Source organism: Vigna unguiculata, chromosome 2 (assembly GCF_037176805.1).
Source record: "Vigna unguiculata cultivar grain cowpea cultivar isolate G323 ecotype 2 chromosome 2, ASM3717680v1, whole genome shotgun sequence".
Lineage (NCBI taxonomy): Eukaryota > Viridiplantae > Streptophyta > Magnoliopsida > Fabales > Fabaceae > Vigna > Vigna unguiculata.
The window spans coordinates 8,587,856-8,724,578 of record NC_140793.1 but is presented as its reverse complement, the minus strand read 5'-3'; the positions used below and the strand labels follow the sequence as shown (position 1 = coordinate 8,724,578).

The following is a 136,723-nucleotide window of genomic DNA, read 5'->3' as shown; positions in this document are numbered from 1 at the left end:
TGACTTTTTTTATTTTTTGATTTTTTTGAATTTTTTTTAAAAATAAAAAATTTTGCCACGTGTCAAGTTTTCGTTGTGCCACGTGGCAGTGACAGAGTGATGTGGCAGTGATAATGCCAGGTGTCAGTATTATGCCAGATGTCATTTCCTTAGTCTCAATTTGGTCCTTGTATTCTAATTTTTGTCTCAATTTAGTCCCTATTTTTGTAAAAATAATCCAATTTTGTCCCTCTCGAAATTAAAAAAAAATAATTTTTATATAAATGTTATACAAATATTTTTATTAAATTTGATATTTTTATTATATATTTTAAAAAAAAATTAATCCAATTTCCTTAGTCTCAATTTGGCAGTGATGTGGCAGTGATAATGCTAGATGTCAGTATTATGTCAGGTGTCATTTCCTTATTCTCAATTTGGTCCCTGTATTCTAATTTTTGTCTCAATTTAGTCTCTATTTTTGTAAAAATAATCCAATTTCATCCCTCTTCAAATTAAAACAAAAATTAATTTTTATATAAATGTTATACAAATATTTTTATTAAATTTGATATTTTTATTCAAATTGATATTTTTATTATATATTTTTAACATAGCTAAGTTTATTTAAAATTGTGTTTCACATTCAACTTTACTTAAAATTGTTTTCAAATTTTAAATTTATATGTTTTTTATTGTTACATGAACTAGTTAATTTATGATTTTTTTTTCTATTAACAACTTTAAAACAATTTTAAATAAAGTTCAATGTAAAATATTAATTAAATGAACTTAATTTGGTTAAAAATATTTACTTGAAATATTAATTTTGATAGAAATTTTTATGTACATTTATATAGAAATTAAATTTGATTTCAATTTGGAGAGGGACAAAATTGCTACTTTTTACAAAAATTTGACTAAATTGAGACAAAAATTAAAATAAAGGGACCAAATTGAGAAATTGGAAATTACGTAAGTGACACATGTCATTGTCACTGCCACGTGACATGATGACAGCTTGACACGTGACAATTTTTTTTATTTTTTAAAAAAAAATTCAAAAAAAAAATAAAAAAATAAAAAAATAAAAAATAAAAAAAGCCAACAAATTTAGGAACTGACACGTGGCACTTAGGGATGGCAAAAAAATCTGTGTCCGCGGGTATCCGCGGATAAAATTCGTGACGGATAGTTAGTACCCGCGGGTAATAGATATCTGCGGTAGCAGGTAACGGGTAATTTAATACACGTTTCTTAACAGGTCGGGGTCGGGTATCATACTACCCGTACTCGCGGGTATCCGCTACCCGTTAAGAAAATGAAATTATATATTTATCCTTTTTAGGTTATGATATATGAGGTTGATGCTGAAGTTCATTTCTTTTTTTGGCTCATTATTGTCGTCCAAGTGCTCTGGGATTTTCGAACAAGTAAACCCATGGTTCTTCTTTCATTTTCTCTCTTACACACTTAACATTCATCCCCAAAAAATTGTTCTTTCTCCCTCTACAACTCCGTTTTTACTCAGCAACCCTTTTGGTTATTATCATTTTTGTTAACCCATTTTCCTTTCATTCTCTACTCCCAATTTTCTTGTGTTGAATCTTTCAAAGGTTGTCCTCCAATCATTCAAATTTCGGGTGAAGCTTCAAAAAGGGTATGTTTTCTATCTCTTATTTTAGTTCTAGGTTAATACATGAACTTGAACTGCTCATGACTCTGATTATTTCTTATTGAATAAACTCAACTATCCAATTATTTTTTCCTTTCTGATTAAGGTCGTTTGTGGATCTAGGGAATTGAGGGATACATTTTTTACAATTGGAAGTTAGGATAAGGGCTAAAAATTGATATTGATTAACCACCGAAAACAAGGCCATTAAAACTTGAAAAATTGTCTTCAAATGAAATTTTAAGACATAATTTTCTTTCTTTCTAAAGATATTAAAAACCACACCAAAGAATATGATACTTAAATCAATATCAATATATAATATATAATGACATAGAAATGGCATGATTAAAATATTGAATAAGAAATATATATATATATATATATATATATATATATATATATATATATATATATATATATATATATGCATGATTAAGAAAACTTATGAATTCACCTGAACCTAGTTTTTTTACTATTTTAATTCAAGTTAATTCATCTTTTATGCATGAATGATTTTTTCAATTACAAGTAAATGTCAAATCACATTTTTCATCACACTTAAGGCATGTAAAGTGAAAATTCATACTTTATTACTCATTCATATTTTATTTTACATGCTCTTTGTATTTTTATACAAGTTATTATTAAATTTTGTCATAATCATGTCACATGAATGATTATATTAAACATGATTTAGTCTTCTTTTTTTTATATTCAAAATTTAATTTTTGTTGTGTTTTAATATTTATAGAATGCCTAATCAAGATACATTTTCCCCTATGAATGATGGCCAACAAGGAACATTTGTAGAACCAAATGCAAATGTAGGAGATTCAAATCAAAATGATGTTCCTATAGATTCTATTCCAGGAGAAACCGAAAGTTCAACTCCAACTATTAATTCAAGAAGATTACTGTCAGATGTTTGAAATCACTTTAAGAGACAAAAGGTAGATGGAAAATGGAAAGCAATATGCAATTATTGCGCCAAAAGTCTTTTGGGTGATGCAAAGCAAGGTACATCACATTTGAGAAGCCATTTCAAGAGTTGCAAGCTTCGAACAACACGGGACATCAGACAATCCTTTTTAAAAACTCATAAAGAAAGTGGTGAAACCATAGTTGTTGGCAACTATTTTTTTAATCAACAAATAGTTAGAGATGCACTCCGTAAGATGATAATTCTACATGAGTATCCAATGTCAATGGTTGATCATATAGGCTTTAAAGAATTTTGTGATGTTGTTCAACCTCTATTCAAGGTGATTTCTCGAAACACCTTAAAAAAAGATATTATGAAGGATTACAATGTAGAAAAAGAGAAGATGAAATTAATGTTGTCAAGGATTCAAAGTCGAGTTGCAATTACCACTGATATGTGGACTGCTACTAATCAAAATAGAGGCTACATAACTATAACAACTCATTTTATTGATGATTTATGGAGGCTACAAAGTCGACTTGTGAGGTAATAACATTTTACTCTATTTTGATTTTATTTTCATATTAACTTTGTTCTTCTTGACTATATTAATTAAATTTGTCTTTCAAATATAGGTTTATGTATGTGCCTGCTCCTCATACTAGTCAAGTTCTTGTTGAATTGTTGGTTGAATGCTTAATGGATTGGAATCTAGATAGAAAAGTTTCTACTTTGACAGTTGATAATTGCATTACGAATGATGCTATGATTGATCACATTTTAGATAAGATCTCAAGTAGGTCTCTTATTTTGGGTGGCCAACTGTTTCACATGCGATGTTGTGCACATATATTGAATTTGATTGTGAAGGATGGTTTGTCCATAATTGCTAATCTCATCGAAAAGGTCAGAGACAGTGCTAATTTTTGGACAGCTACACCTAAAAGAGAAGAGAAATTTATAGAGACATATGCTCAATTGAATATTCAATTCAAAAGAAAATTAGTTGTTGATTGTAGAACTAAGTGAAATTCTACATTTTTAATGCTTCAAGTAGCTATACAATACAAGGAAGTATTTGATCGTTTATCACAACGAGAGAGTCAATATAAAGCTTTGTCCAATGCACATGATTGGCAAATGGCAAATGAAATTTGTCAAAAGTTGGAAATATTTTATGATGTGACACTCTTGTTTTCTGGTACTTCTTATCCAACTGCCAACCATTTTTTTTCAAAGGTATGTCAAATTAAGTTGGCTTTGATGGAATGGCTTGACTCTTCTAATTCTATTATTCATCAAATGGCTGCATCTATGGTTTTAAAGTTTGATAAGTATTGGGGTGTGATCAGTGGAGTGATGGCTATAGGTATTGTGTTAGACCCGAGGTATAAAATTGATTTGTTGGATTATTTTTTCCCTCAGATATATGGTGATCAATCTGATTGTGAAATTGAAAAGGCGAAGATTCTTTTTAAGGACTTGGTAAGAGAGTATGAAATAAACATGAAAGGTAAGAAGTTAGTTTCTTCATGTCAAAATCCAAACATAAATATATGCCAAAGATTTGATGGAAGAAAAGATGCTTGGAGGAGAGATTTTGCAAAACATCATATTGCAAAGAAAAGTGAACCATCAAATTATAAGTTGGAACTTGACTATTACTTGGAGGAACCAACACTACCTGATTCAGATGAAGAATTTGATATTTCAGTTTGGTGGAAGGCTAATGGGTTAAAATATCCAATTTTGCAAATGATTGCAAGAGATTTTTTAGTCATTCCTATCTCAATAGTTGCTTCTGAGTCTTCTTTTAGTATTGGTGGTCGATTTCTTACTCCACATCATAGTAGATTACAACCAGACACTTTGGAGGCATTGATGTGTGTTCAAGATTGGCTATGGACTGACATAGAAGGTAATTAAATTAGCACTTCAAATAACATATTTATATTCATTCAAATGATTGATTATGACAAATGAATTGATTTTTCTTTTCAGGTTCTTCAAAATTGAAAGTGGACAAGATGAAGCTTAATACAATACTAGAGGAGATAATTGATGATGATGTTAGTAGTTTTATTTTTAATATTTTATTCTAATTTTACTAATAGTGTCACTATGATTTTTATTGATGACTTTATTTGTGTTTTATTTGTTTCAAGAATCAAGTGGTCAACATGAAGATATTGGAGAGGAAACATAGATCTTAGACTGTTATTTTTAGAAGAATTATTTTTTAAATTTCTTATATTTGGGATGTATGATTTAGGTACTATTAATTTGAATTTATATTTTAACTTTTATTTAGTTGTTCATTAACTTCTATTTGGATGTATGCTTAAATTTTTTTTTCTGCAATTTAATTTGGACCTCATTTAAAAATTAATAACTTTTTTTAAATATCCACGGGTATCCAACGAGTACCCGCGGGTTGAAAAATATCTGCGGGTATCCAATGGGTAACGGGACGGGTAATGGGTACGATTTTTTCTTGCAGGTCGGGTAGCAGGTAGGCACTATCCGTGCTCGACCCAACCTGTTGCCATCCCTAATGGCAGTCCTCTAACGGCATCAACCGAGATTTAACAAAAAGGTTAAACTTGAGACGATTTAACAAAAAATGTGACCAATTTAAGATTTTTTAAAAATTTGAATACCAAATTCAGATTTTAACTCTAAAATAGGGAGAAAAACATGACTACGGCTTAAATTTTTCAGATTCCAGAATGAGCTCTTGCTGAATCAAATGAACGGACAATAATATTAGCCATCTAATTTCCGCATGAAAAAAGATTGTGGTTAACAAAGGGTATCGAACCAATACTGGATCACATAAAACTAAGGTAGCTTTAGTCGCTCGTAAGAACAAGTTATGTTACGCGAGACATAGTGGTGGTGGTGCTTAGTAATGATTAAATATATTGATTAAATTAAATAATTTAATTTTATATAATTAATATATATTTTTAAGTGATATATTATTATATTTTTTTAATAAAAAATATGATTAATGTAAAATTTGAGAATCAATAGTAATTGGATAAGACTTAGTCAAGTTAGTAAATAAATAAATATTTTTTTAATATTCAATAAAAATATGATTTGTACGTGCACAATTTGAGAATCTGGGTAAGATTTAGTCAATTAAGTTAGTAACAAAATAAATATTTTTTAACATGACTAAATAAAAATTTGATTAGTTACTTGAGAGAGAATTTGCTTATATGATAACAGAAAAAAATAAAAAAAATAATAATGCAGTGAATGGTTCCTATTAGATACGAAATATAAAATATTAAAAAAATATTATATACCCAACCTAGGATATATGAGGCACGTGTTTTCAAATCTTTACTTCTCCTAAAAAAGTCTTCTTTTAGGTTATTCCAAAAATTACATTCTGAGAATCATATTTCAAAAATTACATTCTGAAAATCATATTCAAAAAATTTCAAAAAAACTTATTCTTAAAATTTTTAAAAACAAATAATCCAAAAATCATTATTATGAAAATCAGGGATGCAAAAAAAATTGAGAGTACAAAAAAAAAATCCTTTTCGAAAACACTAAACTATTATGAATTAATGATTGTCCATTGATTTGATACGTTTACCATATGATTCATTACTCTTTATTTAAATATTTGTATTAGCTAAGATGATTTGTTTCCTTTATGGATTACATATTGTATATATAAATAGGACTCTTATTATAAATAATAATACATAGATGAGTTGCTCCCTATTTTTTCATTCTCTATTCTCTATTGTTTCTTCTCTTCTCTCTTATCTATTATTCCCTATGCTATCCACTTTATTTCATAACACGTTATCAGCACGATACTCCAACTAACTGAGGACTAGTGAAAGCTTTTTCTCTCTAACGATAGTGCTATGCGTGTCTCAATCCAGGCTCTTTTCTAATCCTTTCTCATTTTATAATTTTACCTTATATTCTTCCTCTTGTGATAAAAATTGTTTGACTTTATCAATTTTCATATTCATCTTATTATTTTTATTTTTATTATGGTGCGGTGATTATTATTATTATTTTGATGATGATTATTATTATTATTAATATTATTATTTTATGTGGGAGTTCTAAACACACGAAACGTTGCAAAATATTTGGATTTGTGACCCTTGATATTACAAGGAAGAATTTCTTATATTGAATTTTAAATGTTGAAATACATTTAGATACAATGGATATTGGGATTCCATTAAATAAAGAAATAAAGCATCTAAGCAACTAATTTGCTCATGCGACAAAAAATATTGTGAAAAGAGATTTCACAAATATTATGAATTTATTTCATGCCTATGTATGGCTGGCTGGATAAAGCAATAAAGATTTTGATGAAAAATCATGAGATCCGCCTAATCTGCTCCATTCCCAGAAATGAATGCAGCAATAAATAATATGAATTTATTTCCTTATTTCATGCCTTTGTATGGCTGAAGAAAGCAATGAGCTTTTAATAGAAAATCATGAAACTTGTCCAAATTGGTTCTACTCCATTCCCAGAAGTGAATGCAGCAACATTTGATTTATATTTTCATGATCGTGATCGTGATATTGATTATGGACATGGTTATAAAGAAAATTTCAAAGCCATATTTTGTCACCAGAAGTGGCACAATTATGTGAAAAAGGGAAAAGGAAAATGTGAAAATATTGACAAAAAGATGAAAGTATATATTATCATTACGGTGGTAAAGGCCATTTGAGTTGTACTCATTGTATACCAAAACATCTTACAAATAATGAGAAGAACATAGAAACACACTTTGCTTATGAAGATGGTGATTCTGATTATGGCCATATATGGATGTTACTCATCTTGATATTATTATTTTCTTTGCTAAAGCAAATGGAAGCATTGATCACCTCATTGATTATGAGAGTGTTAAAAAAATCATATTGATATTTACGTTTATATGAAGAACGAATGTTGACACTAGTACCAAAGGTTATGTGTCTTATTGATAGTGCAACAATTTATATAATTCTCAAGAGTAGTAAATTTTTCTCTTGTTTGATAATACGAGACATAAACGTTAGTATTATTTATAGTACTACAAATAAATTTGAAGGTTCTGGAAGAACTATTATACTTCTACTAAGAAGTTGAATATATATTTGTCTAAATGAATATTATATTGAGACAAACAATGAAAAAGATATGAAATATCTTTATATCTCTATGATTGAGTTGAAAAAAAAATATTGGAGAAATTATCAACATTCTCTTATAGTTTGTACTACAAGTTTATTAGTACAATTGAAATGCATGTCATGATAAACCAGAAGTTTACAAAAAAAAATAATTGCCTTGTTTGACATGATCAATTATTATGATGCGAAAAAGAAAGGGTTGAAAAACTCATGTGGACACGTTTGAAGCGTGGTAGACCTATTGGTTCCAAAGATAAAAACTCTTGAATGAGAAAGGGAGCTAAAATGCAAAATGACCTAATCGAAAAGGTTGAAATCCCAAAAGATTCATTTGACATAATTAATGGTTCGGCTTCAGAAGAACCTCAGGTATATGAAATTGTTGAAAATGATGAGATCTTAATAAATTATGTCATGAATCACATAATATGGAACCAAAATGAAGTTAACATTGACGAAACTTTTACTTATAACATAGAGATGAATGTTATGAATGACAATGAGGATCAATAAACAATGATCATTGAAGATTGTCGGCAAAGAAAAGATTGGCTAAAATAATAAGCAAAGAAGCATAATTATATTTGCTTACTAAACGAAAGGTTTTTGGACGTATAGTTCGCACACCTAAAGTTGTGAAACCCGTTGGGTACATATGGATTTTTGCGCAAAAATCAAATTAAGAATGATGAAATTGTTAGATACAAAGCACAATTGGTTGCTCAAGGTTGTTTACAAAACCTTGTATTGATTTGTGAAAAAACATATTCACTAGTATTGGATGCAACAACATTACAATATTCGATTATCCTAGTTGCACAACAAGGTTTGCATTTACATCTAATAGATGATGTTACAACCTATTCGTACGGTTCTTTTGAGAATCATATTTATATGAAAACCCCTGAAGGATTTTATTTACCTAACAAGACAACTTCTAAAGAGGGTTATTCAATAAAATTGAACATGCTCTTTTATTGATTAAAGCAATCAGGACATGTGTGGCATAATCATCTTATTGAGTACTTATTAAAAGAAGGATATAGAAATGATCCTATTTGTTCTTGTATTTATATGAAAAGATCCAAAAATGAATTTGCCATAATTATTGTTTATGTAGATGACATAAACATCGTTTCCTAAGGAGCTCACAAAAACAATTGATTACTCAAAGAAATAATTTGAGATGAATGATCTTTGAAGAGCAAAGTCTTATTTGAAATTAGAAATTAAGTATTTAAATAAAGGTGTTTTTATACGGCAAGAGGCTTATATAATTAAGGTGTTTAAAATGTTCTAAATGGACAAGTCGTGTCCATTATGCACTCTAATAGTTGTGAGGTCGTTAGATGTTGACAAAGACTCTTCTTACACCTCAAGAAAATGATGAAGATCTTCTTGGTCTAAAAGCATCATATCTTAGTGTCATAAAAACACTGATGTATCTTACTAATTATACTCGATCTAATATTGCATTTGCTATAAATTTTTTAAGCAAGATATAGTTCTTCAACTACAAGAAGAAAATGGTTTGGAGTAAAACATATACTTCATTACTTTAAGGGTACTACGAATATGAGCTTATTCCATCCAAATGATTCAGATTCAGACCAATGGGTTATGTATATGCATGTTATTTTACATATTCTCACAATGTCACAATGGTTGATCACAAACAAGATGTTTGTTCGCATGTGGTAGCACAATGGTTTCATGAAGGTATATGAAACAAATCATAGTAGCAACATCCTCTAATCATACAAAATTACGAGCAAAGTTGTGAATATGTTTGGTTAAGGTCTATAATTCAACATGTGCAAGAAACTTGTGACTATCCCGACAAAGATGGAATCAACAACCCTATATGAAGATAATAGTGTATTGTTCAATTGAAAGGATGATATAGATATCCAAAAATTCATTCATGTGAAAATATGGCAAGTCTATTTATGAAGTTTTTGCCGAGAAGAACTTTTGAGAAAATGATTCACAAGTTCGGACTCCGTCACCTTAATGATGTAAGTTTACATGAGGGGGAGAAATATAATGTGTGATGAACAATATTGTATTAAAGAATACTGAATGTTGTACTCTTTTTCCTTCACTAGGTTTTTCTTATCCCAAAGGGTTTTTCCTAGTAAGGTTTTAACGAGGCACATTCTTTTATCAATGGACACTTAAGGGAGTGTTATGAATTAATGAGTGTCCATTGATTTGATACGTTTACTCATATGATTGATACTCATATGATTCATTACTCTTTATGTAAATATTTGTATTAACTAAGTTGATTTGTTTCCTTTATGGATTACATGTTGTATATATAAATAGGACTCTTACTATCAATAATAATACATAAATGAGTTGCTCCCTATTTTCTCATTCTCTATTCTCTATTGTTTCTTCTCTTCTCTCTTATCTATTATTCCCTATGCTATCCACTTTATTTATATACCCAACCTAGGATATATGAGGCACGTGTTTTCAAATCTTTACTTCTCCTAAAAAAGTCTTCTTTATTTAGGTTATTCCAAAAATTACATTCTGAAAATCATATTCAAAAAATTTAAAAAAAACTTATTCTTAAAATTTTTAAAAACAAATAATCCAAAAATCATTATTATGAAAATCAGGGATGCACAAAAAATTGAGAGTACAAAAAAAATCCTTTTCGAAAACACTAAACCCAATAAACTTCGAAAGAAACAAAATAAAAAAAAAACAAGAACTAAGAGATATTGTAACATTCTAATTTTAGCAGCTTAAAAACTAATAAAGTAGGAATGTTTCACTATAGTAGTCAAAATAGAAGATCTAGTGTATAAAGTATATTAATATAGTTCTAGAAGAGATAAAACTATAAAAGTATAACATTTATACAAACCAACTAAAATCCAATTCTAATTTTAAGTACAGACTACTCACTTACAACAACTCCCATTGAAATTTCTATCAACCTAAAAGATGGCTCCTCATCATCCAGAGGTGTCCTAGCATTTGCAACCACATCTACTCCAATCAAATAGGTGATCATCGCAAAAGAAATACAAACAACACAAGACAAAAACACATAAGAAGGGTAACTAATGTAAACAAGGAATATTCATATGAAAACTTAACTTAAATTACCAAAATAACACATAGGCATACATAAAAAAAGAGATATAGTTGACACTAAACTCAATTATCCGGATACAGGTCTAACATCGGATCCCCTAGCAACCTGCACCTGCGGATGGTTCCCAAACTCTGCACAGTTTGGCCTCAAGGGGTTATCACCCAACTATCAACAAGGTAAATCTCCTTCGCACCTAGGACCTGATCAAGTCGAATGACTAGGACCTCTTGTTGCTCTTGACGACATAACTCATTGTAATCTATTTGAGTGTGAATGAGTATTAGAGTTTTAGGATATCAACCAATAATGAATCCTTATGTCAATACATACACTAAAACCTCCACACAAAATTTATCCTCAAAATTCTTATCATCACATCACATTCGATACTCACAAACAGTATATGTGCAATCCAATAATCATCTTATATACCCAAAATGACATTTTTATCTCAATTCATAGCAATAAGGACTATAGAATCCAGTTCAATTATACACAGAACATCTAAAGTAACCAAAACAACAAAAATAGGAAAGCAAAGCAATTGGCGCTATACATGAAATACATCTAAATGGTGAAAACCATTTCTCTAACAACATACTTCAAAACAAAGATCCCACCAATCAAAATGAATATTCACGTGTCTAGGATCAGTTGTCAAAATTTTAGCTTAATCCGATAGTAAACGAAGCGGGGATCTTCATTTTACCAATAAGGCACAGTGTTGAAAACTGGGTAGTGCTCAGCGTCAAAAAGTGGTGCCCAATGTTGATCGGCTCGTAAAAGCCAATGCTCATTGCTGCCATGGTGAGGCTTAACACTGTATCAAATATCAGCAATCTCAAGTTAAGGTTTTTGAGCAATCTAGACGTATTTCATTACTCCAATTGGTACTTATACTATAGGCAGCGGTCAAAAAGAGTTTTAAATTATAGTAGGTAGCACAAATTAGATCCATGATCCAACAACTCCATCTTTCTCAAATACCCCAAATTCAAACAATGCAATCAAATCCCAATTCAATCATTCACAATTCTAAGATATCACAATCATAAACTTCAATAATTTCCCACAACATAACAATCAAATTATCAAACTTAGTTACATCACAATCATGCAACAATATACTCACTCACTCTAAAAAAACTATTAGCTTCCCTTACCTGTTATCTTGCTTAGGCAGCTCTATAAACGTCAAATGCCTCTAACTCCACAAGATGCTCTATCTACACATAGAAACATCACAAGAACGACTAGGACATACCGTTATGATCACTGATCAACAAAGAATCATATTGATGATTAAAACGATGCATGAAAGTGAAAGAGGGCTCACATACGACAAAAAACATAACTAGACCAAAAAGTGAGTGAAAACTCATCTTACGCAAACAAAGAAACTAATCTATCCAACTTGAAGAGCTCGTCGAGAGGATCAATCCTATGGTCTTGGTTCTTCAATCAAGCGATCAAAGAGACAAAACTCATAGAGAGAAGTCAGAGAACTCTAAGGAAAAGTGGTTTCCAAAGAGATAGCGTGTTTAAAATAATGAAACTCTTTTATACCAATTCTATTTATACTAAAACCTTTTAATATTAAAACAACTGAGTCTCACTAGTTTTAAATTACTATCACTTCTAAAATGCCATTTTCTAGGGTTTCACAAATATCACTAAATCATGTACAAGATCAATGTGGTATAAATGTCAACCAATTCTAACGTTTAAGGATGGACATGAATTTTTCAATATCCAGTCTAAATAAATTTTAGATCTAACAAAAGGTATGTATATCAATTTAATTTATGCACTATTTGAGAGGAAATTTCCAAAGTACATGTCATGTACTCTACCAAAGAAATATGGGATACATTAGCTTTGACTCACGACAGTTCAAAAGAAGTAAGAAGAAGTAAATGAATTATATTGATACGTCAATATGAAAAGTTTTCTACGGAAGAAAATGAAACTATTCAATCAATGATAACACGTTTGCAAACATTGCTTAATAGTTTAAGGTCCGTTGGTACTATATATTGTAATTAAGATGTTAATGATAAAATCTAGCATACTCTGCCTCCAAAGTGGGGAGCACAAGATACAAATCTAAGAGCATCCAAAGATAGTGAAGAAATGTATCTGGAAGAACATGTAGGTATTCTTATTGTTCATGAGCAAATCTTTCAAGGGGTTGTGTTGGAAGTCCTACATGTACTAAGATATGCCTATTTATAGTATATAAGTGTATGCAAATCTTATCTTATAAGCTAATTTTGTAAAGTTGTGTTAAACTTAAATTTCACATGTTAATAGTTCTAATAACTCATTATATTTCGCGATTCAAATAAAGTGTTGACAAGTTTTAATATCTGTAAAGTAATTGCTTATGTGAGGTAGGTTATGCTAGTGTGTCAAATTGTGGTGTTACACATTGAGAGGTTGAAATGCATATTTGATAAAATGGGTTGTGAAAAGGATGTGCAATGGCATGAAATGTCATAGTTACTACTTTGCCATGAATGGATTCTCATATGAACACCTTGAATTGTTTGCAAGGATGGTAAACGATGAAGTGACTTTTGTAGGTGCTCTTTGTGTTTGTTTATAAAGGGTTGGTTAATGAAGCAAGTGAATATTTTAAGTGGATGTTGAATCAATATTGTAATAGTCTTATGATTCAATATTATGGTTACATGGTGGATTTATACAACATAATTAGTAATTTTGAAGATGGTTGGAATGTGGTGAAATTAATGCCTATGAGATGTGATGAAATGGGATGAGATGCTTGGAGACATTAAAACTTGTCAAGTATTGATTAAGTTAGACCCATAAATAAGACTACCTACGTGCTTATTTGTGAGATGCATGCAAAGTTGAAATAGATAAAGGAAGTAGAGTATTTCAACATTTGAGAGCATGACTTAGATAAAAAAAAATTCAACTAAAGGAAAAGTCATGTAAGTAGACCATGACTTCAGTTCAAAATTACATCATTGAAGTGGTAACTCCATACATAACTTCATTTGTTTAATTTGTATTGAAGTTATACCATGTGTACACAACTTCTCTTATATAAAAATATGGTTAAATATGTTTTTGGTCTTTAAACTTTTAATGAAAATTGGAATTGGTCCCTCTTGAAAACCTAGAACTAATTTAGTCCCTTATCTTTAGAAATGTGTGGATTTAATCCTTTAAACCATTTTTTTAAGTTTATTTGACGTTTCAAATGCATTTCTCAACTAACATTGAAGGGAACATGTGTTAAATAGTGTAAACAAACTAAAATACTATAATGAAATGTGTTTGATGCGTCAAATAAACTTAATAAAATTTGGTTAAAAGAATTAAATTCATGCATTTACAGAGTTGAGGGAGTAAACTGGTTCAAGGTTTCCAAGAGAAATTAATTCTAATTTTCATTAAAAATTGAAAGACCAAAAACATATTTAACCCTACAAAAATATTACAGAAGTCATTAATGAGGAATACTACTTAATCTAATTATCATATGATTATATAATTAAAGTTGTTCATGTGAGTACAAGATCTCCAATTGACAATTTTGAGTTAAGTTATGCAAAAAAAAAAAAAAAGCTTCTATTCTTAAGTTTTTTATGTAACTTATATTTCTTAAACTCAATTTGTTTTTAATAAAGTCGTGCACACAAAATACATTCTACTTGCTAATGTAAAATTGTAAATTTTTGTCAATTCTAATAATTTTAAAATGAAATTGGGTCATATTATAAAGTTTTAAATATTGTCTATATTATATAGATTTTATAATAATCCAATCATTTTAAGTGTAATGATGCATCTCATAGGACATACAAATGCTCTAAAAACCCTTTAAGAATAAAAGTTATATACCACATTAATATATCACCTGATTGTCAAGAAAAAAAAATGTTATAATGTCTATCAAAAGTCGTGTGTTAAAATTTGTTATTAAATGTTGGTATTAATGTCTTAATAATAATAAAATAGTATTGGTATTACTTTGAGATGATATATTAACATGAGTCAAAATTAAATATGTAATTAGAACTTTATAAAAATTAAAATCACATATTCACAAAAATTATGAGAATTTTTGTATCAATAACACTAAAAGTTATTAAATTGATAAAATAAATAGAATATAATAGAAACTATAATATAATCATTCATTAGGATATGTTAAAAACATAAAAGACAAAGGTCTCCTCTAATTAAACCTTAAACATGCAAGAAAACAGTCAACAGAGAAGAGGGTAACAAGATTCTCTATGGGAGGTTAGCTTTTTTAAGTTGAAGTATGTTTTTCCTTTTTAAACTAAATTATATACTTATTTTTCTATTTCGTTTTTATAGTGTATGATTTTTTTTTTCAATAAGTGACATGTAAGCTATGAGTTTAATACTAAACTATAATATAATCACAATGCACAGTTAGTTAAGAAAAATAATGTTTTATGTGATTTTTATAAAATGTAAAGATAAATAAAGTATAATTTAGTTTAATAACAAAAACACCACTTTTAAAAATATTTAAAAGTGAAAAAACATATATCCTAACCCGATTTTGTAATAATTGTTGAGATCGAAACTGAAGGAAGAAAGAGAAGCCAAAGGAAGCAAAGATCCCTGATCTCCCCCTCCATTTCTGACCCCAACATCACATCAAATCAAACCTGAGAAAAAACCCTAATCCTCACGCCTCTTTTCATACACAGAAATCGTGAGAGAGAGAACACAACACTTGCAATTTTCTCTTTTTCATGCACATTGATGAAAGAGGCTCAAGATCCTCCCTGACCCATTAACCGCAACAATCTCAAACCCCAGAATTCGGCCACACCCACTTCCCAAAATCCTTCCTTCTGAACTCACCCATATGCTCCAACACCACACACTTCCCATTTTCACCACTACCATTGATTACTATTAATGGGTGTTGAGAAAAAATGGTTCTTCACCCTCTTCACCGCAGCATTCCTCTCCCTCTCCATTCTCATGTTCTCTTCCTTCTCTTGCTTCACCTTTCCTATGCCCTTTCCCTCTATTGTCCACCATGGTCCTCACCACCCTCCTGCTTTTGCCTACTTCATATCTGGTGGCAACAAGGACGGTGACCGGATCTTCCGGTTGCTGCTGGCAGTCTATCACCCCAGAAACCGCTACCTGCTCCACCTTGGAATGGATGCCAGGGATGAGGAGAGGAAGAGGCTGGGCGCCGCGGCTATGTCGGTGCCGGCGATTCGTGCCTTCCGGAACGTGGATGTGGTGGGGAAGGCTGACTATGTGACCTACATGGGGTCATCCAATGTGGCTGTCACTCTGAGGGCTGCTTCTGTGATGATGAAACTTGATGGGGGGTGGGACTGGTTTGTGACTTTGAGTGCGCGGGATTATCCCCTTGTCACCCAGGATGGTAATGCCAATACGGTAATTTCTGTTTTGGATCATGGGTTTGTTTGCACTGTGGAGTTGCTTATTTTGGGGGGTGAACTTTTGTGATTGTTTTTGTCTGTTAGTGGCGTGATGATTTTGATCATTGGAAAGTTTGTGTTGATGGTTTGTTGGTCTTCATATGTTTCGTTTTGGTCTTAATTTCTGAACTCATAGGTGAAAAGAAGAGATTTCTTGGTGATTGGTTGTACTTAATAAAATAATGTGTTGTAATATAACCTTGTATGAGTTGAGAGGACCTCAAGAAAGGGGAAAGAAGTTTGGAGTTGAAAATGGAGAGGTTCAACGTAGAGGGAGCACAAATAGTGAGAGGAGTGTGGAGGTAGAGGTAGTAGTATCATATGTTCAAGGCCGATTGGGGATTTGGGGTTCAAGGGTGTTTGGAGTGGAGGATATGAAATGAGCCTCTTGCTAGAGATTTGTAAAACACTTCCTTCGGTGCACCAAACGAACTCAGCTGACCAATTTAACAAAGCTGAAGTTCTTGGTGTGGTTTGATTCCTTGTACTTGGGAATGTTTTAGGTTATTTTATACTTGTGATTGCTGTTTATCTTGTTTGGTAATTCTTTTCACACTCCACAATAGTTTAATGCTTTGGATTGGCATGATTGACTAAATGCTTTGATATTTTCTATTTATGGGTAGATGAAGATATTCGTTGTGAGCTGAATGTGTTATGTGTTCCATGAACACTTGAAATTAGACCAATAGGTCCGGTGAGCTCACAAGGGAGTAAATACTGGATACTATCAAACGGGATCGTACTAGTTGAGTTATTAATAAAACTACTATAGGCATACTCAACAGTATGCATTGCTAGATAACAATCGCATATTATTCTCTCAGCAAGACAAGACAACCAATTAGATCACCTAGACCACAGTTAACAACCTTAGTTTGAGTAGCAATAAGTTGTTACCAAACAAAATAGAATTTCATGCCACACAACTTACCTTGGATTTCCAGAAATAACTCAGAAACTTCATCCTTCTTACAAGATAGAATAAGCCAATATGTGGAGACACCCAATCTGTTTGAGGAGCAACTTTCAATATATGATGTTGATACACAAACATGAACTCTGAATGCAACACAAAACAGACTTGGACACGGACCCTGGAGGCAAAACAAAACAGACACTTTGTGCTACTTTGTGCCTGTTCTATAAGCTTTAGGAGCAACCCTGCGATAGCTAAAACTAGAAGAGCTGAAAACCCACTATGGTCATTATTGCACTAACTTGTTTCTGGTGATGGATTTGCCCGGACGGATAGATGGCAAAGAAAAGAAGGGAAAGCATGAAAAGCAAAATTGGTGAAAAGGTGAAAAAACACGAAGAACAAAATCAAATTCCCATTCCTACTTTCTTTGCATACATGGGAAGATTTGTGGGGAAACTTACATATAATTGATTAGAAATGAAAATGTAATCGAATATATATATGTATGTATATATATATATATATATATATATATATATATATATGTATGTGTGTGTGTGTACATATGTATAGATATATATGTATATACATATATATATATATATGTATGTATATATATATGTATATATGTGTGTGTATATATATGTATATGTGTGTATATATATGTATGTATGAGGAATTAATCCACTTTTTTTCTTGTGCCTCCAAAGAATCTGTTGCAAAAATATTGCTAATATTGTTCTTCATTGAGCTATGAGATTTGAGCCATCACCAACTCATCTTGGTGTTTCTCGCCATTTTTCTGACCGTTCAATCACTGCAAGCATTTTTAATGGGTTTTAGGACTTTATATTGACATTCCTCTCATTTAACTCTGAAGTTAGCATCTCTCTTTCCAGGTTTCGGCTTTTGTTTCTTAGTCGATGGGACCAATGGTTGTTGATACCTTCTGTTCTGATGAAAGACATCTGGTGGATATTTGCTTCTGCACTGCAACTACCCTTGATTTATAATCTTTTGCCGCATACACCAACAATCACATCTGATCCGTACTGAAATTCAGTAGCTGAACCTTTTTTGCAGACAATCTGACTTAAGTCAGTGTCTCACTGTCGTGTTTCCTGTAGAGAAGTGTGGACCTCTTTCTTCTCCCTCCAAGTAATTTTAGCCTTCACCAGTTTCTTTAAGTAATTTGTATGCCTTTTCTTCTCCACTTCGTGGATCATCCTTTGCAACCATCACAATCTTCAGCTATAATCCTTAACCATACATAACAGAATCCCAACCTCAGCCCACTCACTCTTATGCTTACCACTGTTGCCTTGCCTTCCCAAATTTTCTCTCCTCTGAATCTGTTGGGTCCTGCGGGATTTCTTTCCTCACTTTACCATCCACTTTGCTTGTTTGGGCTCATCATTCCTGTTAATCAGGAATCGAAGAGAATATTGGCACAGAAGTTTTTGATGAAATACTGATGTCCTTCAATTGATGTCAGTGAATTCTTGCATCCCTGACCCCACATCAAGTGCTGGGGAATCTCAGATTCTCTTTAGGTTTGACTTCAGGTTGTGATTACCTACTTGTTTGGCAAGTGCTGCACTCTATTCTTTACTGGCTATACTTTTTATCTGGCCTGGCATAACCCTGTTCATAAACAAACTTTGATATACAGCTGATGTAAGAACATGTATTGTTTTTGTTTGTATATTATTTTTCCAGATCAAGAACATTTACTGTCATTATTTAATTTCATCTTACAGGTGAAATGCTGTATATGACTTCAATATTCTGAACTTTATTCACTGAAAAATGCTGTGCTATTCTTCTTTTTAAGCACAACTCATTGATGATATTCTCAGTTATCAATATATCTTTCTTTCTGCAGAATTTCCAACTTTCTAATCCATACTCTTTTGTCTGTATCAGATCTGGCCCATGTTTTCTCTTCTGTTCAGAGGAACCTCAACTTCATTGATCACACGAGTGACCTTGGATGGAAAGAGTAATGAAAACTACTGATAATTTTAGTTTCTTCATTGTGATACTGTGGTAATTCTACATTTTAAGCACTGGGTCATATATTTTTGTATTTTTTGACCCATGCAGAAAAGACAGATTCCAGCCTATTGTAGTTGACCCAGGAATATATTTAGCTAGGAGAAGTCAAATTTTTCAAGCTACACAGAAGCGGGATACACCTGATGCATTCAACCTTTTCACAGGCAAATTTTCTTTCATACAATGTCTGCGCAACTCAATCTATGGGCTTTGACAAATGAATGTTGAATGCTTTTCTTTCCTAGCAGGTTCCCCATGGGTCATCTTGAGCCGATCCTTCTTGGAGTTTTGCATCTTTGGCTGGGATAATTTACCTCGAACACTCCTGATGTATTTTACAAACGTCAAGTTATCCCAAGAAGGTTATTTTCACTCAGTCATTTGCAATGCACCGGAATTCAAGAACACAACAGTAAATGCTGACTTACGATATATGATCTGGGACAATCCTCCAAAGATGGATCCACTCTTCCTTAATGTATCTGTTTATGACCAGATGGCAGAAAGTGGTGCTGCTTTTGCTAGACAGTTTGAAGCAGGTGATCCAGTTTTGGACATGATTGATAGAAAGATACTTAAGCGTGGGCGTAATCATGCTGTGCCAGGTGCGTGGTGCTCAGGCCGGAGGAGCTGGTGGCTGGATCCATGCTCACAATGGGGTGAGGATGTCAATATTCTGAAGCCAGGTCCCCAGGCTAAGAAGCTCGAGGGTTCTGTTTCGAACCTTCTTGATGACTGGAGCTCACACACGAATCAGTGTCTTACTGCAAGTGAAGAGACACAAGACTAGAAAGATCTTTGGAATGGCGTGCATTGTTGTTGTGCACCTCGATTCATTGACCAGTTGAAGCTGCTATTAATTTGAGGCACATTCTTTGGTCACCAATGCAATTCAATTTTTGGGGAGGGGGTTGATGAGGCTCTCGTGGCTCTTATTGGGAGTCTAGTACAGTCTTAGAGCGGGGAAGGGTATGCTAGAGATTTGGGGTCTTGATATTTCCAGTGGATCCTCTGATGTCTTCAACCCATTTGATCAATTAGGAGAGCTTGCAGCCCCTGCTTCCATATTATCTTATTATATGTACTGTATGTTTCTTTCACCCTCTTAGGGATTTTAGACTTTTAGAACAGAATGTTCATTCTTTACAAGATATGCTTGTCATTTTCCACGCTCTCACTCTTTTCCCTTGCACCACTTGATATTTTGGATACATTTGTTTTGGACCACTGATACTATAAAGGACATATCTTTTTGAAGGGAGAAACACAGAATCTGCAGACAGGTCACCTCAAAATATTGAAAGTCCAGTAAATTTGCATTGAACTGTTGCTATTATGTTGAATCTTCATTTCTAGCTCTTGCTCAAATTTCAAAATTTGTGACATTTAAGATCGTACAGAAAGCCTACCTGTTTCCTCCATTTTTGTCCATGTTCTTTAATTCCAGATGTAAGGGAATGTCTATTACTCTCACGTGTTTATTACTCACCCAAACCCAAATAAATAACTTGCAGTGTTTCGATACCATTTGATACCAGATGTTTAGACATGATTATATTTACGTGATAATCAATATTGAATATAGGGAAAATAGGGATTGATATTAATCTCTCTTGTATAAAAAATACATATAGGGGCTGTATTTATAATAAAGATCATATGGACTAAGTCCAAAATACATGTGAAGAATAATAACAATAGAAATAGAAAATAGGGATTGATATTAATCTCTCTTGTATAAAAAATACATATAGGGGCTGTATTTATAATAAAGATCATATGGACTAAGTCCAAAATACATGTGAAGAATAATAACAATAGAAATAGAAAATAAGATATTAAAGATATCTTAACACTCTCTCAAATTATTGCATATGTATCAAGCTTGTTACAAATATAACTAATTCTGGTCCCCGTAAAGATTTAGTGAAAATATTTGTTAACTGATTACTTGAGTTAACAAACTTGAGTTAACAAACTCAATCTTGATGTCTCCAGACATAATCTTTTCTCGAATGAAATGACAATCAATCTCAATGTGTTTAGTCCTCTTATGAAAGACAGGATTATAACTGATATGAAGAGTAGCTTGATTGTCAATGTCATTTGATTAATGTCTCTAAACTATAATTCTTTGAGCAACTGCTTAAGCCAAATAAGATCATAAGTGGTTGAAGCCATGACTCTATATTCTGCTTCTGCACTAGACCTTGCTACAACACTTTGTTTCTTGCAAGAGATTAAGTTACCTTCAATAGAGACACACAATATCTGGATGTAGATCTCCTATCACAAGGAGATCTTACCCAATCAGCATTTGAATAACAAACAACTTTTGTTTAGTTATTAGAACCATATATATATATATATATATATATATATATATATAGATATAGAGATATAGAGATACATCTATATATCTATATTACTCACCCAAACCCAAATAAATAACTTGCAGTCCAAATGTTTAGACGTGATTATGTTTACGTGATAATTAGTATTGAATATAGGAAAAATAGGGATTAAAATTAATTTCTTTTGTATAAAAAAAATACATATAGGGTCTGTAGTTATAATAAAGATCATATGAGTTAAGCCCAAAATACATATGAAGAATAATAACAATAAAAACATAAAATAAAATATTAAAAATATCTTAACAATCAGAAATTAAGGAGATCCTACACCCGTAAGACCTCAACTGATGTGGAACCATGCAATATATTGTTGTCAAAGGCTTTAATATGTGACTCTAAAAATTGATAGAATGATGAAACATGTCAATTGAAACATTGTGAGATCGATGCATGCCACTGTTTGTGATTGTGGATTGAATTTGTGTATGGTCAATCAAACAAAATTTGGAATGTGGTATATGGATAAGCCAATACTAGCTAGAGAAGTGTGTGTTTTTCCATTGTTAACCGAGTAATCTACGAAGTATATGTAGATGATCCAATTTAAGATGGAGCACTTAAACTCTTCAAGGCGCCACTAGATTGATACATAACACAATCTGTTTCAATTTCTTTTGATGAAATACGTACAAACTTATTTTATCTAGGCTCAAGGCTCCCCGTAAAGCAGGTTCATGTAATCAATGAAATTTCATTTCCATCTATGCAGAGCCCAATTCAGTCACTCTATGATCATTCTATAAATAAACTACATCGTCTCAAACCAGTTTGTAACTAATCATATATAACTACAAACAACAAAGTCGCATTGCCTCTTATGCAGATTTAACTTTTGAAGATATTAATTAAAGTACTCAATTTGTACTATATAACAGAAGCTCCATTTCATGAAGTTCATTTCTGCAGCAAGAGAAGAACAATCAATTCTTGCAAGTTTCCTTTCATAAAATATCAAATGCACCAGTATTTTTCTTCTTCAAAATAATTCACCTAAAACTCAGTCGATTTTGCAAGCAAGCTAAAAAAAAGAATGCGTGTCCCCTTGTGCCTTTGTTCACTATACCATGTAGTTAGTTCCTGAATCTATATCATTATGTAATAACATCACCTTCTGATAATTCTTTAACTAAAAGTATACATTCTCTAAAACCAGGTTTTTTTTTCCCTTCTAGGCAATTGACTTTGGCTTATTACGGAAGTAGGCAGGTTTTCAAAAAATTACAGAAGTAGGCAAAACGTTTTGGGGGTGCACATTTTCGTATGAAGAAATCGTGTAGTCCCCATACGTTGTTTGATTAGAATATGTCAACAAGCGAAATCGTGTGGGGGGTGAACGATCTTCAAAGGAAATCGTTGGGGGGCTGCACGTTTTTAGATGAAATCGTACGGGGGGGATACGTTTTTCATTAAGTAATCGATTACCGTATGTTGTAATCGATTACTGCATGCGTTGCTGTTTTCTGGGTGTAATATAATCGATTATAGACGAAGTGTAATCGATTACATGGTTAATGCATTTTGTTCGAGTGAATTGTAATTGATTACAAAGGTATTGTAATCGATTACAGTCCATATTTAAAAAAAAAGGTGATTAAATTAGAATTGGATACAGAGGCGAGCATAATAATTTGTTCTGATTATATACAGTTTTTTGGTCCATCAAAGAATAAAGTATTTCAACTTGTAGTTGATGAAGGCATAAGAAATATTAATGTTCATAGAAAATTGTCTTAGTTTTGACATTGTAGAAAGAAGAAAAAAACATTGAAAATTAAATTAATTGAAATAAAAAATGTACAAATTATTGGCGAAATGGACATTGTCCCCTATGATGACCCTCAGTGCGACAATAAGAGCATTTTTTTGGCTTATCCGTAACGGGTTGATCCATTTCGTTATGGATCCTAGTCGTTGTAGGTCATCCCGAAGCCTTGCGCCTAGTTTGGGGGTCTGGTGTGAAATTAGGACCTGTATATGTTGACCAATAGTCCTCATTTTGCAGGGGGTGAAATTGGACTTGATAAGCCTTATTTATGTTATCAAGGGTGTAAACTGGATCGATAAAATTTGAAAGTGGCATATGACCAAAAGAACAAACAGCTATGACGTGATGACAGGGTAATCGACTAGCTTGGAAGTGACCACAATCACACCACCAATCGTTTAATTTGACAGTGAATGAGATTGGTTTTGGCCGATAGTGATGGGGGCTCAATATCTCTTGCACCTCGAATTCTGAATTATCTCAATCGTAGCGTTGAACATGACATTATGCAGATTTTTGTTGATTTTGTTAGAGCAAGGCTGTGACATCTTCTGGATATTGATGGCCAGCTCTTAACATAGAGTCTGCCTTTACGCCGCGTTCAACAAACCAAGCATTTATGTTTTGAAATGTAATTTTCAATAGTGCACAGATAGGTAATGAGCGAGCCCCCTTAAGCACAGAGTTCATGCACTCCGCCAAGTTTGTTGTCATGTGCGTGTATCTGCGCCCCCCATCATAAGCCTGAGACCACTTATGTAAGGGGATTTTATCAATCCAAGCTACTGCTTATGGGAATTGGGACCTCATAGCTGAAAGTTTTGCTTGCACGGTAGGTTGTTTGACTTCATAAGCTATGAAAAAGAAATATAAAATGAAATGAAAAAATATTATGTATAGGAAATATTTTGTGCATCTGGAATTTAAAGTCAGGAAAACGTCGTACCCAAGTTAATGAATTGTTTCTTGAGATCGGCATTTTTGAAGCGGTTGTTGAAGTTGGAACCCAGATGAAGTATGCAGTAGACAGAGTGAAGATTGTCTGATTCCCAGTCAACTTCTTCCGATCGTAGGGCTGACAAAATTCCCTTGCCTCTATCAGTAATTAGGCAGAGATTTGGCTGAGGAGTTACATGCTCTCGTAGTAGTTGAAAAAACCAAATCAATGCCTCATTTGTCTCACCTTCTACTATTGCAAATGCCAAAGGAAATATGTTTCTATTTCCATCCTGAGCAATTGCAGTTAGCAAGGTGGCATGATATCTGCCTGTTAAAAAGGTTCAATCCACTTGAACAACAGGTTTACAATACTTAAAACCTTCAATGCATGGTCCAAATGCCCAGAAGCAACGTTCCATAATGTATGTGGAACTTCCATCCTCAGCATCAATATTAACTAGAGGACCGAAAAGTTGAAAAATTGTCCCAGGATTGGTTTGTTGGGCAGCTAGTAACCATCTGGGAACTTCATTATAAGATTGGTCCCAATCACCATACTCCATTGTAATTGCTTTCTCCTTCGCAATCCATGCTCTTCTATATGTGACTGTGTATCCGTAACGACTTTTGATGTCAGCGACCAAGCTTTTGATGCGAATGCTTGGATTTGTGCGGACCAAATGAAAAACAATGGAAGCAATTTGGGTCGAATCCAGATTGCAGTGATCTTGTGACATTAATGTAGAGAAACAAGTATGTGTACCATCAATGGACTTGATTTCCCAATGATGTCGGATTTTACTATAACTAGCCCTCAGACGCCATTGACATCCATTGTTGTAATGGATGCATCGTGCAACATAAAGATGCGGTTTTGATTCTACCACATTGAAGCTGTATCCATTAGTGATGTGATAATGTTTGATGGCAGACACCGTTGCCTCTTTAGAATCGAATTGCATGCGTTCTTGTAGTTCGACTTCCCCATAGGGATTGTAATCCATAGGAGGAATCGGAACAATTTTTTGATCGTTTGCATTGTCTTCATAAAAATCATCGGAAGTAAACTCTTCGACAATGTCTGGAATGACAGGTTCGTCATCGATTGGATTAGACGAAGAAGATCCTTCATAATTCCACGAACTCATTATGAACAGGTTGGTATGGAAGTATATACCCGGATATTTCAGATCGAAAAATAGATCAGGATATTTGAGATGTGAAGCTTGGTATGCAGAGAAGTTTTGATAGGAGAAGCAATGGTAGTGTGGTAGAATATATAAGCGTTTTAGTCAATAGAATCAAATAGAGTGGGTTGGAGTGCAAAAGGAGTGGGTTGGGGGTGCAAAAAGAAAAAAAAATCTTTTTTTAGAAAACGTGCACTCCCCACACGTTTTCATAGAGAAGTCGTGTACCCTCCACACGTTTTCTAATAAAAAACGTGCACCCCCCCACACGTTTTCTATTCAGAAAACGTGCCCCGCCTTACACTTTCATTTGAAAAACGTGCACCCCCATGACGTTTTCTTCTTACACCTTTTTTGATTCTCCGATTCGGCGTGATTCCTAGACTGCTGCACCTGCCATGATACTATTACAACTTCACACTTCTGCACTCACAATAAATCACGCTTCTGCACATTACTATTCAAAATAATGCATCCTTTTTTGTTGTGCATGATACTATTCACAATAATGGTTTGATTGGAAATGTTTCTGCCACCTGCAACTTTGAAAAATAGTATGAGATTCTCTGAAAAAGTTATTATTATTGAAGAGAAGGTTTGTGTGGTGAATAGAAGAAGCCATGTGGTGGTGTGCATGGAGGTGTAGGAAAATAGGCTCCTATTTTTGAGACAAGTGCTTTGCTACGTGAGAGAGAGAAATATGAAAAGTGAGGCATGTGAGTAAATAGTGTGGTGAGGTAGTTTAAATACCCATAGCAGGTGCAAGATTCACATCATAGAATACTTCATTGCCTTGCCATTGTAGTTGGATTTGCAGCCTATCAAAATTAATTTGTCCTCCGTCAATCTAACAGGTTCGGTCAATTTTATGATAATTTTTGTTTGTTTGTTTTGTTAGTGATTAACTTGAAATGATATTCTGTTAATATTTTCATATACTTTTACGTAGTTTATTATGGCTCAAAACAACAACCTGCCAGCAAACTTATCCGTGTTGCGTCATCAAGACGATCACATCACCAACCAGATTTGGGAAGGAAACGAGAGGGTCCTCCGGCCACGACGCCATTCTATCTGGATTTTAAAACATACAGATCTTATTGACCCTAGGGTCAGAATGTTAATTGATGCAGCTGGTTTTGGTCACGTTTTAAAAGTGAGTAATATGGAGATTAACCACCTCATGGTAACAGCATTATGTGAAAGGTGGAGGACTGAAACTCACACCTTCCACATGCCACTCGGAGAAACAACTGTTACCCTGGAAGATGTTTCACTACAACTGGGGGTGCCAATTGATGGTGAACCCGTCACTGGTGGAAGTTCTAGAAACCTGCTACAATTGTGTCAAGATTTATTGGGGGATATTCCACCCGAAAATATGATTACAGGGAACCGAATAAAGCTATCATGGCTAAATAGCAGATTCCGAGAATTACCGGATGACGCAACACTGGCTACCGTTGGACAGTATGCACGAGCACACATCCTCATATTGATTGGCAGCATGTTGATGTCGGATACATCAGCCAGTCTCGTGCATTTTATGTTCTTGTTAACAGATTTGGAGCATATTTCAAATTTTATTTGGGGTTCCGCAGTATTGGCATGCCTCTATCGTGCACTGGATCACAACACAAAATTCCATCAAGACAACATTGGTGGATGCATGTTATTGCTGCAGTGTTGGGCATGGGAGAGATTTACATGCATCTCTCCAGAAATACAACCAGTCACGGAGGACGAGATTGTGGCTGGGCTTGCGTTCCCCTTAAGTGTGAGGTGGTGTCGGCAAACACGTTATGTGTTCCTTGACCAAACTACTGTGGTGGGCTTCCGAAAAAAATTTGATCAAATTCAACCAAAGCAGGTTCATTATCACCAATGCTCTACTATTTTGTTTCTTGAAATTCCCTTCATTTTTTTTTAAATTATTAACATTAATTTTTGCAGTTTTTATGGACACCATATCGACAACCACATGTTAGTCGCATGATAATCATAAATGTTTCTCCAATTAGTCGGGCATTGGTTCCTCTTATATGTTTTGCGACGGTTGAATTTCACCAAGTTGACCAGGTAGTCAGACAGTTTGGTTGGCGACAAAACATCCCATCCGACTCAATGAACCTGATGAGGTTCACCGAATTGATCTCCGAGGAAGGGGGGAAATTAATTGGAGGCAATATCACCATCGCTTTATCATGCTATGGAATAATCGCCATAATTCCATTGTTCAGGGCGAACCTTTCACCAAAAGTGGCCATCTGCGTGATAACTCGCCCTACATGCAATGGTACATAAATCATACCATCTGGTATATCACGACTATTGCGCAATCATCCGATGATGAAGTGAGAATCATTTTTTCATTCACTGCATGTTAATTAAAGTTTCGATTATAACTGATTTTAAATAATATAATTTAATTTGTTATTTTGTTCTAGTATGACATGCCGGAGCAATATCAGAATCCGCCTTCACATCAGCAGTTTCGTCCGAATACACCCTTTTCCGGCCTCCTTCAGTCACAAAATCTAACTGCTGGTTTTGAGAATTGGGATCACAGAATGCATCCTCCATCGTCATCTCAACAGGTCCCGACTTCATATGGTTTTTTCCAGCGCCTTCAAACTTTGGATCAGGTCCAGCGCAATATTATGGTGGTTCATCCGGCCCACATATTTCCAGCTATGGGGGTGTTCCATCACAAATGTTTGGGACATCATCACTAACTCCACCATCTGCATACCGAGGCACCTCATCTTCACAACCATACTACAGACCTGAAATTTCATTTAATGTTTCAGAAGGAGGTTCTGAATCTGTGGAAGTGGAAGATACTGATGACGAAAGTGAGTCACCCCCTCCTCCCCCACAACCTGCGAGACGACCTCGACGACCGACACGAAGGCCACCATGCGGCACAGGCAGCCACGTTGAATAATGTTGTTGTGAAATAAAGTTATCACATTATGGGAGAATATTGTACTATGTATGGGTACTATTTGAATATGACAATTGCATATGTACGTAATGAATTCAACCTTTATCATTTTTTCTTTCTTGATTCACTCAATAATTGTGCAACTACTATGCTTATAGAAACCACATCCCCACACTACATCAAATGCAAACTTTCAAGTTTCCAACACATCAATTGCTTGGCATCTCCTTCCTCCTTTTCTTTCTTAATTGAAAACCGTAAGATGGAACAATTTTCCCCTGAAATTTTTGGCATCACAGAGTCGCAGGATTTCACCAATTCTTACATAGTTGCCTTATACACAAACGGTGAAATGAAACTCTGTGAGGATGGGGTGAAGTTCATATGTCTGACTCCGCAGATTGTTCGCATTCCATATAACTGCACATACAACATGCTGAACCAAAGAGTTTGTGCAACCATTCCAAGCCAGGCACACACAACCATTAACAACCTATACTTCAGACGACCCACCATGACTTCTGAAGGAAATATTGTGTATGACGCATTTGAAATAAAGATAGATGAACATGTTTTTCAAATGTTGGAATGTAAGTCTTCTTTCCCTTTCAACACCATGATTGAATTGTATGTGACCTTCACAAGATCACCTGAAGAAATCCTTTCTCTTTTAACTACAAACACCCCATCATCATCATCCTCAAACTCTCTCCCAACTTCACCAACTATTCTTTATTATGGTGGACCTTTAAGGGGTGCTGGTATCATAGAGAGTCGATCTGGTTTTGGTCTTGAGTTTCGTTCCGATGCCACGAAAACCTTCTCCATCAGACATGATTGCACCTACAATGAATTATTACAAACCGTAACTCAATTAGTCGAGTGTGGTGATCGTAGAGTTGTCAAACAAATTGACTATCGTCGCCCTTCAACAATACGCAACAGACGACTATTTCATGACACCGCAGAAATCAAATGTGACTTTGATGTTTCACAAATGATCAGTCGTTGGAAACACGTACAAAGTCTAGACCAATCTGTCAAAAAACTGCGCATCTCTTCCTATATCGAGCATTTCATCCAAACTAGAGACATCAGACCACCAACACCTTCCGAAGAATACCAAGATATCAATTCTGGATGGTTTGTGGATCACCGGGGAAGAAGAAGATACAGATGGTTGCCGTAAATCGTTTTCTTTTTTTTCTTTGCTTTCCATTTGAAGTTATGTGCAACTTATTTATCATTTTATTTTTCTTTAATTAATGGAATATGTTAAACTTTTTTATTAATGGAGTACAAATGCTAAAAAAAAAATGTTATGCTGTAATCCATCACCACAAATAATTTTCAGCAACAATGCGTGCGGTAATCGATTACCATGAACAAAATTTGGACATATGATACGAGCGTAATCGATTACACAAGTCCAAATTTGTAAAATGTAATCGATTACCGAAGCCTGTAATCGATTACTGAAGTAACACGAGAACCTGGAACATAAATCCTACCTTCGTAATCGATTACAACACACCTTTAATCGATTAGCAGGAGAATTTGCAAAATTATTTCTAGATTGGTAATCGATTACATAAACTCTGTAATCGATTACAACTCTAACAGGAGCTACTGGAACTTAATTTTTTCCTTCGTAATCGATTACCGAAACCTTGTAATCGATTACACCACTATCAGGAGGCCTTGGAATGTTATTTTTAACGTCGTAATCGATTACACAAACCCTGTAATCGATTACGCGTCGTCTTCCACTATAAAAACAACATTTTCTCTCTCCGTCGCTGCATCCCAAAAACCCAACCCGCGGCCCCTTTCTCTCCTCCGTGATTTCATCATTGTGCCTTCATTTCTTAACCAAAACACCTCCCGTTTGTTGCAATCTTTCTCATTTTCAATTCTCTACAAAACCCACCGATTAAAATCTTCAGAAACACCCTAAAATGGCTGAATCATCAAGGAAATGCAAGACTCAAGTCGGTGCTCGCCAACGTCGTGGTGCCGCCATCAACGAACCTGAAGAAATAATTGCACCTTCACAACCACAGAGGCTGTTCTCTTCCGTAGCACAATATGAGAGGTATACTTCAAAATTTTCTGCCAAAGATATTCTTGAACCCAGATATCCTGATGATTTTATTGTTGAGCAAAACTTTGAGTGCTATGATATACTCCACAACTTGGGATTATTACCTTTTTTGACTAATCGTCAATGTTATTATCCGGAGTTAGTTAGAGTATTTTATTCCAACTTACAAATTACTGATGAAGGGGTTATTCTTAGTGAAGTTAAGCATGTGAAAATTAGGATGGATATATATATGTTTTATTGTATAACTCAATTGGGCACTCAAGGGGTCTGTTTTGAGGGAAACATGGTTGAAGAATGGAGAGATGATTATTCGAGCCACAATGCAAAAATGATGATTTGTCGTGACAATGTAAATATTGGAGGAAGAATACTGGCAGGGCAAATGAAAGTGGAAACACGTATCCTGCACTACATCTTATGTCGATGTCTGGTGCCCCGATCAACTAACCTTGCCCAAGCTACTGAAGAAGACATTATCTTAATGTGGGCAATGCTGACCGGAAGGCAGCATAACTAGGGTCATCTGATTAGATATCGCATGAAAAAGGCATTAAGAGACCATGCCCCTTTACCATATGCTAATCATATTACTGACATTTTGATTAAGTTTAATGTTCCTCTAGAAGATGAACCATTTGAGGAGATTAATTGGAGAACAGGTCCAATTGGTGCTGAAGTGATTCATTCCTTTGGTTTTGTAAAAAACCAAAATGGTGAATGGATTCATAAACGTGATATGCAGGATGCACCTATTCATGATGACCGCACACCATCTCCACCGCCTCAGCCTACCCAGGATGCATCTGCTGCTATGCTTAATGATATTATCCACGAAATCCGCGATCTCCGGGCTTTTGTTGGTTCAAGATTTGACAGTATAGATGCTCGGGTTGGTCAACTTGAGGAAGACATGGCTTATGTGCGGTGCCAATTTCCTCCATCTTAGATGCATTTTCATGTTTATTTCATTCAAAAACTTTGTATTTCTTTAATGCACTTTGACATTGATATTATTATGTTAGTACTTTAATTGATTGTAATCTTTTTTTTTCACTAATACCACTGTTTTTAGTTTCATATTCAACTATATTATACATCATTGCTTTCCTATCCAATGAAATGTTTGTTAACGTTTTTTTTTTCAAAAAATTACACATGTAATCGATTACAGTTCGTGCGTAATCGATTACACAATACCCAGAAAACTGCAACACATTCAGTAATCGATTACACCATATGGTAATCGATTACGGCTTCAAAGACGTTACCCCCCTGCACGATTACAGCATGCAGTAATCGATTACGGAACCAAAAACGTTCACTTCCCACACGATTTCGCCCTTTGACCCGGTTGACCACAAAAATGTATGGGGGCTACACGATTTCTTCATACAAAAATGTGCACCCCCAGAACCTTTTGCCTACTTCTATAATTTTTTAAAAACCTGCCTAATTCCGTAATAAACCAAAGTCATTTGCCTAGAATGGAAAAAAAAACCCTAAAACCATTCGGAAGCTAACCTTAACTATAGACAACAAAATTGCATTTGGCTCATATTCAAATACAACTTTAGAGATTAACAACAATATGCTCTCTATAGTAGCAAGCACAATGAACATGTAAAATTTTCACTGCCATATTGTGACAGAAGCCCGTTCAATTCAATTCATGTATAAGTTCCATTTCATGCAGCGCCAGTATACTTTTTTTTTTTCTCCAAATAAACTCACCAAACCAATGTTGTGTCAGCTAGAAAACACGTATAGTAAAAGAAAGAAAAGAAGAAAACAAAACAAAGAAAAATTCAAGACCGAATTATCTAGAGTGTCAGGAACAAACAGCACAAAATACACAGCTAATAAAAAGCATAGAAAAGGTAATGCCATGCAGAATTTCCCTCACCGTGGCGGTTGTCATCATCAAACTCGGGAGAATGAAACACACTTCATCTTCATCGTAATCTTGCAAATCCGTAACCCGATACATATCATGCTTGGCATGGTGATGTCGTTTCCCATTGTGACCCGAAAGAACGTGCGGAACGCCATGGACGACGAGGCAGTCACCGCGCAACATGTCGGGAAAAACCACCTCCACACCATTGAGCAACAAAGTGTGAGTCTTGGACATGGTGACATTGAGAGCAAACCCTTTCTCGTAGGTCCCGACCAAGGTTCCGTCCCTGATCTCTGCAAGTTGGGGCCAGATGGTGGGAGGTTTTGGTTTTGGACGGGGGTGTGGGGGTGTGAGGTGGAAGCGAGTGTCGAAGAAGTTGGTGGTGGGGAAGATGGTGAGTTTGGGGTGATGAAAGACGGGGGAGGGGTTGAGGTTGAGGTTGCTGATGGAGATGGTGGTGGTGGTGATGGTGAGGGAGTGGTTGGGGAGGAGTGTGGGGATGCTGGCGCCGAGGGCGAGGGAGGTGAGGCTGTGGAGGGAGAAGGCGTGGGGGAGGAGGTGGCAGCAGAGGAGGGAGAGAGAAAGGTGGTGAGGGAGGCTTTCGAAGGCGGTGTCGGTGGGGGCAAAGATGGTGAGGGAGTGGTGTGGTTGGAGGGTTTGATAGGCTAGTTCCAGGTGCAGGGCCATGCATTGGAAGCCCGAGGAGGAAAGGATCTCCACGGCGTCGAGGAGGGTGGTGGAGGCGGCGGAGGAGAAAGGGAGGAGAATGACGAGGAGGAGAGAGAGGGTGAGGAGGGAGATGGTGGTAGAAGCCATAGCTCCTTACGGAAGGAATTGTGAGCCAAGAAAGGAAAGGACGGCAGGGTTAGTTATATTTTTGGCGGGAAATGTCGTTAGTTATGTAAGATATTGGGATTTAGTTGGAACTGTTTTTTTTTTTTTTCATCAAACCTTGGACTAAGTAGGTGTAAGATTGGGCTCGTTTTCTTCATATGGCCCAACTTATATTTTGCAGCTTACCACAAGTTTTAAAAATTCCTAGTGTCCTTTTCGGCTGCTCCTTCCTCTGTCACTACAAATTTCTTCATGCACATAAATAAAAATGACTTTCAAAATCTAAAAATATTTTGGGGTGGGTAACATGAAAGTTAAAAATATTTCTGGATTATGTATTTGAGAAGTATTTCTTTTATAAAATTCAAAAGCTAAAAATGACTTTCAAATTATTTAATCCAAAAATTAAATGACTTTCGTACCGTACAATTTAAAAGTTATATTTTCTCAATCCTTTTTACTTTCTAAAAGTCAATTTTGACTTTCAGATTCAACATTCCGGAAGTCACTTTTAGCTTTAGATTACAAAATTTGAAAGTAAAAAAACTTTTAAATTACACAATCTAAGTTGCACAATCAAAATAAGTTTTTTATTGTTATTATTATTTTTATATAGGGGTGAGGTTTTATATAAGGGGTGAAGGAAGAAATTAGAATCCTTTTCTCTCTTATAACAAATAACCCTTCATTGGTGGTCCTTGGCTACGGTGATGGTTTTGACTCTTAGGTGATTGACAATATGTGAGAACATAGAAATAGTATTTTAAGAGTGATAGTGTTTTAAAATAAGGAGATCTTATTATTTTAATAATAAGACGTTTAACTATAAATAGAAATTTCATGAACAAATCTCATTACTTATAAACATTTCATCTCTCTAGAAATCTCTTTCCTTATTTGATCTTGAGATAATTCTTTTGAAGATTGGAGACCGCCTGTGTGATCCTTGTGGCGAGATATTCAAGTTCATTCAATCAATTTCTCCAATTAAGTAGGTTGATTTTCAATTTTTCCTTTGCATAGGTTTGATAATCTATGCATGCGTACGTCTCTCTTTGAGATTGAAATGTTGCTTTAGTCTTTTATTTAGTTTTCTGTTGATCAAAGATCATAAGAACATGATCTGATCATCCTTGTGGTATTTCTAATTGTGTATACAAAGTACCTTGTGGCTTAGGGAAGATTTCAGTGTTGTTATAGTCAATTGAGTTTTTCTTCAAGTAAGGGAAGCTTGTCTATGTGAGTGAGTTTGATAGATATTGATATTGACATGTTTGTGATTGATTTAGTTTAGTAATTTTCATTAATTGTACGAATGATTTTGGTATGTGAGCTATTTAATGAATATTGTATGATTGGATGATTAATTGTGAGGAAATTGGGAAAATGTAGTATTTCAGTCATTGGTAAAATTGGTAACAACTCCTATGATTTAAAGACTCTTTTAAACAAATACCTAAGAGAGGAGTACCACTATGAGTTATGAAACAGGTTATGATTTCCCAAAAATCTTAAATTGAGATTGTTGATATCTGATGCAACGTTGAGCCTCACCATGGCAACACTGAGCATTGGCTTTTAAGAGTTGATCAACGTTGAGCCTCACCATGGTAACGTTGAGCGTTGGCTTTTACAGGCTGATTGGCGTTGCGCTGGAGACCTTTATAGGTCTGGGATTATTTTAGTTCCCTGAAACTAAGCGTTGTATGCTGGCGTCGAGTGCTCATTTTTACGAGGCAAATGATGCTGAATGTTAGATGCCCTACTTTACCTGTTTTGCATTGTTTGACTATTTTTGGGTGTTTTGCAGTTGATCTTAAGCAGGTTTAAGGTTTTCATAGTGATGAATTGAATGAAGTATTGTGGTTTAAATTACGATGAATTGAATGGAATCTATTGTGGTGAACATGAATAATGAAGTTTGAAGGATTTCAAGGAAAATTCTTAGTGTTGATATTATTAATGTATGCCTTGATATAGGAGAGGTGTGGAAAGAGGTATCGTGAACTCTAATATCATTCACACTCAAAAAAAGTAGAATGAGTTATGTGGTGAAAGTAGCAAGAGATTCTAGCCTTGGATTTGTTTCTTAGTCCTTGGCGTTAAGGGGATTAACCTTGTGTGGTTGGTAATGACCCCTTGTATCTTTGCACTTTGCAAAATCTTGAAACCATCACAGGTGCATACATTTAGTGGACCCTATATCATCGACATGTATTCGGATAATTGAGTTTAGTGTCAACTGCTATGTTTCGATAGACATGTATTGTATTAACTTTAATACTAAAGTGATATGACTCATGTCTTCATATATATATATATATATATATATATATATATATATATATATATATATATATATATATATATATATATATATATATGGCTTCTTTTATATGCTAGCTTACTCTATGGTTTTCTTTGTTGTTTGGTGTTCTTTTGTTTTCTTTTGTAATGATTGTATGAGTAAAGGAGAACACAAGTGAGGATGCTCCTCTGATGGAAAATAGTGAGGCTACTAATTAGAGTTGGTTTATGTGAAAATGTTTAGGAATAATTTATTTTTGAAAAACTCTTAGATGTTTCTGATCTAGTTATATATATATATATATATATATATATATATATATATATATATATATATATATATATATATATATATATATATATATATATATATATATATATAACAATCTATTTTGTTTTATTAGAACATTAATGTTTTATTTAATAGTTTATACTGTTAAATGTGATGTTACACAAAGAGTGTTTGAGTGTAATTATATTTGTAATTTTTGAAAGTTCTCAAAAGAACAATTCATAATTTATAGTGGGAGAAGTTTTAGATTATAATATTAAGAAATAGTACTCAACATTTTGGATTGTATAATTTATAATAAATTTTTAAAAGAAATTGGAAGGTCATCTAAAACTTTTGAATTATGGGATCTAGAAAGTAATTTTACATACTTTTAACCGAATTATTCAAAAAGCATTCCCAAATCACCTACCCTGAAAGTATATTTATAACTTATAGATTTTACAATATGAAATTTGTTTTCACACTTTTAGATTACTTTTGAATTGTATTTTTTTTAAATGTATTAGATTTATGGACACAATTATAATGAATGACCAATTTTGAAGTGAAATATTGGACTAAGTTGATGTTGAATGATATGAATCGAGTTGATGATATTATGAAGTGTAGTTAAACAATAGAAGAATTAGTTAAAAGGGATTGTAGTTAAGCTTTAACAACAAATGAGATAAATATTTTGTTAGTTTTAGTGTAAAGGAGACTAGTGACATATAGCTATGTTATAATATAATGTGTAACTTTGTATTTTGATGAAGGATTTTAATAATTTCAAGAAATTGAAATACATAGTAATTGAATTACTTGCAATTGAATGCTCTTCATTCCTTAAATAATTAGTTTGGATGAAGTAATTGAAATATCTTAGATTTCAATTTTCTTGTTTAAATAAAGAACTTTAATTTTTATTTTACAACAAATTCAACTTTACATTTGAGTCTAACTTAACTTAGCTCGACCTTCAATTCGGTACAAGTCGTCTTGACTTTTGCTTTAAGTTCACTCGATTCGATTCGACCTCAGCTGGTTTGACCTAAGCTGATTCGAATCGATTCGACCTTAGTCAATTCGAACCAGTAGTTGACTCGACTCAACCTTCAACTAGGGTAGATTAGTTTAAACCTTATGTAACCTTATGTCTCAATCAACTTGACTTTACCTTCGGCCCGAGCTGACTTAGCGCGACCTTCAACAGGGCAGACTCAACTCAGCAATTTGATCTACACCTTCAATTTGGGCCAACTCGGTTTTCCTTCAGCCCGAGTCGACTCACCTCGTCCTTTGGCCCAGACTGACACGGTCGACCTACAACACGGGCCAACTTGACTCGACTTAAGGCCCGATACGACTCAGCTCGACCTAGGGCTTGAGCCTACTCAGCTCAACCTTTTGGTTTGGGTCGACTCTACCTGATCTGAGGCTTAGGCCAACTCGTCTCGACCTTGGTCCCATGACGACTTAGCAAAACCTTCGTCCAAGGTTGGCGCAACACGACCTTTGTCTCGGACCGGTGTGACAATACCTTCATCATGGGCCGACCTGACTCAACCTTTAGCCTGGGTTGGCTCGTCTTGTCCTTTGGCCTGAATGGCTCGTCTTGACCTTCTGTCTACCCAACTCGACTTTTTGGATCTATGAACTTTTTATGTCCGAACTAATGAGCAATTTCACAACTTGGGGAATTTCAAATTCCTCCTTTTTGAGTGAATTTTAAATTCTACTATTTTAGTTATTTGAAATACCTTCTTAAAATTTCTCAATTTGAATTTCCTCATCTAAACTTGACATCCAAACTCTAAACATTAAAATGAGTGGTATGACAACATAACAAACACACATAACTTAAATGTGAAAAGTATGAATACCATTTTTTTCAAGTGTTGTGTAAAGCTTCATTATCCTCCTATGTAAACCATGGCATTAGGCTTGGTAGCCTTATTACTCTTACCTTTATCCATATGCTTGAAGATTATGAACTAATGAGAAATCCAAGCTTGTTGACATGACTAAAAAGAAAACAAATAAGCGTTTTATGGATTTTGAAGAAGAGCAGAGATAATATCATAACTATAAAATAATGTACAATGTAAGGTATGCATATCAAATATCATAAAGAGGATTACAAACTAAAATGCAACAATTAATGATATTGCTTACATGGGACATGTATGTTCACTGAAATAGATTTGATAAGAAATAATTGTGACACATGTTTATTAAACACACTCAAACTCAGTGAAATTACAAAATTTATTCAAGACTGTTCTCTTGATGAACAATACATACAAATCTGACAAATATACATTACTTCTACTTGATATCGTTGGTGTGATGTCCACGTAGTTGATTTTCTATGTGACATTAGCATTGTTCGACTAGAATGATAAAATTAATTTATTTTAGCCTTTGAAAGACTTATAGGGTTCCATGCACAACGTTCCTCATACATCTCACACAACCAACTATATTACATATCTCCACCTCAAAATTGCTTTTTTTTTTTTTTTGCAAAGGTAGTGCCATACTCTACTCTAAGCAACTCAACCAAAACTTGTTATTGTAACATCTAGGACAAAGTAAGTGCATGATTGTCCCATTTACAAGAATATGAAAGAGTGAAGACACATAATCCAATATGATAGTCATTGCTCAATTCAAAATGTTAAACAAAATTATTAGATATATTTCAAAATTGCTCAATCTAGCAATCTTTTTTGGATCATGTAATTTATAAAAGCTTTTTAGATTGGTATATTTGGAACAACAAATAAATTTTGTTGACTTTCAAATTGGTTATTTTGTAATATATTTTTATTTTACATCATCTGAAAGTTTTACAAACTAGTGAATCCCCAAACTTAAAACGCAAATGAGAAAACAACTTAATTCAATGACACAAACTTGTCTCAAGAATTGATAGGTTCATAGGATGGAAATACAACCAAAGAAAGATTATGTTGAAAATAAAGGGAGATGATCAAACAAGTTGAAGACTTAACAACTTGTCTCAAGAATTGATAGGTTCATAGGAGGGAAATACAACCAAAGAAAGATTATGTTGAAAATAAAGGGAGATGATCAAACAAGTTGAAGACTTAACAATGTTTTGACAATAAGCCTCGATGATATTAAAGATCTTATATTGTATAAGACATTGAGAAGACCAACAACTACTTGTTTCCATAACGAAATGAACTAACCAATTCTGAATTAGTCCAAAAATGCTTTTTTGTCACAATGTGAACCATGGCATTAGGCTTGACAACCCTATTACTCTTACCTGCATTAGACTCTCTTTTTTTCATTCTTTTGTTGCCCATATGTCTACTAACCCATTCCACATCTCAGTCCTAATGCCTCTTGGTCTAAGACCCTTTATATCTTGAATATTGTCTGAATTTTCCATTTCTTTCGCCTTTTTCCATGCCTTAGATAAAGAGTTAGAATATCGATCAATGCATGTCAAATTCCAAACCTCTCTTGGCATACTACAATCATAGGTTGATGCAAAAATGATACTTGTCCAACATCAATAAAAATTAATTAAATTCATTTATAATACAAAGGTTGATACAAAAGTACTTCATTACATTAACACAATAATTACTAACCATAAATTCATTGAATAAAATTTCTTTCATATCACTAGAATATTTTTTCCAATTTAATGTTGGATTAGGCATCTTAATGAGTAACTCAGATATAATATCTTGAGTAATTGAATCTTGAACAAATCTTCTCCTACAATTTCAAATACTTTGTAGTTTATAAATTATGGTTTAGTACATAATATAAAGTTAAATAATTGATAATTAAATTACTCGAAACTCATAGTAAGAGAAAAGAACAAACTTTAGAGGTACTGAGGTTTGCAGAAGTTACGAGAAACTCATAGTTAAATTGAAGAAGTTGTGTCATAGTCGAGGTTGAAGATGGAGCTCTCATAAACCCTAAATAGATGTGTGAAGAACGTACAAATGGAGTAAGAGAAGAGAAATTGGGGCACATATGCAATATTGACAAAGAGAAAAAGAAAGGATTAGCGATGAAAAAATAAATAATTACCTCCAAAATTGAGAAGCGACAAGATGGGTACTCGTCAATATAAATTGTGAACACCCTCGTCTGCAATATTACATTGTTGATCTCAATAAAAATCTCTTGTCATCAAAGCAAAATCTTGCAAATAAAAAAGAAAACAATTATTTAAAAAAGAAAATTTCAATACTCATTAAATAAAAGTGCTTTAAAATTAATAATTCTCGGAAAAAATATAAGTATTAATATTTGTTATATTACTATATATTTTTTATTATTGCTTATTGTCATGAAAAAATTTATATATTTATAGGAGACAAATATATTTTTATTTATTTATTGATATTTTTATTTATGTTTTATATTTTATTATATATAATTAAAAAATAATTTTAAAATATCTAAATTGGAAATCATTTTAAAATATTTAAATTAAAAAAATATATTTAAATTAAAATTAAAAATAATTTTAGTATAATTTTAATTGAGAAGATCAATTACAAATATAAATATATATATATATATATATATATATATATATATATATATATATATATATATATATATATATGATAAATTTGTACTTATTTTACTACCAACAAGTTACAATTTTTTTCCTTTCGCTACAAGTTTACCTACAATATATGTTATGATAAATCTACAATTATTTGTAGTAGGATAATGATAGAATGCCTCACTTATTTGATCCAATTTTTACCTGCCTATGTGGCATGAATTATTTTATTATTTTTAAATCATACAGTAATTGGAGGCAGCATCCCAGGTATTTTTGCGTCATGTGCGTCAACGTCCCTTGTCCTTCTCCTTCCCCGCAACGTTCTTCTTCGACCAGGTTACACAAACACAGAGGTATTTCTTCCCCAAGAGTTTTTTCTTCTCTAAAAGGCTATTCTTCCATAAAGATTGCTGTTGTGGGTAGCAATCGAAGCGGATAGCGGACTTCTCGAGAGTGATTTGGGTTGTTGGACGCGGCGGATTCGCCAGAAACTGGTGGGTATCGTTCAGTGAATTGCTTGGGCGCACTCTTGGTGGTGTAGTTCTTGGTTCATTAAAGGCCATTCACACAAGGAACATTTGCCCTGTAGGTTATCGTCCAAAACCCCTGTTTGAAGGCGGTTAGTTCCGAAATGGTTATTGGTTGAATGTATGGCTTTGATTCCATTGTAGAAATATTTTTCTTCACTTGAAGTCATTGTTTAATTTGCGGATGTGGTTGAAGATTGTGTATGTGGTTTAATGTGGTTAAAATTTCTTTTTTTGCTTATTTCATTTTGCAGTCATGATTGTGGGGTCCTGGTATTGAAATTTATAGAGATGTGGGATGGTGTAAGCTAATTTGATGGCAAAGCCCTGCCTGACTACACTACTGTAAGTTTACCTATATAATATGTTTTATTGTTTATAGTGTTTCTTTGAAGATTACATTTGGTAACATTATCTTCATGTTCTTTTAAGGAGGAGCTGCAATTAATTAGGCAGAAATTCGTTTGTCATTTGGTTTTACATAAAGATAATGTCCACCGCGATGAAGTTATTCAACACTACGATCTGCTCATGAAGAAATAGTTGATGTAAATGTAGAAGTTTGTGGTTTTGCATACAACATAATTATGTGACTGTATTGTTTTGGAGACTAAGATTATGAATTTAGGCTTTGATGGAATGCAATAACAAGATTTTTGAGATAATTGTAGATAGGTATAGTTAGAATGAGGTAGACGTAGGAAATGAATGTACTCATTGTATATTTAGTTTGAAAACTTGGATGAAATAGAAACTGATACATTGGAAACTGTTATTTGACTTGCAATGTGTTATGCAGTCTTCGAACTAAAAGTGTCATTGAAAAAACCACTTATGTAGGCACAATAATATATAGTTGAATCATTTGTTGGAGTTAATATGTAGTTTGTACATTGACAGATTTATTCATGATTTGATGGTAATCTAACCATTTGAATGTGAATGCCATTGATGGCAAATGAAATTTGTTGTGAAAAGACAGTTATACAGGGTGAACAATATACTTAATTTTAGGAAGGAAAATGTTAATTTTTGATTGTATTAAATTTTAGTTCATTCATTGACAGAGGTTTACTGATGAATGGCTTATGTGGATGGCTTTTGTATTGTCTCCAAACCAGATTTTATGTAAAAATACACTTGAAAACCAGTTTCAGTACTGGTCGTACCAAAACTTGAGTTGAAAAAGACACTTATTGAATTAGAAAAGTATACTTCATTCTCGTACCACAAATGTTGGCTTTTTTTGTATCTTCAATTGCACTCACTTGTTTAAGTTGTTTGCTGATGATTCAAGTTGATGGAATTATTTGGATGGCTTTTGCATTGTCTCCAAACCAGATTTTATGTAAAAATACACTTGAAAACCAGTTCTAGTACTGCTTGTACCAAAACTTGACTTGAAAAAGACACTTATTGAATTAGAAAAGTACACTTCATTCTCATAGCAAAAAAGTTGTTTTTTTTCTATCTTCAATTCCAATAACTTCTTTAGGTTGTTTGTTGATGATTCATGGCGATGGAATTATTTGGATGGCTTTTGCATTGTCTCGAATCCAGATTTTATGTAAAAATACACTTGAAAACCATTTCTAGTACCGCTCTTACTAAAACTTGAGTTGAAAAAGACATTCATTGAATTAGAAAAGTACACTTCATTCTCGTACCAGAAATGTTGGTTTTTTTTTTGTATCTTCAATTGCACTCACTTATTTAAGTTGTTTGTTGATGATTCATGGTGATGGAATTATATGGATGACTTTTGTATTGTCTCCAAACCAAATTTTATGTAAAAATAGACTTGAAAACCAGTTCCAGTACTGGTCGTACCAAAACTTGAGTTGAAAAAGACACTTATTAAATTAGAAAAGTACACTTCATTCTTATACCAGAAATGTTGTTTTTTTTTTGTATCTTCAATTGCACTCACTTGTTTAAGTTGTTTGTTGATGATTCAAGTTGATGGAATTATTTGGATGGCTTTTGCATTGTCTCCAAACCAAATTTTATGTAAAAATACACTTGAAAAACAGTTCCAGTACTGCACGTACCAAAACTTGACTTGAAAAAGGCACTTATTGAATTAGAAAAGTACACTTCATTCTCGTACCAAAGAAGTTGTTTATTTTTTCTATCTTCAATTGTAATCACTTCTTTAAGTTATTTGCTGATGACTCATGGTAATGAAATTATTTGGATGGCTTTTGCATTGTCTCGGAACCAGATTTTATGTAAAAATACACTTGAAAACCAGTTCCAGTACTGCTCGTACCAAAACTTGATTTGAAAAAGGCATTTATTGAATTAGAAAAGTACACTTCATTCTCGTAGTAGAAAAGTTGGTTTTTTTTTCTATCTTCAATTCCAATCACTTCTTTAAGTTGTTTACTGATGATTCATGGTGATGAAATTATTTTGATGACTTTTGTATTGTGTCCAAACCAGACTGTTTGTAAAAATACACTTGAAAACCATTTCCAGTACTGCTCGTACCAAAAGTTGAGTTGAAAAAGACACTTATTGAATAAGAAAAGTACACTTCATTCTCGCACCAGAGAAGTTGGTTTTTTTTCTATCTTCAATTCCAATCACTTCTTTAAGTTGTTTGCTGATGATTCACGGTGATGAAAGTACTTGGATGGCTTTTGCATTGTGTCCAAACCAGACTTTATGTAAAAATACACTTGAAAACCATTTCCAGTATTGTTCGTACCAGAAGTTGAGTTGAAAAAGACACTTATTGAATAAGAAAATTACACTTCATTCTCGTACCAGAGAAGTTGGTTTTTTTCCTATCTTCAATTTCAATCACTTCTTTAAGTTGTATGCTGATGATTTATGGTGATGGAATTATGTGGATGGCTTTTGCATTGTCTCCAAACCATATTTTATGTAAAAATACACTTGAAAACTAGTTCCAGTACTGTTCGTACCAAAACTTGACTTGAAAAAGACACTTATTGAATTAGAAAAGTACACTTCATTCTAATACCACTAGGAAGACATATAATTAAAGTAGGACCTCATTCACCACAAAACACAAATATCAGATTTAAAAAAAAAACCTTAACATTCATAACATCACGTCTAATTGTTTGAACATCATAGTTACTCGTCACACAAACATTTGTTGACAAAGACAATAATGAATTCATCGGCATCAGCATGATCCACTTCAAAGAGCACACAATCTCCTTCTTTCAATTGATGTTCATTGCAAAATTCCTTCCAGCCCTTCCAAATCTTGGTGGAGCGGGGTGAATATAAAATTAGAAGTTTGCATACTACAACACTATTAGGACCACTAAGAACGACTTGATTGATATGTTTGCTCTTGGTCAAGGTAACAAATTTGGTGTTAAGGTCCTGATTGGCAAAAAACATAAAAAAAAAATAAAATTCAGTATCCCAATTAATGTGAGGTTAACATGTGCTTAATGAAAATAAAAAACTTGACATATACCAGATGAGACCCTCGACTTTGATATTTGGTCAACCTCACACAAAAGATTGTGTCATGAAACTCAGTGGCGGCGTGGTGCAAATACCTCTGCATGCTAAGTTCAGTACATGTCCCTGGAAACACGGTGATCTCAAAACAACTATTCCGAGTGTAGCAGAACTGGACATGACGATCACCGGAAATGTGATAATCTCTTCGAATGTCCATCCAACCATGAGTGAAAAATAGGGTTTCAATCGTGGAACAAACATACGATAATAGGGTTTCATTTGGGAAAAAACAACACAAAAATACGGGATTGCAATTGGGGAAGTAAAACATACCAAATTGGCCTTTGATTTGGAGGAGAAGAACACCAAAATTAGGCTTCCAATTGTCAAGGAAGCTGCTCCCAGCGATTAGCAACGATCGACAGCCACAAAGCCCACATCTATTTTTCTTTCGCAAAACCGCACTCTCGCTTTTCTCTAAATCGCAACGTTCACTTTTTTTTCTCAGTTTTCCTGTGTAGCGCGTGACCTTCAAACCGCAACATTCACTCTCGCTTTTCTCACGCATTACTTCTCTTTTCATATTTAAAAAATATAAAATAACTCATGCTACGTAGGCAAGTAAAAATTGGGTCAAATAAGTGAGGCATTCTATCATTCTCCATTTGTAGTGTTTGTCAGTGAAATTTCATGCTTTGTATTTTTTATTAATTCCACTCTCAAATTTACCTACTTCCTATGTACTATTATTACCATATGTCCTATTATTATAAATATTATGAATGGATATTATTACATTATAAATCTTACATCACATATATTATTATAATATGTATTATAACTAAAAGAATTTCATAACACTTAATAAAATATATGGATTTTGATACAATCATCAATGTAAACTAATAATTATAAAGCCTAAATCCAAAATTCAACATTAAAATGAATTACACTTCCTACGATTTCCCATACCCTTATTTATTAAATATATTTTTGCTTAAAATAACTTACACGTTAATTTCACACACAATAACACATACACAACATACATATTAATTACAAAATTTCAAAACATAATTTCCATAAAATAATTTATATAAACCTTTACGCATTCTCTTCGTCTAAAAAATAAAATAAAATACAAAAGAGAAGTTGTTAGCTTTTTAGATGACTTATGTGCAATGGAATTCATTAAATTGAAAGTTATTAACACTCGGAATAACTTGTTCATTTCATATTTGAACTAAAGTTGTATTGTAAGAGCACGACTTCTAATTTCAAAAAAAAATTGAAAATAATCAGCTCTTAACACGACTTCCATATTAACACAGTTGTACTAAACTCATCTTTGTTATGCAAAATTTTTATTCATTATATTGATAAGTGTCAAGGATAAGTAAATTTTCCATTTGAAATCGACACTTATCATGTATCAAATGGTTCTATTTGTGTACTAAACAAACCTCCTTAGCTTAAGATACAAAATGAGATATTGAGAATAAAGTTTTATGAATTATAATGATATTTTGTTGTTTTGCATTAAAAATAAAAGAAAATATCAAGTATGCAGCTGGGCCACAATATTGGAGCTAAGCCATGGAAGTAGAAAATACAGGACAACATATTTGAGATTTTTAGTTGAGTACAAGAAATGGAGCTGAGCCTCGTGAGGAAACCCTCTTTGCAAGGAAACCTAGAGCCAAAATCCATGAGGTTGAGCAAACAAAAAAATATCCTTCCAAGAAGAAAAGGTCATTTGCTAAGCACTAGGACAAGGGACTAAGCTGAGAAGGAAACCCACTTGTGAAGTAACCCTTGTGGCTAAGCACCAAAAGTTGGGCTGAGAACCGCCCAAAAATTCCTATAAATAAAGACCTTGGGTCTTCATTATAAGCATTGAGTGGAGGCTCCACAATGTAGTAGTAAGGTAAAATAGGGTCTGTGAGGCATGACAGAGGTGCCCTTAGTGTAGATCTTATGTGTAGATGTTGCTAGAATTGCATTGTAATATTCTATGAGTAGTTGAACTCCCTTGTGTCCAGGTTTGATGTAATTACTTATGATTCTATTCACTTATACTCTTTGGGTATTTATTTTTGTTTTCATTTAGTTTTGTGGTTTGATTTATGCTTCATGATGATTTGATCACTCATCTATCTAACTAGTTTGGATTTTGAGTTGAGAAACCAGTCTCAAACTGTCATCCAATCAAATCATCATACATGTACTAAATGTTTCATGGCATACTAGAGTGGATGCTTGAGGAGAGAGTCTTGCACATTAAAGCAAGGACTCATTCTACCAGGAGTTAAGAGATCACACTGGGGTTTGGAGTCCTTAGGTTCTAGTGTATCAAAGATGAACCTAGATCTACATAGAAAGAGTACTCCTAGGATATTGAATGATTTGCAAAGTAAGTAAACAAGAGGGTAGTGGTGTAGTAGAAGAAGATGAGATGAAATCAATTCATAACCCCTACTCCAGTCAATCTATCTAATTACTATTATTTTTATTTATTTGCACTCTTAATCAATCAAAAAAACCCAAAAATCAAACTACCAATATACTTGTTAAATCCCTATGGATACGATACTCGTTGATACTACTATGTATTAATACACTTGTTGAGAAATGGTTGAAGTGAAACAAGCGTCACATATCAAATTAAAAGTCGTGTTTTTAGGGCACGATTTCTTCTTCTCGATATTTTTGCTAAACTCTTACTTTGATGGAACGATTTCTAATTTCATATATTAAAATGAAACTCATTACCCAACAACACGATTTTCATATGAACACTATTGAATTGAACTTGTTTTTGCTATGTACGACTTATGATTTCGAAATAAACTAAATGTGAAGTTGTTTTATCTTGGGTATGACTTTAGTTCACCTTTCAAATGTTCAAAGAAATCGTATGCATAAGGAACAACTTGAAGTCATTCATCGCACAACTTACTCAAAAAGTTGTAATAATTTTAGAATCTACCGATTTAGGTATTTTTGTGTAACACTACACCCATTAAGTAAAAAAGCCCAATAATGATATATACAAAAGTTGAAATTTTGTCTCTACATTTTAAAACTCGTATTCATTAAAATTAATTATTTCATATAATTCAGCTTTCAAATTTGAATATTCGGTGAGGTATGTATAACTCTTGACATTGACATTTTTCACCTATATGTAATGTGGAAAGGATAATGGTTCCACTTCTATCTCCGTATTATAATAAAAACAATAAAAAAATCATCAAATTTTTAATTTATTAAATAGGATCATGTGAGACATCATTATAAATTTTAACATCTCAATTATAATCAAAATTTATCAATTATTTATCATCACATAAAAATTTATAAATAATAAAAGATAAAATAAACAAATACAAAATATAGAAGACCACATCAAATTCATAATAAAAATTATAACTCTCGAAACATAGACAAATTATATATATATATATTATAAAAAAATCTAAATAAATATATGAAGATAAATTATTAAATTACTTATAATGTTCTTTACGAACAATTTATATTATTCTCTGTAAATTAAAACTAAATTAAGTAATTTATTGCCAGAATTTTCAACATTCAACTATAACCCATTTCTTTATTTCCTTTTGCCTGACCATTGTAAATTTCGCCTTATTTTCAAAAGGGAAAAATAGTTTCCACCTACTTCTCAAATAATCATCCATTTCTTATTTTTCTTTTCTTCTGTTTTACGATTTCGTTTCCATTCCGTTTTTATTTTATTCCATTACTTTAACGGAATCCCTAATAAATACTTTTCCAATATAGACATGGAGAGCAAACAAAGACTAAGACTTCATATTCTTCCATGTAGACCAAAAGACCGAAGTCTTTAACTTGACTATATAAAAAAGAAGGATGAAATTATATTAATATAACTTATGCTAAATTATACTGAATTTTATATTATTTAATTTTTGTCTTAGTTAAAATTTAAATATATTCATAATTTTTTATTATTTTTAACTGTATTTATTATAAAAAAATTATATTAAGTTTTTAAAATATTAATTTTATTTTTACTTAACTATCCTATTATTTTTTGCAATTAGGCTAATGACATGATCATTATTTCTATGTCTTCGTCTTCAAACTCTTTTTCTTCCAAAAACGAGTTAGTTGACGAGTTAGAAAATATTAAAAATGAAAAAAATATGAGTTAAAATTATTAAACTAAAATAAGAAATATTTAATTTCGATACAATAATTGTAATATGTAAACATTTTATTTTGCATTAATAACTCATTAATAAGTCACATATACAATTTTCTCTATGAAAATAGTAATATCTTTTATGAAAATTGTTTTTAATTATTTTAATTCTCTTTCTCTTTCATTCAAAAAAATATGAAAAAGAACTTAAATAGTTCTACTTATGATAGTTGAAAAAAGTGCATCTATTTTTTTCTTCCCCTTATTCTCTTTTACTAAGCATGCGTATGATAAGTATCTCATTCAAAATATTGTAATTTTAAAATATAATTAAATGTAAATATGTATGTACACAAAATGAGAAAAATTTTCTTTATGCATTATTTAAATAATTTATAATTTAACTTATACTTAATTGTCTTTTGAAAATATGTTTTTATTATTATTATTTTTATTTAACTGTTCTTTTGGTCGAAAAAATAAAGTAAAATTTAGATAAAGATTGAAAATAATGATAATTAAATATTAGTCATACCAATAATAAATTATTTTATATGAAATAAGTCACAGTCGATGATAATTTTAAAAAGAAATATTTACAAGCAGTTAATTCTTTCTTTCGTTTTATCGTTAAGTTATGATTATTATTTTAATAATGTTATACATTGATGACCAGGAAAAAGAATAATTGTCTTCAAAACATGTTATATATACATAAATATATATATTACTTTTGACTTTGGAAATTTGGAAGCTAATGTAAATAATTGAATTTCGTAATCAACGGTGAAAACAAACAAAGAAATTATCCAATTCCACGACACGAGTTTTTAAATATAATAAAATTATTTACTCAAATTATTCAACTCTAGAGCTAGAGATTTGTACATAAGAAGCATCTTTGCAAAACTAATCGTTCTTCATTGACTTGGAAAATCCGAAGTTATAGTGTATACAACTCATAATTGATCAATCATTTAACTAACAAATGATTAAAATTTTAGGAATATTTATTCGTACTAAGTAAAATATTAACATGAGCTTTTCAAATGACAAAGAGAGTTTATTTTAAATGTACAACCTTCTATAAATTATCCGTATTATTATCAACCAACAAAAATTATTTATTTTTCTATTAATTAATTAAGAGTGACATTTTGTCAACATCTATTGTCTCATTACAAAGTCAAGTCATGCTTTTAAATTTTAATAATTTCGATCAAATGACAAGTCACCATCCTTTACTCATGGGTTTGTTTGGTACACGGATGAAAGATACAATACTAACCCCGATAAGAAAATCAAAAGAAAATTGGTTTAAATAATAAAAAATTATAGTTAACACATGTTTGGATAGAAAATAACTTTTAAAACATTTAAATATATTAAATTTGAATTGATTTTTTTTATTTTTTTTCAAATTACATAAGTAATTCAAATTAGTAAATTTTAATATTTGTTTATAAAGTGTTTCAATTACCATTAAATTCAAAAAACTATTTAGATATCAAATAATTGTTAAAAATAAAAAAAGTATTAGTATTGATAATTTTTTTGTTATAGATGAGTTAGTCGAAGGTCAAGACATGTCAGTTCAGGCCAAAACTCAAGACTGATTAGCCTAGACAAAAGGTTGAGATAGGCTATCTTGAGTCGAAGGTCGAGACACATCGATTTGAATCGAAGATTGAGATGGGTCGGCCCAAGCTAATGGTCGAGATGGACCCATTTGGGCCCAAAGTCGAGATGGCTTGCTCCATGTCGAAGGTCGATATGGCATGCCTCGAGTTAAAGGTCGAGATGACCTATCCAGGACCAATAATCGAGACAAACTACGTAAGGTCAAACATCGAGATAGGCTAGTTTGGGTGAAGATTGAGATTGGCTGGTCCTAGACAAAGGTTGAGACAGACCAGGTTGGACCAAAGGTTGAGATTGGCCACTTTGGTCCTAAGGTCGTAATAGTTCCATCCAGGTCGTAGGTCGAGACAAGTCTTTCAAACAAAAGGTAGAGACAAACTGGTCTGGGTTGAAGTTAATTTTTTTTTTCATGTTTGATACTATTTTTTTTCTCAAATTTCTTCAAGATTTATTTATTTTATATTTGCAAATATTTTTTTAATTTATAGTAAAAGAAATTATTTTCAAGTTATGAAATGCTAGATCGAAACAAACTTAAGTAAGGTAGTAGTGGGTCGGGCCCATGCAAGGTTGGGCTGAGTCAATTCAGGTAGAGTCAAGCCAAATAGATTTGAGCCTAGGATGGGTGGGGTTGGTCTGGACTTAGCTTGAGCCAAGTGGACTAATATCCTAGTCAAGCAAAGTTTGCTCAATTCCAACTTGAGACGAGTTGGTTCGAACCCAAGTCAAGTCGAGTCTACTTGAGCCCAAATTGAGTTGAGTCTGCTTGAACCCATGTCAAGTAAGATCATCCTGGGCTAGATTGAGTCAAGTCAACTCAAGCAAGCTAAGTTAAGTCCAATCAGTTTGAACCTAGGTCAAGCTGAGTTAGTTCAGGTTCAATTGAGTTAAATCAACATAAGCGCACTCGAGTTAAGTTAACTTGGGTTAAGGCTGGGTTAAGTCAACTCGGGTTTGAGTTAAACTAAGTCAGAGTGAGATTATGTTTAGTCGAGTTGGGCTAGGCCTATTTCAAGTCAAAAGTTCGACCATACAACTCGGGTCACGTCTAGGTCGAGTTGGGAATATGTGGAATTGAGAAAAATCGAATTAGGTTTTGGTCAAGTTGAGTTAGACCTATGTTGGACGATATATTGGGTCAAAGTGATTTTGAACTAAGTTGAGTTGATCCCACGTCAAGTCGAGTTCGATCTACTCGAATCTAGGTCAATCCAAATCAATTAGGATCCAAATCAATCCAAATTATGAAGACCAAAATATAAATTTAAGAATATGTAAATAATTTCAATTTATTTGTTTTTATGGAATTTATAATTTTTTAACTCCTGATAAACCAATTACATTAATAAAATTATAAAATTTCAATTTCTTTTAAAAGTCTTTACCCAAATAACATATTTTGTCATTAATATTTTGAATTCTCTAAAAACTAAATTATCTTCTCAAATTTTTTTATCCAAATATAATAATAATAATTATTATATATATATATATATATATATATATATATATATCTTTTTTTATTAAACATATTTATTGTGTGCATGGTTTTTTTTTATATAATTTTGTTATCTATAAATCAAAGGAAAAAGAATACAAAGTCATCTCACTTTGTATTTATTTATTTATTTTGATATATGAGATTTAAACAAGTGAATTTGAAAAGTATGTATAATTGTTCAATGATGATGTATATTTATGAAATCATGTATGGTTTTGGAAAACTTGCACAGTGAAAATACTTTTAATTTTTTTTTCTATTAACACTACTTTCTATCAACAACTTTAAAACAAGTTTAGATAAAGTTCAATGTAAAATATAAATATAATAAAATTAATCTTGTTAAAAGTATTTGTATACCATTCATACAAAAGTTAAATTTAGTTTCAATTTGAAAATTGACGAAATTGCTTCATTTTTTATAAAAAGTGGGACTAAATTGAAGTCGAATAAAAATATATAACTAAATTGAGAGTGAGGCAATAACACTTGACATGACTTTGACACGTGGCACTGACACGTGGTCACTACCACGTGATACGACATTAGTTTGACACATGACAATTTTTTTATTTAAATTAAAAAAAATTCAGAAAAATCATAAATTGACATGCAGCATCTCTTCAATGTTGGTAGTACATTACTAACAAAAATAACCTGATTGCATCAAATATCCCATATCCCAAAATGAGTAAAATAAAAAAAGAGAGACCAAATTGATATCTTTCAATAAATGGGGACCAAAGGCATAATTAACCTAAACATTTCTAAACAATTGGAGAACCAAATTGAACATTTTTAAAAAATTGAAAGACTAAATTGAACCAAAAAAATAATAAGAAGACTAAAATGAATCAAATCAACGAATTAGAGGACTAAATAACTAATTAACTCTAAAAATAAAGTAAATAAAAATCGGTAATTATTATTTATTTATCTATTTTAACTTTCATGAAGTTCTTTGAGTTAAAAAAGAAAATGGTTAAATATGTTTTTGATCCCTCAAGTTTTAATGAAATTTGGAATTAGTCCATTTTCGAAACTTTTGACCAATTTAATCATTCATATATAGAAATACATGAATTTAGTCTTTTTAATCAAATTTTGTTAAGTTTATCTAACGTTTTAAGCGAATTTCATAATAGTATTTGAATTGTTTACAACGTTTGACATTTCTCTTTAATGTTAAGTCAAATATTATTGTAAAACGTATTTGACACGTCAAATAAACTTAACAAAATTTGATTAAAAAAATTAAATCCACGCATTTCTAAAGATGAATGACTAGATTGGTCAAAAATTTTAAAAAGAAACTATGTTGAGATTTTACTAAAACTTGAGGAGAAAAACATATTTAACTCGACAAAAAATAATTAACCAGGAACTTTAACTTGGAGAAAGTAGTGGTGGGAGAGAATGAATTCTTCACTGGACAAGAATATGAATCTGTAACATCGAAGCACTTGCTATGAATTGTGAAAGTATCATGGAAGATAGAACATATATACACATCAATAGCCAAATGATGTTAGAAAATTGGAATGTTGAGCAATCGATAATCACAAATTTATTAGAACACAATTCCCTCATCATGAACATATTTTCACGTGCACACAACGAAACCAAACTTTATGATATGCTGTTGAAATGAAACAATGATAACAAATATATGAATAAATTACTTTGAACAGGAGTCACTCCGGAACTTCTTCCTGAGATACTTGTACCAAATTCCGACCAATAGAATAAGTCCGACCACGCCAACAGAAACTCCGATGACGATGCCAAAGGTCGATGTGGACGATGAAGATGAGTCCAAATCATCATCGGACGATGACGAAAACGACGTCGGTGGTGGAAATGTTGGAAAAGATGGTGTCCAAGGATTCGAAGGAGTGGACGGAGGTGGAAGGTATGACATTTTTGCAGTCACGTTTCTTTGATTGTTTTGATGAAACTTTTGGGAAGTTTCTTTGAATAGTTTGAAGATGACAAAAGGTGTCAGTGATTATTTTTTTATGAAACTTTTGGGAAGTTTCTTCGAATCGAAAACTCTCTCTCTCTCTCTTTTTTAGTATTATGAGTCAAGGAGAGGAAATAGTTTTATAGGCAGAATGCAAGTGTGACCAGCATTGCATGCAAATTTTTTATTCTTAATTGGTTTATTTTAATAGTACAACTTGAGGGTCGGTGTAACCGAAACGAAGTAAACTTTCCATGGAGTGATATTCGGAGGTATTGTCTTTTGTTTGTTTGTGTGAAGTCTTGGTTAATTTAGTATGGGTATTAACTTTTAAGTTTAATTCAACTTTACCATAATATTAGTAAAATTTGATATTAGTTATAGTTGACATGAGAATTTTAATGTATTTTTAGACGTTATATAGTATAATGTAACTTTATTTGTAACGTAGAATCTTCTAGCATTTTTTACATCGAGATTTTGTATTTATTAGATTTCTAAAACATCTTTTTACATCAAAGATTGTTGAACTTAGAAAGTATGAGACTAAATACGTGTAGATAGTTCAATAAGGACTAAGATAGACTTTTTTTTTTTTTTATTCAGGGGTTCTTTTAAATTCAAATTTGTAAAAATAAGTCCTTTGAATTTTGTTTTGCAAAATAGGGTCAAGTCGGTGGAGGACGATATTACAGGTGAAGTCGTCCTACACTATGTCGGTTTCCTTTTTTTTCTTCAAAAAACGAAACCGTGCTCTGAGAAGTCGGTTTTCATTCACTTTAAAAGTGAAGTCGTCTTTGAACATGATGACTTCACTTTTTGGGTTTTTTTTTTTTTACATTTAGCTTTATGTATATTTTTTAAATATATATTATTTAGTTTTTTTCAAAATATTTGTCTACAGTAAAAATATAAAAAATAGTTTTAAAAAATTCTAAAATACTTAATCGTTAAACCTTAATACAAAATTAAAAAGATAAAATGATACAAATTAAAAAATATTAAAAAATCTTTCGATAATTATATTTGAATATTTAATTTGTTTAGGTTTATTTTATTTGTGTTTTAGTTAGTCTACTAACTATCAAGTATCATTTAATAAAATACTAAATTTGTAAAATCAAATGAAGAAGTAGAGAACGTTTTGACGAAATCGGAAGAAACTGGCAGAAAAATCGCCATTGAATGAAAGGAGGATGTCATTTTGTTTCTCTATTGTAAACAAATATTTAAAAAAAAACTAAAAACTAAATAATATATATATATATATATATATATATATATATATATATATATATATATATATAAAGCTGAATGTAAAAAAAAAACCCAAAAAGTGAAGTCGTCAGGCCAAGGACGACTTCACTTTTAAAGTAAATGGAAACCAGCTTCTGAGAGCACGGTTTCGCTTTTTGAAAAAAAAAACGGGCACGGTGGAGGACGACTTCACCTTTAATGTCGTCCTCCACCATGACGACTTGACCCTATTCTGCAAAAAAAAATTGAAGGGACCCATTTTTACAAATTTCAATTTAAAAGAACCTCTAAATACAAAAAAAGCCACTAAGACATGATATGTCTAATAAACCTCATAAACTTACAAAATAAACTTATATACACCCACTTATATAATGTAATTTGACTTTTTTTTAATAGGCTTAATTAGACTTTTGGTCCCCTAATTTATATGCTGGGTTCATTTTAGTCTCCTAATTTTTTCGGAGTTCAATTTAGTCCTCTAGTTTGTTTAGGAGGTTCAATTTAGTCCTCGACATTAACAACATTAAATAAATTAACGGCAGAATGTTCTGATGTGATACTGCGGCAATTGATAATTACTTGGCAATGTAGGGAGATCAAATTATGTGGACAGTAAATAAAAAATTGAAGTTGTATTTGGGTTTTCAAACAGGGTAAAATTAGGGTTCGTTTACCTGAAGAAATTGGGGATAACGATTGAAGAAATTAGGATTTGAGGAAGAAGCGAAAAACAATAGATAATGATTCGAAGAGGAAGGATTCGCGGTCTCCTTGGCTGTGGCATAGGGTCCTTGCTTTGTTTGTAGTGGCACCAAATCGAAGGTAAATTTTTAGCTTTTTAATGGATTCGCTTTCACCTTTTACCTTTATACTATTGAAATTGTGGGCGTTACTATTGTTTTTATGTGTTATTCTGTCTCTGTGTGTTTGTAATGGTGTGTGGGTTGTGGTCCCGTTGGTTTATGGTCAGTGGGTTGTGGTCCCCTTTCAAAGGAGATTGTGTTTAACTTTTTTTGGGTATAGTTTGTAATATTTATTGTGTCTGTGGACATTGGTAGCGCATAAAGTAACTTGTTTTATGTTTATTTATAGGTTGGGATGTGTGATGATAGATTTGAGGTGGTGGTCCACCATGGGGGATACTTTGAAACGAATGAAACATTGAGTTATAGTAATGGGTTAATGACCTCATTGGCTTGTGACCTAGATAGGTGGAGTTTTTTTTGAGATAATGGGAATACTTAGGAAAATGGGTTATGTAAACATTAAAGAGTTATGGTATAAATTTAGTAAGTCAGTTGTATTGGAGAACTATTTGAAAGTTTTGTCTGATGATAAGGGTGCAATGCACATGGTCAATATTGCTAGAAGGAATAGGCAAGTTCATATGTTTGTTATTCACTCAATTTGTGAAGTTGAGGTTATGGAAAATTTTTTGGAATATTTCCCTGAAGAGGTGGTGGCAGAAACAGGAACTAAAAATGTTGAGGTCCAGGGTGAGGTGGATGGTCATATTGGTTGTGGCGATGGAGATCACATTAATTATGTGGAGGATAATAATGTGGTTCATGAGGCTGAAATGCAACAAGATAATATTGGTTGTCACATGGAATATGAATTGGAGGATGACGCTAATAGTCACTATAACATTAGGGTGCAACCACAAACTGAAGTGGATCCTGAAATTGAGGTTGATGTCAATGTTGAGGTTCAGCCAGAAACTAAAGTGGATCAAATTCTAGTTGAGGAAAATAATGAGGTTGAAGCAGAAGTTGCTGTCCAACCTGAAGTTGATGTGCACATAGGTATTGCACATGAGGTAGTAGGTGGTGTCCAAACTGAGTGTGATTTACAAGCACATACTGGAGCTGAGGCAGAAATAAGGATTGGGGAGGAAAGAAATGAAGGTGAAACTGATTCTGATCATATTGTGAGTGAGGAAGATCTAGATGATGTAAGTGTCCATTATGAGGACAATTTGTGGGAAGGAAATGGGGAAGAAGATGTTGAGGAGGAAGAATTAGAATTTGATGGCAGTGCCCATGTTGATATGCATGATAGGGGTTTATTTGGTGATGGATGGGAATTTGATAACATGGACAATGATGATCCAAATAGTGATGAGTCATTGGCCAGTGGCAACCAATGTAAGGCAAACTTTGGGACCTTTAAAATGCCCAAAAGCATGGCCCAAAACTAGTGGGAAGTTGGAACATATTTTCCAAATAAAGAGACATTTGTAGAGGCAATAAGGACATATGAAGTGCAATCTGGAAGAAGGCTAAAACTTCAAAAAAATGATAAACGTAGATGTAGAGTGATATGTTTGGGTGGGAAAGGAAAATGTACTTAGTTTGCCTATTGTGCTTATGTGGCTGCAACAAACATATGGTAGTTAAGGAGAATTAATGACAAGCACAAGTGCAGCAAAGAATTCAATGTAAAAATGTTAAATGCTAAGTAGGTTGGAAAACACATTAAGAGACAACCCAAGTCTGAGGATAGTTGATATTCGCAATAAAGTAACTAGGAAGTGGAATATTGCTGTGGCAAAGTCCATGGCTCGTAGAGCAAAAACACTGACTATTAAGCAAGTTGATGGGTCTTTTATAGAACAATTTAATCGAATTTATGACTATGCGCATGAGATTCTTCGTTCTAATCCTGGTTCTACAGCAAAGGTGAAAGTTGAAGGAAATGAAGGGAAAAGATATTTCAACAGGTTCTACTTGTGTTTAAAAGCATGCAAAGATAGTATGATTTCATGCCACCCTTTCTTAGTTTAGATGGTTGTTTTCTGAAACACAAGTATGGAGGTGAACTCCTTACTGTTGTTGGAAGTGATGCCAACGACCAAATGGTACCAATTGCATGTGTTGTTGTTGAAGTGGAAAATAAGGACACATGGACATGGTTTTTAGAGTTGTTAATTAATGATCTTGGGGGATTAGATATCTGTTCATCCTACACGTTCATGTTAGACCAGCAAAAGTTATGTATATTATTTTCGCACATTGTTGTTATTACCTTTTACTGCTGAGACCTTTGGTGGCCTGCCTAAGTTAATTTAATTGTCTTTTGCAAGGTTTGTTGCCTGCTATTCAATCTCTTTTGCCTGAGGCTGACCAAAGGTTTTGTATGAGGCATTTATATGCAAACTTTAGGAAGAAATTCCTGGGAAAGAATTTGAAAGCTTTAATGTGGGAAGTAGCTCATAGCACATATCCACAACAATGGGAGAAAGTCATGAGGAAGATTAAAGAAGTTAACAACGATGCTTTCAAACATCTGTTAGGAATACCCCCAAGGTAAACCTAATCAACTTTGCTGAAACTGATTGTGAAGCATTACTAATTTGTGTGTTCCACTTGAATAGGTATTGGTCAAAATTAAGGTTCATTCCCAGACCTTTGTGTGACACAATCGTGAATAACATGAGTGAGGCATTCAACAATATAATTGTACAAGCAAGGAGTAAGCCAATAGTGTCCTGATGGAGGAAATACATCTTTATATGATGCAAAGATGGGCTGAAAATAGATCAAAGGCAAAATCCTTCAAAAACTCTATGTCCAAGAATTAAGACAAGATTGGACAACGAAACAACAAATTCCATAAATTGGATTCCCAGGTACTTGTAATTTGTTGCCCACTCATTCTGATTTAGTCACCATTACCTCATTTGTGATTTATACTTGTATTGAATTGTGATAAACAGTTGGTCAGCAAATCAGATATTTGAGGTTAGGCACAAATCATTTACTAGGGAGAAATTTGTGGTCAACATAGATAGCAAATATGCACCTGCAGGAAGTGGAGTCTAACAGGGAAACCTTTTTGTCATACAGTGGCTGCAATTAAGTTTCTGAACTTAAGTGAAGAAAATTTTATCCCTCATTGGTTCAGAATCTCAACCTATGAAGAGACCTACAACTCCATCATATACCCTTGTAACGGTCAGCAAATGTGGATCAAATAGAATTTCCAGATGTATTGCCCCCTCCTAAACGAATTCTACCTAGAAGACCAAAAAAGAAAAGAAGACTTGAAGCTTGGGAGATGAACAAGAATGGGAAGCAGATTACAAAACATGGCTTGACTAAAAAATATGGCATATGTAAAGAAGTAGGCCATAATCGGAAAAGTTGTCCCAAACAACCTCAACTAGCACCACCAACTCAATCAACTCAGCCAACAAATGTGGGATCAGAACATCCACCACCACTTGTAACAACTCAGCCAAAAAATGTGGGATAAGAACAACCACCACCACCTGTAACAACTCAGCCAACAAATGTGGGATCAGAAGAACCACCACCACCACCTTAGACTCAACCAAGTCAGTCATCACAGCAGCCACCACCAACAACAAATCAGGCAACTCACTCATCACATCAACCACCACCAATACAAACTGAGGCTGCTCACTCATCACAACATCCACCACAACAGACAACACACCAAGCAGGATCACAAACAGTTGTAGGAAGTCACCCATGCCACCTTCCAATTCCTCGTCCAACCTCAACCAGGACGTGTGTGGAAGCCATGAAGCTTACTTATGCTTTTTTTTATGCTACACCATTTATTTTGGGGCTATGGTGTATTATGCAGCTTTTAGAAGTCAAGAATGCTTTGTCTACTTTTATTTTACAGCTTTTACATTGTAAGTTCAAAAATCCAAAACAATATTGGATGTATTTTGTGTTGTAACATCAAGTACAATGATGTGTTTATATAATATTGTGTTATGACTCAAAATTTCTCTTTATTGAATGTTTGTAATGGTTGTATTCGATACCAAACAAAGATTTCTTTAACATCAACTTTTCATTAATTTACTAACTGATACAACAATTCAACTTTCCAATAACATATTTGAAGTCAATAAAATCACATATACAAACTGATACCCCCAATACAAATTCAACACCACCCAATACACATTAAATCCACACTTTTCATCAATCGTGACAACACAATGATGTTCACTACAACTAATAAACACATTATCCCTAGTAAAACATTAACAAACATTCTAGACCCCTTAAGTTCTTTCTCCAAAATATATATCTTTATCCTTTGCCTTATAATAATGTTATCCTTTTCATCACCAGCATCTTCCGAACACCATTTAAAGTAATTACAACCAATGAAAGCTTCACTTCCGCTCTATTATTGACAACATTCAGAACAAAAAATAACCTTCATGTTAGTTGCAATCACTTATTAATGAACGAATCACAGAAAAAGGGTGATGGATCTAACCTTGTAATTAGGACAACCCCAAAATTGCTTCCCACCATTTTTAGTAGTTCGAGCTGTTCTTAACACAACAACCTCTCCACAGTTGCAAGTGAGTGCTCCACCGTGAGAGAAAACCGCACCACCGTGATTAGATAACCTAGAATTTTTCATACCCCATGAGTTATAGGAGCAAGATGAAGAACAATGGCCCCTAGACATCACTTAGAATGAATAAAGCAAGGCAAATGAAGAAGAACTCCAACAGAATGAAGAACAACAGTGAAATTAGGGTAAATGAACAATTCTATCTCCATAAATAACCTTCGTTGCCACCTCATTACACCACATTGATGACATGGTATTCAAAACTTGCCACGCTTCTGTTCCAAACTGACACAGGAGCACTATTCTGATGTCGTTTAACCAAAACTAATGGGAGGGACCATTTTAAATTGTTTTAACAAAGTGGAGGACTAAATTGAACCCCAAAAAAATTAGGAGACCAAAATGAACCAAGCATATAAATTAGGGGACCAAAAGTCTAATTAAACCTTTCTAATATATATAATATTTTCAATGTATTCAATAATAAAATGCAAAAGTCAAGGTAAAGCTTTAGAATTAGGTGGAAAAATCTATAGTCAACCTTCTAGGAGAAATGAGCTAGAAAAATCAGCAGCCAATATAATTATTTGGGAGAGTAGATGTGTGAAAAAAAAAGAGTTTGTTCTTTTATAAAACATGTTTCACATCCTAAAACACGGATCCTATTACTTGAATTTTAAGATAAATAGTCATTTAAGTATAATAAATATAGACATATTTCATTTTTAGTACAATATCACTCTCTTAGTACAATAATTTTTGAGTTTATTAATTTTGTGTGAACTTCGTTAATGGTTGGTTAAGGTAATGAGACATGTATTTGAACAAAGTAATTGTTAGATGTGTTTATTAAAAAAAATTAACATTAATATACAATTAACCTTAAAAAAATCATTGCGAATTTTACATTTACAAAACAAGAAAGAAATAAAAACTTTAAGTGTGTATTAACATTAATTTTATCTTTAACTAAACAATGCTTAAAGATCAAACATGTATTTAATCATGTTAAACCCGAAGTTCAAATAAATTTATGAAATTAAAATTTTTGTAGTATGTTTATAATATTTTATTATACTAAAAGTAAAATATATTAATACTTATTATACTAAATCAACTATTTATCCTAAATTTTAATAAGTTATTTAAACATGTATAAGTTAATTTTTTAAATTTTTATCTCACATAAAGAACTTATTGAACCAAATTGATTTACCCCTTGAATTAATTGATATAAAATACTGTGATTTAAAAGTCATAATATACAAAATCTCGAAATCCAAAAATGTAACTTAATAAAAAAAAAAAGCTTCATTATTAAAAAATGGAAAAGAAGATGCTTAAATTGTGGGATATTCAGGAAGTAATAGTTTTACCCCAAGTTTTAAGAATACGAAAGCAAACTTAAATCTCACTTAATTCAATTTTAATGAACGTAGAGAATACTCCAATAATGATTTCTATAATCTTAGAATATGATTAGGATCACATGGAGTAATTTGCTTTTAATATTGGCACAACGAGTCTTAAAATATAATGATTGAGCAAGGAAAATATTCAATATATATTTATAACTACTTTTTTAAATATCAGATAAGTGAAAATGATTAGCATAATATCATAAATTATAAGGTTCAAAATATTGATGTGAGAAGCGCTCATATTGAACTTAAGTCTTTAAGCATACAAGATTGATAAAGAGCATATTCATCAAAAACAAATTTAGAAACCAATAGAAATGGCTCACTACGTTGGTTTATGAAAATATAAAGAGCAATAAATCCTACCGGTAAACATACAGTTCCCAATATCTCAAAGGATTGAAAGTGGAAGTGTACCTGGGAACAATAGATAAATTCAGGTTTCTGATCTTACACATGTAGAATACCCTTAGTTTCCTCTTGATTTTCTCTTTTGATAGGGAGAAAGAGAAAAGAACAAAATGATAATCAACGTGTTCTCAGATGGGGACCATAACACCTTTTGTAACTTCTGACGGTTACTTTTCTTAAAGATAATATTTATAATTTTTCCATGTCATCAAATTAGAATATCATGGGTATCTACATAGTTAATATATTCATGATATAATTAAATAATACTCTTAGCCATAAATATAATTAACCAGATCAATTTATTAAATTGGCTAATAAAATATAATGACCCTAACACATCTAATTATATATATATATATATATATATATATATATATATATATATATATGCATGACCCAAATTGCTAACAATCTCCCACTGGTCACAAATATATATCCTTATAAATGTGTCAGACTTTATGAGCTCAAAATTGTCGTTATATATACCTTGAGTATATCCAAAACTTCCCGTCCATTGATTACATCTGTATATAGAACCAAAACAGTTTTAATTGCATTAATCGCAACTAAACCTGACAATGATTACTAATGCTGACAGAACCAAATGACATGGACTCATCATGAAAAGTGTAGCGTGAAAAATTACATGAAAATACCTGTACATGTCTATCTTTCAACTGGTCCTAACTTTATCTCAATGAGATCAATATAATAACCTTAACATACAGAGTGTAATTTTTGAGTAATAAACCATAAATTTATTAAACCAAAAGTGTCCAAAGGACAATGTATGCATACATAAAATTAAACATAGAACATAAATCATAAAAGTGACTAACTCCCACTAAATCAAAGATTCCTCAAAAAGTAAAATACCTGTATGAGCAACATGCTCATGAAAGACCTTGGGTGGAAGTTCCTTAGTAAGAGGATCTGCCATCATGGAGTTTGTCCCTAAGTGTTCTATGGAAATTTGTCCACTCTGTACACTTTCTTTAACAACCAGGAACTTGATGTTAATGTGCTTTGACTTCCTCGAGCTCCTATTGTTGTTCGAATATAATACAACTGACTTGTTGTCACAGTATAACTTAAGTGGTCTTTCAATTCCTTTCACAATATGCAGCCCTGTGACAAAGTTCCTTAGCCATATTCCTTGATTTGATGCCTTATAGCACGCTACAAATTCTGTAGCCATAGTGGATGAAGCCATAATACTTTGCTTGGAACTACGCCAAGAAAATGCACCACCAACTAACATAAAAATGTAACCTGAAGTGGATCACCCAATGATCTCCAATTGATATGACCTTTGTATGTGAGCATATATTTTTTTGTTCTTTGTAAATACCTCATTCCTGGATTGCTTAAATATCTCCCTAATACTCCAACTGTGTATGCAATATCCGGACGTGTACATACTTGGGCATACATCAAACTCCCTACAGCTGATGCATAGGGAATCTTCTGCATTTCCAGAATTTCCAAATTTCCTTTTAGGCATTGATTAAGACTAAACATGTCTCCCTTAACAACTGAAGTGTCATGTGATTTACAATCCTGCATGTTAAACCTTTTAAGCACCTTTTCGATATAACTCCTCTGTGATAATCCTAAAATACCTTGAGATTGGTCTCGATGTATCTGAATTCCTAATACAAATGAGGCGTCACCAAGATCTTTCATTTCAAAATTTCTAGACAGAAATTTCTTAGTGTCGTGCAACATGTCTATATTGTTGGTGGCAAGCAGTATGTCATCAACATACAAGACCAGGAAAATATACTTGCTCCCATTGAATTTATGATACACACAATCATCAACAACATTCATCTCAAAACCAAATGAGAGAATCACTTGATGAAATTTGTGGTACGATTGACGAGATGCGTGTTTTAGCTCATAAATGGATTTTGTTAATTTGCAAACCATAGCCTTTGGATCACCAGACACAAAGTTTTTTGGTTTTACCATACAAATAGTCTCTTCAATATTGCCATTGAGAAACGTCGTTTTGACATCCATTTGATGAAGCTCCAAATTATAATGTGCAACAAGAGCCATGATTGTCCTAAAAGAGTCTTTTGATGAAACTTGAGAGAAAGTCTCTTTAAAGTCAATCCATTCCCTTTGAGTAATAGCCCTTTGCCACAAGATGAGCCTTATACCTCTCCACATTACCTTTGGAATCTCTCTTGGTCTTGAATAACCATTTACAACCAATGGGTTTCACACCTTTTGGTAATGGGACTAGTTCCCAAACCTTATTGTCTTGCATGGATTTATACTTCTCATTCATTGCTTCAATCCATTTTTCTGAATTAGGATCTTGCATGGCTTGACGGACAGTGACTGGATCATCTTCCATCACACCATTATTAGGATCCTTATTTTCTTGAAGAAATACTATATAATCATATGAAATAACACTTTTCCTTTCTCTCATGGATCTTCACAAAGGTGCTGGCTCATGAAGCACAGGTTCTTGAGGATCTTGAGTTTGTTCTTAAGGTTCTGAACTTGCTTCATCAAAAACAACTGCATGAATCAGATCTGGAATTGTCACCGATTCTTCGTCAAAGACGAAGTCTCTAACCTTATTCTTCCCCCCAAACTCAATATCCTCAAAGAATGTGGCAGTTCCTGTCTCGAAAATTATCTTTAATTTGGGATCATAGAATTTATAGCCCCTGGATCTTTCAGAATAACCAATAAAGTAGTTGCTCACTGTTTGGGAATCCAATTTCTTTTTATTTGGCTTATAAGGCCTTGCTTTAGCTGGACATCCCCATACACGAAAGTGTTTTAGACTAGGTTTTCGCCTAATACATGACCGTCATGAGCCCTCATCTGGAGAAAACCAGAACCATCTGGAGAAAACTAGGGAAGGGTTCGAAACCCTTATACGAAGGCACTACCAATTGTCTCAAGCCCAAGAAGACGAAGAATCGTGGGTTCAAGAATTTGGGAATTTAAGGTTCTAAACCCTTGAGAACAATCACCAGATTTGGGGATTTTTCATAAAAACATGATTCAATTTCGCATAATTGGAAAATTTTCATAATTGTAGATTTTATTAAATTAGGGCCATACAATTAATTACCTTAATCATAAACAAACAATGCTCTGATACCAATTGTTGGTTTATGAAAATATAAAGAGCAATAAACCCTACAGATAAATATACAATTCCCAATATCTCAAAGGACTAAAAGCGGAAGCGTACCTGTGAACAGTAGATAAATTCAGGTTTCTGGTCTCCCATCTATAGAGCAACCTTAGTTTTCTCTTGATTTTCTCTTCTGGTAGGGAGAAAGAGAAAAAAACAGAATGATAATCAACGTGCTCTCAAATGGAGACCATAACCCCTTTTGTAACCTCTGACGGTTACTTTTCTTAAAGATAATATTCCTAATTTGTCCCCGTCATCAAATTAGAATATTATGGGTGGGTATCTACACAATTAATATATTCATGATATAATTATATACTCTTAACCATAAATATAATTAACCAGATCAATTTATTAAATTGGCTAATAAAATATAACGACCCTAACACATTTAATTATATATATATATATATATATAAAATTCCTAACACATTATACTTCTATTTTAGAATGGGATAAAGAATATAAACCATCTATAATAGTTAAATTTGATAAAATAAATATAAACACAAAAATTTTTTATATAAAACACTTATAATTATATGTTTACGAATATAATTTATAACATTTTTGTTAAGATTCAGTAAGTTGCTAATTGAATTAAAGATTATATATATATATATATATATATATATATATGATTCAAAAATTTTATTTATATTATATGAGATTTTTAACTCATACTTTTATTCTTAATAGTCTTTCTCCCGGTTGTGATTTGTATTTTACCACAAGATTTTTATCACAACAAAATATACTAGTCTCACCCATTTATCTTAATTCACTTCTCATGACCCTAACTATTGTTGGGATTTTACCATAACGGGATATAATGGTCTTAGTTTGAGTCAATTATAAAGACAAATCGGACTTTGATACACTGTTTTTTTAAGAGGATAAACTAGAAAGATACCACTGACAATGAAGTATATATGTTGCACCTCTAGGTTCCGTTGTTGTCAACAAGCAATGTTATTGGTGCTCCTGTGTATGACACAGAAAAATAAGCCTCCAACGAGGTTACACCTTCAGTTTCTGTCGTTGATGGTTAGCATTCTTTGGTGTGCCCTTTTTAACATTGCAAGACAAGCTTCCCATGACATCATTGTCAATGAGTCTTGTTGTTGCTTCACTTATGTTGTCCCAAGACAAGTGAGATGAATTCAATTAAAAACTTGTTTGAAGGACATATTACATATTGATTCTTTAAGGCAAACAATGCAATATGTCACTCAAATAACTTTTAACTTGTTTTGAATGATATATATTGTATTATATTGATTATCGTCATAACCGTTGTAAATGGTTATAAATAACTTATGTAAAATGTTCTTTTGAAGCAGTAAAGATACAGAAAATGACAAGAAAATGAGGTATAGTAATTTTTTTATGAATTAACCTTTTATATTTTCCTCAAACATGCACACAAAGATATAGGGAGCTTGACACAATTTATTGTTTACTAACACCAATTTATAGAGGCTAAAACCATTACCTTCTCCAAATTGATCATGTCTTTCTCAGCCACAAATAGCCTCTTTTCTAGTTCCAACACACTATTCTTGATAAAGATATTATATATCTTTTGCTTTTATTTATACTGATAGAGATATCATATATTTGATTCTCTTTTATTATTATCAAATATTCTTTTTTATTTTATTTTTTACTTTTCCCTCTATATGATGGGACATTGTACTATATATATTGAACAAAGGTTCTAATAAATCAGGGAGCAAGCAAACTCTCTTGAGTTGGCTTTTACCCAAACTTTTCTTGTGCGTTTTTTGTACGCATCCTTTCTTCTTTCTCTCATGGCTTATACACTTCTAACATGGTATCAGAGCCAAGTTAAAGTCTATCCTAGCGAACTTTCTTGGACATTCCACCCGATATCGGGCCGCTAACGGACCACCCACTAATTTCTTGTCCCACGCACGAGATGAATATACCTCGACGTGAGGGGGTGTGTTGGAAGTCTCACATCGACTAGAGATAAGGCCAATTCACAATATATAAGTGGGTGCAATCCTCACCTTACAAGTCAGTTTTGTGGGGTTGAGTTAGGCTTAAAGCCCATTTCTAACATGGTATCAGATTTAAATTGCCTTCTGCATTTTTTGTCCTTTGTTGTTGATTTCCTGCCATGGCCAATACTCATGGTAAAAATTTTCGCGGTGGTTTCTCCAGCAATCGTGGACGAGGCCGCTTTCCTCGGTCTAATGGCCGCAATCCTAGATATTGTGACCATTGTCACCAAACCAATCATACATCTGATTCTTGTTGGATTAAGCATGGTGTGCCTCAAGGCTCTAACCTACACACTAAAGTCCAACCTCCTCCTTCGAAGCCCTCTGCTCATGCTAGTATGGTTGGTATCGTCTCCTCTACTGCCGATCTTCGTGCCGGGAAGGATGATAAAGCTGAAGCTCAGTTTGGTTTCTCTAAAGAGCAGTATGCTCTTCTCACCTTAATCCAGCAGTCTCCCAATGATTCTTCTTCCACAACTACTGTTGTTCATCAATGTACTACCAAACCCATAGGTTTTGTTTTTCCCTTTTCTTCTTGGAGTTTAGATAGTGGTGCTACTGACCATATTTGTCCTTTTAAATATTTATTTCAAAATCTCAAACCTATTTCTCCTATTTCTATACAATTATCCAACCAAAACTCTGTCATTGCTAAATTCTCGGGTACCATTGTCTTGGACAATCTTATCCTTCATAACACTCTTTTTGTCCCTGAATTCTCTGTTCAACTCATCTTTATTCCAAAATTGCTTAATTCTACTAATTGTCTTATGGTTTTCTCCCAAGATACTTGTCTTATTGTGCAGACAGATACCTTCCAGACAATTGGAGCAGCTAGGAAACATCAAGGCATGTTTTATCTCTTAGATAGTTCTCAAGAAAAACGTAACTTGAGTGTATCTAACACAAATATTTCTTTACCACATTCTACTCTCATTAATAATGCTAGTCCTTGTAACTTGTGGCATATGAAACTTGATCATCCATCTGATAAAATCTTACAGCTTCTTGTTTTTTATCATCCTGATATTTTTTTCTCCCTCTACTATTGCTTGTGATGTTTGTGCTTTTGCGAAACAAAAACGTCTGAAATATTCTTCCAGCACAAGTAAATCTCTTAAATTTTTTGAACTTATCCATGTTGATATTTGGGGCCCGATTTCCGTCTCTTCCATTAATGGATACAAGTATTTTTTGACTATAGTTAATGATTATAGCAGATTTACTTGGATTTTTTTTCTTAAAAATAAAACATAAGTCAGATCTCTTCTTCAAGACTTTATTATTTTGACAAAAAATCAGTTTTCTTACAAGCTTAAGAAAATACGTTCCGATAATGGCAAAGAGTTTCTTCTTAATGATTTTTATAATAGCAAGGGTATTTTTCATGAAACTTCTTGTGTTGTAACTCCTCAACAAAACGGGATTTTTGAGAGGAAGCATCAACATCTTCTTAATGTGTGTCGTGCTCTTCTTTTTCAAGCAAAAATACCCAACATTTTTTGGTCCTATTCCCTTAAATTGGTTGTTCATCTAATTAATAGGTTACCCACTCCTTTTCTCAGTAATCAATCTCCTTATGAATTGGTCTATTCTACTAAACCCGATTTTTCTAATCTAAAAGTTTTTGGTTGTCTGGCTTACACTAGTTCTGCCAATATTGGAAAAACTAAATTGGATTTTCGAAGCTTAAAATGTGTTTTTCTTGGTTATAAATCTGGAACAAAGGGATATGTTTTGTATGATCTTCACTCTAAGTCTATTTTTGTGACTAGAAATGTTATCTTTCATGAAAATATTTTTCCTTACTCATTCTCTTTGCCTTCTGATAACTCTATTGCTTCAATTGATGATTCTCATAATTGTGATATTAGCATGTATGATTTTCCAGCTTTACCTGTTTCACATGCCACTGACCTTACTACGGACCCTGTTACTAGTATTGTTTCTGATAATGCTGAAGTTACTAATCTTGATCTTAGAACATCTCATAGAGTGAAAAACAGGCCTCGATACTTAGATCAATATTATTGTGGTGCTGCTTCCACTTCATGCTCTAATTTTTCCACACCTTATCCAATGCATTCTTTTGTTTCTTATGATAATTGTTCTTCTTTTTGTCATAATATTTCTGCCTAAGCCGAACCTTTCTCCTTTAAAGAAGTTGTTCAACATGACTGCTGGAAACAGGCTATGGATGCTGAGTTACATGCTCTTGACAGAAACCAGACTTGGACTTTAGTTCCTCCTCCTTCTGACATCAAGCCTATTGGTTATCGATGGGTTTACAAACTCAAACATAAACCAGATGGCACAGTCAATAGGTTTAAAGCACGATTGGTGGCTAAGGGTTTTACTCAAACCGAGGGGATTGATTATTTTGAAACTTTCTCTCCTGTTGTTAAACTTACTACTGTCTGCATCCTTTTAGCCTTGGCCTCTACTAGTGATTGGTTTATTCATCAATTGGATGTTGACAATGCTTTCCTCCATGGAAACTTACATGAAGAGATCTATATGAAGCCTCCACCTGGTCTTTCACTTCCCCAGCCAAATCTTGTTTGTAAGCTTAACAAGTCTCTTTATGGTTTGAAACAAGCCAGTCGTAATTCGAATCAAAAATTAACTTTAGAGCTACTTCTTCTTAGTTACACACAAAGCTCTGCTGATCACTCTCTCTTTGTGAAGAAATTTGCCTATGATATTACGGCTTTATTGGTTTATGTCGATGATGTGGTTCTCACTGGCAATAGCATTGCTGAAATTAATGTTGTAAAAGCTCATCTTCATTCAAGATTTCATATTAAAGATCTTGGCCCTATCAAGTATTTTTTGGGTCTTGAAGTTTCTCGTTCTCTTGATGGATTAGTTTTGAATCAAAGAGAATACTGTTTGGACCTCATTTCTGAGACATGGATGCTTGGATGTAAACCTACTCCAACACCATCTGATCCTTCTATCAAGCTTCATGCCGACGATGGAGCTCTTCTACCATATCCTTCTTCCTTTCGGCTTCTAATTGGACGATTACTTTACTTGACTAATATCAGGCCTGACATTAGTTTTGCTGTCCAACAACTTAGCCAGTTTGTTTCTTCTTCGCGTGAACCACATATGAAGCAAGCTTTACGGATCATTCAGTACTTGAAAAATGCTCTTGGATATGGCCTTTTGTATAAATCCAGCACCTCTTTTAAAATTCAGGCGTTTTCTGATTTTGATTGGGCAACATGTGCCACTACTCAACGCTCTGTTTCTGGATATTGTGTTTTCTTAGGCACCTCTTTGGTTACTTGGAAGTCCAAGAAACAAACCACTGTTTCACGGTCTTCTTCTGAGGCTGAGTATCGCGCCTTGGCATCCCTAGCATGTGAACTACAATGGATTCAATACCTTTTTCAAGATTTGCATTTTTCTGTTCCCACTCCCTTGCCTTTTATGACAACAATTCTGCTATTCACATTGCCAAGAATCCCACTTTTCATGAGAGAACCAAGCACATAGAACTTGATTGTCACATTATTCGACAAAAGCTTGTTGATGGTCTTATTCACCTTCTCCATGTTCCTTTTAGAAGTCAACTTGCTGATATGTTTACTAAGTCCTTACATCCTTCTACTTTCCGGGTTGCTACTTCCAAGTTGGGCCTTTACAATCTTCATGCCCACCTTGAGAAGGGGTGATAAAGATATTATATATCTCCTACTTTTATTTATATTGATAGAGATATCATATATTTGATTCTCTTTTATTATTATCAAATATTCTTTTTTATTTTATTTTTTACTTTTCCCTCTATATGATGGGACATTGTACTATATATATTGAACAAAGGTTCTAATAAATCAGGGAGCAAGCAAACTCTCTTGAGTTGGCTTTTACCCAAACTTTTCTTGTGCGTTTTTTGTACGCATCCTTTCTTCTTTCTCTCATGGCTTATACACTTCTAACAATTCTGTCTCCAAGCACACCATCATCAACCAATGATATTTCATCCACTAGAAAAAAAAATCACCATTTCTTTATGCTTTTACTAGAGTACTCTCCTGCCAGACAAATATACTCTACCATTTTTTTTCTACGAGCCCTTGAGATCCAACTTAATTTGCTCTAGAGCATTAAGTTCTTTTATGCTGATATTCAAACTACAAACTTTACCTTCTTTATATTTTCCACTCCACAAATAAAGATTGAAAGAATTGCCTCTCGTTACCCTTAGTATAGTTGTTGCAAGATCTTTGTAGGATTTTTGTTGCTAGATTTTGGATTTTTGTTGCTAGATTTTAAACTAGTGAACTGCATTTTATTTCATGTCAATGAAGGTTAGGTGTACTTTTGTTGATCCTTTGATGTTTCAAACTTCAAAAAAAATTTGTTGCCTTTATTATCTGAACTTAGGGTTTATTCACTTCACATGTGGGCAACTCCACTTCTTCTCCTACCTCATCTAATCTGATATCATATGCACATCTTTCACCTTTTCTTCAATATAAATTGAATTTTCTCTCCTTTTGGATAATTTCTTGCTTTTCTTGAGATCTTGTAGTAGTTCTTTTATTTATTTCATGTCTTGTGAGCTATCTCTCACATTAGCTAAATTTGTCTTCATCTTTACAATTACTTTTCCTTGCTCCTTGACACATCTTTCCAAAGAAATCATTGTATTTTCCATATTTCCTCCTTCTTCAAATCTTATAGGTCAGACCAAATTGTTAAACACCTTGAAACAAAGATGAGAAAATAAGAAAAGTTAAACTCACAAACTAACTTATTCACTTATTAGTTGTAAAAACCAAATTTATAAAGGAAATATGATGCCTACACACCTCCCAAAGAAAAACTATTATAAACTTCCTGAAAAGTTTATCTCTTAAAATAACTAACACCAGTACAGAAAGGGTATTTGACAACGGTTATTTTTGTTATTTTGTCTCGGTTTCAGAATCGAAGCATATAAGGATGAGGTAAAAAAGGGTAAGTTTTTGGCCTCAGGTGTTACCCGAGGCAGAAACTCACATTTATGCCTCGGTTGTAATGAGAACCGAGGCCATATGCCCCCCTTTCTGCCTCGGTTAGAACCAAGGCCGTATGTCCCGTTAAATTTTTAAATAAAATTTTTGTTTTTGGTTGTTCCCACATTTTTTTACCTGTATATTTTTTCAGAACACCAGACCAGAATATAACAGAAACAAAACTATACATTTTATGAAACATAGCATCATCTACAATCCAAATACATTTAAAACCAAGAACACAAGAACATAACCATAAAACACAAGAAACAATCAAAAATAGGAGAAAAAAAATAGAAACCAAGAAAATCCCAACAAAACCCTAATAAAACGCAAAACAACAACTCAAATTGCAAAATCAATTATACAAAACACGAAAAAAAAGGGAATTACGTAATTTTTCGAATTTCAATTAACCACCACACGCACGGGGAATGTGGCGGAGCGCGTTAATGGCTTGCTAGAATGGGAGAAACGGTGGTGTGAGAGACTAACAAACAATAAAGAAGCTTTGTTTTAGGAAAACAAAGAGTTGTTGACGGCATAAAATGGTGGCGTGACGGAGACTGGCGTAGTGGCTGTGTGGGGCGAACTAGTGGTTGCATGGGATGAACCAACAGCTATTGTGGAACCCAAATGACCGCAACAACGTGGAAGGAGGCTCGACGGTGGCTGACAGTGTTAAAACAAATCTTTCTAATATAACCCAACCAAGAAAGGGATTTGAACTAGTTATTGAATCTTTCTCTTATTTTAATTGAATCTTGAAGGTTTCTTTAATCTTTATAACCCAATTAACCAGTTTTACAATTCTGTGTTAATGGACTATGTAAAGCAATTGAGAAAGGCATAAAAGAAGAGAGAAACAAAGAACACAACAATTTATATTGGTTTGATTCAATATGAATCTACATCCAGTCTTCTCCTAGGTAACCCACTTAGGAGGATTCCACTAAATCAATAGAATTACAAGAATTACAAGAGCATCTATATAATTCAAGACCCTAAAGATTAAGGAGCTTAATCTACAAATCAAGAACTCCCCCTAGGAATAATGCATCCACACAATTGCACCTAGACATTCACTTCACACAGTGAATCAACTATAAACAGAAGTACAATAAGAAAGAATCAAGAAACGAATACACCTAGTAGTTGTGCAGATTTGTCACTTGACTCCTAGATCCAAGCTTGACCCATCAAGGTTGAATCCACCATCAATCTTCGTAAATCTTTTCTTGAATGATCTCTCAAGGCAGAAATGCTAGCAAAAATTGCAAAAAGGCTACCGCATCATTATATGGAGGCTCGACGGTGGCTAACAACGCAAATGGAGGCTGCACGACGATGGTTGTCGATGGAGGAGGCACAATCACAGGAGCGAAAACGTGAATGCTGCGTTGTGGAAGACGAAGAATAGTGCATTCGCGTTTTGAATCCCTAATTTGGTATATGGCATTGTTCAATTTTTAACCGAGATAAATTTGTGATTTTTGGCCTCGGTTCAATTTTAACCAAGGTAAAATAATGATTTTCTGCCTCGGTTCAATTTTAACTGAGGTCAAATGTCCTTTATTGCAGCGTATCTATTGCAACCGAGGCAGAAAGGTATATTCTGCTTCAGGTATTGAGGGAACCAAGGCAGAAAAGCTAGCAGAAATTGCAAAAAGGCTGCCACATCATTATATGCTTTGGTTTCCTAATAACTAAGGCCCATAACGCGAGTTAAATAGTCAAAATTGCACTAATGTAATTGTATAGTCATTTGTTGACAAAAAGTTTTGATAGGGCTTAGGGTTTAAGCCTTCTCCCACTTGTAATACCTTGTGTTTTAAAATGGGGGAGAAAAGTTATTTATTTCTCTCTTGGATTAACTACTATTTTCTCTTAAGTTGTTGATTGAGAACAAGACATATCACAAGTCTTAACAAATGTTGATCATCATAAAAAAGGGGGAGATTGTTGACAAAAGAAGAAGATGAACATCTTGCTTCAATAAAGAGTTTTGATGATGATGTCTTTATGGATGAGTGTAGAAGACTTAATGATGATTCATGGAGAAATGTTGAATACTTAAGAGTTTAGTTGTTAAAAGTTTTTTAATATGTGTATCTTATTTAAAATAGTTAAATTAGTAGGTCAAGAGTCAAAAGACAGAACCCAAGCAGTAGAACACTAAGAGAGTTTTATTTATTTGCAAAACTCACTAGAATAATTTATTATCTCATGTAATAATTGATTATCTTAGTAAAACATAATTTTCGAGAAAAGCCTTTGTGATAATCAATTATCATAAGTGATAATCAATTATCTCTGACAATTGTGACTTGACTCTCCAATTTCTTTTGTTAGCACAAAAGTAAGATAAGTTTGAGTACTTGAGAACTCTTTGTGGAAAGGCTTTGAAAACATAGTGTGAGTAGAGCGATAACTTTCACCAAATGGGTTCTTGTGTGATTGAGTGTTGTTGTTAGGAGAAGTTGTTCATCCTATGTATGATTAAGAGAAGGTGTTCATTCCTTGTGGATTCAAGGAAGGTGTTTCTTCATTTTTTGTGTGATTCAAGAGAAGTGTCTTCATCATTTGGGACGCAAAGGAGGTGTTCATCCCTTGTGATTTCAAAGGAGATATCTTTCACCTCTTATAGCTTCAAGAGAGGTGTTTTCTATCCTAAATTGCTATTACTCATATTTGTAATATCAGCTTATTTTTATTGTTTAGTTATTCCCCCCTTAGAGAAATTAACAACTGAACGTATGATCTTTTAATCTGAACCAGTATAAAATACCTTGTGCAATTTTCTCTTTCCTACTCTTTATTTTATTATGATTACTAAAATAGAAGAAAGGACTTTTAATTGAAATGTTAAATTTTTGAGAAAAATTTTTAAGTATTAGATTTTATTAATTAAACCAACTCACCCCCTCATGGTTTTTCTCCACACGCGAACATTTTGTTGTGCGATTAGAACTCTTTTCATTTCTAAATTTCCTTATATAATGTCTATTCCACTCTTTCTTCCTTGCCTAACAGTATAAATAAAGAAAAACAAAAGAAAATGTAAGATATAAGGAGCTTGAAATAATGCATTGAATCTTACACTACTATAAATAAAGGGGACAATACCCCGGGAACGCGGTCGTTGTTCCTAACGATGTTATTGGACGGATTTGGGTCATGTCAAAACATTGGCGTTGTTTGTGGGAACCGACAACTCCCCTAGCCCTCGACTGGGGGGATGACGGATTTGGGTCGGGTCAAAACATTGGCGTTGTTTGTAGGAACCAACAACTTCCCTTGCCCTCGACTGGGGCATGTTCCGGTACACCCAATAAGTCCCATATTGCTTAAGAGTCGAAGTCAAGCTTAGTTTCTAACGATGTTGCCTGATGGACTTGGGTCGGGTCAGAACATTGGCAGCTCCATGCTCCAAAACGGAAAATACCTCGAAAATGTGGTGGTTATTCCTAACGATGTTGTCGGACAATCAAACAGACTTGGGTCAGGTCGAAACACAAAACTTGCAATTGATACACAATTACAAAAATTCTAATTTACCACCATAATCAATGATCTAAAGAAATAATTATAATTAATATATATATATATATATATATATATATATATATATATATATATATATATATATACTTTAGTAAATTATTTCATAAACTATATAAAATGTACACATAATCATAAATCGTTTAAAATTGATCTATAAAAGCTATTATAAACCTATACTCCAAAAAGTGCACTAGTCAACTAATCTAGGCTATTATAAAATTTATTAAAATTGATAGTCATGTATTCATGATGTAGACTATGACCTCAGTGTATAATGATTGTGAGTCATTAAAAAACTGAGAAATAAACACACAAATTAAAATAAATATATAACTAATTTAAGAAGAGCATATCTAAAGTTATATTTTACATACTAAATCACATCTCTTTTAATTTCAACCAACCATTACAATAGTTATTATCAATTGCATATTGCATTAGATACACTCCGATCCTCACTTTGTCTATTGCATGCAGTGTTGAGAAACATTTAATTTGCTCTTAAACTACTTTTAAAAGTTACGAATTCATTAATGTACTTAAGGATAGGGTTTCTTTTGTACAAAACAAAGCAAAAACATTATCTTGATCCAGAGAAGTAGATGCTTGAAATCATGTTTTTTTTTTCTCTCTTTGGAGCACAAGGAAAATATACAAAATGAAAAAGAAAGTAATTCACAATATGATGGTAGGAAGTTTACAACAACCAAAGATAAATTTAATTTACAATATATAAATGGGTATAAATTTTACATTATAAACCAGTTTTTGTGAAACTGGGTTAAATTTAAAATCCATTTTTAAATATAGGATTTTGATGAAGAATTAGTCTACATGATAGAACAATGGTCTGGGTTTTCATCGTCAAAGAGTCTCATAAGCTTCATCTCGGGGGACTTAGGGTCACCATTTGCATCAGGGACATTTCTGACGAAACCAGAGGGTGCTTTGACGTCATATGCCCCTTTGACATAAGGAAATGCCACTAAATTGTAGGGAACAAATGGCCAATTGTCTGCACTCTTTCCTGTGCTCCTCACTTCTTCTAGAACCTCTTCTGCATCCACATAACCTGTCACAGTTACCCTCTGTAGCTTTTGGTTCACATCAAACGATTCCACTCCTGAAACAATTTATTTTTTATGAATAATAATAAATAGCAAAATGATATATTTTCATGCATACCATCAGACAGAACTTCTTTTACAAGGAGACTTTAGATTTTTTTTTTTGTTGAATTTTTGGCAATGTTTCTTGGTTGAATCTTCAAAATAAATTAATATTATTATAATAAAAGTTTTTAATATGTTTTATAATATTAAAATAAGTGTCTATCAATTTTTTATTTTTCTGTTTTTCTTCTTCTGTGGTTGTCTCTGTTGTTTTAAGTTTATAAATTAGAGTGTTATGTTGGCCTTAGATTGGTTATGCAACTTTCAATATTATAGATTTTACTAAAGATGACTTTAGTTATTTGATCCTTCTTTAATTGTTACATCTTTTATTGATTTTGGGTTCAATTTGGCTATATTTCCATAAACTAAAACTCAGATAATTATCGATATGGGAAGTTGCATAGAAAAAGATCAACATATTGTTTGACTTTTAAATACATACAAAAATGATAAAAGTTATGTCAAGCAACTACCTGCCACTCTAATAATTATTATATAACTAAGTTTGAATGCTTCTCATGACAAAGCAGGTTTTGACCTTAGTATTAACTACTAACCTATACTTAATGTTCTTGCATGTGCTTGTATTAGTAGTGAATGTTATAACTCTTGGTAAGTTATATTAATGTATTTGACTTGAAATCTATAGAGAATAATTAAGCTTCATCATATAGGAACAACTAAAGTTCCAATAGACAAAATTTATAGTTTAATGGGTTGGAAGAAGTGAAATTTGTTTTTTCCAAACTATTGATCTCAAAATATTGATTGCTTAATGGTTTTATTACCATTTTCTCAAAATAAGTTGATTATTACCATATTTTCACTTTTGGGTATATACAACATCTTTGTTGGTACTTTTGGTACTGGTGTACCTTTTATTATTTCTTTTAGAGAAAAAAAAACAATGAATCTATATGTTCTGTTAGCCTACTCATGAATACAGTGAGACAGTGCCTGATAATTGTTTGATGAAGAAGAAAAAAAAACACTGTATAGCATATTCAAAATATCTCTTGTATAAGATATTTTGTAACAAAGTTGCTTATATCAAATATTGTCTCAAAAGATACTTGATTAAGTTAAAGTTATAAGTTGTTGAATTCATAGAGTGATGAACAAACAAAGTTTCTGAAATACACCAGCGCTGGATTCAACGACGGTTTATATCAGACTTTTAATGACAATGGATTCAACACTTTCTAAAATTGTCGTTAAAGTTAAAAGCCTTTTCTAGCGTAGTTAGCAAAAGAAACATATATGGCAGTGAAAGTGGTAACAGAGAAGAGAATAATAAAGAGAAAAATGAAGAGAGGTTTATTATGTTAACCTTCCAACTCCTCCACTGCATGTTTAACCTTTCTAACACAACCTTCACAGTCCATTTTCACCCTGATATTAACTGTCTATATAAGCAAAACCAGTTTCTTCATTAGAGAGAAGAAAAGAGAAAAAAAAAAAAAAAAAAACAGCAAGATATGTGTATGTAAAGTGAAACAAGTTAAAACCTTCTTTGGAATACGTTTCTCCTTTGGTTTGACACAAGCAGAGAAAAATTCTCGAAGATTATGTAGAAACCCCATTTGTGTAAGCCAAGAAATATGTGTGTTCCTTGGAAAGAGAGAAACTTTTAATTGTTTATGTTCTTGAAGATGTGCTTGATTATGATTTACTCAACCTTGAGACATATTTATGCATACAGAAGTTTCTTTGATGTTCAAAATTTGTTAGTAATTTATTGTTACTTGCGCATCAATGTATTGATATGAACTAGGCTCTCACATCAGCAGCTTAATTACTGGGAAACATCTTATTATATATATTATTGCAAAAGGATTGACTTGACTTAATACTTTTGGTACTTGTACTTGGTCCTTATAGATATTTTTCGCCATAGATATTAGTTTTTTCTACAAATAAAAATATTCAACTAACATCTTTGCATGCATGTTTTTAAATTTAGTTAAATAAAATTTGTAAATAAAATAGATTACTGGAAATTTTTAATATTTGTTCAACATCAGCTCAAATGATTCGAATAGTAGAACTCAAAATCTTCAATACTTTCCGTGAGGCAATAAAATTCCACTTTTATCATCGCTATATACATATTTATTGAACTCTTATATGTCTTTGATTCATTTGGCCTTCATAAAATTTTTAGGAATGTTGGAGTGTAATATGTAAAAATTAAGAAACTTTATCTCTTTTTCGTGTAATATGAAAACTTTAACTTCAAATATTTGATAGTTATGTACACATTTTTATTAATTGAAAAGTATTTAAATTTAAATAATTGGAAACATGAATAAATTTATTTCGAATCACCATTAATTTTTTTTATTAGCTGGAGAGTTGAATTAATCTTATTTCTTCAGACTGTTAACATGAGATATCGAACTTAGGATCTTTCCGTTCCTTCTCTTTTATTTAATAACTAAATCACCTTATTAAATGTACCATCACCATGGTTGAAAATAAGAAAAGAAATGTCAAAAACAAAACTCATTTCGAAATGTATTTTAGTTATTCTAAAAAGTTTTTTTCCGAAATACATTTCAATAAGTTTCGAAAAACTTATTAAGGGTTTTGAAAAGATTTTTTTAGAAATATTATTCCTTTTTTTTTTCCAAAATGTATTTCATTCGTTATGGAGATTTGATTCAAGAAATTCTATTATGAAAATCAAATTTCGAAATATATATTTCGAAAGCCACCTTTTTAGAGGGTAAGATGGTCATTTTAAATTTACTAGGTTGCACAAGGAAATGGTGGGGCTGCATGAAGTAAAATTCATGTTTCTGACATTACACACTTATCAAGACCCGGTGCAAACCTCTCTAGTCAAATATCGACAAAATTATGATTTTTGTCAATCTTCAAGAAAAAAAATGTTAACAATTAGTTTAAGAACACTCTTCTCCTCTTAAAGATTATAGGAGTGTCAAAATGAGATGAGTAAAATTATAATTTTTAACTTGTCAATCCATTTTGTCTCATGTAACGTCCCATTTAATTGATATGCATAATTAAAAGAAACGCCACACATAAATAGCATAACAATGCAGTTTTGGGGTGCTTAACACCACCCCTACGAAACTAGATACACCAAGATGCCAACAGTAATAGAATAACGGTTTGACTAAAAGTATATAAATCCAAGAACAACGAATACATGGGTCATAGTCCTAATGAAAAGCCCAACAGAAACTAAAGTCCAATCCACGCGGACTATGCAGCAGAATTACCATCTCCCTGTTGCCCACGGGTGTTCCTCGTCTCTGCTCACACCAACAAGTTGATGATCATCGCAACAGAGAATACCACACAACAGAACACACAACAACAAAAGTAGGGTAAGTTAGACCATAAAATCATTTCATCAATGGGTTCAGATACACTTTCACAGTCCAGCATACATACATCACACAAGCATGTTACGACCTTCCAAACAAGACACTACGACTTGACTCGACTCATCCGGATATATATATATATATAACTTGGTCGGATTCAGCGGACGCTTGCACTTGTGGTGGATACCTCTGCTCACCCCCGAGCTATGTGTTACAAGTGTTTCATTGAATCAATTTCCCTCACCACAAGGTTAGCCCTTAATGAATTTCAGGCCTCCTGCTACTCTCACCACAGGAGTCAGTCCGCTCTAAGTGAGACTAACTAGCCCCTTAGAGTGTCAGGATGCAGTCCTTATCTTGAATCCTTACCTAGTTATACAGATGGGGCACCACCATGGGCACCCACTAATAGGGGCCATGGAATTACATCCCGACCACTCAAGCGCAACCCCGGAGGTCTCACCTAGAGACCCCAAGGAATTACACGCTGACACGGACCAACATTCATAAATCAACAATACGATTTCATACCAACCCCTGGGATTAATTCCTCATACGTATCACATTTTGAATCCATACCACTAGTCATCACCACCCCATGAGTCTAGGGCCTCATCTCATATCATTACCATGTTACTTTAGTTCCAATCCACTCATTCATTTCACATGCCAAGTTCCCACAATACCCATCATTCACCATTTATGAATCATGTCACGCATACATAGCAATCCATTAGGCATATATCCATACATAGGTACATGTATCTCATCATAACAATCATACCCAAACAATTCCCATCATCCAAGAGTAAACACACAACCAAACACAGCACTGTCTCGCCCAACCCCTCGCTCAGGCTGAAGGGTCTCGCTCAGGCGAGACGTGCTCGCTCAAGCGAGTCCCTCTTCGCCTAGGTGAGGGCTCGAAAAAGGGACAAGAGCACACACGGGATCTCGCTTAAGCGAGACCCCTCTCGCCTGGGTGAGGTACTCGCTCGCTCAAAAGTCGAGCTGGTCGCTTGGGCGACCTTTCGCGCAAAAATGGTTCTAGGCGAATCCCTGTCATCTCACCTAGGCGAGACTGGCTCGCTTGGGCGAGAGTAACAGGTCTCGCCACTGTTCTCCTGCAACAATCGTACCCACCAAACCAAAACAACACACCAAACGCATTTCAAGCACTCAGAACCTCAAATCAGTCAAAGACCTCAGTACAACAGTAAAACAACAATAAAAAATGAAGTACACGAGTGGGTTCTAGCTTCCCTACCTGGAAACAGGGTCAACAGAAGCCTTGACGACACGACAACGAGCACTGTAGCCCTAGAACGCACTAAAGAGTTGAAAACAGAAGGTACACGGGACAAAGGGGGCGGATTAATACAAAACCCTAACTGTGAAATACAAAGGAAAAGCAATGGAACTCATACGATCTAGAAATGGGCACTTACGTGGAGTAGGAACTGGTTCGGTGCTAGTTCGAGAAGGCTTGGGGAGAAACTCTAGCAGAGCGTCCTGTGAGAGCAAGGGGGATGACGGCTGGTTTCTGAAGGTGAATGGAAGTGTGAAATTAGGGCAACACGAAGGGCTTTTATCCTATGGGCCAGCCTTTAGGCCAACTGCTGTAGGGCAGCCCTTAAAAGGAAGCAGAATAAAAAGGGGCCTTACATCCCAACCTACCTAGCACGTCAATTTGTTTGGCCAAATCTTTAAATCATACAAAATGATCTAAGAGTTAACACATGTGTTCGATCATTTCAAAACTTAACAAAAAAGAACCTAATGTATTTTCCATATTATCTTATTACCTCCACCTAAGTCTACACAAAAAACTACCTCTAATTTTGGAATCTATTGAAAAGAGGGAAAATAAACATCATGAAGAAAAAAATTCCAAGGAAGATATACAAGAGAAAACTAAGAGAGTTGGAAGACACAAAAAAGTAAGAGAATTTACAAACTTGCTAGTTGATAGTTAGAAACACATGTGATAATTGTAACTACATTCACATGTCATTTCAAAATGTGTATGATGGTTGTAACTACTTCACGATTTAAGTGTCTTAAGGACATTGAATTTAGTTAAATGACACATGAAGAGTTCTAACTTTCATATCATTTTCAAACACATATGAAGGATGTAATTACTTCACATGTCACTTCTTTATTTCAAGGAGTCCATTTGTTTTTCCTTAAATCAAGGAACCACTCATGTGCTATCCTAAAATCAAGGAAAAACCCAACGGATAATCAAGATTGAAAAACTAAGTGTTAAACATAGAATTATTAAAGACATAAGTGTAATCATTAGCTTAATTATACTTATGTTCACACTAGATGTCATCAATAGTTGTGTTCGCATTGATCGGAACAAACTTGTAATCATCTTTCTTTCTTCTTGAATGAAATTGTTCCCTTTAAATAAAGTAAAACTCTCTTGTAAACACATTTTCAGAAAATTGAATAAAATTATCTTTCGTAAGACATTCTTAAAAGTCTTGAGCGTATTTTACTCATTGGTTCTTATCTTAAAAAACTTTTTCAAGTTGTGAAACCTCTTTATATTTATCCTTTGAAAATCTATCAAAGGTGGCATATCCTCCATACTATTTGCTCAATCCTTTTTTTTTATTTCCTTTTAGACTTGCTCTTGTTTCTTCTTTGGATTTGGGTAAGTCGTGAACTTGAAACCAACTATGGAAGTCCATGCTTGTCATCTTATTTGATTCTTCAAAGATTTTTAAGTTCTTCAACACCTCTTTTGAATCGATCAAGATTCTCTTAGATTTCCAAGAATCACATCAAAATATAAACCCCTAAATATAATCCAACTCAATCAAGAAAGTTGTTGAATGAAAGACAATCTTTTATTTTTTGTAACTACTTTACTCTTGTGACATCACCACTTTTATAATAAAATCTTTTATGGTTGAGGAAATCTATCATAATCTTCTTATTGAAGTGTAAGTAAAATTCTTTCAAGATTAGATGATTTTGTATTTTTTTTTTACAAATGTGTCTTATGATACCAAGTTCTATGTGTAGTTTATTGAATTAAAAAATATCTTGATCTATTAGCTAACATTTAGTCGTTCTTTTGATTCGACTAATTTGATGGAATTTTGTCCAATGCTTCTATAAGATTGAGTCTAGTAGGATGGAACTTCGTCTAACCCTTATAAGATTGTGTCTAATCCTGTTAGCTTGTGTCTAGAACTTTAATTACATCTTGCCTCCATAACATTTCTAATACTTCATCTAATCTTTGCATCTTATGTCCAGAGCATTTGTGTGCCTTCCTATGATCTTTGTATCTTGCGTCCAAAGTTTTAATATGAGATGGACTAGCATCTAATATTTGTATGAGATGGACTCTTCTTCATACCTCATCTAAGACTTACATCTAATTAGTGTTATTGATATTGGATAAGGGGAAATATCGGCAACCCAAAAAACCTTGATAAAGTTATAACAAAAGTCATAACGGGTTATGGTAGAAATATTATGGTAAAAATCGTATAATACCACCACATATAATTTTAATGAAAAAAGTAATGATATTATGTTTAAAACAAAAAATAACAACAAATCATAAAATAAATGTATTGAGTTTCTTTCTAATCATCAGATTCTTCTTCAATTCCAACATAATTGTCTTCAATGTCATCATCTAATGGGGCATGTCCCTCCTCCTCTTCCCCTTCTGAGAGACTCTTGTTAAAGTTAAGTAATCTTTCAAACTCAGAATCAAAGCTATCATGCAATTCATTTTGAACCTGACTTTGAGTCTTTTCTTTACTCTTCTTAGTTTGTGATGGAGTTGGAGTTGAACCTCGACCTTTCTTAGAAGCATGTGAAGATCCAATAACAATACCACCACTTGATGGTTGCTTTCTTTTATTAATTGCTTGTCTCCTTGTATAAACTATTGGTTCTCCAATACTTGAAGCTTCATAAACAGTTGCCCAATTAAGAGTGGGATCATTCTCAAAAACCAACTCATTACCCCCTCTTCATTATTATTATTATCATCAACTTCTCCCACTAACCACTCATTACATTCATCAATGTCATTCAATAGAATAGGGTCTATTTCATCCCTAATATCATATCTTTGAGCAAGTTGTTCATTATACTTTATGTAAACCAAATCATGCAACATTTTGTGGTCCAGCCTATTCCTTTTCTTTGAATGAATATGCATTATGAATAAGTAATATGTGAATTAATTTCTTTCTAAACTCTACAAATAAGATAATAATGAAATGAGTTATGTCTTATTACTTGCTAAAAAACACTCCAATTTCGCTCACATCCCGATGAACTACATGTCAAACTTAAAATCTTGATTGCTAGCTTTTGTAAGTTGGGAGTTGCATGACCATAATTCTTCCACCCTTGAGTTATGCAAGCAAAAAAAATAACTTAGAATATAACCATTATATCTTAGTGCAATTTAAAAAGTGTTTACGTGTCTACCTGAGGTTGTGGTTTTCCTTGATTTTTGGGCAAAATCATCACCAAAGAGTCCATTTGCACTCTTATAAATATGCAAGTCAGTTAAATTTTTTTGTTGCACGTCTTTACTTGGAACCAACCTTTTGATGCAATCATATAATCCATTTGTAACTTCCAAATCATATTCCATGTCTGGGTTGGAATAAAATAACATTGGGTTCAAAAAGTGACCAGCAACATGCAAGCGGCGATCAAGTTGACATGCCCATCTATTAAAAATGATTGTAAATACATTATTGTATTTACTTTCATCCTTGTTGAATGACTTCACTATTGTTTCCTTGGCTTTCTCTGTTGCTTCATATATATAACTCATAGTTGCTTTTCTTTCCCCATTCACTAGACAAAGCACATGAACAAGAGGAGTCATGACTTTGAGCGTAAATACTACTTGATTCCAAAATGAAGGCATAAAAACAATTTTGTAGCCTCACTCCCCTTGGCTTCCTTAGATAGCTTGTTATTGCTCCATTCATCATAAGTGAACATCTTTCTCAAATTTCCCTTCTCTTGATGCAACCTTTGTAATAATAAATAAGAGATAGCAAACCTTGTAACAACATGTCTTACTAATTCCCTCTTATTTGTAAATTGTCTCCACAAACTCAAGGTACTAGAATGGCTATAGATAAAGCCAACAAGACTAACTCCTCTTTGAATTGTCTTCTTTATCAAAGGAAGCTTTCCAATATCTTCAAGCATCAAATCTATACAATGGGCAGCACAAGGAGTACAATAGAGATGGGGTCTTTTCTCTTCTAACAACTTACTAGCCAACACATAATTGCTCCCATTATCTATTATAACTTATACAACATTTTCTCCTCCAATTTCCTCCACGAGGGAATCAAGCATCTGAAATAATTTTTCTCATGTCTTCACAAAGTTTGAACCTTTAATGGACTTGACAAACATTGTCCCTATAGGGGAGCTCATAAAAAAGTTAATCAAGCATCATTGTTTTCGGTCAGTCCATGCATTTAACATAATAGCGCAACCATGTTTGCTCTACTACAATTTATGATCTTGCAACAATTTCTCAGTGTACTCAACTTCCTTATTGAGAAATGGAATTCTGATTTTATGATAACTATATGTAGGTAAATTGGGTCCATAAGCACCTATGGCGTCAATCATATCTTGAAAAATTTTCAATTTCACAAGGTTGAATGACAAACCTGCTTGGTACCAAAATTGAGCAATATATTGATGAATCGAAGCTTTTAAATTTTTGTCACATGTCTCTTTGATGTTAGCTTGCCTTAGTTTTTTTCTTTTTTCTCTTCTTTATTGCAGTAGTTGGATTTCTAAATAACATATCCATTGGTCATTTCCTTCCACCACTTATTTCTCCCTTTATCATTGCTAGTCGTGGAAATTTCAACTTCATCTTCACTCTCATGGTTACCATTAGTTGCATTATATCTAGGATTGATAAAGGAGCTATCTATTTTTTTCTATATATAATTTCCAAAGTTCTTCTCTCACATTTTTTGGAGTCTTGGTGCAAGCATCAATATTGCTCTTCTTTGCCATTAGATGCTCTTTTGCTCTAGTAACTCCTCCTTTCATAACTTTCCCACAACAATTGCAAACAATTATATTTAAATTTGATTCATCCACTGGATGACAATGTTTCCAACCGAGGTCACTTCTACGAGATGTTCTTGAAGTATCTTGATCATTGGCCATTATTGTTGTTGGAAACAGGTATATTTTTGCAAAATAATTATAATTAAAGTAGAAAAAAAGAAAAATAACAGCAAGTGGTAACCATAAAACATAAAACAAAAAGAAAAAAAGAAAAAAGAAAGAAAAAGAATACTTGGTGGTGGCTGACGATGGTAGTGGCACCCAGCGATGGTGGGAACTAGTGACAGTAGTGGCTAGCTATAACAGCAAGTGCAAGTGGTGCAGTAATGTGAAGGGATGTGGTTTGGTTTCTTTAGAACATAGAAAACTTAAGGTGAAAGAAAAGTTTAAAGGGATGTGGTTTGGTTTCTTTAGAACATAGAAAACTTAAGGTGAAAGAAAAGTTTATTGTTATGTGACTGCAACAGTAACTTAGGTAAAACAATAAAATAGGGTAAAATAGGGTTTCTAACGTTTCCTTTCTCCCACTTCTCCCACCCACCACACACAAGTCGATGCTCAAGCTGCAGATCTCTTCTTTTCTACTCAAGATCTCATCTTCTTTTTTCTCAATTCAATTTTTTCACCTCAGCCGCATGTCAAAAGCGATCGTCATGGGCCGCCATCAAAAATCCGATTTGACTCCGCCTTGTTGTGGCGACAAGTTAGGAAATTGTTGTCGGTTTCTGCATGTCATGGTCGATATTGAACAACATTGCATCTAATCATTACATATCTCAATAATACGTTACACACCAAGTAATTTTGATAGACAATCAAAACATGTCATTTTTTAACGTCATCGAAACCATCGGTATTTTATTCAAATTCTCATGTTTAAACAATATGTAATCATGAGTAATTTGTTTGTCTTAATATTAACAACAATCATACTGATTGTTGTTGTGTGTTGAAGTTCTTATGCGTTTATATTTTGGCTCAGACTCGTGACACACTTGAACTTACACTTATAGTATTTGTATTATTATTTTGATAATTAGGCAGTATAATTCTACCAATTAAAGTATGAAGTTGTCTTCTGTAATAAATCACATTTTTTTTCACTCCGTACTATGTTTTCTCATCCTTTATATGATTATATAAATTTCTATTATTTTGCTGTCCTTGTATTTCCAATACTTTCATTGATACATTTGATTTTAAGTTGAGCATGAAAGTATTTCAAAATATTATCATTGAAGAGATTCAACTATTAGTTCATGTTCATCTGTGTTTCATGTTAATATATGCTGCACACCAATCCCCCACTTGTATTGTTTTCTTATTGAGTAGGTAATTAATATTAATTAGGTACCAATCTAGTTGGACTTGTAATCAACATCATGAAGATTGTTATCTTCATTATTACAATAATAGGTGATTGAAAGAGTCTGCTCAGACAGTAGATATCTTTGATATTTCCTTCTCAATCCATGCAAAAAGCTCAATTGTCTGTCATCGTTTTCTACACGCTATTGCCAGATTAAATCTGTTTCAATAATAAAATCTAAGACGTCTTCTAGATAGTCTAAGAAGTTCACATAACGTGGCAAAATTGATGTGGAAAGATAATTCTCAATCACAGAGAAGACTCAAACCTGGGAAATAATGGTTAACCTTTTTCTAATGATGTAGCTGTTACAAAATGTAGAGTTGATTGAAATATGGCATTTCGCCCCGTTCATGATTTCCACTTGCCTTCCCACTATAATTTACAAGACGCATCAAGAACAATCTACAGACCTCCCAGCCATCTTTCAAAGGCACCCCCAAAAAAGAAATACAAAATATAAACGGAGCAGGGGGAAAAACTAGGACGATTTCAATAGAGATCATACCCAAGCACGGATTCAAGGATCAAGCAATAGCATTTAATCAAAGGCAAATGAACAAGGTAAGCGTAAGCTCTTTTAGACATGGAGGTTCTTCTATTACTAGCCTTGAGCTGTAGCAAGAACTTCCTCCTCAGGTTCACAATCCGTTGCTGATATCAATGAAGCAGACTGAATCTTTCCAGCATGATCAAGTCGCATCAAAATAACTCCCCTGACATAATAAATTCACATATTGCCATGACCTCAGTAAATATTAAATTCAAACCTTAACGTAAAAGAAAAATAAGGGCACTCTATGCTATAAAGATCCTGCTATTCAATTTTTCCACATTGTCATTAATTTCACCACTTAGCATCTAGAATAGGTGCAATGAATATAACACCTGGTTTACAGAAATTACAAAAGACAGTCTAATAGGCTCCTTGATACAACAGATACATTAATTTAAAACATTTGTCAAACAATCGACACAGGCTCTGTTAGACCAAGATATCCAAAGAAGATTAAACTCAGGTTCTTACACTACTCTCTCGAACACAAAATCAAGGAATGAATAAATAAGTAGCAAATATGCATATAGGACACATTTCAGTTTTACCTTGCAAATCGAGACTGTATTGAAATATCGCGAACCTTAATTCTGTTGACTGTACCACTATGGCTTACAAGAACCACTTGTTCATCACTTTCACCATCCTCTGTTAGAGATAATGACAAAGATATATTACAACTCATAATAACTAAAAATTTAATATCCGTAGCAAAATTAATACTGGAAATTACGAGAACAGTAAGTGAAGTTGTTGAACTAATCATAGTTTAGCAAATACCTGCTAATGAGAATCCTACCACAAAAACAGCAGCCAGGCGATCCTCTGCGGAAAACTGAATACACAGGATGGAATGCCAACATTTAAATGAAAAAGAACATCTATTATTGCCAAAAGAAGGAATTTTATAAAATAAAAAATACCTTGTATCCAACCAAACCAACACGATTCAAAGATGATACCCTGAAACTGCTCAAAGGGACACGCTTTCCATGACCATTCTCAGACACGAACAACAACCATGGGCCTTTCTGGCCCTTTCCACTGGGAATTTAGTAAATGAATATAATAAGGACATATCTCATAAATTGCTCATATAATGCCTTCAAAAGACAAAAAACTCATCACAATGTCAAAACACTTCCCCTACATAAATCAGGACTCATGTTCTAAAGCTATATTAGAAAGAATAAACGTATATACAATACTTTTAATTATAGTTTATAGCTCTAAAAATTTTAAATAAAAATATGTTTATCAAGGACAAAAGATAAAATAAAAAAGAATTTTCCTCCTGGACTCAACAATTTAAAAATGCTTAAATCTTCCAGGAACTTCAAATTGGAGGGCTGTAGTCATTAACATTAACAATATAATATGGTCATAGAGGAGAAATTCCCAATGAATCTTCAAGGCATTCAAAAAAATACTAATATTATGATGGGGACATGGGTATCATATGGTGCCTAAGTGCATCTCCAACCAACAATTCCATCTATGTTTCTCTACTACAATTTAAAATAATATTTCAGAATTCCCTCTAATGCGACAACTTCCTTTGTTTAAATAACAATATTTTAGTCATGCTGGTCCATTTTGCAGTGATAGAACCGATTGTTGCAGCTAGCAACTCCCATCTAAAGTGGACCCCACTGAATTGTCCTCCAATGCAACTACCAAGCTGCTTTTACAGTGTTTGTCAAAAAAGAAGTCCCACATCAAGTAGCATGGGATGCATGGTGGAGTACAAGAGTTTGGTTCTTCTCCCTTAATAACTAGCTTTTGAGGGTGGTTCGGCAAGTGTTTGGGCGCTTCTCATATTATTACTGATACAAATTTCAGAAAAGACAGGATGCATTCATAAAACACATGAAGAAGCTTAATCTATTATTTTATTCGTTCAATGCTAAATGTTTTCATCAAGGAAACATGTAGTTATAAGTTGGTATGAACATGATTCATATACAATTACACAATCCTAGGAGATTGTTCTAATTCAGAACATGTCTGACACCAGACATGTGAGAAAAATAAAGAATTGAGACTTAATAACAGATTCAGCATTCAGGATTTCATCACTACTACCTGTTCTCACGATATTTTGACAAAGTTTCCAAGTTGTTCCACATGGCTGCTGGTATAATGTCCACACTGGCCATACTATCCCCGTTTTTTAGTCTCATTGCAGGTGAACCCCGTGTATTTCTACTTAGTGTGCGGATCTGCAAGGTAGAAAAATCGTGAATATGGTTGGGATCATGAAGTGCTCACAAGATCGTAATTTATGAGATCATAACCTTAGATTCGATATATATATATATATATATATATATATATATATATATATAGAGAGAGAGAGAGAGAGAGAGAGACACACACACACTAACACACATACCCATGCAAATAACAAATAATTGAATACACTAATTCATTCCAGTTTCACACTTTAAAACACTTTATCAAACTTATAGTCATCATAAACCATAAGAAAGAAAGCATTTCAATCAAGTCATAGCTCGTAATTGACAAGTAAAATACCAAATGTTCAAAAAGACAAATTATAAAATACTTGATCAAACTTAAAGTCATCATACACCATAAGAAAGAAAGCATGTCAATCGTAACTCGTCAGTGACAAACAAAACAACTTAAATACCTAATTACTTAACTTAAGTAGCCTAAAGAAAATACCAAATTTTCAGAAAGAAAAATTATCAAGTCAGACAAAGAACACCTAGAAGGCCAAACAAATGCTTTTTGTAAAAACCTCGGAACAGTTCGCTAATGCATCGTCTTCCATCTGCATTTTTTTTTTCATGTTTTGATAACATTTTGGGCTTGGATTTTAACCCCAAATCCGTTTAGTGGAAAAAAATAAAATGTTTTTGTGCTCAAAGAGATTGCACGATACCACCAATTTTACTAGCAAGCACTGTGACCCCACTGATTCCACTATTTTGCTATTTCATGTGTGATCTAACACGTATCCGAGCTGTGAAACCGTGGAACATGCTAGTCCAGGAGAAAACATGCCATTCTGCCTATGTTGCAAGTTTGTGATTAAGCCCAGACAAATACACTATTAGAAGTGGGGCTTAAGTCTAACTCAACCCCACAAAACTGATTGTAAGGTAAGGATTGCACCCACTTATATATTATGAATTGACATTATCTCTAGTCGATGTGGAACTTCTAACACACCCCCTTACGCCGAGGTATTTTCATCTCGTACGTGGGATTAGAAATTAACGGGTGGTCCGTTAGCGGCCTGATAGCGGGTGGAACAAAATGTCCAAGAAATCTCGCTAGGATAAGCTCTAACTTGACTCTGATACCATGTTAGAAGTGGGACTTTAAGCCTAACTCAATCCCACAAAACTGACTTGCAAGGTGAGGATTGAGCCCCACTTCTAACACACACATTAGGTGACATACAATAAACTAGTGTCAAAATAAAACTACAAAATACAAATTACAGCAAAAAGCTACAAAAAAAGGTTTCAGCCAAATACTTCATCAGAAATATTTGTTATTTTTTAAAATACCCAATGTCAAAAAGTGCCCTTCCCATATCTCAATATCCTTGTAGTTGCAAGTAGATGAGAAAGCCACCGAGGATCATAAATCGTCAGTCAGCCCCACTCCATAAGCCATGTCAAGTTTGTTGGCTACAGAAAAATCTCAATAAAAACAATTTGTTCGTACTAGGTAGTAAAGACTGCCTTACCTTCTGTAGCTTTATAATCATAAACAATTGGTGTTTGCGGGGTAACAATCCCGCATGAGAAATATTTTCAATTTTTCAGTTGCATCCTGACAAATTCAATCACTTGTATAGATAAATTCCATCCCAAAAAAATAGGATAGCAATCCAACATCTATTGTTAAACTTATAGATCATCTAGAAAGAGGTAAACTATCGTTAATTCACACATAGTAACTCTAAAACTCCACAACCTTTGGTACACATGATGACCTTATTCAACTTATACACCTCTTCATGTCATGTCCCTAATAAACCTCCTCATCTAGTGCCCATTTAAAAAGGCTAATAGATGAGTATGGAGCCTCTTAAATAGTCCTAAACAAAAAAATTCTTGTAGAGTTCCTTTTTGTGAAAAATAGGTGGAAATAGAAATTTTGTAATTGCGCTTATAAGCTCAATCATCTAGGGAAGTGTAACTATTGAAGGGCAAAAAAGCAAGGAACATTTGAAGCCAATCATAATTCGGCCAACATAGTCAAAGACAGGTAGGCAAGGGTGAAGTAAGCATGGAGCAATCTAAGCCATTCATCTAGATCTAGATTTGAATTTTAAAATTCAAATTCTACCCATTCATCTAGATCTAGTCTTTGTCCTCCTCAAGCTAGTGAACACCAAGATACCTCTTGATATCACTTGTTATAACATATATTGAACACACTCACAGAAGCAGAGAAGAAAAGTAAGACAACAAAATATTATGGTGCTGAATTTTGAAAATTTACTTCTCACACATTGTATCACACTACATTACTATTTATACTACAGAAACAACTAATTAGCTAACAACCAGTAAGTAAATTATAAAAAACATTAATTGCGTAAGGTTGAGGATTAACTCCTCCGGAAAATTCTAAACAACAGTAGAAATATATCACTTCATAGCAGTAAAATTCAAGGCTCTTATTTTTTTTTAAATAATTTCTTTGCATATTTAGTTGAGATTTAAGTAACTTGTATTTCCGTGTTTACAGAATTTGAACATTAACTACAGAAATAGAAATAATAACTGTCAGCAACTTGCCTTACTGCATTGGCACAGCATGACCATTCCATTGTGTGAAGCCATGGCTACTAAGTCATCATTTGTGCAAAGACGGACCCATTTTAGCTCATCATCGGGAACCTTTAAATTTAAACAGTATGCATCAATAACACTCAGGAAAAGATGTCAGCAGAGAAACTTAACAATGTAGTAATGTAAACAGAGGGAATTCAAACAAGGGAACAAACCAACTGAATAGCTATGATCCCGGTAGACCTGATGGATGAAAACAAATTCAAGGATACTCTCTTGATATAGCCTTGCATTGTTAGCATCAGCAAAAATTGATCCTCCACAAACTCACTCACAGGAATAATGGATGTTATTCTTTCACCATCAGATAAAGATAAAATCTGGATCACAAGAAACAAACAGAAGAAAATTTGTTATTTTGCAATTTTTGTTAAAATTTAAAATCCATAGTTACAGTTGAATTTTATATACAGAAATATAAAATATTTTTAAAAAATACCAAACCCAAATTATAAAATGATTAGAGTAATTTTCATGTGACTAGAAGGTAGTGAAATTAGTCTCTTGCAATATAATTACAAGAGATCCCACGTCAACTAGAAATGGAACCAAATAATAATATATAGAAGGGTGCAAACCTCAACTTCCAGCACAAACTTCCATTTTTTATCCAAATCCTATTTTTTTCTCCATTCCACTGCCTCTATTAGAGTACTAATGACAGAGGCAGTTCTGCATCAGTTGATAGTTGGTTAACTTTGCTTTAGTTACATCTCAGTTAGCTGTTAAATTACTGACATAGCTATTAGTAACTCTTTTGTAACAACCTAGACACTAGAAATTCCAATTTGTATCCTTGATAATTGAGAAAATAAGAAGTCACTTTTCCTTTCTACCGTTCTCTTGCATTTTCTCTGAATCTTATCCATTAAGCTTTCTAACATTTTCCAAAATTTACCTCTAAATCATTTTACTGCTCTTTTCTAAGTTGTCACCCTCACCAAAAAGAAAAGTTATCTGTAGATAGAGTAATCTCATAAGATATCTAACATGAAAAATAAGTTGTAATTAGCAATTCATTTGAATACTTTCTTTTAATGTTCCAATACATTTTTCAAAAGACGATATGTGAATATTGTTAGAGATATGATTTTATTATGTAAGATATGAATTAAGACATGACATGATTTGATAGATAGGGACATATCTTACCATATATTTTCTATTATTAGATATTGATTTTGTTCCTTATTATTGTATTCTTCTCCATTATAAATAAGAATATTCAAGGTGTACCCAAAACAGTTCGCTATATTCCTTCTTGATTTTTCTCTTCTCGACACAGTACCAGAGTGGTACTACCCCTCCCAAACTTATTTTGTCACTAATCCTTTCAACAATTATCCGGCAAGTATCTTTGTTCATATTATCTTTGTTAAAGTGAAGACAGCTCATTCATATTATCTTTGTTCCCGTTATCCGGCAAGTATAAGTATGAGTAGAGAAAGAGAAAGGACAAAGAGATACATGAACAAGAGGAGTGCCAGCAGCAGTTCGGCTACATTCAGGAATTTTGTAAGCACGAGCTGAGTATACTGTTCCCTTATCACTGAAAATTTTCACAAGCCATGGCATATTCAAATTAACTAGATCAGCTGCAATATCCTCTAGAAAAAGGTGAATACCAAATTAAAACAAACTCCACGTTCTATACACATCATGATGAAAAGTAATGTCTATACATTTTTTTATAATTATATTAACAGAAATGCTAACAAATATCAAAACATGCTTTGACACTCTTTCCAAGTCCAATACTAATGTTGAGGAAATTCCATGCTGACAGCCCCGCTAATACAGAATGGATCAAGCTCATTTTTATGGATCAACATGCGATTTCACCCATTAATGAAGAGTTCAAAATTGCACTGTAACAGCAAACCTCATTGTATATGGTTTAACAATGAAATGAAACATGTATTCCAGCAATATGCCAAGGATTAGACTTTCCGTAAATGGCTGACTGAGTTTCTAGGCGTACAAATATATTGAAACTAAACAATTAAAGGAGATTTATTCAACAGTCTTTCTCACTTTCCCAGTATTAACCCCACACTAAAAATTTTGAAGCATCGCAAAACAGGTCATTCTAGCTTGTTCAGGCCCTGCAAAAAAGTGGACCAACTGGCTGGTCTGTGAACCTATCAAATTTGAGATTTTTTTTTTTTTTTCATTTTAGCATTTTAAAAAGATATTTTCAAAGCACACTTAATTATGTGAATACTTTATAAGTCTTACTTCGCTAATTAAAGCCTCCAATTGGAAGAATTGGGAGAATTGCAATTTTTACATATAAAATTACTCAATTGCAATCATTAATTGAAACTTAATTTGTGTTTGTTACGTGAATTACAATTTTATTGCATATTTGGATTTTTCAAATAGGCAGACACTACTTGATTCAAGAGTATAAAAAATAACCTGAAATATAGGACATGATCATGTGCACGACAAACGATAAAATCAGACATTGAATCATTCACTCTTAGTTTTCCTACAGATTTTCCAACTGTTCCACGATTTTGTAGGTTAAAAGTGCTTGGCTTCATCCGTTTCAGATAACCTTTTTCACTAAGTGCCTGAAAGTAAAAGAAAATAAAATTAAAAGAGTCCAAACAATACCTATTAATTGAAGAAAAGTGACACATACCAATAACATATCTTCATTTGGAATAACATCAATGTCCTCAAGTTGACCATTATCAGTGTCCTCCAACATTGAACGTCTTGGATTGGCAAACTTATTCTTCAGTTCAATTGCTTCTTGTTCTATTAGCTAAAAATACGAGATAGAGGTCACACAGGTCAGCCCCAAAAAATCTCTAATAATGCACAAAAAACTTATCTATGCATATAAAATTTAAGGTTTCATAATACATATGTCATTGTGCTGTTTTTAGCAATAAAAAATTACACCCAACTACTGCTTCATTGTCATTCTTGACATACCCCATCCTCACTACTTCCATACAATTTTTCCAGCAAAAACCATAAACAGACTTCAAATGCAACAATCAACCAGCAGCCAGAATTTTTAGGATAAAGCTTGAGAGACGCAGTTCTTTTGTACTCTGCATTCCTCAGTGGCACACATTTCCAGCTGCTCATAATGCCATTTTGGTGCCATGATCACCAGCATCCTCTCTTCACGGATCTGCCCCTCTGGTGATCAATTATGTGTCTGCCCTAAACAGTTCAGATAGGCTTAAGATCCACGCTCAGTCAGGTACAATTCAACCTAGCATATTTCTAGAGATCAGGTAGAATCAATTCAACCATCACGCAAGGCATGTCTACACCATTTTCTAATGAAAACATTGCCACTGTTGTCTCCAAAATATTCATTAGCAGCTTTCTTTGTATTTTAATCAATTGCCATCAACACAGCATCCAGATGATTCCCAATGGCTATATGGTCGAAATTACCATCTACAATATTCCTTGCAACCCACGAAGGTTTTTTCAGATATTACAACTGCATAAATTATGGTCATACTCTGTAACTACCACAACTCAGGCTGCCCTTTTCATCAGCTATAATATAAATTCATACATTGCCATACCAGCATATAGGTGATACAAGCGTAATTTGTTGTGCAAACTACTTAGTTAGTTAAGGTGTATTCAGTGACGGATCTGCATAGAGATGAGGGTGGGCACTTGCACCCCTCATTCTTTTATAAGTACAAATAATTTTTTTTTTATTTATGCACCCTTTATATATTATACAACAAAAACTAATACAAATTCATTTTCAGTTTTTATAAACTGCTCTATTTCAGCTTAGTTTTAATTTCTTCCCTAAGCAGTAGAGAATTCAAGTACATTATGAACAAGTGAAACAGATTCAAACTGAAACTATACCTCCAGTATATTTTTCCTGCTGGACAACAGTTCCTCTAACTTCGAAATTTGTTCCATCAAAGATTTACTTTCAGCCAGAAAGTTTCCACTCTGCACCATACAAAGCTTATAATTCTACTTATGCTGTTATCAAATATGTATTTAATTCTTTATAGAAATCTTGGTAAGGAAACATAACAGTTATTCAAGTGTAGTTATAGGACTCAGTATAAGAACCTCACGAAGGGTCAATCTTCTAAGACTTATGTCCAAAAGAGCTTCAGCTTGTTTCTCAGAGAGACCGAATGCTGCAAAGGGATATTACTTATCCACATTAAATGGCTGAAGATACCAAATTTCAAGCAAAAATTACATGGATTTCATTTCAATAACAATGTTCAGAAGATAGGGATTCAAAATGAAAAGTTTCCAACAGGGTATCAAGCTATGGGAAAGCATAAGCATCCTCTTCTTCATATAATGCCAGGGCATATAATCACAAAAAATAAAAAATAAAAAAAGTTTAAAAGTTTACCATTGCGCAAACCAACTGCTGCTGCTGAGTTACTCGATGCTTCACGAATTATGCAAATCACCTCATCCAGATTATCAAACCCAATAAGAATACCCTGAATTTGTGCAAACATAAGCTTAGAGCCACAAAAGAAACTAAATTACACTAATTATTCTCATGATTTCATTCGATCCTAGAGCATACAATTTTCCAAATCCAATTTTTTTTTCTTTACCATCTCTTGTAACAAAGGGGTTTATTTTGGCTAAAACATACAGTAAAACCACTGAATTGCATACTCTATTTATAGAGAATCTAAATACACTTAATATATACACTCTAGACACGACATAAACAAAAACTTCTTTCGGAGAGAGAGATTCCAAAAGTCACCTTTACTAAGGTAGTCAGAGAGCTATACGAAGCTGCACAAAGGTGCTCCTAACCATAGGACAGGATAACTACATTTCTGAAGCTGACTACGATAATAGATATAGCTGTCAGTAACTGAGCAAGTTACAGAATTCCTAAGTTAGTTACAGAGTCCAAAATAGAAAATAACAGTGGACGAGTAGTGATTGTCTCTGCCTCAACCACACTATTTTCCTTTGTTTCTTTCACTTAAATTATAAGAACACTTTGATGTTTCTATTAACAAGGGATATAGTACTATTAGTGTAAGTTAATAGAAATAGAAGCAAGTAAGAGCAATGCACCTATAACATATTAAAAACAACTGAAAATAATCTATTCTCTCCTTCAATGTAACTAACTTTTCCTCTTTTTTTTATGTTATCTCCTAATTAAAATTAGGGTTAAATATGTTTTTGGTCCCTTAACTTTCAGTGAATTTTGGAATTAGTCAATTTCAAAACATTGAACCAATTTAGTCCATCAGCTTTCAAAATACGTGAATTTAGTCTTTTTAATCAAATTTTGTTAAGTTTATTTGATATTTCAAACGCATTTCATAATAATATTTAACTTAACATTAAAGTAAAAATGTATCAAACCGTATAAACAACTCAAATATAATCCTGAAATGTGTACAAAACATCAAATAAACCTAACAAAATTTGATTAAAAGGACTAAATTCACGTATTTCGAAAGATGAAGGACTAAATTGGTCCAAACTTTCAAAATGGATTAATTCCAAAATCTACTGAAAGTTAAGGGACCAAAAACATATTTAACCCTTAAAATTAAACTTTAAGTTTCAGCCCACAAGTGTACATTTTTAAATATCCTTCGGTAAAAAACTATAGTTGGGTTCACATTTTATATGAGTTTCTTTGCACATGTCCAAACAATGGGAAAAATTAACCCAGCAAAAAAAAATTAACAATCTAAGACATAACCATATAACACAGATAGTAAAGACTTTAACAATGTTGAGTATGCAAAGCAAAACAAATAAGAAACAAAACATGCTTCATCAGGGAGGTAAAATAGAATTTTGTTCTTGAACTGGTTTTCACAACTATTGCATTGACAGTAACTAAACCACAAATAAGTTATAAAAACAACCTCTACCATGGGGACATGTATGAATGTACACTTAAAGCAAATGTTAAAAGACGCATACACAAATATATCTTATTGTATCTGTAACGTACCTCAACAATATGTTTTCTCCCTCGTGCTTGTGATAACTTAAACAATGCACGTCTCTCAACAACAGAGCATCTGAAGTCTAAGAATGCCTGAAAGGTAGATTTAAGCTAATTTATATCCCTAAAATCTAAAAAAATATCATTTTACAAGATCAAAAGAATCAAAGTGTGTATAAATGCTCAAATCTAACATATCATAATAATTAAATTTAAATGTTATAAACTAAAATAAAATGATAAACCAATACAATATAAAATTATAACGAATGAAGATATAAAAAATTATAAAAACGAGAAAATTGATAGTTTTTAAATAATAAATAATTTACACATATTTGTTATTTTTATTAAATATGTTAGTTTATTTAGTTATAAATTATTTCAAAATAATTTCAAAAATTGAAAAAATAAAAGATAAAACACCAGTTCAAACTAGTTTTGGCCAGTTATGTGCCAGTTTCACCTATTCATACCAGTTCTCAAATCCTCCTGGTTTTGTTAGTTAACAGACCAGCCATCACACATTTCCGAATCTGACAAGTTACACTGGGCAGTCCAGTCCAGTTTGAATAACTATGCTAAACCTTTTGAACATATTTTACTCCACAATGCACTTAGATCCTATTGGTGTAGAAAATAAAGACTCGAGAGTTTTATGTGGACAGAAATTGACAAAAAGACATGAATTATGAATATACTAATTTTAAAAATTGAAATTATATTCAGTTAAAAAAAAACATTACAGATTCAAAATGCAAAATAAATTCATTAGAGCAAAGTAGAGGTAGCCTTTGCTTTCATAGAAGATCCTATGTTGTAGCTAAAGGATACCATTCATGGCCATCGAAGTAAGGAAGAGGACGAACTAGTTGCAGTTAAAAGCACAAACTAGTATGCATCTCTTCCTGCTCAGTTCACGCAATAAAAGAAACCAGATTAGGGTTTTCCCAAACCAGGTCATAGAAGGGAGCCATTTCGGAGAAAGACCAGAATTTGGTTTAATGGGTTCAAAAAGGAACATTAATCATAATAAAAGGAACAAGATGAAATTAAGTTTAAAAACTTAACAGACAGTTTGAAAATTTAATAATATAATGTAGTAACAATGAATCTATTTTTATTTAAAAAATAAAGGTGTATTAGTTATGCTAATTTGGGTCAAACGTACTAGTTCAACACATTTCTTCTGAATCTGTACAAGGACATAAGTTTGTGTTTTCTAGGGACAAGAAATATATTGAAGAATATCAACAAGTTCTTAACAAGAAAACCAATGTTATGCTTGATAGAAATCAAGAACATCTTTCAAAAGAACATTTCAAGAGATGACGTGAACACCATAGAGTTCTTGGGACAGTAAGGACTTACCTGGAGTAATTCCTTCAGCCCCATTTGTTTAGGTTGTCCATTTAGAATGCTTCAAAGAAATCAGGCAATAAAGTACGTTTAAGACGTGAAGCTTATAAAGAGTAAAAAATAAATTAGAGAAACATCAAAAAGAACAAAATAATAAGATGACCAAAAATTGATTGAATTCATATTATAGAACAAGAATCAACCATATGCATTTGGTAAATATCTCTCTGCTAATATTGATGTTAATGAATATTAGAGTGCCCTATACTCCAACAATGAGATACCAACATTGAAAAAAATTGCATTCGCCTCCTTTGAAATCTAGATAAATGACACTCACCCTCTCTAATCTTAGAGCAATCGATTCACACAAATATATATTTTTATAGTTTGTAATTAGGTGACAGTATTGTTCTTTAGAATTTGTTAATAAATAATTGATAAGCACTCAGGCATTTGCAGAACCCACCCTCAAAAGCAAGATAGCTATTAAGCAGCGAGAACCAAACATTTACATACCCCACCAAGCATTCCATACAACTCCATTTGGAACTTAGGCACCAGATAATACCCCACTTCCAATCATAGCATCGCCTAAAAGTTGGTGTTCAGAGGTTTTCGCTCTATAACACTTCACTTAACTCTCTTGCAGGTAAAAACTCTCCACCAGTCAGAACCCCTCATCAGTATTCCTTTTCAAGATACTGACAACCAGCTCTATTACTAATTGATAAGCACTCGGAAAACTCACTCTCAAAAGCTAGATATTGAACAGGAAGAACCAAGCACATAAATACTCCACTGAGTGGGGCGCTTATCAACTGTGTATTAACACTTTCAAAAACGTTATACTGTCGTGTAAGTAATGATTGTCTTATAAAAATATAAAAAGTTATATTCATGTGAAAACAATGCACTCATGAAAATAAATATGTAGTTCATGAAATAAGGTGGAAGTATTTAGAGACGCCATTTCTAAGGTTAGAAGGGAAGAATAAAAGAGGAAGATTATGCAAAAATACTTCGCAAGATCATAGAGGAAAACAGTCATGATGCGATCATTGCAGAAAACCAAGCCCTTATCTTCAGTACAGTTCCTGCATCTTCAGTGCAAGTTCACAGTGATGCTGCTTCAACCGATTACCCCAGCTTGAGCTTGGGGAGAGGGGGGATAGCTGTCAAAGTGATAGCTGGCCCAAGCTAGTTTAAGTTCCTTCTTGTTAAGCTTTAGTAGTTAGTGATCAGTTATAAGCTATTTAGGTTTCCCTTTGTATAAATATTGTTTTCTGTCACATTGTAACTCTTCTCAATTCAATTAGATTCGAAAATTTATTTTACTTTTCTCTGTTTGACCTCTAACAAATTTCGACCCACAAATATCCAACCCAAAAATAGAAGTGTTACCAAAATATTTCTAAAATATATTATCTATCACAATACAAATCTTATAGAGATCCATCAAAGCATCCGAAGTGTCACCAGGAGAGAGTATCATTTCAAACAATATATTCACTATTTTAAAACATGTGTAATAGTGTAAACTACAAACAACTTACCCCACCATATTACAGCTAAACGTAGATTGCAGAGATGTTAAGCGATAAAGATTATTCAGAACAATGGATGGATCTGATCCCCGCTTCAGCTGCAGTGACAGAGATTCATTTTAGTGACCCACTCAACAGTCTCTTCTCCTTTTCTTATTTTTCTCTGTTTTTGTATGTGCCTATTCAGTAAGATAACAGAGGAGTAGAGCCATATTTATGTATTCTACCTCAATGACAATACGCATTCCAGATCGATCACTCTCATCCCGAATATCACTTATACCATCTAGACTCTGTTAACAAATAACAAAATTAGGTTACAGAATACGCATGCTAGATGCAGCATGCAAGTTAAAAAAAATGTTAATTTAGAATAAAAAAATACTTCATAAGTGGATACATAAAATAAAAAATCAAACCTGAGCTCAAAGTAACATATGCTTGCATATAAATTCACAAGATGTAAGTATGAGCAACAACTTAAAAGCTTTTTGCTTGTCCAATTTTGTGTGTGTTGTATACACATGAATAATTCAACATAAAACATTATAATATTCAACCAACCAAATCCTGTTCCCATAGGTAAGTCATTATCAACAACAGAATCACTTTTCAAACAAATTACATAAGAAAAACACTAAAAGCATAACTAGGTTAAAAGCTTCAAATGATAGTATAGCAGCAGAAGTCAGAAATTGTCAGAAATACAATTATGCTAGGAGATAAGAGTGTCTTAAATATTTATTACACCAAATGGCCTAGATATTTAGAATGATATTTCAATGCATCTTGGGAAGTTGTGATACCCTACACTGTTCTGATGTTAATTATGACATTGACAATACTTGTAACACTCTTGCATATAGTTCACAGGATTGTGGAAAATACATTCACAAAAATTCTATTTCTTTTACTCAATAGAAATCAACAGCAGCAAAAAAATACAATTTTTCACATGGGTTGACTGTATTTCTAGTCCTTACAAATAGGAAAATGTTGACTTTTAGTCCCTCAAAAAATTCATCACCTTTTGGTCCCTAATTTATGGAAAAGTGTCTTCAATGATCCTTATTTCCATAAATGAAAGAGTAAACATCAGTTTAGTTAAACTGTTTAAAACAATTTTTATATAACCTGTTTTCATATTTATTTAAATTCAAAAAACATGTTATGCTTCTTGAACACTACAATCATTAATGCTACCCAGAAATGTCATAGCCTATCCAATAACCACCACTATGATCTTAAAAACGGAGAATGAGACAATGACAAAAACAGAAGAGATATTGTTCATATGGACCAGAAAATTTTCAAAACTTTTAAGTTGTAGCACAAACCTAAATTAAAAAACTAACCTAACACCATCCAAATGTCTACTTCTAAAGAAGTTTCCAAACACCCCCATAATCACCACTCCTCCATCTCTCAATATATTATTAACTATCACAAAAGTATACAAGCATGCAACTTCAAGAAGATAAAGTTATATTGACGTTATAGTATTTTTGAGAAAATCTTTTTCTAGAACACAGTAATACCTTGTTTTCTACAAGTTCAGCAATCTTCTCAACTAAACTTGCTTTGTTGGTCTGGTAAGGAATCTAATCCAATCATAAAATAAAATCAGTATTCAATTTTCCACAGAAAATAAAGCAAGTATATCAAATTTTCTAATGTCAAATCTAGTAAAATCTAGAGTGTCACCTCTTTTATGATTATTGCAGTCCGTTTAGTCTTAGAATCAAGTAATTCAATATCAGTTTTCCCTCTGATAACAACGCGTCCTCGACCAGTACGATATGCCTCTAAGATCCTTATGAATAAAGAGAATATATCAAACCAAAAATCACATAGTACAACAAATTCAGAAAAAAAAAAAGTAAAAGAGAAGAAAAATAAACATTATAGGAAAATTTGATAAAATTAACTAATGATACAGCAACACAATATATATAATACAAAGAGGAAAGCTAGCAACACAATATATATATAATACACTCTTATTGGCTAAAATATATTTACAACTATAAAATCATTAACTATGGAGTGGGACCCACATCTCTTGTGATATCCAACAAATTTTCAGCCAATAGAAAAGTTTGTTGATAGCTTTTCTCTGTGAGTAAACAATTCAAAATTAAACTGCCATTGTCAATGTTTTCAGGTATACAACGGAAAATGGCCAGTCAACAATGGAAAAAAATATTAATAATAGTAAAAATGTTACACTTACCCAAGATTTCCCATAATCAGCCCTCCTGTTGGAAAATCAGGTCCAGGCATGTATTCAAGCAATTCTTGCAACTACAACACACCAAAATTAATCCAGCATTGACATTAAAGAAGGAAAAAGGGAGTTGAATATTAAATTCACAAAACAAAGAAAATATTTGTCCTCCACTGTTTTTGAGAAATTTATTACTTATGGACGAAGTATATGAAGACAGAATTTCCAAGGAATTGGAAGGAGAGATACAAGGCCCCTCAAAACTCCGGGGCTATTTCTGTTCTCTCAAGTGTCAGTTTTGTCTTGCACTGATGTACTCACAAATGATACTGAAATCTCATAATAGCTTTCACTAACAAGGTGACTACAAAAAAAAATTGAGATCCACTATTTGTTGCATGCATGTTTCACACCAATTTCATGGAAAATTTTTATACACTGTAAAAATTTTAACTGACGACAACTTCAGTGTAAGAAATAAACAATAGGCAAATACCTTTGAAGCAAGTATACTCATGCAGTGTGTTTAGTTCAAACTGAAGGACAAGGGAACGAATTTTTAAAATTTACCAGTTTAGGTCAAAATTTATGTTCTTTGGTTTTGGGTTGATTTGGAGTTATTCGGATAGAAAGTGAATGAAAATCGAGGTGCATTGGTTTAATGGAAAATAGTACATTTGAGTAGAAAGTTTCTTGATATGGGTTATTCATTTGATTCAATTAATGAAGGTTTGCAGGGTTTTTTAGTATAATGTCAAAATTGTCATTGGATGTATTTTTAAAATATAAACATTTTCTGGTTAAGAAACTTAGTTGAGAAAATATAAAAAAAAAATCTTACAAAATATTATTTATTCAAAAAAATCATGTATTCATTGTCCATAATAATTATAAAAAATTATAGAAAAATACAATAAATAGTTATTTTAAAAATAAAATATTAGATACAAGGGTTAGTAATTTATCACACAATCCCCATATATCTATCACTATCTCCTCATTTCATGCTCCATTTACTCTTTCAAAACTTTCCCTACAACTCGTCACAAATCACCAAAAATCAAATACACAATTCTCACAAATCGCAAATCAATCCCTACAGAACCCACGAATAGTGAATAACCTAAAACAAACAATGCATTAGAAGGGAGGGGAAATGAGGAAGCTAAAATCCCCTATTACTTTTTCTCCCCTTCAACAATGCGGGATTTGGTTGTATGGAGGGAAAATGGTTTATCATTTTTGGAGTGTTTTGGCAAAACTATCATCCTTGCTGTTTCTATTGCCCCCTCACAGTTCATCATTGATAAATTTATTCGCAAAACCAAAGCTCGCTTAGGGATCAATAAGCTTTGTCTGGACAGCAGTACCAAAGAAGATTAATGGTAATGGTGGCTGCAAATTCAGAGATCAAAGGCAGCTAACTCACATAGCTTTTGGGTTAGTAAAAACCAGTTTAGAGTCAGTTACACATCTGTTCTTAAATTATCAATCCCTTGGGACTGAGCTCACTGTTCTGTTGTACAACCTTTGTATTTCCTGTCTTAAGAGATTCCATTTGAGAGAGAGAGAGAGAGAAAGATTTAGCACTCACAGTAGCTTCTGGATTATGTATCAACACACACAGGACATCTACAACTTCCCCAAGATTATGAGGAGGAATATTAGTTGCCATGCCAACCTGATGAAGATAAAAGATGGACAGATCCACATGAGTAGATACTTGATTTGTCAAGAAAACACAGATATGTTTCAAGCATTTGAAAGGAAACCCAAAATCACCGCAATGCCAGAAGAACCATTCAACAATAAAGTTGGAAGGCGAGCTGGTAGAAGTGATGGTTCTTTTTGGGAATTATCAAAATTTGGAACAAAATCAACCTGCAATCGGGAACATAAAGACATAAAATGCACTTCAATTAGGGATGTTAAATAATTATAAAAAATCAAAAAAAATAAAAAACAGAAATCACAGTCCAAAGAACAGCAGTGACAAACTGTATCTTGCTCTAGATCTGCCAACAGCAATGCTTCAGTCAGATCCTGAAAATTCAGAACAAGAATAAAGTAACATCCTTCAAAATATCTTCCAATTTTCAAATCAATTAACATCAGAAAAAATAATCCAACACCGTTAGATCAAATCAAACATCATACTGATATATTAACCCCAAATTTAATTAATAACTAAAATAGTATTAACAGAGCACGTCAAAAGCCCCCGATAGAAATGTTCAATTGATGAGTATTCGGTTTTAGTGACAGCTACAAATAGACAGTTGTCACTAACTGTTTTCAATTGCTTGCTCAGCACTCTAAGAGTAGCTATAAAGCTCACTGATGTAACAAATTCAAAAGTGTTGAGAAGTGGACTTATATACTTAACTCAACCTTACAAAACCGGATTATAAGATAAGGTTTGCAATCACTACTTATATACTGTAAATCGGTCTTATTTCTCATTAATGTGGGAATTCCAACAAAAATAATTAATGATTTCAGACTTTTCTCAAAAAATTTCTTCTTTTCTCTTATGAAATGTAACATGGTATCAGATGTTATCCTAGATTCATTAACAATGGTTACCTGCCATGTTATTACCCATATACCACGCCAAATAATGCTTGACATGAGTGGTGTGAAAGGAAGAATCCAAATCTCACATTTGCTAGAGATAAAACATAAAAGGAGTGTATACTACAAACCAGATTTCTGGGATAAAGCTACAAAGCTTTATACTTCTCTCTCAGAACTCTCTAAGAGTAGCTATAAAGCTCATTGATGTAAAAGATTCAAAATAATTAATGATACTCTAAGAAATTCTCTTCCCCTTTCCTTGTATGAACTGTAACATGGTATCAAATGTTATCCCAGATTCATCAACAATGGTCACCAGCCATATTATTATGCCGAATAATGCTTGACATGAGTAGTGCACTGGGAAGAATCCAAATCTCATATCTGGTGGAGATAAAGCCTTAAAAGAGTATATAAATGGGTAACAACCCTCACTTTACAAGCCAGATTTCTGGTATAAAGCTAATACTTCTCTGTCAGCACTCAAAGAGTAGCTATAAAGCTCATTGATGTAACAGATTCAAAATAACTAATGATATAATACTTTTCTCCCAAAAAGTCTCTTCTCATTTTCTCTTATGAATTGTAACATGGTATCAGATGTTATCCTAAATTCACTAGCAATGGTGACCTGCCATGTTCATATACATATAACTAGCTAAATAATGCCTAACATGAGTGGTGTATGGGAAAGAATCCAAATCTCTCATCCACTTGAGATAAAGCCTAAAAGGAGTATATAAATGGGTAACAAACCACACTTTACAAGCCAGATTTCTGGTATTGAATTACGTCTAAACCAAATTATAAAATATTTTCAATACACTCATAAAAATAAAAAATTGAAAAGGGAAATGAATGATACTCTCTTTGAATAGGAACTCATTATCATCATTTGTTAAAATTTTAACAGTAACTGAAGATAGCACATAAGAGTTATACATTTATAAATAGAAAAAGCTAAAGAGATGAACATAAGCCTATTACATCTAACACTCCCTTTCAAGCTAGAGCATTTATATCGTATGTATCAAACTTGTTATAAATATAATCAATTCTAGGTCCTCATGATTTAGTAAACACATATGCTAGTTGATCACTACAGTTAACACACTCAATCTTGATTTCTTCAAATACAATTTTTTTCTCAAATAAAATGACAATCAACGTCAATATGTTTGACTCTTTCATGAAAGAGAAGATTTGAGATAATATGAAGACCAACTTTATATTCACATATAAGTGTCATTTGAGTGACCTCTCGAAATTTCAATTCTTTAAGTAATGACTTAAGCTCATAAGTAGTTGAGGCCATAGCTCTATATTCTTCTTTCACACCAGATCTTGCTACAACATTTTGTTTCTTGCTCTTTCAAGAGATCAAATTATCACCAATGAAGACACCATATTCAAAAGTAGATCTCCTATCAGAAGAAGAGTCTACCCAATCAACATCTAAATAACATACAACTCTAGTATGATTATTGTGTCCATATAACAAACCCTTTTGCAACAAAACCTTTAATGAACTTCAATATACAAGTGATAGCATTCCAATCATCTGCCCATGGAGAATTAAGAAATTGACTCACCATTCTAACTACAAAAGTAATGTCACAGCTAGTAGTTATAAGATAGTTCAATTTTTCAACTAATCTTCTATACTTCTAGAAATCTGATAGTGGCTCCCCATAATTATGTAAGAGTTCGGCATACTTTGAGAAATAACAATTCCATTGTTGGATTGTGCTCAATCTCCAAAATGAGTTTGCCAACGTCTGTGGTTTGAAAGTGATGACAAAGGTGTTGTTTTACTTGTGAGATGTCATAGTGATCACTACCTCTAAGTACAACGTCATCAACATCTACTAGATAGATACATTCATCCCTTAAGTGATGACAAAATATTGTCAAAGCTCTAGAAGATTGCTTAACGACATATAAAGATTAGTAGAGACGATATACATATCCAAATCCCTTGAGCAACAAAACCTAAAGGTTGCTTCTTATACATTTCTTTCAGCATATCACTAATAAGAAAAGCATTGTAGACATCCAGTTGATAAAGAGATCAACATTGAAGAACAGTCATGGCTATGAATAAGCGAACAAAAGCCACCTTTGCAATTATAGAAAAACACTTACTGGAAAAAAATTAATAACAATGAAAAAAACAAATTAGTACCAAAAGAATTGGGTTTACTAGATAGGCAAAGATTAAACCTAACTATAGATACCATGTTGAAATAAAAGAGAGAGAGGCATAGGTTGAATCCTTGATGTGTATTATTGAGCACATAGCGTTATGCATTTAAAAGTAGGAAAATATAAAAAGATGAGCATAAGCTCCTTACATCTCTTTGTTTAGCCTTAGTCACGGTTTCCTTGGCTTGGTTGAGGCTAGAGAATCATCACCTTAGTCTCAACCTCTATCAAGGTTATTCTTAGTACATTAGATAAAGACCCCATCAGGCTTTCTTCAATTTCATTATTATAGTGAGCTTCCTTAAAAGAAGGTGCATATTTATGTAAAAAGGAAAGACATGTGAAATTTTTCTACTTAAGAGGGGGCATATCTAATGCTTTTAAAACTTAAAAAGGTATGCGTAACATAAAAAGGAGGTCAACTTAATCTTTTAAAACAAATGGGACGTTTGTGTAGAATTTTAAGAAAAGTTGAGGTGTTCAATGTAATTTGAGAAATCCTTAGGAGGTTTAGCGTAATTTACCTGTCATTTTTTGGACAACATCTACAAGATTTTTTTTGGATCGAAATCACTAGTCTTGTAACTAGGCCAAAGTTGATCAAGATTTCTTTTCTGACATCGACATGGCAAACTTTTGACCAACCTTAACTAGTACTCTTTTTCAACCAATGTTAAGTCGGGAAACTTTTCAACCAACATTAGTCAAAAAAAATAACCCCAACCAGCAATGGAAAATAGTCTCATCGCTGTTAATTAAGAAATTCATGCTAATCAATAAAAAACCCTTTTGGCAATGACAGCTAAAAAATCTTGGCAGATTTTGGTTGAAAAATACTGCTGACATCCACAGAAAAATATTGAGTGACCTTTTTCTGAATTATTAAATATTGTTTAGACTTATTTACCTTTTCAATCCTATTATTAACTCATTTTACTTTATTTGGTCCCTCTATTAACAAAATGTTAAAACTTTGGATACAACAAAGACAATTAAGATAACTTTTGTATTTGGTAATAATTGAATTCCTCTATTCACACAATAAAATTAATATTCACTAAGTTCAATTTTCGTATCCAAACAAAAAGCGGTTAAAATCTAGTGTATTTTAATTTCCTTGAAAAATAATTTCTTCTTTTCCAAACATAGTGTAATTGTTATATATGTTTGAATTGTTAAATTACTAAAGATTACAAAAGATATGGGTTTCAAATTACCTCTCTTCTCGCATGACTAAAATCTAGTGTTAAACCAGCATATATTGATTGGAGAATTAATTGCATCGACACTTTCAGATATAAAAGCAAAAGTGTTATAATTGGACAGAGTTTGGATTAAAAATATTAAATCAGATGTGAAAACCTACATCCAGTCTGCACTCTGTATAACGCATGGCAGCAGGCGGATCAGCATCAATTGACCCAAAATTTCCATGACCTTGGATCAAAGGACTGCGTAAGGAAAAATCCTGAAGGAAATTGAAAAGCATATACATTATGACAACAGGAAAAAAGAGTAAATAAAGACTTTAAAATGGAATACAACACTTCAAAATAACAATTGCAAATTAAATCCAAAAATAAACTACATAAAATAATAATATATATGGTTCCTTCAAAAGGGACAAATGGGAAATAGCATTTTTAGTGAAAGGAACTTCATCATTTCCCATTTAGTTAAAATACATACAGATAGTGATCAAGAAAGCTTGTAACGCTAAAATACCATGACAAAGTCTCAGGCACAATTACTTCCTTATTCAACATTATCAAAAAAAAGTAAAATAACAAGGATGCTGCGCTTATTTATTATAATTAAACTAATGCACCTAAACAAACATTTTAGAGACATATTTTAGTAAATAGATATGAAGTCCTCAATTGAGCATCTGAATCTGATGCAATGGAAATGTAATCAACTGTTATCAATAATGGCAGAGGGCCAAATATCTGCCACCCCAACTAGCCATTGCAGCTTATGGCGTCTGCCATAGTGGGCCCCTTCACATATTGCCTAAACTGGGCAAAAATTTTCCACACCATTCCTCCATGACACAAACATTCAACAACATTAACTTCCTAAAAATTAACTACAATCTCAAAAAAGTAAAGGTCATAATTATACAAGAAAAACTCGGACCACAGGATCTAATCCATCTCACACTCTAGAAAAATAATAAATAATAAGGTTTAACTAATAATTTGGTCCCTATATTTAGGTATTTGATTCATTATGGTCCCTATACTTTTTTTACGCAATTGAGACCCTATTTATTAAAAAAGACCCAATTGAATTTCATTTTTTGTAAAAAGACTCAATGTTACCCCTTCAGTAAAATTGGCATTAAAGTAATTTGGTAGTGCTATGTGTCAAAATATAGGTTTGCCATGTCTAAAAGTTTGGATCATCTTCGACTTGGAATGTGCCACGTGTACAAAGCAGAGGAGTTCCAAGGTAGAAGAAAACTCCAATTTTGACACATAGCAAACCTAGATTTTGACATGTAACACTTCCAAATGACGTTAACATCAACTTAAAAAAGGGGTCACATTGAGTCTTTCTACAAAAGTAGGACTCAAATGAGTCAAAAACAAATATAAGGGCCTAAATGAATCAAAGGTCTAATTATAGGGACCAAATTACTAATTAAACCTAAATAATAACTATTAGAAGTTGCACTCATTCAAAAGGGCAAAACCTTTAACCGGTGATACACAATAAAAAGAGCACCAATGATTTAATCAAAATAAAAACATTATTTATTGCTTTATCCACTTGTTTTAGATTTTGATAGTTGATAGCTATAAAATTTGAAAGCCCTTCATTAATGTTCCTCAGCTAATAAAGCATCTGAAGCAGATTGATAAATATGACCCAACCCTATAAACTTCCAAACTAGATCCAAATATAATGTTTTGAACAAAAGAAGGGCAATGATCATATAGAAAGGAACATTTAAGGGGGCACCAACAAGGATGACGGGTGTAGTTGGGAAGAGAGATTGTGGCTGAGCCTAAAAGTGAGGAAAATGCAAAATAAAGTCATCAGAGCCAAGTAGAGGCAGCCTTTGCTTTCCTAGAAGATCCTACATTGTAGCTTAGGGAAACCCCATTCATGGCCATTGAAGTAAGGAAGAGCAAGAACTAGTTGGAGGGAAAAGCACAAACAAGTATGTATCTCATCGTGCTGAATTCACAATAAAATAAACCAGATTAGGGTTTTCTGAAACCTGGTCATCCGACCAAACCCATTTCGAAGTGAGACCAAAATTTGGTTTCACCAACAATTTAGGCTGTGATTCTTGTCAGAATAGCGATTCATGCAAGTCCGAGATCAATACAAACAATACAACCCCAATTTGGTATCACAAACAAGTTTTCCAATGTATTGAATCATTGGGGTTGCAACTTGTATCATACCGTGTGATACAAAACGTGAATCATGCAATACTTACTACCATGGTCACATCACCATCCAGTGATAACAAAGATTTTCAAAAAAGCTAAAATTTACAAGGACCATAAATAAAAGAAAAAAGCGGAGGAATAAACCATATTTTATCAAATTTACATGGTTAAAAATATATTTGATCCACATAAGATAGTATGTTTTTAAAGAAACAGGTATTGCCTATATTGGGAAAATATTTTCTTTTCTGCAACTTTCTAAGAGAACTTTTAAAAGGGAAAAATACTTAATTACCATAAGTAATCAGTGTCGAACACCTTAACTGATACCACAGAAAACAATCAACAGCCCAGAATATATTAGCGTGTTCAGATGGATCCATTTCAGGGGAAGAAACAGATTTTGTAGAATAAATTTTAAAAAATCTGATGTTAGGAAAAATTATCAACGTAATGTGTACCAAAAAAATATGTTACAAAAATAAAATCTTTTTTTCTGCAGAACAAGGTTTTTTATCACATGCAAAGAGCTGGCAATACACTCTCTCTAACACACACTTCACTATTGGTAAGAAGTTATTGGAAACTACAAAATTAGGAGAGTCATTAAATGGTAAAAACTAAATGTTTTCCAATAAATTTCAGCCATTAGTATAGGATGTGTTAAAAGAGAACGTGAGAGAGTATGTTGCCAGTATTTCTGTTTATCTTTTGTTTTCTCATTGTATCTTCAAAATGTATTTTTTAAGTACAGAACTAAGTTTTACAAATAACTCCATAATGCCTACCCTTTACTGTAATTTTACAAAAAAAATAAGTTCTTTTTGTTTAGAATCTTGTAGAATCCTATACATATAGTAACTGATGATATAAGAATCAATTGATGAGATTAGGATTAATTAGATTAATTTTCTATTTATGTTATTAGCCAAAAATATGGTAACTGAAAATTTTATAATTGTTTCCTTCCATACAAATCAAAAGCTCCTTAGTGGTCTTAACATATTGAATTTATCACATGCCTTCTTGGTTTCTCCCATTCTCAACACTTTTAAACAATCTGAACACTGTAGATTTAATCATTTATATTAAATCACCTTTTTTTATTTTTTGAAACAAAAGAAAAAAGATTCAAATAAATGATTATAACAACAATTGATTGTAACTTACTTAATTATTGAATTGTTTTTTTCTTCACAACTAGGCCAAACGCAACAATATATTAATTATGAAGCTCAAATAAGAAAATGAAAGGTAAATGTATACCTGGGCCATTCGCACCAAGGAATCATATACAGCAGTGTCTCCATGAGGGTGGAATTTTCCCAATACCTACAATAACAGCATCATATAGCACCACACTAAATAAAAAGAAAATAGCAATGGATATTTGATAAGTAGTCCAAAACTGCTTCAAGACAAACATATTACATTATTCAACAACGCTAAGAATTTAACATCAAAGGCTACATATTCACCTCTCCAACAACTCTCGCACACTTCTTGAACGGTTTTTTGGATGAGAGGCCAAGCTCGTGCATTGCAAATCTGAATTCAAAGTAGTAGATTACATTGAAATCAAATCTCAACTACAATTGTCAAAATTCAACAACTCAAAATTTTAAAATAGTGGGATGATTCACACTCCCAAATTTGTGTATTCAAGATCAGCCTTAATTACTTTGGATTACATTTCCTAAATTTCACTCAATTTCATAAATTGTGTTCAGATAAACATAATTAGAATCTTTATTTCTTATTCATATTTAACTGGCATAATTCAGAAAATTAATATTAAAAGAGCCTGGTGAAGACAGAAGAGTACAATTAGACAATTTGTAATACAAACTAGACTTTGTTACTGCTACACTTGAAACTATAAGTGACCATCTCAAAAACTTCACATAATGAAAAGTGAGGATAGGCTATGAATCAATGCAACATTAAATGCAGATACAATCAATGAAGGAAAGACGCAAAGATGTTATGATTGAGAAAATTAACTACAAATGACAAAGGCCTGTTTCAATTAAGTATTAAAATCTTGAACTGCATTAACATTGTAAACTAATAAGTCACACAATAGAAATACTCCTGGTAAAAGCATAATAACCTCCCATATGACAAAAGTCAAACCGTGACACACTAATGCAAGTGACAAATTTAATACCGAACTACAAACACAATCCATCAGAGACACGAGGAATACAGGCAGAAATGCATTCTAAGTCGGTATCTTCCCCCACAAAAAACTAAATTACTTCTGGTTATTTATCCATTGGTATTAAAAAAAAGCAGTTACAACAAAGTTCTCATACATAAGGGGAGGGAAAGAAAATTTTGGAAGTTAAAAGATTAAAAGAAAACTCGTAAAATTCTGAAGTACGAAGTGTCACCAATGTCAGTCAAACATGTTTCTGACAACATCACAAACATGTCCGATTAAAAACTTAGTTTTTGTTAGCAGGAGAATTAAATTATTACCTCTAGCCAAATTAGACATTTGAACCGATGGACACAGATTAATTTATTGAAAATGATCTATACTTAGACTCTTATACGAGTTAGTTTAAATATAATATTAACAAATTAAACAAGCAAAACCTAAAATGAACCAATTTCAAATTATCCAGCATCCTTCGACTATCAACCCACGAACACACTTCAAAAGACAGAAGGCCAAAAATAAATAAATTTTGAAATTCCCCCTTTATTTTATAAATTAAGAGAAAAATCAAACAACCAAACATCAAATAAACAAATTTCAAATTCTCCAGTAACCCTCGACTAATAAACTACAAACGCTTCAAAAGAAAAACACCGAAACCCAAAAACAAATAAATTCTGAAATTTTCCCCCCTAATTCATAAAACAAGAGAAAAAAACGAACAAGTGAAACCTAAAAGGAACTAATTTGAAATTTCGGACGATATAAGGACTACTAGAAGAGAAAGATATGAAAAAAAAAATCTCAAACTAAAATTAGTTTACATGAACAAAAATAAAAAATGGAGAAGCTACATTAGCTTTTTAAGGACAAAATTTTAACTTGGTGAGAAGCTAATTTCCCTTTTTTCTCTTTAGTCCAGACAGACCCTAAACCACAAACGCTTCAATGAAGACAACGAAAACAAAAAAAAATACAAAAAAAAAAAACATAGAACCGAGAACTAACAGAATCCTTCGGTGCACGGGCTTCAAGCCGTCGCGAACATCCGGCAATGCCCGACCGAGAAGTACCGACATAGCATACGCCATGTAAGCCTCCGTGGCCTCTTTGTGAAGTTCCGTGGGCACGACCCTTCCCTCACTACTGTTACCGCTTTCCGTTGTGGCCGTCACACTGCCATTCCCGTCGCTGCGCCTAACGGCCCTGGCCGCCGCCGCCGGACGGCGCGAGGCGCGGGCGGATATTAGACGATGTTGGAATGGGGAGAGGAGACGAGGGTGGGATGGGGAGAGGCGGAGGCGCGAGGGCTGAAGGAAGGGGGAGAGGCGGAGGACGCGGAGCGCGGTGGAGAATGCCATGGAAGGGGAAGGGGAAGGGGAAGGGGAAGGGCAGAGGAGAAGGTTGGGGTTCTGGAAATGGAGGTGAAAGGGTTTCATAGGGTTGCAGTTGGAACCATTTGAAAGTGAGAGTGTGTGGGGTTTTAGGGATTTTGGATGAGGCCAGACACTGAAGTGCTCTAAAACCCTTTTTTTTGTGTATTGTCACGAACTCACATTCGCGCCAAAGTCCCGGATTTTGGATGGTAAATATTTGCAAGTGAACGGCTATCACCTCACCTCATTTTCCTTTTTCTTTAATATTTTTTTGTGAAATCACATATACAATTAATAGAATAAATTTTATTTTTATTTTAATAAATTGAATAAAAAACTTACTTGTTTTTTTTTTTTACCTTTAAAAAATTATACATTCAAAAATATTTTGAACAAGATATTTCACCTTCAAAAAAGCCAATGAGGTCACATTTGACTCTCCTAGTGTAAGACTTTGTTAGACAAGTGTTTACTTTAATCCATTTAGGACCATTAACATATTAAATAGCATATGGTTTGTCATGATTTGCCAATTTTGTTTATTTTTGTCATCTCCTCATCCATGCCTTTCCATCATTTTGGAATTTGTACAGCAGCAACAAGGTGTTTGGGATCACTTTCACCAATTGCAAACATATCCAAATTAGCTTCTGGACTATCTTCAAAAAATCATCTGCTAGTTTCATAATTTGGAATTTGCCATCCAGAGGGGTGGTCTTCTACATCTTTGAATAGGACTAGAAGTATTTTTTGCTGTCATAAAACAAGAGGAAATAATATCCTCTTCTGATGTAATAAAATCAGGTTCTGGAGTTTCAGCACCATGGCATACTTGATGCTTTGCTTCTACAATCTCGTGTATGTCATGTACATTACCATGCATATCTTGGTCGCCCCAATCTAAATCACATAAGATAGCTTCGACATATTTATTGTCCCAATCCCAACCTTTATCTTCATCAAAGACAACATTCCATTGTTGAACGGGGAGATATGGCATGTAATAGAAACATACAAATGAAAGATATTTGGATTTCCCATAATTAAGCCATTATCATGATGAAAAAATACTTTGCACTTGCCATGTTGGAAAAGAATACTAAGACATTTTTCTTGTAATTGACCAATACCAAGTAAGTTTTTCCTTAAATTTGGCACAAAGAATACGTTAGTAACATTATAAGTGTTAACATTTATATGTATCCTAACATCGGCTTTGCCAGTTACAACCATACTGAAATTATTGCTCAGCTTGACTAAATCTTTGTAATTTTCATCAAGAGTAGTTGAAAAATATTCCTTTGTCCGCCAATGTGATTGTTGCATCCAGAGTTAAGGAACCACATAATGTCTTCATTTGCCTTAGTTATATTTGTGTGGACCATCTATAACATTTCTTCGTCATTCTCGACATAATTGGCCTCTCTCTTTTGTTTTGAACATTCCCAACTGAAATGTTGAAGTTGATGACATGTGTAGCACTCTGCAATGAATTTGTCAAAGCCTTGTCTACCACGTCATAGGACCTATCCTCTTCCTCAGTGTCCAAAACCTCCATGATCGCGTCCATGTTTTGCGTGATGATTAACATGAGCAATTTGCAAGGCCTTCTCTTTTATCACGTGAGATGTCATGTGGAGCTCATCGACAAGGAGACTAGTTTGTAATTAATAGAGTAGATACTAAAGATACGATAACTAGAGTATATATGCAATAAATATTCATAGTGAACTGATACAATTTAAGTGTGAGATCATGTATGAAAAAACCAATTTCTTTTTCACATATGTTAAAGGATAACCATGTTTTATTGTTTAATCGACATATATAATTTTATTTAAGGGGAGCCCTAAAAAAAGTGTGGCATAAAAGATGCATATTCATGTTTTTCTAACGAGTGTATTTGGTGATCTCTAAGACACATTTATAAAAATGTTGTTTTTCCTATGTTTAGGAAACAATCATATATACGTGAATTAGTTTAAGTTGTCCTAAAGTTAAAAATGGTATGGTGAGACAACCACTTGTTTTGCTTTATTGTTTGGAAAAGTACCATGTTAATGTTGTTCTCAGTGAACCTACTTTCACACTCTTTATTTTTTCAACAACCTTGCCATCATAGTGGTTCATAGAGGCGAGTGTTAAACTTGCATGGATCTTAACTAGTATAATGATGCACATGTAATCATTTGTTTATGTATAAAAATGTTATGTCCAATTGAGTGCATTAGATCAGTCACATAGTTAACATAAAGAGGTATATCTAAGAAAAAAACATATTAGTATTTAAGAAATAGGAAATAGACCAACAAGGAAACATATGTGAAATGTATGAATCAAATAATCCTTGTAATGGATCATGATTAAATGTAAATGAATTGGAACCAATCGGGTTCAAATCAGAACAGTACAAAGCATCGGAAATAACATGATTTGTTGATATTAAATTCTAGCTTGGAAATTATAGAGAAAGGGAGAATAAATATTTGCCTATGAATCCAAAACCTTTTTGAATTATAACATAACTATAGAAGAGTGTACTTGGTTTAAATTTAATATGCAACATATGTTTAAGCCCACACTCTAAATGCTTATGGGAAAATGAGGTACACCTGCACAAAAAAAATGCTTAAGCAACTACTCTATGTTAGTTATAATTGTGGCAGGCTAGATAGCCAAAGGAAGTGAGTTATAGGAATAAATGTAAATTATTTTGTAGATTCTATGCAATAATACTTCATTATAGAAAACTACTACAGGATCTTAAGATTTATGATTCTCACATGTTATAATCACACATTCATGCTCATAAATCATAATAGGATACTAACCTTGATCCATGAGAGATCCAATAATAATGCGTTCTTTAATCTTTGTTCTTCAACCTCATTTTCCCAATCTATCTCTTTGTCTTCGTTACTCCTCTCACAGTCTCTTTCTTGATGGCTTATTGTGAGAGAACCTTATGACCAGAGACAGAACCCTAATATCCTTTCATAAGCCAATGTCTATCAAGTTGGACTGAGCTTTATTTTATTTTATTACGACTTCCCATAATAACTAATAGGTCCTTATATTTTATTAAATCACAATTGGGCCCATCATAGTATTTCAAATGAGTCACATAATAGAATTAATTCGTCAATTAATTCTAACATTCTCTCACTTGACTCGTATGATATCATAACATTATGTGATTTAATACATAAATATAATGTGCATTAAAGGACCTTACATGAATTGGTTCAATCATTATTCACAATCAAAGATACATAAATAATAAGAGTCATGGCAGTCACACATCATTCACTCGACATGATTCCTTCCATGTACTAATGTATCATCCCTTTCTCCTTAATATAACTTTAGCATGAGAAATCCTTAATGAGTTCAAACATAATGTCATTTTTTTTCAATAATAATAATATAACATAATTTGTTTTCTTCATCATAATTTGCATGCATAAACATAAAGAAGAAAACAGAAATTTCAAAAACTTATACATTAAAGAGCTTAGAGTGTCACATAAACATTAATAACTTTAACATTCACTAGTAGACATAATGTCCATATTCTTTACATGGCCAACATACAATTTGGATGTTAACCCTTCTGTCAAATGGTCAACAATCATAAGATTTGTGCTAATATGTTCTATTGACACTCTACGTTTCTGAGCTTCTTCTTCAACAATAGAGTATTTCAATTCCATAACCTTAGCACCTATAGAATACTTGTTGCTCTTGAAATAAGAATGTTGCGAAATAATCACAATAAATTTTCAGCAGCTTGGCAATATTGTCGACTACTCCAAGTCCTGAAATAAAGTTCTACAACCAAATAGCTTGAACTGTGACCTCAAAGCATGCCACAAATTCAGTTTCCATGGTGGATGCAACAACGACAAACTACTTCACACTTTCCATGAAATCGTTCCCCCGACTAAAAGATACACATAATCAAATGTAAACTTTCTTGTATCCATACAATCGGCAAAGTCTGAATCTGTATAACTTATTACCTCAAGATGATCATATTTTCTATAAGTAAGCATGTGATTCTTTGTTCCTTGTAGGTATCTTAAAACTTTTTTTGTAGCTTTCCAATGCTCCAATCCTGGATTACTCTGGTGTCTACCAAGCATACCAACTGCAAGACTAATATCTGGCCTCGTACATGTTTGAGCATACATCAAACTCCTAACAACAAATGCATAAGGGATATCTTTCATTTTTTTCCGTTCCAAATCATTCTTTGGACATTGCATGAGACTAAACTTGTCTCCTTTCTGTATTGAAACGGGAGATGCTGAACATTTATCCATTCTAAATCTTTCTAAAACTTTATTAATGTATGTGTTCTAAGACAAACCTAACAATCATTGTGATCTATCAGGGAATATTTCTATTCCTATCACATAGTATGCCTCACCCATATCTTTCATTTCAAAGTTATTAGAGAGAAACCTCTTAGTCTCACTTAATAGACCAAGATCAGCAGTCGTAAGCAATATATCATCAACATACAGAATCAAAAATATAAACTTGCTCCCACTGACCTTCAGATATATACATCGATCAATAGTGTTTTCCTTAAATTCAAAGGACACAATAATATCATTGAACTTAAGATACCATTGTCGAGAAGCTTGCTTAAGCTTGTATATTGATCTCTTTACACACCATGTGTTCCTTTCCTTCTCTAGTGAACCCCACTGGTTGGCCCATATAAACATCCTCTTCTAAATCCTTATTCAGAAAGACAATTTTAACGTCCATTTGATGCAACTCAAGATCATAATGAGCTACTAATGCCATGATAATTTTAAAAGAATCTTTCCTAGAAACAGACAAAAATGTTTCCTTATAATCAATACCATCTTTCTGAGTAAAATCTTTGGCAACAAGTCGAGCCTTGTAACATTCAATATTACCTTGAGAGTCACGCTTAGTCTTAAAGACCCATTTACACCCAACTCTCTTGCATCCTTTAGGAAATTCCACAAGGTCCCATACGTCATTATGTGCCATTGATTTAAGCTCATCTTTCATGGAATCTAACCATTTATCAGAATTATCACCATTAATGGCTTTTGAAAATGAAACTCGATCATTATCAATACTTAAGTCATTTTTATGACTCTTGTAGATAAACCACATAGTCACTCGAAATAGCATATTTTCTATCTTTGTGAGATTTTCTTAATACTACTTCTTGTGGTTGTTCTACTACCGGCTCATTGTTGACCTCGAGATCATTAATTTGTTGTTATTCTTGATTGCTGTAAGTTTATATAACATAGGGAACAATAAGTCTTGAAGAAGAAATACTAGCTACAAGAACTTGTACTATGACTTCCTTAATCTCCACACTTTGTGAAACTTCACTCCCATTGGTTTCACCATTCTCAATGAACTGAGCATTTCTAGTTTCAACGACTCTTGTACTATGGGTAGGACGGTAAAATATCCACTGATTGTTCTTTCATCCAGTTTCTTTTCTTGCGGTTTGTATCTTCTTACTTCTGCTTGACAACCCCAAACTTGTAGGTGTCTCAAACTGAGTTTCATACTCGTCCAGAACTCAAAAAGAGTCCTTTTGAACAACTTTACTAGGAACCCTATTCAACAAATACATGACAATCTTTAAAGCATACATCCAAAGTGATACAAGTAAACATGAATTACTTAAGATACTCCTAACCATATCCATTAAGGTTCTATTACGCCTGTCTGATACACCATTTTGTTGTGGTGTGCCTGTCATTGTGTATTGAGCACAAATACCATGTTTTTTAAGAAACTTAGCGAACGGACCAAGGTGTTGTCCACTTTCATCATATCTTCCATAATACTCACCACCTCTATTTGACCTTACGATTTTCACCTTTCTGTCTAATTGCATTTCCACTTTATTTATATAAGATTCTAAGGCATTCATTGATTGAGATTTCTCATGCACTAGATAGACATATCCATAACACGAAAGATCATCAATAAAGGTGATGAAATACTTCTCTTTATTGAAGGAATTTACATCAAACGGACCACATATATCGTGTGTATGATTTCAAGAAGCTGAGTGCTCATTGTGGCTCCTTTCTTTGTGTGTTTTGTTTGTTTGCCTTTAATACAATCCACACACACATTCATATCAGTAAAATCCAAATTCAGAAGGATTTCATTCTTTACTAATCTTTGCATTCTTTCTTTGGAAATATGTCCCAAATGCTAATGCCACAAGTAAGCAAATCGTTCATCCACTAAATTATGTTTAGTGTCAACATTGTATTGTGATGCAAAGTCATAAGAGTTCCAACATATAAATTATCCAAATTCAATTTATATAAACCATCATAAAGTGTACCAGATCCAATCATACAAGTACGCTTAAACAAACTGAAACAATCATTCCCAAACTTAAAATAGTATCCAGCAACATCAAACTTAGACAAAAAAATTAAATTTCTAATGATACTAGGTACATAAAAAGTATCTATAAGGTCTAAGTGATATCCAGTGTCAAGGATTAGACGATAAGTCCCGACAGCTTCCACTGAAACTTTTTCTTTATTGCCCATGAAGACGAACTTCTCATTTGGGTTTATGGTTCGGGTTGGAAAAAAATCCCTACATCACATTAGAAACATGAATCGTACATCCATAATCAATCCACCAAGCATTATGGGGAACTTCAATTAAGTTTGATTCAAAACATACCTGATCATTATACTCACCTTTCTTTTTGAACCAAGCTCTACACTTTACGCAATTCTTCTAGAAATATCCAGACTTTTCTTAGAAATGACATTTTTCATTTTTCTTCTAGATTTTGGTTGAGGACTCGTCAATCTTTAATGGTCATTTACCATTTCCATGTTTCTTTACAACTTTCTCTCAAGCTCCTTGATTCTTCACATAATGAACAACCAAGAAAACTTTTATCCACTTTCATTTTTAGAGACTTAAGTCTTTCTGCGATATTTATCATCTCGATTACGTGCTCGTGCATAGTTAATCAAGCATCATTGTTTTCGGTCAGTCCATGCATTTAACATAATAGCGCAACCATGTTTGCTCTACTACAATTTATGATCTTGCAACAATTTCTCAGTGTACTCAACTTCCTTATTGAGAAATGGAATTCTGATTTTATGATAACTATATGTAGGTAAATTGGGTCCATAAGCACCTATGGCGTCAATCATATCTTGAAAAATTTTCAATTTCACAAGGTTGAATGACAAACCTGCTTGGTACCAAAATTGAGCAATATATTGATGAATCGAAGCTTTTAAATTTTTGTCACATGTCTCTTTGATGTTAGCTTGCCTTAGTTTTTTCTTTTTTCTCTTCTTTATTGCAGTAGTTGGATTTCTAAATAACATATCCATTGGTCATTTCCTTCCACCACTTATTTCTCCCTTTATCATTGCTAGTCGTGGAAATTTCAACTTCATCTTCACTCTCATGGTTACCATTAGTTGCATTATATCTAGGATTGATAAAGGAGCTATCTATTTTTTTCTATATATAATTTCCAAAGTTCTTCTCTCACATTTTTTGGAGTCTTGGTGCAAGCATCAATATTGCTCTTCTTTGCCATTAGATGCTCTTTTGCTCTAGTAACTCCTCCTTTCATAACTTTCCCACAACAATTGCAAACAGTTATATTTAAATTTGATTCATCCACTGGATGACAATGTTTCCAACCGAGGTCACTTCTACGAGATGTTCTTGAAGTATCTTGATCATTGGCCATTATTGTTGTTGGAAACAGGTATATTTTTGCAAAATAATTATAATTAAAGTAGAAAAAAAGAAAAATAAAACATAAAACAAAAAGAAAAAAAGAAAAAAGAAAGAAAAAGAATACTTGGTGGTGGCTGACGATGGTAGTGGCACCCAGCGATGGTGGGAACTAGTGACAGTAGTGGCTAGCTATAACAGCAAGTGCAAGTGGTGCAGTAATGTGAAGGGATGTGGTTTGGTTTCTTTAGAACATAGAAAACTTAAGGTGAAAGAAAAGTTTAAAGGGATGTGGTTTGGTTTCTTTAGAACATAGAAAACTTAAGGTGAAAGAAAAGTTTATTGTTATGTGACTGCAACAGTAACTTAGGTAAAACAATAAAATAGGGTAAAATAGGGTTTCTAACGTTTCCTTTCTCCCACTTCTCCCACCCACCACACACAAGTCGATGCTCAAGCTGCAGATCTCTTCTTTTCTACTCAAGATCTCATCTTCTTTTTTCTCAATTCAATTTTTTCACCTCAGCCGCATGTCAAAAGCGATCGTCATGGGCCGCCATCAAAAATCCGATTTGACTCCGCCTTGTTGTGGCGACAAGTTAGGAAATTGTTGTCGGTTTCTGCATGTCATGGTCGATATTGAACAACATTGCATCTAATCATTACATATCTCAATAATACGTTACACACCAAGTAATTTTGATAGACAATCAAAACATGTCATTTTTTAACGTCATCGAAACCATCGGTATTTTATTCAAATTCTCATGTTTAAACAATATGTAATCATGAGTAATTTGTTTGTCTTAATATTAACAACAATCATACTGATTGTTGTTGTGTGTTGAAGTTCTTATGCGTTTATATTTTGGCTCAGACTCGTGACACACTTGAACTTACACTTATAGTATTTGTATTATTATTTTGATAATTAGGCAGTATAATTCTACCAATTAAAGTATGAAGTTGTCTTCTGTAATAAATCACATTTTTTTTCACTCCGTACTATGTTTTCTCATCCTTTATATGATTATATAAATTTCTATTATTTTGCTGTCCTTGTATTTCCAATACTTTCATTGATACATTTGATTTTAAGTTGAGCATGAAAGTATTTCAAAATATTATCATTGAAGAGATTCAACTATTAGTTCATGTTCATCTGTGTTTCATGTTAATATATGCTGCACACCAATCCCCCACTTGTATTGTTTTCTTATTGAGTAGGTAATTAATATTAATTAGGTACCAATCTAGTTGGACTTGTAATCAACATCATGAAGATTGTTATCTTCATTATTACAATAATAGGTGATTGAAAGAGTCTGCTCAGACAGTAGATATCTTTGATATTTCCTTCTCAATCCATGCAAAAAGCTCAATTGTCTGTCATCGTTTTCTACACGCTATTGCCAGATTAAATCTGTTTCAATAATAAAATCTAAGACGTCTTCTAGATAGTCTAAGAAGTTCACATAACGTGGCAAAATTGATGTGGAAAGATAATTCTCAATCACAGAGAAGACTCAAACCTGGGAAATAATGGTTAACCTTTTTCTAATGATGTAGCTGTTACAAAATGTAGAGTTGATTGAAATATGGCATTTCGCCCCGTTCATGATTTCCACTTGCCTTCCCACTATAATTTACAAGACGCATCAAGAACAATCTACAGACCTCCCAGCCATCTTTCAAAGGCACCCCCAAAAAAGAAATACAAAATATAAACGGAGCAGGGGGAAAAACTAGGACGATTTCAATAGAGATCATACCCAAGCACGGATTCAAGGATCAAGCAATAGCATTTAATCAAAGGCAAATGAACAAGGTAAGCGTAAGCTCTTTTAGACATGGAGGTTCTTCTATTACTAGCCTTGAGCTGTAGCAAGAACTTCCTCCTCAGGTTCACAATCCGTTGCTGATATCAATGAAGCAGACTGAATCTTTCCAGCATGATCAAGTCGCATCAAAATAACTCCCCTGACATAATAAATTCACATATTGCCATGACCTCAGTAAATATTAAATTCAAACCTTAACGTAAAAGAAAAATAAGGGCACTCTATGCTATAAAGATCCTGCTATTCAATTTTTCCACATTGTCATTAATTTCACCACTTAGCATCTAGAATAGGTGCAATGAATATAACACCTGGTTTACAGAAATTACAAAAGACAGTCTAATAGGCTCCTTGATACAACAGATACATTAATTTAAAACATTTGTCAAACAATCGACACAGGCTCTGTTAGACCAAGATATCCAAAGAAGATTAAACTCAGGTTCTTACACTACTCTCTCGAACACAAAATCAAGGAATGAATAAATAAGTAGCAAATATGCATATAGGACACATTTCAGTTTTACCTTGCAAATCGAGACTGTATTGAAATATCGCGAACCTTAATTCTGTTGACTGTACCACTATGGCTTACAAGAACCACTTGTTCATCACTTTCACCATCCTCTGTTAGAGATAATGACAAAGATATATTACAACTCATAATAACTAAAAATTTAATATCCGTAGCAAAATTAATACTGGAAATTACGAGAACAGTAAGTGAAGTTGTTGAACTAATCATAGTTTAGCAAATACCTGCTAATGAGAATCCTACCACAAAAACAGCAGCCAGGCGATCCTCTGCGGAAAACTGAATACACAGGATGGAATGCCAACATTTAAATGAAAAAGAACATCTATTATTGCCAAAAGAAGGAATTTTATAAAATAAAAAATACCTTGTATCCAACCAAACCAACACGATTCAAAGATGATACCCTGAAACTGCTCAAAGGGACACGCTTTCCATGACCATTCTCAGACACGAACAACAACCATGGGCCTTTCTGGCCCTTTCCACTGGGAATTTAGTAAATGAATATAATAAGGACATATCTCATAAATTGCTCATATAATGCCTTCAAAAGACAAAAAACTCATCACAATGTCAAAACACTTCCCCTACATAAATCAGGACTCATGTTCTAAAGCTATATTAGAAAGAATAAACGTATATACAATACTTTTAATTATAGTTTATAGCTCTAAAAATTTTAAATAAAAATATGTTTATCAAGGACAAAAGATAAAATAAAAAAGAATTTTCCTCCTGGACTCAACAATTTAAAAATGCTTAAATCTTCCAGGAACTTCAAATTGGAGGGCTGTAGTCATTAACATTAACAATATAATATGGTCATAGAGGAGAAATTCCCAATGAATCTTCAAGGCATTCAAAAAAATACTAATATTATGATGGGGACATGGGTATCATATGGTGCCTAAGTGCATCTCCAACCAACAATTCCATCTATGTTTCTCTACTACAATTTAAAATAATATTTCAGAATTCCCTCTAATGCGACAACTTCCTTTGTTTAAATAACAATATTTTAGTCATGCTGGTCCATTTTGCAGTGATAGAACCGATTGTTGCAGCTAGCAACTCCCATCTAAAGTGGACCCCACTGAATTGTCCTCCAATGCAACTACCAAGCTGCTTTTACAGTGTTTGTCAAAAAAGAAGTCCCACATCAAGTAGCATGGGATGCATGGTGGAGTACAAGAGTTTGGTTCTTCTCCCTTAATAACTAGCTTTTGAGGGTGGTTCGGCAAGTGTTTGGGCGCTTCTCATATTATTACTGATACAAATTTCAGAAAAGACAGGATGCATTCATAAAACACATGAAGAAGCTTAATCTATTATTTTATTCGTTCAATGCTAAATGTTTTCATCAAGGAAACATGTAGTTATAAGTTGGTATGAACATGATTCATATACAATTACACAATCCTAGGAGATTGTTCTAATTCAGAACATGTCTGACACCAGACATGTGAGAAAAATAAAGAATTGAGACTTAATAACAGATTCAGCATTCAGGATTTCATCACTACTACCTGTTCTCACGATATTTTGACAAAGTTTCCAAGTTGTTCCACATGGCTGCTGGTATAATGTCCACACTGGCCATACTATCCCCGTTTTTTAGTCTCATTGCAGGTGAACCCCGTGTATTTCTACTTAGTGTGCGGATCTGCAAGGTAGAAAAATCGTGAATATGGTTGGGATCATGAAGTGCTCACAAGATCGTAATTTATGAGATCATAACCTTAGATTCGATATATATATATATATATATATATATATATATATATATATAGAGAGAGAGAGAGAGAGAGAGAGAGACACACACACACTAACACACATACCCATGCAAATAACAAATAATTGAATACACTAATTCATTCCAGTTTCACACTTTAAAACACTTTATCAAACTTATAGTCATCATAAACCATAAGAAAGAAAGCATTTCAATCAAGTCATAGCTCGTAATTGACAAGTAAAATACCAAATGTTCAAAAAGACAAATTATAAAATACTTGATCAAACTTAAAGTCATCATACACCATAAGAAAGAAAGCATGTCAATCGTAACTCGTCAGTGACAAACAAAACAACTTAAATACCTAATTACTTAACTTAAGTAGCCTAAAGAAAATACCAAATTTTCAGAAAGAAAAATTATCAAGTCAGACAAAGAACACCTAGAAGGCCAAACAAATGCTTTTTGTAAAAACCTCGGAACAGTTCGCTAATGCATCGTCTTCCATCTGCATTTTTTTTTTCATGTTTTGATAACATTTTGGGCTTGGATTTTAACCCCAAATCCGTTTAGTGGAAAAAAATAAAATGTTTTTGTGCTCAAAGAGATTGCACGATACCACCAATTTTACTAGCAAGCACTGTGACCCCACTGATTCCACTATTTTGCTATTTCATGTGTGATCTAACACGTATCCGAGCTGTGAAACCGTGGAACATGCTAGTCCAGGAGAAAACATGCCATTCTGCCTATGTTGCAAGTTTGTGATTAAGCCCAGACAAATACACTATTAGAAGTGGGGCTTAAGTCTAACTCAACCCCACAAAACTGATTGTAAGGTAAGGATTGCACCCACTTATATATTATGAATTGACATTATCTCTAGTCGATGTGGAACTTCTAACACACCCCCTTACGCCGAGGTATTTTCATCTCGTACGTGGGATTAGAAATTAACGGGTGGTCCGTTAGCGGCCTGATAGCGGGTGGAACAAAATGTCCAAGAAATCTCGCTAGGATAAGCTCTAACTTGACTCTGATACCATGTTAGAAGTGGGACTTTAAGCCTAACTCAATCCCACAAAACTGACTTGCAAGGTGAGGATTGAGCCCCACTTCTAACACACACATTAGGTGACATACAATAAACTAGTGTCAAAATAAAACTACAAAATACAAATTACAGCAAAAAGCTACAAAAAAAGGTTTCAGCCAAATACTTCATCAGAAATATTTGTTATTTTTTAAAATACCCAATGTCAAAAAGTGCCCTTCCCATATCTCAATATCCTTGTAGTTGCAAGTAGATGAGAAAGCCACCGAGGATCATAAATCGTCAGTCAGCCCCACTCCATAAGCCATGTCAAGTTTGTTGGCTACAGAAAAATCTCAATAAAAACAATTTGTTCGTACTAGGTAGTAAAGACTGCCTTACCTTCTGTAGCTTTATAATCATAAACAATTGGTGTTTGCGGGGTAACAATCCCGCATGAGAAATATTTTCAATTTTTCAGTTGCATCCTGACAAATTCAATCACTTGTATAGATAAATTCCATCCCAAAAAAATAGGATAGCAATCCAACATCTATTGTTAAACTTATAGATCATCTAGAAAGAGGTAAACTATCGTTAATTCACACATAGTAACTCTAAAACTCCACAACCTTTGGTACACATGATGACCTTATTCAACTTATACACCTCTTCATGTCATGTCCCTAATAAACCTCCTCATCTAGTGCCCATTTAAAAAGGCTAATAGATGAGTATGGAGCCTCTTAAATAGTCCTAAACAAAAAAATTCTTGTAGAGTTCCTTTTTGTGAAAAATAGGTGGAAATAGAAATTTTGTAATTGCGCTTATAAGCTCAATCATCTAGGGAAGTGTAACTATTGAAGGGCAAAAAAGCAAGGAACATTTGAAGCCAATCATAATTCGGCCAACATAGTCAAAGACAGGTAGGCAAGGGTGAAGTAAGCATGGAGCAATCTAAGCCATTCATCTAGATCTAGATTTGAATTTTAAAATTCAAATTCTACCCATTCATCCAGTTTCTTTTCTTGCGGTTTGTATCTTCTTACTTCTGCTTGACAACCCCAAACTTGTAGGTGTCTCAAACTGAGTTTCATACTCGTCCAGAACTCAAAAAGAGTCCTTTTGAACAACTTTACTAGGAACCCTATTCAACAAATACATGACAATCTTTAAAGCATACATCCAAAGTGATACAAGTAAACATGAATTACTTAAGATACTCCTAACCATATCCATTAAGGTTCTATTACGCCTGTCTGATACACCATTTTGTTGTGGTGTGCCTGTCATTGTGTATTGAGCACAAATACCATGTTTTTTAAGAAACTTAGCGAACGGACCAAGGTGTTGTCCACTTTCATCATATCTTCCATAATACTCACCACCTCTATTTGACCTTACGATTTTCACCTTTCTGTCTAATTGCATTTCCACTTTATTTATATAAGATTCTAAGGCATTCATTGATTGAGATTTCTCATGCACTAGATAGACATATCCATAACACGAAAGATCATCAATAAAGGTGATGAAATACTTCTCTTTATTGAAGGAATTTACATCAAACGGACCACATATATCGTGTGTATGATTTCAAGAAGCTGAGTGCTCATTGTGGCTCCTTTCTTTGTGTGTTTTGTTTGTTTGCCTTTAATACAATCCACACACACATTCATATCAGTAAAATCCAAATTCAGAAGGATTTCATTCTTTACTAATCTTTGCATTCTTTCTTTGGAAATATGTCCCAAATGCTAATGCCACAAGTAAGCAAATCGTTCATCCACTAAATTATGTTTAGTGTCAACATTGTATTGTGATGCAAAGTCATAAGAGTTCCAACATATAAATTATCCAAATTCAATTTATATAAACCATCATAAAGTGTACCAGATCCAATCATACAAGTACGCTTAAACAAACTGAAACAATCATTCCCAAACTTAAAATAGTATCCAGCAACATCAAACTTAGACAAAAAAATTAAATTTCTAATGATACTAGGTACATAAAAAGTATCTATAAGGTCTAAGTGATATCCAGTGTCAAGGATTAGACGATAAGTCCCGACAGCTTCCACTGAAACTTTTTCTTTATTGCCCATGAAGACGAACTTCTCATTTGGGTTTATGGTTCGGGTTGGAAAAAAATCCCTACATCACATTAGAAACATGAATCGTACATCCATAATCAATCCACCAAGCATTATGGGGAACTTCAATTAAGTTTGATTCAAAACATACCTGATCATTATGCTCACCTTTCTTTTTGAACCAAGCTCTACACTTTACGCAATTCTTCTAGAAATATCCAGACTTTTCTTAGAAATGACATTTTTCATTTTTCTTCTAGATTTTGGTTGAGGACTCGTCAATCTTTAATGGTCATTTACCATTTCCATGTTTCTTTACAACTTTCTCTCAAGCTCCTTGATTCTTCACATAATGAACAACCAAGAAAACTTTTATCCACTTTCATTTTTAGAGACTTAAGTCTTTCTGCGATATTTATCATCTCGATTACGTGCTCGTGCATAGTACGCGAACCGTCAAACTTCATAGTGGTCAACGTACTCATCAATGTCCCAACAAGGGACTTATCAACAGTTTGGGAGCGTTCTTCCACAATTTTCTTAAACTCTTTCACATTATCAATTTTGGGAAGAGAAACCTTAATGTTGTTTGCTATGCTCATTCGCATAAACATTTACATCAAATCTAGTCAGGGAAATTCGACCCATTGAAGACTATAACAAACATATAAAGATATCATAATAAAGACTTCAATTATCACATGCCTAACATTAATGCTTTAAGTTATAAAAACTAAACTAAATACAGATTCAGACATAAATAACCATTCTATGCATACTAATGTTCTCCTTTGGGAGATCCACTAATACACAAACATAAACATAATTATGTTAATCATATTATATAACAAACATATAAAGATATCATTGAAGACTATAACATTTAACCCATTGAAGACTATAACAGACATACAAAGATATCAGAACAAAGACTTCAATTATCACATGCCTAACATTAATGCTTTGAGTTATAAAAACTAAACTAAATACAGATTCAGACATAAATAACCATTCTATGCATACTAATGTTCTCCTTTGGGAGATCCACTAATACACAAACATAAACATAATGATGCTAATCATATTATATAACATTATTGATAATTAAAATATGCGTCAACTAGAATCACCTACTACCTTTGGGTATATAATTAAAACTAGTGACACATACAAAATTATCTACCATCATGCTCATTAATTATAAGAACAACTAATCAACCTTTGGGCGATCCTAAAATGCCTTGTAATAATGAACTTCAATTAACCCATAAATCAATTATTCATAATTTAGCATCCATACTACGAGTAATTGAAATAAAATCATTAATAATTTGAAATCAAAAAAACTTTAAAATTTTGGTCACTTTGGTGACTAACAAAATTTATCATACTTGATCTCAAATAAATAAATATACATTTAATTGCTATAAATCATACATAACATTCTCATTAATTTTAATTTAACAATAACAAAACATACACATTATTGTAAATTAAAAATACATTATTCATATAATAAAAATATTAACGTTAATTGGTGACACAATTCAATAATATCACCACACTTGATCCATGAAAAACAAACAATTAATCCAACAATAATTGATTCATGGAATTTGCATTTCAAACATTCAATTTCTTTAATTCAAGAATTTATCATAATAATTCAAGCCTTTTATTTTTGCAATTAAAGCACAATGGAAACAAACATTACAATTGAACATTAAATATTTGTTTGATCCATCATTAAACTTGATGCCCACAAAGGACACGTAACCAACAAAAACTTTCATCATCATGCCATTGAATTCAATTAAAGTATAAAAGAAAAACATTAAAGAAACATAATAGTGCAATTCTTTAATTAACAATATATCCCTAAAACTTATAATTAGGGTTCATACAGTTGGCAAAAAATATAAATTTCAAAATCCCTAAATCCATAATTAGGGTTTATCTTAATTTCAAACATCCCTGAAATCATAATTAGAGTTTATAATATCATAAAATCCCTAAATCATAGTTAGGGTTTATTATAGCCTAAAATTCCTAAATTCATAAGTAGGATTAATACTTTCATAAAATCCCTAAATTCATAATTAGGGTTTATAATAAGTTCAGAAAAACACAATTTGGGAAAAAAACATCATAATTGGAGAATCATAAATGTAATAACACATGCTCTGATACCACATGTAAATTATTTTGTAGTTTCCATGCAATAATACTTCATTATAGAAAACTACTATAGGATCTTAAGATTCATGATTCTCATATGTTATAATCACACATTCATGCTCATAAATCATAATAGGATACTAACCTTGATCCATGAGAGATCCAATAATAATGCGTTCTTTAATCTCTCTTCTTCAACCTCATTTTTCCAATCTATCTCTTTGTCTTCGTTACTCCTCTCACACTCTCTTTATTGATGGCTTATTGTGAGATAACGTTATGACTAGAGACAAAACCCTAATATCCTTTTATAAGCCAATGTTCATCAAGTTGGGCTTAGCTTTATTTTATTATGACTTCCCATAATAACCAATAGGTCCTTATATTTTATTAAATCACAATTGGGCCCATCATAATATTTCAAATGAGTCACATAATAGAATTAATTCGTTAATTAATTCTAACAATAAGTAAAGAGTGTTGACAATAGTTTATAAGTAAGTAGCTAGATGAAGAGGAATATAGCCTAACCTATAAGAGAGGGAGCAAAGTGAATGGTATATAAAATACTAAAATACTTGTTTGTCTGTATCTAGCTTTCGTGCAAGTGTCCTAAAACTACCACTTAGGAAAATAGGGTTGTACACCCACTACGAAGAAGTAAAAAGGGATTGAAAGATAGGAAGCATAATTGAATTATTATGGAAGAAAATCTTATGCATGAGTAGCTTAATGTATTATGGAGAACACAATACTATAACTAAGAAAATGCTACATAGTAAAGTTGTAAGACCCGTGGAATTTAATTAATTAAATAAATAATTAATTAATAAATGCGGGAGGGGAAATAATTATGTAATAAAATTTTGGTTGGTATGATGTGAAAAAGTAATAGCTCATGTGGTTGAGATTACTTTGATTGTGTGAGAGGACTTGGGTTCGAGTCCTATGTATGCTAACTTTTGTGTTATTGTTTTATTATTTAAATCTATGAAAACATGTTCTGGTATGTTATGATGATTGAATCGTGATTTCTAGCATGAAATATGAATTGGTTAGATGGTTTGATATTGATTTGATGATTGTATGGTTATGGGTTCAAGCCTTGGAGAACTTACATTAAACTTTATTTTTGGCATTTTTGGCTTTGACTTGAATATGGAAAGGTGGAAAGGAAACCCTAGTGGTATGGGGTGGCTGGAAAATAGCCTTAAGGAATTGGTGAATGACATTAAACACCACTTAATAATAAATTTTCGTTCTAGGGCATTTAGTTAGTCTTTAGGCACACTTTAAAAGGTAAAACTAGGTTAATAGCTAAGGTTTTGCAAGCTGGAAAACATACCCAGAGAGAGAGCACGAAAATTTGAGAGCTTGTGAGGTTGAGAGGGATTTTAGGGACTGAATTGTGAGAAGGCTAAGGGAACCATTGGCGTAGGGAGGAATTCCGATCATCAAGCTTAAGCGAAGGAAAACCAGGTTAGGGGAGCTGGACTCCGTAATTTTTATGCGTATGATTAATAATGTGTAACTGTATGGTATATTGGTTGTTTGTGCACTGTGAAATCCTTTATAATTCTGCGTTTCTGGAATTTTCCAGAAACCACCTAGCAGGTGATGAACCACCGCCAGGCGACTCATGCAATTTTATGTGTTCTGGGTTCCTGGAAGAGGAACCGCCTGGCGGCTGGGAGTGTGCCGCCAGGCGACGCATAGCGTCTTAGCTATTTTCTGGGTTTGCTGATGAAGCGCCTGGCAGGACTGGTTGAACCACCAGGCAGCGCGGGGTAATTTGACTCGTTTTTGGGTTTTCTGGAATTCTGGGTGAAATTTGATCGGGGCAAAATTCAGTGGTGATTCTTATGGAGTTGTAATTTTGACCAATAGTAGGTATAACCAACTAATCGAAGGCTTAAATGAATGGAACAGTGAATATGAGTTAGGGTTGAATGTATGTTATCAGAAATCACAATTTGGAATGTGTTACTGTGAATTGGACATAGGAATTGGTGATCAATGAAAGTATATAATGAATTGTTATGATTGTAACTGTAATGGGAATTCATGAAGATGGAAAAATGGTCGGGCATTGGGTGCGGGAAAAATCTGGAAAATACCCAGATGGTAAGCACCGCCTGGCGGCACGGGGGTTGGCCACCAGGCGCCAGCGTAGTGGCAGAGAGGCTGCAGGCTGAAGTGTTGTGCACTGAGGTTGGATAATGTCTTCCTTTGGGTTAGAATCAGGAGATGAGAATTGTGATAGTTGGGATTGTTTGACGAGGGAGTCGTGTATGAACCACAAGGGTGAGAAATTCCTTAGGTGGCGGTGACGTCAATTATTGGGGGTCTTTCTATCTTATGGCGCTATAGAGATTCTGCATACTGGTTAAGTTGGGTACGAGGGGGTTTAGCAATTTACCAATTATTGTGAATGAGAGTCCAAATAGTGAAAGAGTTTTGACAACAACTTAGTGGTAAAGAATCTAAGAGTACTAATAGGTTAAGAAGGAAGGAGTTTAATATCATAATTGAATGAGTCCTGTTATCAAGCTAGGGAGTGGGGATTTGGCCTCACCATTGTTAGTAACCATTTAAGTAATAATATCGGGGATTGATCAAATGGAAATGAGGTAAGAAACTGTGTTAAACTTGAACAATAAAACCAGTGTGTGCTGTACTGTCATGGCGCCTGGCACTGGGACCTGGACCGCCAAGCAGTAGCGGGATCACAGAGGGGTCTCGAGGCTTGGTGCACCTGGCGACAGAGGCAGTTCCGCCAGGCGGTCGCTGTTGCGAGAGAAATTTAAAGGCGTTGTGCGCCTGGCGGTACGCGACACCCGCCAGGCGGTCTGGAAGCTAGCAGCGCCTGGCAGCACGTGTCCCCCGCCACGCGATTTGCACTGCTGCAACTTCGAAACTTTGATTATGTATTTGTGATCTACAAGGCGTCTAGTGGTGTTTTAAAGGTGGGGTTGTTGGTGTTCCTTGAGTTGTGGCTCGGAACGTATCCCTTGAGTTGTGGCTCGGGATAGGGGTTAAGCACGTGGTATTCCTTGAGTGGTGGCTCGGAATAACATCTCTTGAGTTGTGGCTCGGGATGGCGGATGAACACGAGAAACCCTTGAGTTGTGGCTCAGGTTGGCGAGTGTTGCCGGTGTGAGTGTGCTGGTTGTGGCCAGTACGGATGGGTCCAGATAGATTGTCCTCCTCAGTTGTTGGCTGACGAGTTTGG

The 136,723-nt window shown here is 33.3% G+C and overlaps 6 protein-coding genes and 2 pseudogenes across 6 annotated transcripts; 2 read left to right on the top strand and 6 right to left on the bottom strand.

The window, feature by feature from the left end:
- Positions 1 to 15,456: 15,456 nt before the first annotated feature.
- Positions 15,457 to 20,504, top strand: LOC114173740 (beta-glucuronosyltransferase GlcAT14A-like). Its single transcript, XM_028058322.2, has 4 exons — positions 15,457 to 16,297; positions 19,204 to 19,279; positions 19,384 to 19,499; positions 19,584 to 20,504. The coding sequence occupies exons 1-4, from the start codon at positions 15,814 to 15,816 to the stop codon at positions 20,123 to 20,125; spliced, it is 1,218 nt and encodes a 405-aa protein (XP_027914123.1). The 5' UTR covers positions 15,457 to 15,813; the 3' UTR covers positions 20,126 to 20,504.
- Positions 20,505 to 24,446: 3,942 nt separating this feature from the next.
- Positions 24,447 to 25,604, bottom strand: LOC146888306 (uncharacterized). Its single transcript, XM_085670043.1, has 2 exons — positions 24,836 to 25,604; positions 24,447 to 24,784 (listed from the first exon to the last, which is right to left on the bottom strand). Exons 1-2 carry the CDS (start codon positions 25,602 to 25,604, stop codon positions 24,447 to 24,449), a joined length of 1,107 nt encoding a protein of 368 aa, XP_085526169.1.
- Positions 25,605 to 57,572: 31,968 nt separating this feature from the next.
- Positions 57,573 to 58,943, top strand: LOC146888305 (uncharacterized). Its single transcript, XM_085670042.1, has 4 exons — positions 57,573 to 57,841; positions 57,901 to 58,115; positions 58,205 to 58,427; positions 58,838 to 58,943. The coding sequence occupies exons 1-4, from the start codon at positions 57,573 to 57,575 to the stop codon at positions 58,941 to 58,943; spliced, it is 813 nt and encodes a 270-aa protein (XP_085526168.1).
- Positions 58,944 to 76,797: 17,854 nt separating this feature from the next.
- Positions 76,798 to 78,991, bottom strand: LOC114174001 (heavy metal-associated isoprenylated plant protein 22-like). The gene is made up of 3 exons (XM_028058720.2): positions 78,768 to 78,991; positions 78,590 to 78,665; positions 76,798 to 77,207 (listed from the first exon to the last, which is right to left on the bottom strand). The coding sequence occupies exons 1-3, from the start codon at positions 78,840 to 78,842 to the stop codon at positions 76,915 to 76,917; spliced, it is 444 nt and encodes a 147-aa protein (XP_027914521.1). The 5' UTR covers positions 78,843 to 78,991; the 3' UTR covers positions 76,798 to 76,914.
- Positions 78,992 to 84,178: 5,187 nt separating this feature from the next.
- Positions 84,179 to 84,816, bottom strand: LOC146888304 (uncharacterized; annotated as a pseudogene).
- Positions 84,817 to 85,053: 237 nt separating this feature from the next.
- On the bottom strand, positions 85,054 to 86,972 carry LOC146888303 (uncharacterized; annotated as a pseudogene).
- A 1,389-nt stretch (positions 86,973 to 88,361) lies between these two features.
- Positions 88,362 to 116,497, bottom strand: GYRA (DNA GYRASE A). Its single transcript, XM_028058701.2, has 27 exons — positions 115,955 to 116,497; positions 114,258 to 114,327; positions 114,046 to 114,111; positions 110,739 to 110,840; positions 106,589 to 106,633; positions 106,373 to 106,471; positions 106,185 to 106,271; positions 104,597 to 104,667; positions 104,068 to 104,176; positions 103,902 to 103,964; positions 102,591 to 102,656; positions 102,373 to 102,461; positions 100,829 to 100,877; positions 99,464 to 99,550; positions 97,868 to 97,961; positions 97,570 to 97,640; positions 97,354 to 97,443; positions 96,140 to 96,265; positions 95,911 to 96,068; positions 94,957 to 95,038; positions 93,645 to 93,809; positions 93,436 to 93,537; positions 90,734 to 90,870; positions 89,572 to 89,692; positions 89,429 to 89,483; positions 89,197 to 89,296; positions 88,362 to 88,808 (listed from the first exon to the last, which is right to left on the bottom strand). The coding sequence occupies exons 1-27, from the start codon at positions 116,383 to 116,385 to the stop codon at positions 88,697 to 88,699; spliced, it is 2,847 nt and encodes a 948-aa protein (XP_027914502.1). The 5' UTR covers positions 116,386 to 116,497; the 3' UTR covers positions 88,362 to 88,696.
- Positions 116,498 to 125,604: 9,107 nt separating this feature from the next.
- LOC146888302 (DNA gyrase subunit A, chloroplastic/mitochondrial-like) lies at positions 125,605 to 128,133 on the bottom strand. Its single transcript, XM_085669780.1, has 5 exons — positions 127,977 to 128,133; positions 126,815 to 126,935; positions 126,672 to 126,726; positions 126,440 to 126,539; positions 125,605 to 126,051 (listed from the first exon to the last, which is right to left on the bottom strand). The coding sequence occupies exons 1-5, from the start codon at positions 128,072 to 128,074 to the stop codon at positions 125,940 to 125,942; spliced, it is 486 nt and encodes a 161-aa protein (XP_085525906.1). The 5' UTR covers positions 128,075 to 128,133; the 3' UTR covers positions 125,605 to 125,939.
- Between the last annotated feature and the right edge of the window lie 8,590 nt (positions 128,134 to 136,723).

What these genes read in the sequence shown, in the direction of transcription:
- LOC114173740 (XM_028058322.2), top strand. Translation starts at nt 15,814, where the DNA reads ATGGGTGTTGAGAAAAAATGGTTCTTCACCCTCTTCACCGCAGCATTC. An exon ending in TCCCCTTGTCACCCAGGATG is followed by an intron (nt 16,298 to 19,203) that starts GTAATGCCAATA and finishes TGTCTGTATCAG; the next exon opens with ATCTGGCCCATGTTTTCTCT. An exon ending in TGCATTCAACCTTTTCACAG is followed by an intron (nt 19,500 to 19,583) that starts GCAAATTTTCTT and finishes CTTTCCTAGCAG; the next exon opens with GTTCCCCATGGGTCATCTTG.
- LOC146888306 (XM_085670043.1), bottom strand. Translation starts at nt 25,604, where the DNA reads ATGAGTTCGTGGAATTATGAAGGATCTTCTTCGTCTAATCCAATCGAT. An exon ending in ATTTGGACCATGCATTGAAG is followed by an intron (nt 24,785 to 24,835) that starts GTTTTAAGTATT and finishes CCTTTTTAACAG; the next exon opens with GCAGATATCATGCCACCTTG.
- LOC146888305 (XM_085670042.1), top strand. Translation starts at nt 57,573, where the DNA reads ATGCTAAGTAGGTTGGAAAACACATTAAGAGACAACCCAAGTCTGAGG. An exon ending in GTTAGACCAGCAAAAGTTAT is followed by an intron (nt 58,116 to 58,204) that starts GTATATTATTTT and finishes GTCTTTTGCAAG; the next exon opens with GTTTGTTGCCTGCTATTCAA. An exon ending in CTGTTAGGAATACCCCCAAG is followed by an intron (nt 58,428 to 58,837) that starts GTAAACCTAATC and finishes TGTGATAAACAG; the next exon opens with TTGGTCAGCAAATCAGATAT.
- LOC114174001 (XM_028058720.2), bottom strand. Translation starts at nt 78,842, where the DNA reads ATGGGGTTTCTACATAATCTTCGAGAATTTTTCTCTGCTTGTGTCAAA. An exon ending in AGAAACGTATTCCAAAGAAG is followed by an intron (nt 78,666 to 78,767) that starts GTTTTAACTTGT and finishes TTGCTTATATAG; the next exon opens with ACAGTTAATATCAGGGTGAA. An exon ending in TGCAGTGGAGGAGTTGGAAG is followed by an intron (nt 77,208 to 78,589) that starts GTTAACATAATA and finishes AAATTGTTTCAG; the next exon opens with GAGTGGAATCGTTTGATGTG.
- GYRA (XM_028058701.2), bottom strand. Translation starts at nt 116,385, where the DNA reads ATGAAACCCTTTCACCTCCATTTCCAGAACCCCAACCTTCTCCTCTGC. An exon ending in GAATGCGTATTGTCATTGAG is followed by an intron (nt 102,462 to 102,590) that starts GTAGAATACATA and finishes CTGTCACTGCAG; the next exon opens with CTGAAGCGGGGATCAGATCC. An exon ending in GATCATGTCCTATATTTCAG is followed by an intron (nt 95,039 to 95,910) that starts GTTATTTTTTAT and finishes GAAAATTTTCAG; the next exon opens with TGATAAGGGAACAGTATACT.
- LOC146888302 (XM_085669780.1), bottom strand. Translation starts at nt 128,074, where the DNA reads ATGAGACTAAAAAACGGGGATAGTATGGCCAGTGTGGACATTATACCA. An exon ending in GGTAGGATTCTCATTAGCAG is followed by an intron (nt 126,540 to 126,671) that starts GTATTTGCTAAA and finishes TATCTCTAACAG; the next exon opens with AGGATGGTGAAAGTGATGAA. An exon ending in ATACAGTCTCGATTTGCAAG is followed by an intron (nt 126,052 to 126,439) that starts GTAAAACTGAAA and finishes TTATTATGTCAG; the next exon opens with GGGAGTTATTTTGATGCGAC.